Source organism: Grampus griseus, assembly GCF_964374135.1.
Source record: "Grampus griseus genome assembly, chromosome: 7".
Classification (NCBI taxonomy): Eukaryota; Metazoa; Chordata; class Mammalia; order Artiodactyla; family Delphinidae; genus Grampus; species Grampus griseus.
The window spans coordinates 15,990,795-16,134,973 of NC_139001.1; positions in this window are offsets into that span (position 1 = coordinate 15,990,795).

The following is a 144,179-nucleotide window of genomic DNA, read 5'->3' on the forward strand; positions in this document are numbered from 1 at the left end:
CCGGATGCGCAGGCTCAGCGGCCATGGCTCACGGGCCCAGCCGCTCCGCGGCATGTGGGATCTTCCCGGACTGGGGCACGAACCCGTGTCCCCTGCATCGGCAGGCGGACTCTCAACCACTGTGCCACCAGGGAAGCCCAGGGCTGTTTTTAAGTTGCAAACTTAAAGCAGGGAGCATGGTCTGGGGGTGGTGGTGGTTCCAGGCTATGGATGGGTACAACCCCTTCACTTGATCGACTCACCATCCCAGGTAGAAGGGCACAGCTGGAAGAGGGGCAGAGCAAGGCCAGCTAAAATTCATGGCCTTGATCTTTAGACAGGAATGTGTGGAAGGATGAGGGATTAACAGATCTGTATTTAAGCAGGTACAGAGGAGGGAAAGGAGGGAAGGAAGTGAAGAGGTTATCTGGGATGGGTCGGTGGTGGATTTGACTGCTGTGCCAGTCTCCCCGTGCGTTTATAATCCCTGTCTACTGCTGGAAGACAAATGGTGAGGGAGCACAGTCCCTCAGAGCAGACAGAGGCGAGATGACAGGTTTTGAGCTGAAGGGTGATAGGCTGGTCCCAGAGCATAATTCCATTAACATTACCCAAATTATACCAAATAGATTAGTAATGCTGGTGGATCACCTTAGTTCATTTCTCAGTGAAATGAAATTGATGTGAAAAAGTGTTCTCTCCATGACATTCAATGAAAACTTGAGGAGAAAAAGCACATGTAAAGAATAAACTATTCTATTGAATGTAAAACTGAGAAAAAATATCCGTAAGTGAACTTTTGGAGGCCGATGCTACGTATGAGTTTCTTCAGAAGACCTTATACATAGGTAAATTCAATATCTAATTTATTTAAACAGTTTCGGGGTTTTGAGCATCTTCTAAGTGCAGACACATGCTGGACACTGGAGACTCAAAGATAAGCAATTTAGGAGCTCAGTCCTCAGGAAACACATCGATTTCGAGATGATCTAAAGAAAGATTTGTTGCATGCTCTTCTAGATTCATGCCTGTATCCCTTGCTGTTTATTAAGTTTTTTTATAAAAAAAAATCTTGAAAGCATTGTACTTTTCCTCTTAAAACCTTTTAGGTGAAAATGAATAGGTTGGAGATTTAGTTAAAAGAAATTAACTTTTAAAATCAAAATTCTACCAGTGCAAATATTGAGCCTCTTTCATTTTCATTAATTTGACTTAAAGGCTCTTAAAAAATGCATTAAGGTTCCTCGATGTTTCACTTTAATTGTAATTTATGTTCCTTCCTTCATTTAACCTCTATCTTTCAGGCTTTCTTCTCCCCCTTTATTTTCATTTTACCTCATAGCAGTGTTACAAGTCATCACCTTTCTCAGTAAAAGGGCTCGCTGTAGTCAATAACTATGTGATTTTAAAATATGATAAGTTCTTCTAATTGCTTTAGCTAATAAAATGGCTTGGAACTGATAAGCCTGAATAATCCTGCTTAATTGCCTTTGCTAAAGATAGAGTTGGGTGGCAATTGTAGTCTTTTAACTTTAAAAAAGCAATACAAATGTTAGAGAAAATGATACACACTCTTGAGGAAAATGGTACTTAAATTCTTTTCTTGTTGGTAAGAGAAAATATAAAAGAATTTAGACACAACTCAGCTGTATAACTTTATAAACTCATAGTTTCATAAAAATTATTTTTTTCTAAAACACAATAAAGCACAGCAACAAAAGAAAGGATAGATGGAGTGCATAAAAAACAACACCAACAAAAAACCACTTTTGTACTTCAAAGTATACCACCAAGGAAGTTAAAAGACAACTCACAAAAGAGGAGGAAACTTTTGTAAGTCATCTATTTGATAAAGGACTTGTATCCGGAGTATATAAAGATGTCTTATAGCTTAACAATAGACAAATTAAAAAATGGGCAATGGAAATAGACATTTCTTCAAATGGAGGAATAGATACTTCTCCAAAGAAGTTCTACAAATGGCTTGTTAATGCATGAAAAAATGCTCAACATTATTAGCCACCAGGGAAAAGCAAATCCAAACCACAATGAGATATCACTTCACACTCACTCAGATGGCTAGAATCAGAGAGACATAATGACAGGAGTTGGTGAGGTTGTGGAGAGATGGGAACCCTCATACATTGCTGATGAAAATGTCAAATGGAGTAACTGTTTCGGGAAACAGCTGGGCAGTTCCTCAAACGATTAAATATAGAATTATGTGTGACCCAGCAATCCCACTCATAGGTATTTACCCAAGAGAAACGAAACACATGTCCACTCAACTTGTACATGACTATTCATAGCAGCATTATTCATAATAGCCAAAATGTGGGAGCAACACAGATTTCTATCAGTTGATGAATGGACAAACAAAATGTCGTTTATCCATACAATGGAATATTATTTGATAATAAAAAGAAATGAAATACTGATATATGTTACAACATGGGTGAACTTTGAAAACATTATGCTAAATGAAAGAAGCCTGTCACAAAAGACCACATATTGTATGATTCCATTTATATGAAATGTCCATAAAAGGCAGTAAAGTAGATTAGTGGTTGCCTAGGGCTGGGGTAGTTGGGAGGAAGAGGGCAGTGGCTACTGATGGGTATGGGGTCTCTTCTTAGAATGATGAAAATGTTCTCTTAGATACTGGTAATGGTTACACACTCTGTGAAAATACTAAAAAACGCTGAAATGTACATTTAAATGGATTGATCATATGGTATGTGAAGTATATATCAAAAAGCTGTTATAAGACAATTGTCTGCTATTAAAATTTTGTAATCTTTATTTCTGTGTTTCAGAGCCTCCTTGGAGCTTTCTAAGGTAACAGATGCTTTTAACTAGATAGTTTAAAAGAGAGTTTTGCTATTTCTACTATATTATACAAATATAATTTCATCCTTTGCTTTGTTCTCAATAGTAACGTTTAACCAAATCTATTTTAAATGATTTTATTCTATAATAAGCTCCAGAGAGTAATCATAACTTGAGGGTGACACTTTTCTTTTATACTGCCTGAGTGTTTAATGTGAGTGATTAATCTGTTTGGTTCTTAGAAGTTCTGAGAAAGATTTCAGTTTGAACTCACCCGAATTCTCCTCCTCTGCTCCATCACTCCCCAGTACGAGCCTCCATTATTTTTTTTCTTGTCTGTAAGTAGCCTCCTAATAGGCTTCCCCACATCCTCTCTGATCTTGGTCTGGTCTATTCTGCACACAGAAGCTAGACTTTTTTTTCAAAATACCAATAGCACCATTTCATTCCCCAGGTATAAAACTCTTCATTGCCTCTTGTTTGCTCTTAAGGGTGAAAGTCTTCCGGGTGGCCTCTCAGGCTCTTCGAGCTTGGGCCTTTCCTACCTTTTCAGCCCCATCTCCCACTGCTCTCCTTGCTCATCCAGGCCAGCCACATGAGTCCCTTTCTGTTTGCAGAAACACATCTCCTGCTGTGGAACTTCTGCACATATGGCTCCCTGCTCCTGGAGCCCTGCTTCCCACTCCCACTCCAGGAGAGTGGTTACCCCCTGGATATCCCCTCCAGGTCTCTGGTTATCCCCTACTCATGTGTCAGATCTCAGCACCATCTAGGCTTGGTTCCTTGGCACTGTGTCCCTTTCTGCCATAGTCCTTACCTTAACTTGCGATCACATGTTCGTTACCAAAGGGATAGCAGGTGGTACAAGTCCGAGTCTACTCTTCCAGCCATCGTACCACATCACCTCCCGTGTCCATCAAAGTGTGTCCCCCAAAATAGAAGACTACAGAGGAGGCTGTGACAGGCTCGGAGTTGAGGAGAAATAGAAGGCCCTTCAAGGGAGATAACATTTTGACAGAGTTCAGGAGGGTGGGGTTTGCTAGGCAGAGAATGGGGGTGAGACAGCATGTGCCAAGGCACAGAGGCACAGAAAATTCTGTGTTTAAGGAAAAGCAAGAGTCCAGTGTGGCTACCCCCTGGACCTTGGGGCAAGGAGTGAGTGCTGGGTGAGGCAGGAAGCAAGGCAGGGCTACATTACAGAAGGCCTTGTGGACAATGGAAAGTCCCTGAGAATTTCCAATAGGAAAGTGATTTGAATAGGCCTTTCTGCTACAAGGATGACCTTGGGAGAAGGGCAGAAGGTGAACCAGAGGGAAAGAGACCCAAAGCAGAGTGACTGGTCCTAACAGGGGAACAGTTGAGAACCATGAGACCCCAGTGTAAAGCTCACCGGTGGGCCAGCAGTGGGAGGCATGAACAGTTAGGGCCTGACTGTTCAAGAACAAAGTGGTTCCAGCTTCAGAGAGCAGACCGGACGGACTTTGGGCAGATATCTTAGTCACACTATGAATAAAAGAAGGGGAAATGTCTCCTTTCTAGGAGGTTGTGAGAAATATCTACTTTGCTTCTGAAGAGGGTTATATTTGCAGACAAGGCTTAAATTATACAACTTGATTCCCTTTGTCTTACCACTCTTTACAAGAACACTGTAAAACAAAGTGAGAGAATTAATCAGTATTAAAACTGCAAAATTCTTTCACAAGCAGCCTTGTTGGTGGTCATTATAATGATGACCTTACATATATAAATTTAAACTAAATATATACATAACTAATTCTATATGTATTATATATAGAATTAGTTTAAAAGTCTCAAATCATGAGGTAAAGCATGAAACTTCTTTTCCAATCTAATAATTGTCTCCAGTAGCCTTTTATAACCCACCTTTTCCACTGGGTAGAAGGTACTTCTAAGTTCAAATTAGTATGATTCCATACTTCTTGTTTTTTTTTTTTCTCTTTAATAGATTTTATTTATTTAGTTATTTTTGGCTGCGTTGGGTCTTCATTGCTGCACACGGGCTTTCTCTAGTTGCTGCTAGAGGGGACTGCTCTTCATTGCGGTGCGCTGGCTTCTCATTGCAATGGCTTCTCTTCTTGCAGAGCACAGGCTCTAGGTGCGTGGGCTTCAGTAGTTGTGGCTCTCAGGTTCTAGAGTGCAGGCTCAGTAGTTGTGGCGCATGGGCTCAGTTGCTCCGCGGCATGTGGGATCTTCCTGGACCAAGGCTTGAACGGTGTCCCCTGCATTGGTAGGCGGATTCTTAACCACTGCACCACCAGGGAAACTCTGATTCCATACTTCTTAATCATATTCAATTATTAAAACAGCCTCTTAGGTATTAAAACTTAGTTCTATTAATTACAATCTTTCCCCTGTTTTTCCAGCACAGGCTAGACTGTGGTTCCAGCAGCCAGCCCAGGAGTCAGAGTTGAAGAGTGGTCTCTTGTTCCCCACTCCTCCAGCCTCTTTTGCTTCTCTGGTGCTGGGGAGGAGAGGGGATGTGATCACTGCTGATATGACTCATGGTCACGAGTCTACAGGCTCCTTGTGGATTAGTGCAGGTCCTGAAACACTCCAGGCAGAGAGACTCGGCTCTAAGCAGTGTCCCTGGGTTTCAATGTTTGCATGTCAAGCTCATCCGTGTCCTTCCTTTGACATCCCAGTTGGCCTCCCATCACAGCCCCTGCTTCACTCAATTCTATAACCCAGGTTGTGGTGGTCCTCATCAAGTTTACCCCGTTTGGTCCAATTTTGGAAACTGGAGCTATTGCCACTGAACTGGGAATTGACAAGGTGGTCCTGGATTCCACTATGACAGGCTGCACCCCAGCCCAACTTGTACCTATGACCACGTTTCTCTTCCAAAACACCAGGGCAGAAGATGTAAGCCTGCTGTTGAGTAAACTTTCAATCTAGTAACAAAATGAAGAAGGTCTCCTTCTTGCAGATACAAGTATATATTAGAATGGTGATCCTGCAGACTTTGTTCCCTGACACTGGAGAAGGGGGCATCCTTACCACCTCTGCGAGGGAAAGGAAGACACATCATGAGCCATTGATATTGCTGTATCTGTAGTAATTTTCCTATAACTTTCATGGTAAAACTGTCAACCTTCATCAACATCCCTTATCCCAAGGCATGTGGGAATCTCAAGCAGAGAATGGGGCCTGTTTTGAACTAGACTGTGCAGATTTCAGTAACTTTATTCATAATGGGCAGCATCTCCACTGCAGTCCTGCCATTTTCAGTAGCCACAGGGGAGCAGACAGAGGTCCTAATTAGTGTATCATACCAATAACTCCTTTATTATGATGTACTAAGGCAGGAAGAATAAATAGCATCATCTCGAGGACCAATTCTAATCTATCTGTGATGGTTTTCCATGGCAGTTGTGTTGAGAGTCATTAGTGCCAGTGTCTGTGAGTGGTCAGCAGTCTCTAAGCCCAGCGGGAGAGAGGTCTTAAATAGTATCAAAGTATATCTGAATATTACTTTTAAAGATATGCAATCTTATTACTTTTGAGTGGATGATGTCACTGTAGCTAAAGGCAAAAAGTGTGGCCTAGTAAAGGACCTACTTCAATGACTAGATGAGCTATTTGCATTTTGCAGCTAAGCAGGATATGTCTTTGCATAGATGGCAACTGGATTGTATAGAAGTAAGTGTTTGTGTGTTTTCTCCAGAACTTAAGAACTCCCTTGAGAATCTTATGTTTACTATCACTGCACAGATTTTTCTTTTGTACACAGTAGAAAGGTCAATGCTTACCCAGTTCCTTCCTGAATTATAGCACATTCTAAATGAATAAAGTTAGAATTAATGAGGTCTATTGTATGTCATTTATTTACAGAATTTTGTGCCCTTCTGATTTGCTGAACAGCTAACGCTGTCCCTGATGTTTCTTTGTGAATACCTGTGTTGTGTTGCATGTTTTGGAGTAAAATCTATGAGGAGTCACAGACATTTTAGCTCCATCAGTTGTCCCTGGAGACAGTTGAGACCAGTGGTTAAACACTGGGCTCTGGAGTAAAGCTCCTGGATGTGAAATTCCACCATGTACCACTTTGGGAAAGTTTTTAAACCTCTCTAAATCACGTTTTCATCTGTAAAAAGAGAGCTAATAAGGATGATTAAGTGTGATGAAAAATATAAGGTGCTTTTTTTTTTGCGGTACGTGGGCCTCTCACTGTTGTGGCCTCTCCCGTTGCGGAGCACAGGCTCCGGACGTGCAGGCTCAGCGGCCATGGCTCACGGGCCTAGCCGCTCCGTGGCATGTGGCATCTTCCCGGATCAGGGCACGAACCCGTGTCCCCTGCATCGGCAGGCGGACTCTCAACCACTGCGCCACCAGGGAAGCCCAAGGTGCTTTTTTTCTTCTAAAAAAATCATAGTGCCTGACACTTAGTAAATGTTAGCTCTATTTGTGGTAGTGGCATTGGATCAACTCATTATAATGATGTGTATATAAGTACTTGATAAGTATCTATCAAGTGATAATAGTGCTTCTCAACCAGCGTTGATTTTTCCCGCTGGGGGACATTTGGCAACGTGGAGACATTTTCGTTTTCATAATTGGGGAGGTGTTAGTGGCATCCACTAGATAGAATCTGGGGATGCTGCTAAACAGCCTACAATGTATAGGATAGCCCCCCAGAACAAGGAATTATCCTGTCCAAAATGTCCATAGTATTATGGTTGAGAAACTGTAGTAAAGATGGCTAATAGGAGGCATTAGAGGAATCCTGAAATATACAAATGTATCTAAAACTAAGGTGTTTTGTTTATCTTCTTTAATATTTAAGGTTAAAAAAATATTACTTCCTATATATAGTTATTACTTGTTAATAGCTGACACCTGAAATACTGCTCCAATGACCCAGAAAGAGTTTTTCCAATTGCTTTGTGGGCACGAAATATGCTTCTTAACCTTTCTGGTAGATTTATACACAAGAAACAAAAATTTTGAATTAAATCACTGGTCATACTGACTTTGTATGACTCCTTTGTTGTGAATTTTTGATAATTGCCAAATTGCCCACTTCCAGGAGAACCAAAGAAGAGAGAAATTATTTGTTTATATGCCTATATTTTCCCCCTTTACTGGGGCCCAGTCACAGAAAAAATAGAATCATCTTTCTTAAAGTGTGATCCAAAGACTCCCAGTTCAGAATCACCAAACATTCCAGTGCCAGAATTTCTGTGTTCTTCATGAAATGGACTGAGTCAGCATCTTTTGGGGGGTAAGGCCAGGGAATCTGTGTTTTCCAAAAGATTCCAAGTGATTCAAAGCATTCTAAAGTTTGAAAAACACTGGAGTCCAATATATAAGTGGTGTCAAAGGGTAGCAGGTAGAGCTGTGATCCATGTGGTTTTGTTTTGGGTTTTTTTCTGCAGTACGCGGGCCCCTCACTGTTGTGGCCCCTCCTGCTGTGGAGCACAAGCTCCGGACGTGCAGGCTCAGCAGCCATGGCTCACGGGCCCAGCCGCTCCGTGGCATGTGGGATCCCGGACCGTGGCACGAACCCGTGTCCCCTGCCTCGGCAGGCAGACTCTCAACCACTGCGCCACCAGGGAAGCCCCCTCCACGTGGTTTTATTTTTTGCATCAGATAGTCTGTGAACCTGGAGTAGAACATATAGATTACCAGAGCTCTTTGGTTTGGCATTTTCTTTTATTTTTGCCCTGAAAAGGCAAAATATTCTGCCCCTGAAGATACTAGTTCCATTTTCAATAGAGGAACCTGCTGTTTGAGCCCTTGGTGAAGCTACTAGAATGGAATAGCTGTGGACAAAGGCCAGATGATTCTATATTTAGAATGTTCTCTGGGGCTGAGTCCATGACAAATTTATCTTGTTTCTCTTAGAATTGCCTGGGTTTGTAAAGCAGAGAAACTTTGACTATATTCCAGCCGTTCAAGGGAGGTGAAATTTAGGGTTATTTATATGTCCCTTAGGAAGGATGATATATCCAAAAGCACATTTCTCTTCCTTCTTCATACATCAATTCTTAAGTTAAAATAACATCACACCTTTGGCTCTTACGTTACATGTAGTACACCTTTCCAAGTGCCAGTGTAAAGTCTACTGATGCTAATTACTGACAGGAATTACATGTTTTGAGAGAGGAGTGGGAGGGGAGAACAAATTAATTCGACACTAATTTGCATTCTTCTGCCAAGTTTGAATTGGGACCAATTTGTAAACTGAATTATCTCTCTAGCCTTGATAGAGTTTATAATAATGCTGAAGTTTCTTAACTCATGGCAGTGCCTTTTTAATAAAGACACATTCACAGCTGCAGTCTTGGCGCCTTGTAACGTATTGCTAATAACTGGACTAATAAGATTTTAAAGTTAATTGAAAGGAGGGGAGAACCCATAGAATCTGATGCAGCTCAAATTGGTTGGTGTTTAAGAGGCTGACCAAGCAAAACTGCAAAGAGAGAAGAGGATAAAACTTGTTCATTAGTGATTTACCAATGATGCTCCTTTTTTTTTTTTTTTTCTGCAGTACGTGGGCCTCTCACTGCTGTGGCCTCTCCCGTTGCGGAGCACAGGCTCTGACGCGCAGGCTCAGCAGCCATGGCTCACAGGCCCAGCCGCTCCGTGGCATGTGGGATCTTCCCAGACCGGGGCACGAACCCGTGTCCCCTGCATCGGCAGGCGGACTCTCAACCACTGCGCCACCAGGGAAGCCCCCCTTTTTTTTTTGGACAAAAAGTTATCACTTTTACATTTCTCTTAAAACAATCGATAACATTTAACAAAGATTTTTCAATGCACATTATTTCTTTTTACAGAATTCCCCAAGATAGCCAAGGAGGTAACACATAGATAACTCATCATTTTATAAAACTGATGGCCCGTGGAATCTGGGGCATATCCAACATTACATCACAGGCCAGAGGGAACTTGCGTGCTCTAGCTTGGCTTTCATGGTCCAGTTGAAACACTCATAGCACCCCTTAACACCAGGGCTCCAGGACATACGTGGTGAACATTAATATGATTCCGTCTGATTTTTCAAAGACCTTTCAAGCTTCTCCATTAAAACTTGCCTTCTTGCATTGTCTGTGTGTCCTTTTTCAAAGAACAGTTCTTTCCGTAGCTCTATACAGGGTAGTGACCCTGGTTCTAAGGTGTGCCAAGGTGCAGGTGACCCACAACATAAAAAAGGCACTTGCAGTATATGCTGATTTCAAAACGGCATCTGGAATTAGGGTAACAGAAGAGACAGATCCCAACAGTAGTGCTATCTGTCCATCTCTAGATGGTAAAATTCTACTGTCTCTGCCTGGTTTTTGAGCTGATTTGAACGGCTGCTCGTCTTTAAGTCCTTCAGAATATTGTCTTCTAGCCCAATATAACCCAGGATATGAGTTGGAACTCAGAAGTGTTTTTTTCCTTTGGGAAGTTTCCTGGCAATTCTTTTGGGCACTACTCCCAGACTACCCTCCCATAAATCACGCTAGACTCTGTTCTGATAATTTCTAGTTTGGGTATCCTTCTTTATAACTGGCACTATTAAAAGAAGCACACACATGATATTCCAGTATGAGCTTAAATTGAGTTTAGATCACCTACATTTTGAAACCCTATCTTCATCCTCATTCTGAGACTCTTAAATTGTTGGTGGATCTGTAATAGGTATTTGCATGATAGTCCATACCTACTTCTTACTTATCATGTACATATTCTATATTTTCTGGCATAATATTTTGATTTGGGCAGGTTTTGCTGCCATTCTAGGGACATATCAGTCATAGCAGAGACAACATGGTTGTCTCCCAATGTCCATTCTTCCCTTCTATAGAAGTATTTGTGACACAGCCTCTAACTTTTAGGTTGGCTTAAGGCTGCTTGGAATAAAGACCCCTACAGCTAAGGATTGCCATGGGACTAAATTCTGATCAATGTGGTGTAAGTTAAAGCAGGCTATTCAACTTCTGGAAAGTGTCCTTAAAAAGAAACAACATTCCTTTCTCCTCTTGTCTTCTTCCTGCCAGCTGGAATGTGGATGTAACAGCTGGTGCTGGAGCAACCATCTCAGGGGTAATCTAGAGACTCAAACCACAAACAGAGGAGCAATAAGAGAGAAGAAACCTGGATTCCTGGCACTGTTGTATCATACCAGCCCTGTGCCACTCAATGCCAACTTTTTTGAGAGAAAGAAATAAATATTATCTTGTTTATTTTGACTTTTCTGTTACTACTAGTCAAATTGAATACTAAGTAATTCATTAGTATTCCTCAATTCTCAACAACTCCTTTACAAACCTGCACTCTAATGTTTGGAATTCTTTCAAAAAGGTCTAAAACCCATCATCTCACAGTTTGTTAAAAGAATTAATGAACATGAGACCCTGAGGCATTATAATACATAGACTTAAATATTCCCTAAAGGGTGAATGACTAACACCAGATCTGTTTCAGAGACCATGGTCAACGTAGGGTTTCCCATATCAAAACTAGGGTTTCCCATATCAAAACCTTCTTTCTTAAGCCTGAGGCTAGAAGGAAACTGGATCAGAAATGTGTCTACTTCTAGCTAGCTCTGTTTTACGGGGCATTAGATCGATCTCTTTATATGAAGGGTAGGGAGGGAAGACAAGGCAAGGGCAAAAGTGTTGAAATCTTTTTCAAGTTTGGTCAAATAATGTAAGAGTTCTACCTCTGAACAACAGATTTCAGGTAGTTATTGAGTATTGTTTTTGAGTATCTCTCTTATTCAAGAGTCCATACAGTTAGACAGGGGACTTGTTTTCAAAGAAGCAAAAATGTATTCAAGGAATGTCTTAGCTTAAGTTCTTCAAATAGCAGGCTCTGAGATAAGGATTTAGATACTAATAGTTTGTAAGATGATCCCAGGAAGCATGGGGAGGAGGGGAAGGGAAGTAACCAAACAGGTCAGTGTCCTGGGTAACTAGGGTACAGTCACGTCAAGGATCTTCTGAGGACCTGTGTGGAGTATGCCTCAGGATCTTCCCACCAAGGATGAGGAAGCTGGGGTATTGATCCACCAACTCTCATCCTTCACTGATTGGGGATTGCTTCTGAGGATTTTAACTCATTGGCATTTCTGGCCTATCCGGTGCATGGGCTGAGAATCCTGTTGGGGACAAGCAGATAAGAAACCATCAGCCTATATGAGAACTGTGCATCAAGCTGAAAGTGACCTCTGGGACCGCGCAAGGGGCTATGACGAAGGCAACAACCACATCTGAAACAGTCCGTCCCTTGCACTGCTTGGGTAACAGATTTAGTCCACACTGTTCTATCATAAAGAGAGAACTGCTGCTATAAGGCTGCATAATAAATGCTTGATAGTATAATCTTAGAATCTCTAAGGAAGGGCAGATCTCTGTGGGCCATAGTGGTAAAAGGGGGGTTTATGTATGATATGAAAATCACTTTAGCCTTGAAGACTGGCCAGGATTTAAATAAGAGGAGAGAAGAGTTGGGGAATGGATACCAGGAGTGAGGCATATCATGTGCAAGGGCTTGGATATAAAAATGTGAAAGGTACAATCTAGGAGTTGGTGGCTGAAATCAAAGTCTAGAATGGGAGATAAAGTTGGAAAAGAATTAAGGAATGTTTTCTCAGGGGCCTTATAGTTCAGACTAAGTGTTCTGGCTTGACTGCCTGCCAAGACATTCTTTTCTATTTAATGGGACTAAATTTATATATAATTAAAATTTCTAGTTCCAATTTAATGGAAAATATTATATGTTCTTACAGGGGTAATTTTAAAGCAACTGTTCTCAACCTTTTTTATTCTCTTGTGGTAGACATTAAAAAAATGATGTTAGCATGTAACACATACTTCATAGATAGAATATTTCTAATTTCCTGCATGTTAACTCCACGCTTTTATCTGCAGCTCAGAGATGCCTATCAGAATGCAAACATACAACTATAAAGGCATTAGCGTGATTGAAAACAATCTAATTCAGTAAAAAGAAAATAATTTGCAAACGTTGATCCCTTAATGCTTATGGATTAACAAATTATTTGTGATACACTTCAAGACTGGTTGTGACATAATGGTGTCTCTAACACAATGGCTGACAACTATTGCTTTAAAGTCAAGGTTGCAAATGGGTGAACTGCAGGCAGAAGCCACAGGCAGACTTTCTGTGATTGTCCCACAGTGTTAGCCTCAGAGAGATGGGGGCAGGAACTGCTTTTGACACTAAGGCAATGACAACAAGCTCACTCCGTAAAACCAGGAGACAAAAGAAGAGTCAAAACCAAGGGAGTTTTCAAAATGGATTAAAGACCTAAATGTAAGGCCAGACACTATAAAACTCTCTGAGGAAAACATAGGCAGAGCATTCTTTGACATAAATCACAGCAAGATCTTTTTTGATCCACCTCTTAGAGTAATGAAAATAAAAACAAAAATAAACAAATGGGATCTAATTAAACTTAAAAGCTTTTGCGCAACAAAGGAAACCATAAGCAAAACAAAAAGACGACCCTCAGAATGGGAGAAAGTATTTGCAAATGAAGCAACCCACAAGGGATTAATCTCCAAAATATACAAACAGCTCATGCAGCTCAATAGCAAAAAAAGAAACAACCCAATCCAAAAATGGGCAGAAGATCTAAATAGACATTTCTCCAAAGAAGACATACAGATTGCCAACAAACACATGAAAGGATGCTCAACATCATTAATTATTAGAGAAATGCAAATCAAAGCTACAATGAGCTATCACTTACACCAGTCAGAATGGCCATCATCAAAAAATCTACAAACAGTAAATGCTGGAGAGGGTATGGAGAAAAGGGAACCCTCTTGCACTGTTGGTGGGAATGTAAATTGATACAGCCACTATGGAGAACAGTATGGAGGGTCCTTAAAAAACTAAAAATAGAATTACCATACGACCCAGCAATCCCACTCCTGGACATATATCCAGAGAAAACCATAATTCAAAAATATACATGCGGGGGCTTCCCTGGTGGCGCAGTGGTTGAGAATCTGCCTGCCGATGCAGGGGACACGGGTTCGAGCGCTGGTCTGGGAAGATCCCACATGCTGCAGAGCAACTAGGCTCGTGAGCCAGAACTACTGAGCCTGCACGTCTGGAGCCTGTGCTCCGCAACAAGAGAAGGCCACGATAGTGAGAGGCCCGTGCACCGCAATGAAGAATGGCCCTCACTTGCTGCAACTGGAGAAAGCCCTCGCCCAGAAACAAAGACCCAACACAGCCAAAAATAAATAAATAAATAATAATTAAAAATGAATAAAAAATATATATATATACATGCACCCCAGTGTTCATTGCAACACTATTTACAATAGCCAGGACATGGAAGCAACCTAAATGTCTATCAACAGAGGAATGGATAAAGAAGATGTAGTGTATATATATATATATATATATATATATATATATATATATATACACACAACAGAATATTACTCAACCATAAAAAAGAACAAAATAATGCCATTTGCAGCAACATGGATGGACCTAGAGATTGTCATACTGAGTGAAGTAAGTCAAGACACAGAAAGACAAATATATGACATCGCTTATATGTGAAACCTAAAAAAATGATACAAATGAACTTATTTACAAAACAGAAGTAGTGTCACAGATGTAGAAAACAAAACAAACTTATGGTTATAAGGGTGGGGAGGGATAGATTGGGAGGTTGGGATTGACATATACACACTACTATATATAAAATAGATAATAGGGTAATAAGAACCTGCTGTATAGCACAGGGAACTCTACTGAATACTCTGTAATGGCCTATATGGGAAAAGAATCTAAAAAAAACAAAAAGAGTAGATATATGTATATGTATAACTGATTCACTTTTCTGTACACCTGAAACGAACACAACATTGTACATTAACTATACTCCAATAAAAATTTAAAAGAAGAAAAAAAAAACAACTAAGGGAGTTTTGTCAACTGTGCTGCAAATATTCTTGCACTCTAAAATTCCCACAAGGAATCTAGCTGGAGCTGAGGAACACAGCTGCTCCCCTGGAGGGGGTCTGTTCCCTCTAGTTGATGCCTTCAGGCCTCCTTTACTCTCTTGCTTTACTCGAATGGTCTGAAGGCATTTGAGAATAAAATGCCGCCTTTGGAGCATAAAAGGAACACCTGGTTTCTGGAGGCTCCCAGAGCAGCTGGTGCTTGGCCTTGGAGTCTGAGAGCCTGTGTTCTTGATTCTTAGGCAATTGCTAAGTAGTCTCAGTTAGGGCATCTCTAGCTGCAATAGCCTTCCTACCTTAGGGAAGACTATTTTCTATCTCCATACTCCTTCCATCAAATTTACTATTCCGTCTCTTATATTTGTAGCTTAGAACCAACTTTTTCCCTCTACAAGAGTCTAATGAGTATCTCCAAGGTCCCATTGATTTGTGAATCCTGGCTGAGGTCACCTTAATGGTTTGTTAATATAGGATCAATTTTATTGATTGATTAATAGCTGGATCAATAGCCTCTATTCATTCAGCAAACAACAGCTTTTATTGAGAAGCTGCTATTGACCAGACATGGTTTTAGATGCTCATGATAGAGCAATGAACTCCACAGAATTCTCTGCCCTCAGTAAGCTTATCTTCTAGTTGGAGAAGCACCATCATAGACAAATAAATATTTGATGTGTCAAATGGTGGAGGTACTAGGAGGAAAACAAAGCAGGGTAAGAGGTCGATGGGAGGTATGCTGTTTCATAGAGAATAACGGAAGGTCTTTCTGAAGATGTAATAAACCAGAGCCTGAAGGGTCACAGGAAGAGAAAGGTTTGCAGAGATTTGAAGAAGAGTATCTCAGGCATGAGAACAGTAAATTTAGTAATTCAGCGTCCCTGAATTGGGAGTGTGCTGCTTTTTTTTTTTTTTTTTTTAGAATTAGCAAGGAAGCCAATGTGGGTAGAGCTCAGTGAAAAGTTAACAGAAAATTAAATTGGAAAAATGGCTGTGAGTCAGATCATGCAGCACCAGTAGACCAGAAAAAGTATTTTGAACTGTATTCTGCATGATGGGTTTTTAGCAGAGAAGTGACATGATTTGAATTATTACTCAAAAGCATTACTCACGCTGCTATGGGGGAAACAGTCTGTAGTGAGGGGACAGTGGCCACAAGGAGATCAATTAGAAAGCTATTGCAATATGGTAACTTGGATTAGGATGATAGTAATGGAAGTGGTGAGAAGTGGGCAGATTCAGGGTAGAGGAAGAGCTGATAGTTTTGCTGTTGTGAGGTGTGACAGAAAGGGAAGCATCATGAATGACTTCAGGTTTTCGGCTGAACACGTGCACCGGTAGACTTTGAGATGAGGAATGCTGCAGGAGGAGAAGTTTTGGGGGTGTTGGTGGAAATCAAATTTGGTTTTGGATATGTTAACTTCGAGATGCTCATTCAACTTCCAAGTGGAAATAGGCATTTTGATATACAGATCTGGTGTTCAGGGTAGAATCTGGGGATGAAGAATTAAACTGGGGAGCCATCAGCATATTTCAAGCCTAGGACTGAATGAGATTATTTTTGAAGTGGGCATGCATAGAGAAGAGGTCCAAATATTGTGCCCTGAAGCGAGGGATGAGAATACATGGCTGGGTTTGACCCATTTCTGGCTTAGACAAGACCCGTTTCAGTGGATGAGGAAAGTCTGATTAGAGAGGAGAATGTAGAATGGGAGGCGAGGACATGGAAGCAGCAAATATGGACACTCTATAGGCGGGAACAAAAAGATGGGAGAGGGAGAGATGGCCATATGCTCACTGATAAAACTTACGGTCTTCTTCCTTATGTCGTCTTGCAGACCCTAAGGTGTGATTGGGGGAAAAGGGGCATATTTCATGTATGAGTCAAACATCTGCTTCCTTCCGTCTTTTCCTTTTTCTCTGCTGTCTCCAAGTCTTGGTCTCTGCATCCAGGCCCTGGTCACTGTTCTCTGTTCATTGCTTTGGTGCTGCCTCTACCAGTGCACTTGTGTCACTCATATGCTAGCACTGACCCACCCTGACCAGTGACACCCGTAGAGCATCTCTTTATGTCTTTGTCCCTCCATCACTGCTGCCTAGAGCTTCTCATCATCAGCCTGTCCCTGCATTGCACGTGCCTGTTGTGCTCTTAGGCTGAAGGAAAACAACTTTTTCTTCTCCCATTCCATGAATCTGTCCCATATTTCATGTCATGCTGGGGGGCAGTGTGTGTGTGTGTGTGTGTGTGTGTGTGTGTGTGTGTAATGGGGAGGGAACAATAAATTAGAAAATGTGACTGGGTACAGGTGGGAGTGTTGTCTACCCCTTGGTACTTGGCTGGCATATTAAGTCTTGGCTCCGTCAGAGCCAGGTCCCCTGTTAGAGCTGAAACTTAATTGTTAGCCTTTGTAAATTTAGTAAATCATATCGAGTTTAAAATGTCCGTTAAAATATTTGTGTTTTGAGGCAAACAATTTTTGTCTCTTGTTTGATTCATCAGGGTCTGGGAGTCTTCTTCATATGGTTGTGTAAGTCTTTAATTTCTGAAAAGGAGAAAACATGCATATGTAGGAAATGACCTTGGGTTAGATCACTTAACTTGCTCGTCTGGGTAATCCCTCCCTAGTTTTTAACCATGTCTGTCCTTGGAAAACCAGTCATCTAAACAAGAATTTCGGAAGAGATATTGCTGTTTAATTCAAATGTCTAGTGTTTTACTCTCTTCCCATTTCTTACCTCTCCAAGGGAGACCATTCTTAGGTGGTGGTTTCAAGTCTTAGGTAGAGAACATAGAACTTTCCCCATCACTCATGCTAATTTTATCGACAGGAGTAATTTAGTCTGGAAAGTGGATGGGTTATCAACAAGGATAGATTAAGTGGATACTTTTGTTGTAAAGGTAACATTTTAGACTCTCCTGGGAACACTGATAACACTCTTCAAAGTGGTTCTTGTTGAACTCACTGAACCTTAAATTTGAAGATGAGGAAAGTTATACCTGTTACTCCTGTACTGAAATTTATAGTCCATTTCTTAGATCTCCTTGCTTTGAAGTTTGTCTTTTTTTAATCATTGGTTACTATTTTGCCCCACTGACAGGAGGACTCTGAGGAGTTAAGAGATCTGTAGCTTTTTGTTATCAGTTCAAATTTATTGTGTCTTTAATAATTTTTGTAAATGGCAATTATGTTCATTTTGATGATGCCTTTTGGGAAAAGAGCACACAAGGAATCAGATTGCCCATGTTCTTCTAGAATTGCAGATTAAATTGTAAACTCAGCTAATCTTTACAAGTTATATTAGTCTTTTTGGGGCTCACTACCTGGGGGAGTGCTAGTTTAGCCTACTCATTAAAAAAAACAAAAACGAACAAACCCCACAAAAATTTTTAAAAAAGGGGCATTAAAAGTGGACATCACCAACAGATATGAGCTATGATCACAGGGTGTTGAGCAAATCTTATCACTTTCTATGTGTGCCATGATGGGAGAAACATCAGGAAGCCTTGTGCAATGAATCTACTCTCAAGTAGGCAGAAAAAATAAAAAGAGACATTGTGTGGCAGAAGCAAATCAAGCTGTAATTTCTTGCTCTTTAGAAACATCAATTCAACCTTTTTTTTCTCCTCTTTAGGTGAACCACTTTCCCTTCTCTGCTTACCTTCAATTGTTCTGTAATTATCATCCTTTGTGTTATTAGATAGCTGTGCAATATTCATATTTCTAATATGAAACGTACCCGTGAAAGTTTAACACTTTCACCCCTGTCTCTGGTACTCCACCAGTTTAAACTTAAAAAACTGGCATTGCCAAGGGAAAATACACACATATACCTACTATCAAGACAAGTGAGTCAACCTAGCACGGATACACTGGGTTACGGTGCAGAGTGCAAGTGTAGGCATGAGCCCCTTGGATGAGATGGTGAAACAGGAAGGATCTGCGGCCACAGCTCAGGCTTTTCTCTCAGTCCTGTAGGAGGTTTAGAGAATATTGTCCTAAGCCCAGTAGAAAACAGCCACCTGTACTGCTCAAGGCAAAAACAAACAGAAAAACAAAACTCCCTGTTATTTAGCATGCTTCCAAGGATTTTAATAAGCCACACGACTTCATAAATGGAGGATAACCAGATAGGAAAGCACCACTCTCAGACTGGAAGAAACCTGACACAGTCTGGCCAGTTTCTCATTATAATGTGTGTTGTAACTAGATGAGTTCTGATCAACTCGGTTCAGAGGCCTAGAGAAGGAAAATTTTTCTGGTGTTTGGATGACTGAATTCATTTTCTTTGCTGAATTTCATGTAAGTTCTGGGTCAGATGAAAAAGGTAAGTTCTCATTCTTTCCTTTCCAGGTCAGAGAAGCACTACATTTGGTTTCACTATAAATCAAACCCACTGGAGACTAAGGTCACGTGGCTCAGTGTATTTCCCCAGCCTTTGCTTTATTCCGGGCCTCTGTGACCTGTGTGCAGGCAGAGAATTCAGACTCACTGCACCCTTCATTCCTGGCAACTATTTCTATTAACTTTTTATGAAAATTTTCTTTTTTTTTATAATGTAAATGTAAAGATATTTCCTATTTAGTATTGTGAGAGCATGTGAATATATTTTGTTAAATGCCACCCTGAAGACAGAAAAGAAGATGGAAAGCCATAATAAACTTAGAGAATTGGTATGGGAAAAGTATTTAATCTAAGGCTTGAAACTTTTTCCAGCTTGCTTTGTGTCATGATATGAAGTATTACTTTACGTAATTCTTCTGGGCATATCCAGGCATTTTATCAAGATTAGTGGATTGATTAACCAGCCCTCTTGGCATATTTGGGTTGTAAGCAGTGTAAGAATGGGCGGGAAAGCCCTGCATCACAGGGCTGGGACTTCCAAACCTCACTAATATGATTAAAAAATCAGAGCCTCTAAAAATAGACTTCTTACCCTAGCATCTTTGAGAGTAGTCCTACTTTCAAATTCAAAAATAAGAAGATCTTATTAACAAACCAAAGGGGAAGCTAGGACCTCATGTGTCCTAAGTTAATTCTAACTGAATCTTATTGTAGCAAGATTATAATATGGAATGGCCAAACATAGTTTTAGATGCAAATTTTATTCTATGATAAGACAGTGTTTTAAACTAGTCTCAGCGAGACTATATAATAATATCAAAATGTAAAACACAACTGGAAAGTGATATGATTAAATTATAAGAATTAAATTGTACCCATTTACCCAATGTAATAGGAAAGCATACGCCAGCTTGCTCTAGGACCCGCGCAAAGTCCATTCGCTAGAGAGTCTTCTTGTAAAGAGATCTGCCCAAACCATTTTCTAGATTTTATCTTTCCCATACTTTCTCTGTAACTCTTTTGGTGGGTCTTTCTTTTTGCAAAGAATGAACACATTCATCAGCCTGAAGCCAAACTCTGGGAAATACCAAAAATATATACAACACAGACTCTGCCCTCCTGGAGTTTGCATTCTGGTTGGAGATACAAGACATATGCACAAAAAGCATTTGAAGTGATGTGTGATTGGGTAACTGAACTGATCCTACAGGGACTGGGAGATTAGAGGGCCAGTGTGATTGGAATGTTTGGGAAACATTTTTTGGGAGAAGTTAGGATTTGATGGATGGACAAGATCTAAAAAGGGGGAGACAAGGCAAGATGCCTTGGGGATATGGCATTACTAAAAGTAGAAGTAAGGGAGTGAACTCAGAATGTATTCATTCAGTAATTATTTATGGAGTGCTTGCCAGAAAAATATGCAGTAAATACGATGAGGTCTTGCCTCTCATGAAGTTTCCATTCCAGTGTGATGAGATAGACAATAAAAAGAAAACAAAATATTTTTAGATTGTGAATGTGCAATTGACGAAATAAACAAGGTGAAGCGATGAAGACAGGGAGGTGGGGGTGGGAGTGTAGTCAGTGTTTCTCAAGATTTTAATGTGCATGTGAATCTCCCAGAGGTCTTGTTAAAAGTTAGATTCCGATTCAGATGTTCTGGGGGTGGACCTGAGAGTCTGCATTTTCAAAAAGATCCCAAGGGTTTCCAGTGCTACTGGTCCACAGTTTGAGTAGCGAGGCTTTAGATGGTATGATCTGAGAATCTTGGGTGATATAAGGCTGGATGTAGCACAGGAATCCTGGTAGAATAGGGTGAGGAGGAAGAAGGAAAGAGAAGGTTAAGAGAAAGTTTTGGGCCAGACTGAGGGGCACCTAGACTGCCATGATTAGGACCACAGAGGTAGGACTTTAGCATCAGGGCCAGTGTTGAAAATGCCTCATGTGGCAGACACTTAACGGGATGGAGTTGAGTAGGGCTTACCACGCATCATGTCAGGACACACATAGAAAATGATGCTATCACTGCAGAGTGGAGAGAAGTGGGCTTCTGCTTGGGGAAGATCTGGGTTCAAAGGACAAAAGACTCAGGACATAGGATTTCAGTAATCCAAGGACACCAGGATGAGCCCCTTGTATATGGAAAGGCAGGAGTGAACAGGAGAAACAACAGAACCAAAAACATTTTTCGTTTAGAATTTTGTGAGTGTTTGGTTATACATTGTGGAGAAGGGAGATGGTTTTAGGGGTGCTGGGACCTCAAAAATTCCACAGGCAGCTGAACACACACGATTGGCACTCAAGTGAGACTTCTGCCCAGGAGTTAAATTTTTTTGAGTCAAACCCTAAGAGTTTAAGATGTGTAAACGAGTAATTCCTTTCAGGACAAGAGTATGAAGAAAAGAAAAGAAGAGCAGATTACTGAAGACTGTACTTCAGGGAATATTTACAGCCTGTGGAAGGAAAAAGTGGAGCACAGGAAGAAGGCATTTTTTTCACTTTCCTCCTTTATTGGGAAGCAGACACAGGGCACACAGGGTGGGAAGCAGCCTGACGTCTCCCGGTGAGACCCAGGACAATGGAGCCAGAGCCAGGGACACCACGATGGCCAGGCTTACGTCCAGCATCATCACCTAGCAGGGAGAGGAGGTGGACCCTTCCACACCATGGTCTCTAGTCTTCCCCAGGAAGATCAGTGGCCCCACCATGACATCTGCTTCCTCTGTCATGTGCTTGCCATTTCAGGGAACACACTGCCCCTCCAGGCAGGAGAGCTGGTGAGAAATACAGGAGGATCAAAATGTTGCCAGGAGTAATAGATGTCCAGTGTGGGCGCTGGATACTGTGTGTTTTAGGACTTTGACAGTTGTCGCTGTCATTGTAGGTATGCTGATTGTGAAAGCAGGTCTTTAATTCTACTACATTGTCCCTGCCTCCCCAAAGCTCTCTTTTAGACCACAATTGTTTGTTCAGGCATTTCCACCCGACCAGTCCCTTCCATCTCCATGGCGGAGGGGCAAGAAGAAATGGAAGGTGACCAAGAAGAGGCCCAAGTCTGGACCATTGCAGAATCTGAACTTCCACAGCTACTATGGGTCCCGAAGCCCACGGTTCTCTGCAGGATGCACTGTTGATATGCACCCTAGGGAATGGGGAGGGAGAAGAGAGCTTTCCTTTGTCTTTGCTTGTATTTTATAGCGAAGTTAAGCCCCAAAGAGGCTCAGTGAGTTTTGAGAGAAAATTACATCTGTTAGCAGTAAGCTAAGAATGAGGACCCAAGTTTTCTCCACTTTCTGAGTGGTGATCTTTTTACTGCAACTAGAGTAAACAGTGAGCAGCGTTAAACACAGAGGGTATATATAGCATCCCTCGCCCCTGAGTTGATGGGAGCTTTCATTTTTGCATTCATTGACCTTTACTCTTTAGCCTTTTTAGATTCAGGACATAAGGTGACATTTTTATGTTTACTGTATTCCGCATGTTATGAATGCAGGAAAACCTTCAGTGAATGTTTTAGGCAGCTCCACATCGGAATACTAGGTGGCAGTCTAACACTGCCTTTGGGTATTCAGAACTCCCGTCTGGTTTTAACAATGGCATTTTAACAAAAAGTTTTGGAGATATTTAAAAAAAGAATAACTTCAAATGGAAGCTTTACGGAAATAAGTAAATGAAGGTGTGTAATGCATTTGTAAACTATCTTTCCACAAACCCATAGTTTTAACTACAAATTACATATGCAATTGAATGAAATACTAAAAACTTAAGACTTAACCAGAGAGGACATCCAGGGTTGCTTCTAGAACCCAATTATTCTTTTTTTTTTTAAATTAGTTTATTTTTGGCTGCATTGGGTCTTCGTTGCTGTACGCAGGCTTTCGCTAGTTGTGGCGGGCAGTGGGCTACTCTTCATTGCAGTGCGTGGGCTTCTCATTGTGGTGGCTTCTCTTGTTGCAGAGACCAGGCTCTGGGGCCTGCAGGCTTCAGTAGCATGGCACGCGGGCTCAGTAGCTGTGGCTCGCGGGTTCAGTAGTTGTGGCGCATGGGTTTACTTGCTCCGCGGCATGTGGGATCTTCCCAGACCAGGGCTCGAACTTGTGTTCCCTGCATTGGCAGGCGGATTCTTAATCACTGTGCCACCAGGGAAGCCCCCCAATTATTCTTGAAGATAAATAACTATCTTCTAGATATTTCAAGAATCGGTGAAAATGGAGGGAAACTCTAAAGAGTCAGTCTTGTTATTAAAATGAAATTGGTTAATCCTAAAGAATATGATTGAGGAAAATAAAATAAGTTGGTTTAAAAAAAAAAGACTTAACAAAAAAATAAACAAAGGATGTCAATAGATATTTCCCAGTAGAAATACATATGGCAAAGAACATATGCAAAACACTTAACCTCTAATAAGAAAGAAAATTCAATTAAATGAGAACACTTCTATTGCCTCTCAATTTGACAGAATTATTTTCAAAAGTTCTATCCCAAAGAAAAATCAGAGAAGTGGTCAGAGATTTATGTATGAGCATCATCCTTGATGTTTTGTTTATGAAAATCTAAAGACACTAATGCTTAGAAAGTGGTATTTCTTAAAATGGAATATTACGCATTCTTAATTTATAGGACTTTGTATTTTAGTTAGCCTCTAATATTATGCCCAACTAATGTAAAAATGCAGACGCATAATGTTTAAAAACACGCAGAGAAGAAGTGTAAGTTTACCTTTGCTGGAAGGACAGAGTTTGCTGTGCAGTTTTTGGGTCTTCAGGAGAATTGATCATATGTATAATTATAAGAATGTATACATATAAATATGTGTAACTAGGTCAATGCCTGGGATCGTGGTGAAGGAGCAGATTCATAATCAAATGCATCGCTGGTGCCTCCACTCAGCTGCAGCTGGTTAACTCAACCGCAGGAGGGTCAAGGGAAAGAAATCCAGTCCCTTCCTTGAGATTCTTTTCTGGAATCGCATGAGTGCATGCGTGGGACCTTAATGCCACACTCAGGGCTGCCGTCAGCTCATAGATTTCCCAGTGGCAACAAAGAAGGGAAGAATTCAGCAAATCAGAAAGGAACCCAAATCTTTCTCCTCAGTGATTATCAAAATATCATCATCTGTAAATATTTTGCCACTTGGACAAAAGTATCAATCTGCTTTTAATTCCTTTCTTAACACAGTCTTTCCTATTCAGCATGTTATTTTTTGTCAAAAGCAAGATATTATAATTGCTTGGTTTGCTGTTTGTTTTATGTAATGATATGGAATAAACAAGACTAAGGAAAAATCAATAGAATTGCCTAGCCGAAGAGGTTGCTTGTTGCATTCTGCCAGAAATATATGAATTGGATGTTCAGCGTATTTATTCACTAACTTACTTTATCGATTCAATTATGTTGCCCTTATTGTGGAAATAGTAGATAAAAATGAAGGAAACTTTGGCAAAATGATCTGACACTTTGGCAACCGTAAAGTATAAGGAATATATAGACTCCAATCTTAGAATTCAGTACCCAATAAGAATTTTTAAAAGGTTTTACTTCTCGGATGAAAACATTTTTAAAATAACAGCCACATATGGTCCCAAACTAAAAACATAATCATAATCTACACATAATCAAAATTCTGGTGGTTTCATCTCACACGCCTACAATGTGACTTGTTGAAAACCTGGATAGGAGGTAACTTCTTTAATGACTCTTCTTTTAGCAATTTGTGGGGGTTTTTTCTGTGAAAAAACTGAAAGCAACACTGAGGTGCTCGTTAATAGTATTTTTCTAGAACCATGTCATTTGGCAAGGAAAAAAAGTGTGAGAATTCTAAGTTCTTTCTTAAAATCTACATTAAGAAAACGTGTCAGTAACCATGAGAAGATTTTTCTGTACCACAGAGACATTAGGCACATCCTATTTCCAGGCTTTCAGCCTGCTGATGAGGTCCTACCCTTTATGTAAAATGACAGTGCTGCTGGCCTATTATAATCATCTCCATGGAGAATCATATAATGGTCCATGGGGGAGGAAGCCGTGGCAATTGTCCCCCTGTGTCCTCTCATTTCACAGATGAGCTTGCTCATTTGAGTGGTTTTTCCAGTATAGGTCAAAACCTACTCTAATGAGACCGATGAAACAACACATTTTATGACAATGGAACACAAAGGAAGCTTATAATATTATTCATTATTTTTAAAATTTGCATACTTGAAACAAATGTTTAGGCTGCCCCTTATTTGTACAATTAATAAGGTGGGCGAAGGGAGGAGAAGGAAATAGATGGATTTGAGCAAATGCAGATTTTGAGTGAATATGGAACACTAGTAGGGAGGGTAGATGTTTGGATTTTGTTTACAATTATATTTCAGTGCAATTTGAGATCATCTTTAGAAAAATCCTCATGGTTTGTAAAGGGTTGTAGAATTTCTCTTTTGTTTGTTTGACTTTACTTTACTTATATCATCTTTTTTTTTAAAGCATTTTTCTTTTCGGCCGTGCTGTACGGCTTGTGGGATCTTAGTTCCCCAACCAAGGATTGAACCCGGGCCCCAGCAGTGAAAGCACTGAATCCTAACCACTGGATCACCAGGGAATTCCCTACTTATGTAATCCTTGTATCTAGGATTCCTATGGCATGAAGGGCCTGGGTTATCTATTGCTCAGGGATATATCTTGTCTATGATTCTGCTTTTTCAGAAACATGGGAGATGCGCTCTATTTGACTTCCTGGGGTCTTAGTAACTTCAGAAGTTGTGAGAATCTGAAGGGACCACTTGATCCAGCCCTCTCATTTTACAAGTGAGAAAGCCAAAGCCTGGGGATGCGAAGGTCTGTCCAAGGTCAATGGCAGAGCTGAGACAAGGACCAAGGTCTCTTGTCTGTCTGAAGTGGGGTGATTTTTCTACCACATCACTCTTGTCTTGCAGGTGTTTCCTCCCCTCAGCAGTTTAATGGATATGCTAGCCATCTTCTCATAGAGACTCACTGTCCCTTTCTAGGGTGACTGAAACCTACCCTAATCCAATTGTCCTTCTTATCTCTTTCCAACAGGTGGTGACAAAGCATTCTTACCTCTCTCTGGGCACTGATTAGGAACTACTGAACCCACCTGGGATTGTTAGCGACAGTCCCTGGTCACCAGCCTCTCTCTAAGAGAAACTGTACTAGAGGCTCTCATAATTACCTATCACAGGGATCCAGGTGGGGACAGGCTGCCTTCAACTCATGTAGTGTGAGAATTAGGAAGTAAGTATGAACACAAGCCTCAAGATGCTTGCTTCAAATTTTGGCTTTACCACTTGCACAAGCTACTTATCTCTGTGTCAGTTTCGTCATCTATAAAATGGGGATGATAGTGGTATCTCCTTAACAGGATTGCTATGAGGATTCAATGACTTAATACATATAAAATATTTAAAACAGCAACTACTACATAGTAAGTGCTCAGTTAATGCAGTCTAATATTATTAATATGAGTTTTCATATATAAACAGGATCATATTTATTTTTGGTCAAGATAGTAGACTGAGGAATGACAGAGTTATTTCTGCACATGTTTTTCTGTGTCGCAGCTATAGTGACCTTCTTTCAGTTCACAGAGCAAGCTTTTTTCTGATCTGCCCCTTTGCATACATCATTCCCTTTGACTATAGTTTTTCTTTCTTCACTTTTATCATCTACTTAGAGTCTATTTGTCCTTCAGATTTTAGAACCAGCATTACTTTTTCAGGGGAACCTTCCACGACCTCGTAATATCAATATTTTACTATAGATTCTCATAGCTCTTTTCTCATAGAACCATATTCATAGCACTTATAACATATAATTTTATACATATAGGTGTGAATACTTGATCAAAGTCTATCTTCCCCACTAGACTGTAACCTGAATTAATGAGCATAGGGATTTTGCCTGCTTTTGCTGACCATTGGCTCCCTAGTGCCTGTACATTATGGTACACATTGCAAGTGTTCAATAGCTCTTTGTAAAATGAATGAACAGATGAAGTTGGGTCTAAGAGAGTTTTTATCCTGAGATCAAATTGATGACAACTTGCGTATACTGAGTTCTCGTGAAGGGCAGGGCAAATATGTGGGTGGAATGAGACGAACACCATCACAGTTTTTTGTACAATCTGCCATGGGAAATAAGACTCTGAAGACAAGGTGGTCTTCAATCCCACAAAGCCAGAGTTCATTTCTCCTTTTGTAAAAAAGAAAAATTAACTTCGTAATTTTATAATATTTAATAACATGAAATATTATAAAATGCATGATTTTAAGTGCACAGCTTGGTAAAGGTTTTTATAAATATATGCCCCCCATGAACAGCACCACAATTGACTTCGGTCCATTGTCTTAATCAGGTTGGTGTCATTTCTCATTGGTCTTTCTGCTTCCACTCATGTTCCACTCTGATCCAGCTTCTTCTAGCAATTAGGCTGATTCATTTATTACATGAAACGAATTATTTGAGTCTACCGCTTAAAAGCATTCAGCGGCTCCCAGCTGTAATAGAATAAACCCAAATTCCTTACCATGGCCTGAAAGTCCTCTGTGATCTGGCCCTGCCCTGCTCCCAGCCTGTCCTACACCATTCTTCCTCTTGCATTCTGTACTTCTTGCAACACTGATCTTCTTTCAGTTCCTTGAATTTGCCAAGTTCTTTCTTACTCTAGACTCAGATTCAACCACTCTTTTTCTGCTTCTTACCCTTCAGGTTTGTGATAAGCAGATGACGGCCTCCCAGGAATGTCCATGTTCTAATGCCTTAACTAGGACTCTGTTACCTTACATGGCAAAAGAGACTTTGCAGATGTGATTAAGCTAAGGATCTTGGAAGCGGAGGGGGTATGATTGCTGGCTTTAAAGATGAAGGGGGCCACAAGCCAAGGAACGTGGGCAGCCTCTAGAAACTGGCAAAGGCAAGGAATGAGTTTTCCCCTAGAGCCTCCAGAAGGAACACAGCCCTGCCATCATCTTGATTTTAGCTCCATGAGACTCATTTCAGACTTCTGACATCTGAACTGTAAGATCATAAATTTGTGTTGCTTTAAGCCACTGAGGTTGTGGTTATTTCTTACAGCAGCAATAGGACACTAATACAGTTTCTGCTTAAAAGTGCCCGTCTATACAAGGACACCTTCCCCAACAACCCCATCTGAAATAGAGCCCCTTACCTCTTCTCTCATTCCCACTCTCATTCCCATTCCCACCCATAGTATCTACTTCAGTACCTTGTTTGATTTTTTTTTTTGTAGTAAAACTTACCACTTGTAATCATTTTTTACTTCTTCTTTGTCATCCTCACTTGTGTTCTCTGGGGTCAGGGATAATATCTCGTTCACCATTATATCTTCAGGAACTAGTAAAGCACCTGCAACTCTATAATTCTGTGCTTAACAAATATTTATAAACGACCCAGGTCTGTGCTGTCCAATATAGTAGCCCCTAGTCATATGTGGCTATTGGTCCCTGGCAATGTGGCTAGTCCAAACAGAGATGAACCGTAAGTGGAAAACACCAAATTTCCAAGTCTTAGTAATGAAAAAGGAATACACAATATCTCCTTAATATTTTTTATCTTAATTTCATGTTGAAATGATGATATTTTAGACATACTGGGTTCAATAAATATATTATTTATTTAATATTAAATTATTTAAATTTGTTTCACCTATTTCTTTTTCATGGTATTAATATAGATACTAGAAATTTAAAATTATATATGTGCCTTACGTTATTTTTCTGTTGCACAGCACTTACTCGGATTGTTGATTTCTTGATAGTAAAACTCATATTTTATTCCTTTTTGTGTGACTCGAAGTGATTTGCACATAGTAGCTTCTCCGTAATGTTTGCTGCGTGAATACTTGTTAAATAAGTTATTTTATTAAGAATATATGATATTATACAAGTGCATAAAATTGGGCTAAAATAGCCCATTTGCATTCAGCAATTTTTACTAGCTATATTTGTGGCTGCACATAATATTTTTCACCTGATAGATTTTCTAGTTGCTTTAAAATTAACACTATGTGTTACAAATCAGCAACTGGAAATAGAGGTAGAGGGCAAAATACTGTGTTAGAATGTCTTGTGTTATTTGGTCCAGTGGAATTCTACCTTCAGGGACACAGCTTTTTCCTGAGAACACCCACTTTCTTATGAAATACTTAAAGCCGTATCGAAGGAAATCCATTAGGCAGTGCTTCTCCGTCACTGTCTGCAAATACTCTGAATGTCCAAAAGAGGGAAAGCGTACTCGTGTGTTAGGAAATGGAGCATTTAGGATCTAGCCTGGGGTCCTGCCCAATGCCATCTTGCTTGAATTTTTTTTAACATCCACTATTTTGTCTTAAAAATTCATGAGAATATTACATTTTATTCCATAATTTGTTTGTATTTGTTTTAGTATAAAAAAATTGCTCTGTAGTCCAAATCCTCAAGGAAAATAGGTACTCTGCTTTTGTCTGAGGCTACTTGTGCCCAAGATGTACTGATCCACCCAGGGGCGCTGGTACTGCACAGTGAGAAGTGTGGAATTAGGACTGATGTCCTGACCCTTGATGTTTTGGGGAATCCTTATATGGCTGTAAGGACAATTGGTTAAACAGTGAGCTGGGTGGCAGCTGGTGGGGAGAGGAAGAAGTGGTTCTCCCAGCTGATGTGGAGGTGGGGGCTGAGGAGAAACAAGAATGAAAAACTATCAATACAAACACAGAGATCAGCTCAAAGCCTGTGTTTAATAACAAGAAGAATTGGTGGATCAATCTTATCTCTAATCTCCCTTCATGTCCTTCTGGCTTCAGGCTGCCTTTTGAGGGGTGTGTGTGTGTGTGTGTGTGTGTGTGTGTGTGTGTGTGTGTGTGTGTGTGTGTGTGTGTGTGTGTGTGTGTTTCAGTGCGCCCTCACGCAGTTTTTAAATCAACACTTGGAATCTTTTTGCCTGTATAAAAGTTGGGGGGAAGAGGAAGACAGAAGATTATTTTTCTAGACCAGTCTCTCTCTTGCCTAAATCTAATAAAAGATAGCCTGGCCCACCATCCTTCTTTTGGTAATTGGCAGTTTACATACACTATTATTTAATACCCATTTCAGTCTTGTAAGGTAGAGGTTGGTTATTACCATTTGATAGATGGGCAAACTGAGTTTCAAAGAGGTTACAAAGTACATCCATAGTCTATTCAGTTTGTAAATGGCAGAGTCAGGATTAAGAGACTGGCTTCATGCTGTTCCCATCACATTTTCCTGCCTTTCCAACAGGTTTAGAGTCTGTTTCAACTTGATTCTACAATTTCTTTTTCGTGCCTCCTTTGTCCCGGGGACCATGCTAGACTTAAAAGAGTATACAAAGATGAATACAGACATGTTCCCTGCTGACTCCCAGGGCTGCAACATTTTCCCTCCCTGACACTCAAAGCAGCAGGTAAGAAGGATAGTAACTATTAAATTACTTTCTCGGGGCAATTCATCCAGAGTAGCCCAGAGTTAAACATTTCCTACTTAACATTAGCAGATGGTGAATGAGGCAACAATGTCAGCACTAGAAACAAAACGAAAGTAATAAAAAGAATTGGCACTTGGATAGAGAGTGGTATCTCCTATAGATAGTGGTATCTCCTGCTGGTCCTTTGTCTCAATCATTCAGTAGAAAGAAAAAAATCACTTCATAAACCAGTCGAAGCTGGTCTCATTCTGCCATTCACAAACATAGAATTACTTGCTTTGAATGATAAACCAATGTCTTTGCCAGAGCACTGTCACTGGGGCTGATAAAACTTACGGTGCAATTATTACTTATGTCCTAGAAAGCACTTATTTATTTTAGCTTGTATCATCTTTTCATTCTTGAAATGTGTTTTTTATGTATTTGCTTTTGAAAACTGGAGTAGATGTCAGTATAGAAAGAAGCTTTTCTATTACTGTAACTGAAATATAATTTTGAAAGTGAGTGATGTGAAACAATGTGTTGATTCTTTGCATTTTATCACAGGAGGTTGGAGCCAAAGGAAAATAGCAACTGCACGTTTATAAAATTAAGGCTAACCTGAAATTATGGTTGGATTCCAAGCAGTGCTAAATCCAGAGTGTGGGGAGCATACAAGCCCTAAATATGTTGGTCCACAACAGACTGGTTCATTACCTTTTTGTAGTTAGGGTCCAAAGAGGACAGGCACAATTTACCTTCTTGTAAAAATATACATATACATACTTACACAACACATATGTACATGTGCCCACATACAGATAAAAGCTTGTTTGAAAAAAACAAATTCTGTCTTAAACCTTTTAAAAAAGGTAAAAAGCTGAGTCTCCAAGTTTTGCTCTGTGTACCCTACAATCTCAATTAATACCTCTGGGGAAAAGAGCTGAATTGTAGCAAATGTGGTAATTGGGCACCACTCCAAGGCATTTTATAAGATTCCCAAAAGATTTGGTGAAAGTTGAAAATTAACTGCTAAACTATTCAGTTTTATTTCCCATTAATTTTTATATTTTTAACGTGTGTTGTGAATCTTTGTCTTTCTAGATTACAGCATGTCTACTTTTTAAAATGAAATTAGAACTGTAACTTTTCACTGGGTAATCATTCTACTTTTTTGATATGCGTCCTAGGATGGTCCAACGTACATCTTATTCTCAAAGTCAACAGTAAATTATATAAATGAGCACCAAATATCTGCACCCATCTGGCTTGTAGCCAAGTTGGCAGATTGATAATAATTTCAAACTAGAAGAATTTTTTGAAGCTTTTACACAGAATATATCCAACATGTTCCAGCAGAAACCACTCTCCATGTTTCTTTTCTAAATGCTAAAGTTTATTTTTCTCTTAAAAAAAGATTTGTTATTTATTTATGATACAAATTATTACTAAACTAGGAATAAAGCAGAACTTCTTGAACTCATGCAGCTTCCATGCCAAAAATTCACAGCAAACATTATACATAATGGCCCTTAACCCCCAGCCCAGACACCCTGACCTGGGGAGAGGCCCCCCCAGGCCATGAGAGAAATGGGGTTTGGTTAAGGCATTCCCTTTTCTTTTTTTTTTTTTTTTTGTGGTTACAGTATCTGCCCAAACCTGTAGGCAGAAATCAGAATGTTTTTATTTACATATATATCTTTTAACTTTTTTTGCGGTACGCGGGCCTCTCACTGTTGTGACCTCTCCCGTTGCGGAGCACAGGCTCCGGACGCGCAGGCTCAGCGGCCATGGCGCACGGGCCCAGCCGCTCCGCGGCATGTGGGATCTTCCCGGACCGGGGCACGAACCCGTGTCCCCTGCATCGGCAGGCGGACTCTCAACCACTGTGCCACCAGGGAAGCCCTTAACTTTTTTAAAAATTTTATTTTATTAATTTTTTAATACAGCAGGTTCTTATTAGTCATCCATTTTATACACATCAGTGCATACATGTCAATCCCAATCTCCCAATTCATCACATCACCATCCCCACCGCCCCCACCGCTTTCCCCCATTGGTGTCCATACGTTTGTTCTCTACATCTGTGTCTCAATTTCTGCCCTGCAAACCGGTTCATCTGTACCATTTTTATAGGTTCCACATATATGCGTTAATATACGATATTTGTTTTACTCTTTCTGACTTACTTCACTCTGTATGACAGTCTCTAGATCCATCCATGTCTCTACAAATGACCCAATTTTGTTCCTTTTTATGGCTGAGTAATATTCCATTGTATGTATGTACTACATCTTCTTTATGCATTCGTCTGTCGATGGGCATTTAGGTTGCTTCCATGACCTGGCTATTGTAAATAGTGCTGCAATGAACACTGGGGTGAATGTGTCTTTTTGAATTATGGTTTTCTCTGGGTATATGCCCAGTAGTGGGATTGCTGGATCATATGGTAGTTCTATTTTTAGTTTTTTAAGAAACCTCCATACTGTTCTCCGTAGTGGCTATATCAGTTTATATTCCCACCCACAGTGCAAGAGGGTTCCCTTTTCTCGACATCCTCTGATTTTTTTTCTGCATTTGTTGTTTTTCTGATGATGCCCATTCTAACTGGTGTGAGGTGATACCTCACCGTAGTTTTGATTTGCGTTTCTCTAATAATTAGTGATGTTGAGCAGCTTTTCATGTGCATCCTGGCCATCTGTATGTCTTCTTTGGAGAAATGTCTATTTAGGTCTTCTGCCCATTTTTGGATTGGGTTGTTTGTTTTTTTAATATTGAGCTGCATGAGCTGTTTATATATTTTGGAGATTAATCCTTTGTCCCTTGATTCGTTTGCAAATATTTTCTCCCATTCTGAGGATTGTCTCTTTGTCTTGTTTATGATTTCCTTTGCTGTGCAAAAGCTTTGAAATTTCATTAGGTCCCATTTGTTTATTTTTTTTTTAATTTTAAAAAATTTTTTTACATCTTTATTGGAGTATAATTGCTTTACAATGGTGTGTTAGTTTCTGCTTTATAACAAAGTGAATCAGTTATACATATGTTCCCACATCTCCTCCCTCTTGCATCTCCCTCCCTCCCACCCTCCCTATCCCACCCATCCAGGTGGTCACAAAGCACTGAGCTGATCTCCCTGTGCTATGCGGCTGCTTCCCACTAGCTATCTATTTTACGTTTGGTAGTGTATATATGTCCATGCCACTCTCTCACTTTGTCACAGCTTACCCTTCCCCCTCCCCATATCCTCAAGTCCATTCTCTAGTAGGTCTGTGTCTTTATTCCCATCTTACCCCTAGATACTTCATGACATTTTTTTTTCTTAGATTCCATATATATGTGTTAGCATACGGTATTTGTCTTTCTCTTTCTGACTTACTTCACTCTGTATGACAGACTCTAGGTCCACCACCTCACTACAAATAACTCAATTTTGTTTCTTTTTATGGCTGAGTAATATTCCATTGTATATATATGCCACATCTTCTTTATCCATTCATCTGATGATGCACACTTAGGTTGTTTCCATCTCTGGGCTCTTGTAAATAGAGCTGCAATGAACATTTTGGTACATGACTCTTTTTGAATTATGGTTTTCTCAGGGTATATGCCCAGTAGTGGGATTGCTGGGTCATATGGTAGTTCTGTTTGTAGTTTTTTTTTTTTTAACATCTTTATTGGGGTATAATTGCTTTACAATGGTGTGTTAGTTTCTGCTTTATAACAAAGTGAATCAGTTATACATATATATATGTTCCCATATCTCTTCCCTCTTGCGTCTCCCTCTCTCCCACCCTCCCTATCCCACCCCTCCAGGCAGTCACAAAGCACTGAGCCGATATCCCTGTGCCATGCGGCTGCTTCCCACTAGCTATCTACCTTACGTTTGTTAGTGTATATATGTCCATGACTTTCTCTTGCCCTGTCACAGCTCACCCTTCCCCCTCCCCATATCCTCAAGTCCGTTCTCCAGTAGGACTGTGTCTTTATTCCTGTCTTACCTCTAGGTTCTTCATGACATTTTTTTTTCTTAAATTCCATATATATGTGCTAGCATACGGTATTTGTCTTTTTCTTTCTGACTTACTTCACTCTGTATGACAGACTCTAGGTCTATCCACCTCATTACAAATAGCTCAATTTCGTTTCTTTTTATGGCTGAGTAATATTCCATTGTATATATGTGCCACATCTTCTTTATCCATTCATCCGATGATGGACACTTAGGTTGTTTCCATCTCCGGGCTATTGTAAATAGAGCTGCAGTGAACATTTTGGTACATGACTCTTTTTGAATTATGGTTTTCTCAGGGTATATGCCCAGTAGTGGGATTGCTGGGTGGTATGATAGTTCTATTTGTAGTTTTTTAAGGAACCTCCATACTGTTCTCCATAGTGGCTGAACCAATTCACATTCCCACCAGCAGTGCAAGAGTGTTCCCTTTTCTCCACACCCTCTCCAGCATTTATTGTTTGTAGATTTTCTGATGATGGCTATTCTATTTAGCCTTTATTCATTAAAAAAATTTTTTTTATTAGAGTACAGTTGATTTACAATGTTGTGTTAGTTTCAGGTGTACAGCAAAGTGAATCAGTTATGCATATACATATTTCCTCTCTTTTTTATATTCTTTTCCCATATAGGTCATTACAGAGTATTGAGTAGAGTTCCCTGTGCTATACAGTAGGTTCTAATTAATTATCTATTTTATGTATAGTAGTGTGTATATGTCAATCCCAATCTCCTAATTTATCCTTCCCCCGCTTACCCCCTGGTAACCATAAGTTTGTTTTCTAAGTCTGTAACTCTCTGTTTTGTAGATAAGTCCATTTGTACCCTTTTTTTTAAGATTCCACATATAAGTAGTATCCTATGATACTTGTCTTTGTTTGAGTTACTTCACTCAGTATGACTATCTCTAGGCGCATCCATGTTGCTGCGAATGGCATTATTTCATTCTGAATGGGAGAAAATATTTGCGAATGACAAGGGATCAATTCCAAAATATACAAACATCTCACGCAGCTCAATATCAAAACAGCAAACAACCCAGTTAAAAAATGGGTGGAAGATCTGAATAGACATTTCTCCAAAGAAGACATACAGATGGCTAAAAAGCACAAGAAAAGATGCTCAACATAACTAATTATTAGAGAAATTCAAATCAAAGCTACTGATACAATGAGGTATCACCTCATACCGGTCAGAATGGCCATCAAAAAGTCTACAAATGATAAATGCTGGAGAGGGTGTGGAGAAAAGGGAACCCTCCTACACTGTTGGTGGTAATGTAAATTGGTAAAACCACTATGGAGAACAGTATGGAGGTTTCTTAAAAAACTAAAAATAGAACTACCATATGACCCAGCAATCCCACTCCTGGGCATATATCTGGAGAAAACCATAATTCGAAAAGATACATGCACCCCAATGTTCATTGCAGCACTATTTACAATAGCCAGGACATGGAAGTGAACTAAATGTCCATCAACAGAGGAATGGATAAAGAAGGTGTGGTACCTACCTGATAATTTTGTTAAATTTTAGGTAGAACTTAAAGAACAAAAGGGGGAAGTGGCTGTTGCTTTTTATTTGCAACCTAAGCTCAACTATGTCACATGCGCTCTGCAGGTTCATAGCAGTGTACCTATCCTTGGCTTCCTTTTCCTTTATTTTCTTTCCATCCTTCTTATTTACAGCAAATGGAATATTATGGAAACAGCAATTGAAAAATAAAGGGCTAGACACAGATCAAGACAACTGTGCAACTTTCTTTTTATTGTACACTCTTCATCCCATGTTTGAATTGTGTTGATTTCAATTTTTAAAATCCAGCTAACTTGATAAAATATCTTTTCTCTCATTTCCCAAACTCTCTCACCTCAAGGCTGCTCCAAAGACTCTCCTTCTCAACCCTATACTTTATCTTTCTCTCCAACCTAGTTCATTGAAGCTCTTTCCCCTTCATCCCTTCTTTCTTTCCTTTCACCTCTCTGATTCTGTACCTTGTTCTAATTATTTAACATGTTATGCATTATAAAAGTCTAGAATAGGCTGGTTAAAAAAACCCCAAAACCCAAAAAACTCCTGGGTGGAATGGGAAGAGGGAGATAAACTGAGTGGCAAAGATAAAATGCTTTTAATGTATGGGATAGAAGGAGCATGTGGCAAAATTGGGAACATCTGCACATTAATTTTGTCCTCATTACACTAGAATTGAGACATTTAATTTTCCTTTGTCTCTATAGACTTCTCTTTCCCCACTCCCAAACTTTCTGTCTTATTTCAAATTTTAGAATTCAAAACTATGACCTCCAATCTCCTAAAAAGGACTTAGTTTATAGCATCTGAAGACAGACACTGCATACTTATATATATAATATACTTGAACAAATCCTTTGCATTATTATGGCTCATGTAATGTGGCAAATTCACAACAGGAAGTGGATATACTCATTTTGTGGACATAGCTTGGAAGGTAAGCTTTTTTAGAAAGAAAAGATTTTTTGACAGTCTATATAGTACTTCTAGTACATTATAGATGTTCCATGAATATTACATAACATAAGTTACGTTGAACCCACGCTTTTTGTAACCCTATTCAGGCCTAAATGAAATATTTTTTCCTAAGCAGAGGGTTAACAATCTTCTGAAAATGAGGCCAATGTGTCTCTTTTAGGATTTAAATATTTTTGAAACTGTGCTTGGAGGAAATACAGTCACACACACAGGAATAAAAATAAGACCTAAATACATTTTTTAAAAATATGGAAAATTCACAAATTTTATTAAATCTGAAACACTTTCAATTGAAAGCTGTACCATATATCACACACAGAGATATGATGCTTATCAGTTATGAATTTATTTTATACAGTTTGAAAGATTTCTTTGAAACTTAATTAGAAATATATTTTTAAAAAACATACTTCAGTATTGTGTACCTGTCAAAAGGAAAGAAAAGTAAAACTGGTTAAGACATTCCTAAAATGTGTTCACAACCAGACTCTGGCTCTTTGGAGTCACCATTGGCTCAGAGCTGCTGCGGTCATGAGTTTTCCACTCACTATCATCCACTGTACCATCTGGGGTGTTGATAATGCAGCATTTCTTAACAAAGTGCTCCCATGTAGCCTCTGAGATATTCTTTGAAACAGCTGACTCTTATATGCAAGTTTTGATGCCTGTGCTTTCTTGATTGTACAAGAAGGTGTCAACAGAATATTTCCAGACAATAACCAGGACTCATATTCCTTCCTCAGATGAACCTTAAATGGTTTGTTGACTGACACATTGAGGGGTTATGATTGTCTAGTTGAGTCACTAGGGATAACAGCTGAGTTCAGACATGCACAGGTAGTGATAACTACTTTGCAATTCCACCCAGCCACCAGCAATTGTGAGAGGCACTCTGATTTTATAGATGTAAAGTATGAAAAACTTCATCTCAGAATTGATGAGAAATGATAGACGTTTTGTTAGATGCCAGACATCATGTTAGATTGATTATTCCACAGAAAGGAATTACTGAACTAATTGCTTGTTTTACCATTATGTATCATTAAACATGGCCTTATTTTAAAGTTCATTGACCATGATATTTTCAGTTATCTTACTTTTTTGTTGATTCCAGATCTTAGGGAAGTTATGGGACATTGAAATATTCTGTGTTAGGATTTCAAGCCCGTTCCTTAATTAAGAGGTGGTTTAAGCACCCAATAATAGACAATGCTCAGGTCCATCCCCTAGGAGCTGATTCTTAACCTTGGGGTACATGCAACTTGCAGCAGGCTGAAGGGCATGGATTTTAAAGCCTGACCATCTTGGCTTCAAATCTCGGTTCTGTAAGTAGTAACTGGAAAACCTTGAGAGAATCTCTTAATTTCTCTTCCTTTTCTTCATAAAGAGGTATATTAATATTTATTTGCAGTTATTTTAAAGATTAGAATTATTGAAATGTGGTGACTATTAACAAAGGGTTAGTTGTTATATATGGTCTACCCTTATCTGTGTATCAGGATGATGCTTTCAACTGTCATTTGGGAGTATTTAGTTCAGTAACTTGGTTTAAGTTTTACTTCAAGTGATATGTGATTTGTGATTTCATGAAGACTAAAACTTAGTTAAACAGACTAGAGTGAACCATGTAAAGTTTTGAAAATGACTTATATCCAAATATACACATATGCATGAACTTCAAATTGTATTATGAATCAATTATGATGTAGGTTTGGCACACTAACTTCCAGTTTCTTTGCATCAGACTGGGTTGGTTGAACCCTTAGTCAAGAATGACAATGGCTGTATTTCACATCGGTCCTGCCATGAATCCCCTTCCCTCAGTATCTGACTCAGCAGCATCTTCTGCTCCACTGTAGTGACTCTGCGCGGATCTCTGTCAATCTCTTTGATAGACTGGCCGTCATTTTCTTCTATCATTGGTCATGTACCAATGGCTGAAGGTTTTCATTTTCTGATGTGCAAAGCATGTTTCTTGAACTTGTCAAGATTTATCACCTATGTTTCTATTGTGCTAATGCTTCTAGCCCTATCCATCATTGCATGGTTTCTTTTATGCATACATGGTCTACCAACTTCTCCATTAGAATGAATGCTGCAAACTGCCTTCTGTTACTCAGTGATAGGTTTTTTTTTTTATAAGACTATTTCCTTTCACAGCTTTTCTTTCAGAAATCTTTTCTTCCATGTTTGCTTCCTTTCTCCCACTCTCAGAAGTCCCCAGTGGCAGCTGCAGCTAGGGTCAAACCCAGCTTGCCTCCTTGGGTTTTCTCTTCAATTTCACTTATACTTGGATTACATTTATATAGAGGCTGTCTTTGAAGAATGTCACATTGCTGAAATAGTTGTCTCCACAAGTGTCAGGGGACAGGATAGTGCCCGTTAACTATTAATTCAGTTACCTCTAATCATGAAACAGGACTGCATAGTGAAAGGAGGATGGGGATTGGACTTAGGTAAACTGGGTTTGAATTTTTACTTTGCCACTTGCTAAGGGTGTGCCCTTAGATATTCAGCATAGTACCTCTGAATCTCATTTATAAAATGTAGATAATCTTACCTTTCCAGGATAACGTGAATATTAAATATGATGGTGTCTGTCACGTGCTTGACACAGAAAGCCCTCAATAAATAATTGGAATTATGAAGTGTGCCATCACCTTGCATTCGATGAACAACCTGGCATTGAGACTCCCCCCCTGGAAGTTATTTCACTACCCTAGAGCTAATGAGTTTTCTGGATTCTCCTTTGACTGGTGGGCGAGGAAGGATTGCTTTTAATAGTGAGTGATGCAGCCACAGCACACATATTTTTTTAAAAAGTAAAATCCTACTAAGTCTTAATAATTCACCTATCCTGTGTCTGTAATTTTTAAAAAAAAAAATTTAGTCAGGGGGACATTTCTGAAATATTGGTTAGAATCTTTTATCTAAGTTCCATGAAGACCAGCATTTTACCACACAGACTATACCACAAGTGTCAAGACTCCTTCACATCACTAGCGCTGATGTTCTGTTTAAAGGAGACTTAATTTTCATTGCCTCTGTTTAAAGCACAACATGCTGCCAACACGGGACTCCTTTCTGACCCACTTGTGCTCGAGATCTCCACCAGGGAGAGAGTGTTCATTCATGGATCTGTTAAAAAAGATGAACAGAAATGGGTGAATATTTACATTTTCTCCTCCTTATAAAGATGAAAGAAACATGTCAGCAAAAAAAAAAAAAAAAAAATATATATATATATATATATATATATATATATATATGTCTGCCTTTAAAGGATAAAACATTACATCAGATCCGTGAAAATGTAGGTACTTTATTTAGGAATTCATATTAAATTCCACTTCCTGCCGAGCATTATCCAAGCAATTATTTATTCTGTCAAGAATTCATAACATGGACCTTCTCTGTCACAACACATAAAGACTGTGGCAAAAACAGAGTTTATAGTACCAGGAGATTCACTTTTTAGAACTAACTTTGCCGATACATAATTGCTAGTATAAATGTTGGCAGTTCCTTAACTAAAGTTGTGATAACGAGTGTTTCTGTAATGAAAACAAATGAGATTAATGATCTTTTCCAGGTTTTTAATCTGGCAATGGCTGTGAGATTGAAATTCCTTTTGCTTTGCCGCAGACAGGGTTATATTTTCCCCCAGTCTAAATAAAGTAATACAGAATTTACCTGCCTGGGCTTTTTTAGAATATTACAAATGGTCTCAGAAGCACCATAGTGTGTGTTCACGTTGAGAAGAACTATGCAAATGTAGGGTAATTTTAACAAAATGGACTTGAAAATTCAATGAAAAAAAAGGCATAGATTTTTTTTTTTTGTAAAATGAGCATTATTTAATGTAAATAATAAATTGGTAAAAAAATAACCTTATCCCTTTCTCTAAATATGGTGTACATTGTAGCCAGAATAATTCAGGTTTAATGTCAAAGCGTAAAGTTAGTTTAGAAATGTATCTTGACTGACAAGTCCTTTTTTTGGTAGCAACATAGAGGATGTAGATGATAAAATGACAGTGTACAGCTCATGTCATAGCTTAATTAAGTAATAGCACTTTGTATATTATACTGTTGCTTATTTGCACTAATTCATGTATTACTGCAGCTAATTTCAGTGTTAGATATTAGCCTCCAACTAAGCAGTACAATTTGTCCACCTAAAAGATTTATTTAACCAGCGTTTTAATCAAATAACAGAGAGGTCATAATGAAGGGACTTTTCTCCTGTGCGAAGAAATGACACTGTCCCTCGGTTTCTTTCAAGAACATATCATGAGATTACACATATTTTCATTACTGTATTCAAGAATACTGTTGAGTAAATATTTGCACTAATATGTTGCCATTTTAGGATTTCCTGGGGTGTACATAGTCTCACAAGGTAAATAATTGAACGATCTGCCTTCTTGGGTAGCACAAAGCAGTGCTTGATATAGGTTTGATTATTTCACTTGTCTCTTTGATAATCCATAACTGTCTTCTGTAATTATTTTCACCATCCAGTCAAGTGCAGATAAAAGATGGAACATGCTTCTTTTGCTTACTCCCAAGGAAACTCCATTATCCTTGAAAGGCCACGTGACTGCAGAAAGCCCAATCCGGGTCGAAAGAAGCAATCCACAAGGACAAGCTTAGTGTGAGCCGAAAATGAAGTTGTTACCAGACAGTAAACTGTGGTCCTCACTTCTTATGAATATTTGAATGAGTAACTGAAAACAGCTCAGTAAACTCTAAGCAACTGTGACAGGTGAAACTGCCTTGAAACCAGGAGTCCTCCAGGACCATGATGAAAATATCACCAGTTACCTTATGCCTCAGCCTGCCGTGGGTCTGCAGAGGGACAGTATCAGATCTATTTTCCTCAAATAGAAGTTATAAAAAATCTGATCTATCTCTGCACTTTCAGAACTCAAGCAGCTCCGAAATCTCTTGAGTTATTTTGAATTCATTAAAATACAATGATTTCTAACCATTTTTTCAAGGCAAGAGAATGGCCATGTTTTGGCAGACCCTGAAATATCGACGTTGCTGTTGTTTTGACTCGTAGAAAATTGGCCCTACTTAATCTTTCATGACTATTTTTTAGCTTCTTCCATGTGGGAAGAAAGACAATGAGGACAGTCCGTAAAGCCAGAGTTTTCTGAATAATTCTTCCAAAAGCTCTAATAAAAGGAGTAACCTGGTACATGGCCTGACTTATCTATGCCCACATAGGTTATTGTTTTGCTTTAAAAAAAAATCAGATAAAGAGCTGTTTTTGTTGAAGTAGAAAATTCAGAACAGATTTGTCACATAGAAGAGTTCTAGAAAATATTTATAGAGGATACATTTCTAAAGAAAACTAAAAACTTATTCATTTTATTTGACCTCCTTGTGTAGGTAGACCAAAGATGACTGTTTCAGTGATCATATCCCATTTACTAAGAAATAAAGTAGTACATAATTTTTAAGTTGGTGTCTTCATCTGGAAGGAGAGAGTCAGTTATCTAGTTCCTCTAATTGTGTACAGTAAATTCTACTTAAATCCACTTAGTTTTGTGCATTTTGATAAATAGTGTAAATAAAACGGAACCCTCTTATAGTCCATAAATCCCTAGTAAAGGAAGAAACTATGTAGTCTGTGTATCTAACATAGAAATTGCTGCATTTCCAACCTAGTAACTCATTGAAGATAAAATCAAGCTGAGGGGGAGTCTCCGTGAGGTTGCCATTCATTCAGTGGTTATTTATAAAACCTCTATGAAACATGAAGTTTCAGTCAGAAAAGCCTTTTCAGAAAGTTTCAGAAGATGGTGTTCATCGCCTTAATTGATGAAGAGTTTGAGAGTCTTTTCAACAACAGTGGGGACCACAGTGACAGTTCAAGAAGCCACTGCTGGGACATCTCTCCTCATTGTTGGAACTGAGAGCCCTATTTCCATCTCAATTCTTAAATTATAATTTCAGCTCCTTGGACTATCTGGACAGTGGCAGCCAGACCATGGCTGTTTGCTACCTCCTTTCTCTTTAGCCATGTGTGGACTTAAGATTGGTTTTCGATATCGCCAGATTTTTCGTTTGCAGTAAAATGTCAAGAGGCATGCAAAGTGCCATTCTGGTTTGTGCTCATACAGTTCAGAAGAGAGCCTTTGGAGAGAAAGGAAATGGACAGAAGGGACGGTGGCCACACCCACATTAGAAACCCAGCCCCTTGAGGTGAATAGAAGCCAAGGTACTCTGCAGCAGGGTGAGGAGACGGAGACCCATTTTAATATTCAGAATTAGTCAGATCTAATGCCAGTTGCAAAATCTCTGTAAACCCAGTGGGGCAGTGGGAAGAATGTTGAATCAGAGGCCAGAGGTATTGCTAGCTATGTGGCCCTCAGGAGGTCACACATGGGCTCTGGGCTGTGCTCTCAGCTGTGCAGTATAGTGAGACTGGGTTGACAATTACAATGGCAGTTCTGGAAACAGATGAGCATCACTTTTAGAGTCAGAAAGTCTGGGTTTGCTTTGCCAATCCATCACTTACCAGCTGTATGAGCTTCCTAAACAATCTACGTCTCCATTCAGGAGACGTAGATTGTTCCTCTCTGGCCAGGGAAGAACAAAAGAGGTGATGGACATGGAGAGTGTACAAAGCAGGTGCTCTGATAAATGTTAGTTCTTTCCCTCTCTTTACTTTAAAGTCTTTCTTTCACAGTTTTAAATTTTGCCAGGTAGTCATCGACTAAGATCAAGTCTTTCCTGGAGTATATTTGAATAGAAACGGGATTAGGTTTGTAACTGCTGCCATCTCTGGGGTATGTGTTATACACGGCACATGTGAAAAATTTTTAATTTAGTGTTAGGGCTGCCTGGGAAATATCAAGAGGAGGATATGGTGAAGAAGAACAGGGTCAGTTGGAATCACCAAATATATTTTTGATACTTTCCAACTCTTTTGTTTTATGGTCTGTGTGTGATGTAAAACTTTTATATCAATTGTATTATTTTAATTTCAAAGGTCATAACTGGGTCAGAGTTTGAAAATGTAAGTCATCTCCAAAGAGTTGTACAATTATGCAATGAATATTCATTGACATGTACTCACTTTTCATGCATTATTGTTGGTTTTCAAGATAAATGAAACAGGCAAACAAAGTCCTATAATCAAGTGATCTTAAAAGTGACCTCAGAAGACAGAATATTCCACCAGGAGTGCAATCAGCATCTAGCAGAAGTAGATGTTTAAAAGTTTTACATGAATACATGCAAAAAAATCTCCCCCTGAAAAACTGTCTCTTTTAAGTCCTGTTAAAATGATTCTCAAATAGAAGTCCCAGAAATTCCACTTTTAGATATCTGACCTGAAGAAAAACCATCACAGTAAAAGTAGTGAGGTTCGTATGTTTAAGTCAGCATTTCATCTAAGAATATCTTAGTGGAGATGACCCACTTTTCTCTCCGTAGGAGAATAAATAACAGTCTATACATATCATGAAATATAATATTGCCATTAAAAAGAACAAAGCAGATCTAAGCCTGCTGCTATGGGAAATTGTCTATGATTTATTGTTAGGTGAAAAACGCTAATTACTGAGCAATATTCTTAGTATGTAGCCATTTTGAGACAAAAATATATTTTTTCATGTACTTATAAATGTATAGATGTATCACACAAATATGTGTATTAAGCTAATAGAAAACTATTTGAAATGATACACGTGTAGCTATTTATAGAGACTACTCCTGGGGTTAGATGTTTTTAATGTAATTCTGTCCTGGTGTAACTTGTTACCTCAAATATAATTGTAATTAAATAAAAATTGAAATATGAATCTAGGTCTTGAAATGGCTTGGAAAATTGACACATTCCTTTTGGTCATTTATTTTTTCCCCTAGCAATTTAACACTGATATGCTTTAAAAACCTAAGGTCTATATATATAATGAATTAGTTCTTGGTGTTGTCTCTATGTTTTTCTGCCCTGAGTCTAATTCTGACTCTCCCATCCTCATCTGTAAAATAAAAGGGTTAGAAATAAACAAAAAGGTTGGGTGGAGAAATTTTATTCTGGCTCTGAGATACTCTGCTTCTGTTGAAACCAAATACATTTCATGGTCCTGTGTGGTGTAATACTTTTTTTTTTTTTCACATACTCCATCTTTTACAGTAAACAGCCTATTATTTTATTGAAGAAATGACCCACAATGATTTCATAAAACTTTATTTAGTCCTGATTTTTTTGTTCTGAATATCCTGAGTGTCATTCTGTGGACCAGGAAGATCTTCAGACCTTCACAGTCCTTTGCATAAGGAAGGTTCTGAGGTCTGACCTTCCATTTAGGAAACAGTGACCAAGTGCATCCCCAAGTTCGAAGAGACCAGTACTGAGGGTACACTCTGCTCTTCCCTGGGCTGCTTGCATTTGAACCTTGCTGTCCTTTTCCTACCCCGCAGAGGGGCGGGATGTGGTTGGCAAAATTTGTGGAACATTGTGTCATGAACCCTTGTTCATTTCATTGTTCAGCTGGTCCATAGCATATATTTGTAGCAAGTTGGCCTTTCAAGAGAATGCATTCCAAGTAAAGGCCACCATGATTTGTTTGACAACACTGAAGTTATTTTGCTTTCTCTGACCAGAGTGAGATCATGAATTATTCTTCTTCCATGAAAAACCAAGTAAATACTACATGACTCTAAGGATTATTCACTGCATGCAGGAGAGTGAGAGGCACAGAAGACATTGTGCCTGCCCTTGAAAAATATAAATTTATACTGAAGGAGACAGAATGAAAACAAAATAAATCTACAAAAGTAGAACACAATATGCCATTAAAAAATAGGAAACGTAAGTGTTCTGAATGGAAAGATATGGAACTATATTCTAAGGAAGTATTGAAGTGGCTTCTTGAGGGCTGGAGAGAAGCCCTTTACCTGGAAACATATAAGGGAGAAAAGTCAGAGATTTTTTTCATATACCTATTAAAAAGGGATTTCTAAGATAATTTTTATAGAGGTATCTTAGACCACATTGGATTGATTTGTACTTAGCAAGCTAAAATAAGGTTATCACTTGTATATTTCCAGTACATTAATATTATATAGGGGCTCAGACAGCCAGAAATTGAAGAGGTGTTCTTCATGACATTTGCCCCCCAGGGTAGGGTCTGCACAAGACCATCTACTGGAATAAAGAAAGAAAATACTAGATCTTTAAAAATGCATTTTGATTTTATCCTTTAAAATTTTCTACTTTTATATTTGGTTTATAATGCTCATGACACATTTTAGGTATTACAAGTATATAATTTGTAAATAAACATTCATGGTAGGAGCTACCTACTTAGACATTTGAATTCTTGAAATATGTATTTTTTAAATTCTGTTTTAACTCAGTTATTTTGTACATTTTGGTGAATAGTTTCAATGACATCCATAGAAATACATTAGCCAAAGGATATAGAAATCAATGCTTTTGAGAAAAATAACTCCTAATTCAGTTTGTATTATAAATTGTATTCGTTTTATAAGAAATCCTATTAAAAGCAATTCTAGTGCTTCTTCTGAATTTTTTACATATCAGTAAAATTCTTCAGTCTGAAAAGTTGGTAGAAAGATCTGTGATTAATAGATAGATGGTAGTCCTTTCAAATGCTTCTGGCTTTTGAGCTAAGCCATTGGGATTTCCATGTGGGTGGAGTTCTGAAGCTAAGAGATTTCTCCTTTATTCTTATGGTTCGAATGTGATGCTTCTGGGGTTTCTGTAATTTATTGGCAGTAAAGTAACTGTGGTGGGATGAGCCACTCAAAACTTTCTTGACATCGTACTGTTACAAACGCTGTGGAATCCTCTCTGTCTGCAGTGTCCCTCCCCCATTCCATGTAGACTGTGGTTAATGTGTTACCAGCCTTGTCTGTGTTATTCTCTGTCAGGTCTCTTCCCTCATCCTGCCGCAGGTGTATTACTATTATTGAATTCTCATCTAATTACGTGAAGTTTCTTGAGCACAAATGTGACATTTAGTGTTTTTCTTTGAATGTTTGAATACTTACCTCTGAATTTATTATTTTTTTAAATTAAGTTTTATTGGAGTATAGTTGCTTTACAATGTTGTGTTAGTTTCTACCGTACAGCAAAATGAATCAGCTATACATACACATATGTCCCCTCTTTTTTGGATTTCTTCCCATTTAGGTCACCAAAGTGCATTAAGTAGAGTTCCCTGTGCTATACAGTATGTTCTCATGAGTTGTCTATTTTATACATAGTCATACAGAGTGAAGTAAGTCAGAAAGAGAAAAACAAATATCACATTTAACACATATATGTGAAATCTAGAAAAATAGTATAGATGATCTTATTTGCAAGGCAGAAATAGAGACACAGGCGTAGAGAACAAACGTATGGATACCAAGGGGAAGGGGTGGTGGTGGGAGGAATTGGGAGATTGGGATTGACATATATACACTATTGATACTACGTATACAATGACTTTTGGTTTTGATCAAGGGATTCTCTCCTGATTGTGTGGCTCAAGGAAGGGGTGAAGATTTCTATCCTCTTTCAAGGATATTCAGCAATAAGAAAGTGTAAGTAGGTATTTGGAAAAACTGTTGCAGTTATAACTGGTACAGATGTACAGTGGTACATCCTTTCTCCACGAATTCGAAATAAGCATGGTGTGGGATATACTAAATATCGGTATTAGTCAGGATTCTGAGAGAGAGAGAGAGAGAGAGAGAGAGAGAGATTTATTTTAAAGAATTGGCCACACGATTTTGGAGGTTGTCAAGTCCAAAATCATCAGGATAAATTGACAGGCTGAAGCCCAGGAAAAAGGTGATTTGCAGTTGAGTCAGAAGTCAGTCTGCTGGAAGAATTTCCTTTTCTTCTTAGAAAGTCAGGTTTTTTTCTATTAAGGTCTTCAACTGATTGGATAAGGCCCATCCACATCACAGACGGTAATCTGTTCTACTCCAAGTCTACTGATTTAAGTGTTAATCTCATCCAAAAAAAATACCTTCACAGAAACATCTAGAATAATGCCTGACTAAATATCTGGGTATGGTGCCTAGACAAATTGACACATAAAATTAGCCATCACAATATGCTAGCAAAGTCTTGGGATCCTTGATGAATTGCTCCTCTACTGTACAGATTTTACAAAATGCCTCCTCACGCACCCCTTGGTGCTAGAAATAATTATAGTTCAATGATGTCACTTTCAACAAAAGCATTATGGTTATTTCCTTTTCAGAGAAATCAGAAATAAGCTTTGATTACTGAAGGCGTGAACCCACTGTCTAAAACTCAGCTGTTAACCAAGTTCTGTCTAAAGAGACAAAAGGGGGAATGTCTGATATGGATTAGTATGTTGGATGCCCACTCATGTGTGGAGTCAAGAAAAGAACAGCAGGTGACACGAGGCAGTGCACGTCTCCCCAGACTGCTCTCCAGTGAAAAAAGTAATCAGTTTTACTTTTACCATATCCCTACCTTTCCAAAGCGATTTGTTTTTTGTTTTTTTTTTTCAGGAATATCCAAGCCAAGTTATATAAACTTGAGAGGGAAAGTGACAGAAAAGAATAATAGACTGAAATAAAGATCTTTACCCCAGATATCGAAGCATAGCTCTCTACTGAGGCATGGATACCCCAAAACTCACCTAATGAAAGCTCATAGACAGGTTTAGCTCTTCTAGAGTTATAGCTTTAAAAATCTTTGATCTCATTTATTGAGGGTTCATGGCAAAGTTTCCAGTGGTCCTCAAAGAAATGAGAAAATAAGAACAGTACAGTGAATTTTTCATAAACATCAACCAAAGTGATTCATTTTTGTAAATGTTCGTCCTTTTTAAATTGGAAAACACTTGACTACAGGGAGAAATTAATATTATTAAAATCGTAGCTAGCACTTACTTCCAAAATATCTTCAAGGGTTCAACTCCAAAATTGCATCTTCTAAAGAGCTCACATTTCCTTTCCCTGAATTGGATGTGCCTGTAGATCAGAATTAGAGAAAGAATATTTCTTCTATTTTCTTTAACATTACTAGAATGCAACGTCTTTTACCCTCAAGTTCACATTGCCGATGCACTTGGAAGTGCCAGATTCGTTCCATTCTTCCTGCAAGAGTAAGACAAGTTTCCACTCCTTTCAGTGGCCACCTCCCTTGGTATATATTGGAGTACAGAGCACTTGGTCTCCTGTCCTTCTTGAGTTATGTCCTGGCAGTTGCTCATCCATATCTCATGCTCTGTCTCATGATTCCCAGCTCTGTAGGGGACATTGCTCAGTTCCATCCACTGCCTTTCATAGCCTGGAACTCCTGGCAGTATCCCTTGTGGAGGGCAGCTTCCTTCTTGGGCCCAGGAGAGGGTGGGTATTTGGGGCAGAACCCACTTCCCCTTAGTGCCTAGTTCTTTGTTCCCCATGCTCCACTATGCACAGATGGTTCTAGGGCTCTCTCATACGCTGTTTGGTGGGGGAAGTCGAAAGGAATGAAAATACAGGTGGGAAAAATATATGAGGGAGATCGAGGCCCTTCCAAACCAAAGCCAGCCTCTGAGTCCATCACAGTTCTTAGTTTTTCTGTCTCCCTCTGTGATTAGGGTTGTTTTCCTCTGGAAGAAAGCCTCTCTTAACTTCATCCATCTTTTGGAAACACTTTTACTAACCAAGGATTTGTCTCACTCCAGAATTTCCTCCCTTGTCAGTCTATTTCCTCAAGTTAGAAATAATATGTTTAATACAATGTCCAAGAGACTCCAGGAGGACCAGATTCATGATCTTTGATACTCTGAGTCTCACCCCACAGTACAGGTGGGTGTGGACATTTAAATTTTGTCTCTTTAAGAGTTTCCCACCAAAAAATTTTTAAATATATTCTAATTTCCTTCAACCTGAAAAAAGTTATTTCAGCCCTGCAATTTATTTGCTAATTCCTCTATTAGATTGAAAGTATTTGTTTTAAAATTTGTGTGTGACTATGTTATATTTTGACTTGAATTGTAGGTAGGCAGTTGGCCTTGCTACTGTCTAGTAGTGAGGGATTCATATAGTTTGATCTCCAAAGTCTTTTGTCTTAAATTTTGAAAATTATTTTTATGACATATTAATTTCTTTAACTGAAAAGTTTAATTTAAAAAAATGTGAATATTAAAAAAAAGTCTCCCACCAGCATGAGCTGCAGACTGGTCTTCTAATTCTTCTGGCATCTGGTGAGTAACCATTGGCGAGCACACACACACATGCGCACGCAAGCTTATCGAGGACAAACAATTCTCATAGATAGTGAAATCTAAATATACACGGAACTGACATTTTTCTAGCTGTTCCATAGTCTAGCTCTGCCCACAAATGATGCCAAATTTTTACATATCATGCGGAACAGACATAGTCACTCTTTATTTTTAATTTCACACCATGCCCCTGGGCTTCCCGAGCCTAGGGACTGGTTGAATGTTAGTGACCATAACTGAGCCATTTGCCTCTTGAGGACACTTCTTAGCACAAAAGGTCTAGCTTGAAATTACCCTTGTTTCTAAGCTGGGCCAAATCAGATTTTTAAAAATGCATTGCTATTCCATTTTATTTTGTTAGCTGAAGAAATACGATATGAGAATATATGATTGTCTGTTATTAAAATGCCATAATGGTGATGGTGAGACTTGGGATGTTTTCCACTTACACAGCAAAATGAGAGGTTGCACTGAGATGGTCACAATTTTGTCTGAAACAGCTTAGGTTTTCAGAATTTCTTTATACAGGGAAATTAATAAAATATTTTACTAACTGGTAATTTTTTTCCGCTGAGGGAAGGAATTATATTTGTTCAGGGAAGTACCTTATAAACTGTAAGTGGAAGGTTAGGTGTTTAGGAACAGATTGGAAGAAGGCAATAAAGACAGCAAAACTTTTCTTCAAAGAAATGAATTGGTAGGGAGAGAGGGCAGTGGAGAGTAGAGTAGTTATAATGGGGTAGGAAAGAAAAGTAGGGGTCACTGGGTCAAGTTATGAAAATTTGAATCTCAAGTTGACAACAATTATTAAAGGACTTGTTAAATAAAAGAGTAATGTCCAGTTTTAAATTGCTGAACATTTCTGTAGCATTATTCATTCTTCACCAGTAAATTTCTAAGAGCTGCCTTGTATGATTTGGACGGAGTGTATTTGTATTGAGAGGATAAGAGTACAGTAAAGAGAAGCCACCAAGAAAAGGGAAAAGGCAGAGTAACAGAAACAAAATATAGAGAATTGAGTGGAAGCTGGAAATTGGAACCAAAGGTGACTAAGGAGTAATAGAAACCCCTACAGTTTCTAAATATTTACAGTGAGAACTTTGCATTTTCTACAGGATGTGAGATGGTGGTTGAAAATCATCTTACATAGATTTTAAGTGGCAGGATGGCCCAGCATGACACTTGGGTTATGCTTAGCAACGATTACACTTTTGTAACTTGGAATAAATACTTCAGGAGCACTCATTTAAAAATATTAAGTCTCAGGAACAATATAGGACAAAAGAGATGGTTTGAGACAATAACTTGGTATACACTTTGCCTTAGGTTCATTTGGTTGAATGGCACAAAGATGTACCCAAGTAATCATAAGTCATTCTTTTCCAAAAATTCTCTGCAAGTTACCATTAATTACAGTATAGAGTAAATGTACTCCCTCAGGAATCTGGAACTCAGCCTCTGGTTGACTGCCGCAGTTCCTTTCTCTTCTCCAAGACATGAAAGTTCATGTTTTATCCTGAACAGTCCTTAGATATCTGTGTACTATATAATACATCTCTTAGTTTTCTTATTAAAATTCTTCCACTCCTGCACACAGCATTTATGGCAAAACCAACACTATATGACAATTCCCCACTCTTCTCTGCTCCTAATATGAGAGCAATAACTAAGTAGGTATACTCCCTAAGGTTTTCCTTAATCTTAGCTCTCAAGAAGAAAAATGAAGTAAAATATGACTCATATATTTTTTAAAGATTTGCTGATGGATTCTCAGAAGCACCATAGAAATATCTTTTTACCCTGGGCACAAAAATCCAGCTCTTCAATGAAAACAATTTGTCTGTGAGGTGCAGAATAAAAAGGACCCAGGAAATGGTTCCAGTCCTATAGTCATCAATAATTAAAATAAAATAAACATAATATGTTTATCACATTCACAGTGGACACATCATATATCTTTTTATTTTTATTCATTAATTTGCTCATTAATTAATTTGTTAATTAGCTGCTTTCATTTTTCATTTAGACCATTTTCCTATCAAAAAAAATTGATTTTTTGTCCCGGGGCTTCAACATAAGGAAAGACCTACTCCAGTGAGAAGGCTGGCTGCCTTTGACGCGCTTCACGTTTACACGATCAAGTTCTTCTATCCTTTGCTTGACTGTAAGGAAAGTTGTCAAGAAAAAGGAGACAATATTTATAAAATGCTTATAAATCTTCTGAAGGAAGAGATTGGAAAGTGCAAAATGCTGCTGCTGATGTGTGTTAATGATGGTATTGAAGAAGGAAGACCATTGGCCGTTTACACATTTGTTAATAACCCTAGATAACAGTGACAAAAGATAATATTTTCTTATGAAACTGTGTAATATAATAATAATTCCTCACAATTACTGAACACTGAGTTTTCATTTTCAGAAAGTTGAGACAGCTTCTGTGCGTTCAGGGTCTGCCATTTTGGAAAATGTTTAGTTTAGGTTGCTCAATAAGCCAATCAACATACCCACCGATGCATCCTGTTTCCCTTTAGCTGATTTTTTGCAATTCTAAGGTCCTAGAGTGACTGTCAAATAGAGATAAATTCAGAGCCTGAGGGGATGAAGGAACTAGTTTTGTTGAGAGTCTGTGTTACGGGATGAATGTTTGTGTCCTCCAAGATTCATATGTTGAAGCCCTAAACCCCATGTGGCTATGTTTGGAGATTCGGCCTCAATGGAAATAAATAGGGTTATTCAAGGTCATGAGAGTGGACCCTAATCCAATAGAATGAGTGTCTTTATAATAAGAGGTAGCAGAGAGCTCTTCCTTTCTACCATGCACACAGAGAAAAGGCCTTGCTGGGACACAGTGAGAAGGCGGCCATCTAAAAGCCAGGAAGAGAGGCCTCACCAGAAACTGAACCCTGCTGGACACTGGTTTTTGACTTTCTAGCTTCCAGAACTATGAGAAAATAAATTTTCTGTTGTTTAAGCCACCCAGTCTATGGAATTTTGTTATGGTAATCCTAGCTGATGACTACAGTCTGCTGTTGTCAATACTTGAAGACTAATGTGAGGCATCCCCAAGAACTCAGAGATGATGGAAACAAGACTACGTCTGTGGTTCCAAGGCAGCAACGTTGGACTGAAACAACATCAGCAATGTCAATGACATAGTTATTCTATTTATTTGACAGACACGACTAGGTACTTTACAAGTGCTCAATCCTGTAATCATTCCAAAGTTCTATTAATGAGTTTCTTTATTTGTGCCTTTTAAATATAGTCACAGAGTCTCAGAGTGGTGTAGTAATACTCAAGCTCACTTGAAGATGACACGGAGATCACTTGATTCAAATCTGGGCTGTCTAACCCCAAATCTCAAACGTGTAACCTTGTTCGCACTGCCACTGAATTGAGTACACTTAATACCGACGGAAAGAGTGTGACTGTCAGAAGAGTAATTAGTCAGCAATAAAGCATAGAAAATGAAAATTATAGACACAAAAGCCAGCATAATTCATCTTGGGACTTCTGAGAGATTAATCCACTCTTGATGTTTCTCAAATCAGTTTCCAAAACTGCAAAGTGGAAAAGTAGATATGGGTTTATAATTAACGAGAGTGAGCCTGCCTTCTATTCCATCTTACATTCATTTTGTGTCTTTACAAAGATCTCTTTATGATCAAAAATTTGTTTTGAACTTCAGGATTGTCCATAGCTGGAAGCAATGTTGAGTAAATAGTAAGTACTCAGATTTGGGCTGAATCCCATGAATCTGACAGCTCACAACATCAGGTCTACTGTAGGGCTTCTGGGATTGCCTTGGTTACTGCTCATCACTCTTCTTGTCTCCTGTAGTTTGGCCCGATAATGTCAAAACTTACTATTCTATACTGAATATTTCCTGGGTTTCTGTAGGCAAACCGCAGGTAAGAAACAAGCAATTTTTGTCCGCAAGAACTTTTTTAAAATTAATTAATTAATTAATTAAATTTTGGCTGTGTTGGGTCTTTGTTACTGTGCATGGACTTCCTCTATTTGTGCCGAGCGGGGGCTACTCTTGTTGTGGTGCGTGGGCTTCTCATTGTGGTGACTTCGCTTGTTGCAGAGCACAGGCTCTAGGCATGCTGGCTTCAGTAGTTGTGGGACTCGGGCTCAGTAGTTGTGGCTCGTAGGCTCTAGAGCACAGGCTCAGTAGTTGTGACGCATGGGCTTAGTTGCTCCGCAGCATGTGGGATCTTCCCAGACCAGGGCTCAAACGTATAGATTCCATATGTATGTGTTAGCATACGGTATTTGTTTTTTTCTGACTTACTTCACTCAGTATGACAGACTCTAGGTCCATCCACCTCACTACAAATACCTCAATTTCGTTTCTTTTTATGGCTGAGTAATATTCCATTGTATATATGTGCCACATCTTCTTTATCCATTCATGTGTTGATGGACACTTAGGTTGCTTCCATATCCTGGCTATTGTGAATACTGCTTCAATGAACACTGTGGTATATGACTCTTTTTGAATTATGGTTTTCTCAGGGTATATGCGCAGTAGTGGGATTGCTGGGTCATATGGTCGTTCTATTTTTAGGTTTTTTTTGTTTGTTTGTTTTTGTTTTTTTGTTTTTCTTTTTTGCGGTACGCGGGCCTCTCACTGTTGTGGCCTCTCCTGTTGCGGAGCACAGGCCCCAGACGTGCAGGCTCAGTGGCCATGGCTCACGGGTCCAGCTGCTCCGCGGCATGTGGGATCTTCCCGGACCAGGGCACGAACCCATGTCCCCTGCATTGGCAGGTGGACTCTCAAACACTGCATCACCAGGGAAGCCCTATTTTTAGTTTTTTAAGGAACCTCCATAGTGTTCTCCATAGTGGCTGTATCAATTTACATTCCCACCAACAGTGCAAGAGGGTTCCCTTTTCTCCACACGCTCTCCAGAATTTATTGTTTGCAGATTTTTTGATGATGGCCATTCTGACCGGTGTGAGGTGATACCTCATTGTAGTTTTGATTTGCATTTCTCTAATGATAAGTATACACAGATTTTTGATGGCTGTTTTCTATAACAGTCATTGTTAATACCTGTCCCATATTCCCTTGGCCCATTTCTAAGTTCATTTACAGCCACAGTGGACAGTTCCGGTACACACTGACCATTTTCTGCTAGCGGATTTTTCCAGCATGCCAGGAGTTGTCCATTTCTCACGCAGGCCGTGCCACCGCTGGGGATGGGAGTCAGTGTCCTCAGGGAGAGAATCTACAACATGAAGTCATGATACTTCAGTGAGTCCTGGAGCATTGAGCCTCAGTTTTCTGTGTTGCAACCCACTCATTAATACACCTTTCATTGGGTTTTCTCTCTTGGATATTAGATAAAACAATAGAGATGACACAATGCCTGGTACAGACCTTTGGTTTGTTTCTAAAGGAAATCCTAATCAATGTCTCTTAACCAAAGCAACTGCTTTGCTTTGTTGCCATTGTTCCTTATATTCTTTGGTACACCAAACACACCTTCCTTTTAAGACTCTGCCCATGAGGGCAGGAACCACAACTATGTTGTTTGCGTCTGTATCTCCATCATATAACAAAAGACAGTCCATGGTAGGCCCTTAATAAGTATGCTTCAGATGGAAATTATATGTGTGTATGTATGTATTGCACAGTTCGGTGGGGTTTTACTATATTCACACAGTTGTGCAACCATTACAATGATTTAATTTGAGGACATTGTCATCACTTTAAAAATAAACCCGTACCAAACCTCGTTCTTCCAATCCTCTGGCAATCACTGATTTACTTATTGTCTCTGTGGATTTGCCTATTCCAGACTTTTAATAAAAATGGAATCAAACAATATGTGGCCTTTTGTGTTTGGCTTCTTTCGTGTAGCATAATATATTCAGTGTTTGTATTGTAGCATATATTAGGACTTCATTTCTTTTCATAGATGAGTCATATTCCCTTGTATGGATATACCACCACCTTGTTTATCTCTTCATCAGTCAGTGGACATTTGGGCTGTTTCCACTTTTTGGTTATTATGCATAATGCTGCTAAGAATAATCATGTATAAGCAGCTGTATTATTTTACATTCCCATCAGCAATGCATGTAGGTAGGTTCCAATTTTTCTACATTTTCACCATTTGTTGTTGTCTTCATTTTAATTTTAGCCTTCCTACTGTCCGATTGAATTTGACTTGAGGGGAATGGTCTTTATAGGACACCTTAGCATTCCTTTTTCTCTAGCAATTTGCTGTCTCGTGAGACTTCTTTCATTTTGAAGCAACGAAAGTTTCTGAAAAGGAACTCCATGAAACAGCTGATATTGTCGACTTTTATGAATACTGTTACTGTCTTGCAGTCATGGACATTTTCTACTGCAGCCCCTTTTCAAATCTAATAAAACCAGAGGTAGTTCAGCATAGTACATTGTGCAGCTCTGACCCTATCAAGTTGTGTGGCCGTAGGAAAGTCCCTTTTTCTCTCTTGACCTCAGGTATCTTATCTGCATATTGAATAAGTCACATTCAGTATCTTTTTTGGAATGTTGGGAATAAATTCTCTCAAGTTTACTTTTAGTTTAGAAATTCAAAGCAAGATTTTTCTTCCTCCTTCCTCCTTCTCCTTCTTCTTACACCTGCTCCATACCCCTTCCACTTAGAAATTATTCCTCTTGTGTGGCAACTGATTCTAATGGAAATTTCAGAGTCAGCATCCCTCACTCCAGAAGTGGAACCAATTGAAATACTTCTCCCTCGGCAGAGTGATCAGTTCAGGGATAGGTATTATGGCTCAAGCTAGGAAAATTAGAGTCCTTCCTGGGGTCTCTCAGCTGGAGTTATCAGGAAGGATGCCATCTGCTGCTGAGACTACTGTACTAAAGGAATATGATTCTCACACTGCTGGTGGCTATCGTGTCCACCACATGGAAAGTGTCTGTCTTAGAAATGAAGAGAGAGATTGCATCTTTTGAGGTCCTGAATCCATCTGGGCCTGTGCTAGACCTACCCTTGCATTTTTCTGTTGTTTTTTTTGTTGGTACATAACCAATTTTAAGTTGACTTTCAGCCACTTTTACTAATCAGAAGATTTTTGACTAATATATACACAAACATTTATTGAGTGGCCATGGTAGAGACTCTGGAGTAGACAAAGAAATACGAATCCACACTCTCAAAGCATTTACAGGCTGCTTGAATGGCCAAGTTTCAGAAATAAGAAAGCCAGCTTTACAACCAGACTGTTTTTATACGAGGAGAGATGCTTTGGCTTCCCACTTCACTGATCAACGTCTTAATCAGTGTACTGTTTCAGAGGCTCTTACAGTTTCCAAGCAGAGCCCTTCACAGAGTTTCGGCATCTGATGGCCTTGAGTGTTCTACCACACATTAGCTACATAATTTTGGACACGTTTTCTTAATGTTCAGAGCCTCATTTTCTTCTCATCTATAAAATAGGATAATATTATCGAGTTCATGGGTTGCTTTGAAGATCAAATAAAACAATTCAGATAACAGAGTTCCTGATACCTAATACATTTTCATAAATTTGCTCCTTTTCTCTGTCTAGAAGCCATCTCCAGTCTTAAAAGATCAAACTAATTCAAAATTTGCCTTTAAAAAATACATTTAAATGGGAGAAAGCTTTTTTGAAAGTGGTATAAAATTGTGCTTCATAAACATCTTCAAATAATCACCATTTATTTGGGGTAACATATTCGCAAACACATTTAAACAACATAATTTAATGATTAGCCCAGGTGTTGGCACAGTTTAAGAAAACTAGCAGTCAGAGATTGATATTCACCAAATATTACTATTCCTCATACAGAATGAAGAGGATCATTAGAAACTTAAGCAACCAATATTTATTTATTATGAATTATTTTTCCTGAAAAGCATGGATTTTCTGATTATGAGTTGTAACAGTCTCCATACCACATTGGTAACATAACCAACAAATCTATTTGTCATTGACCCCAGGACTGGTTAGCACATAAATAAGAAATGAAAATAATGTAGTAACCCAAAGGTTATCCTGGTGAATCACCCCCATATTGTTATTATTGTTTAATGGGAACACATGATAAATTAATGTCATGTTAATGGGTAATCAGTTTATCTTCTGTTGACCCAGGGCATGTATAAAGTGTTCATTTGACCTTAAGTTGCATTTCTAGTTTTTCCAAACCTCAGTTACTCTTAGTTGCCCTTGCTCTATGGGCCTGACCCTAACTACAGGGTGAACAAAATTTGCTGAAGCAGTAAAAAGCAATTGAAAATATTTACAGTTATTTCCTGAAAATAATTATTCATTACTGTACATGTATAACTGAAAAATCTGAAATGGGCTGAGTGTTGCTATTCCGGTCTAAAACAATGGCAACTTTGCTTATAGAACAATCATCCTTGGAATCAATTATTTTTCTGATTACATTATACTCATAAAGAAATGAATATAGTGCCCTTTAGAAATACAATATAGTTATAAAAAAAAAAGCCCACCCTCTCCCTGTACATTTTAATGATTAACAAAGCTATCTCATGGTTTGGATGGAAGCCCAGGAAATGATCCAAATGGGATTATATTTTCTTAATCTATTAGGATAATGTACAACTTGCTTCCATTCTCTACCCTACCCCATCTAACTTGGCAAGTATCGCTAGAAGACCCTGAAATAGTGGTATTCCAGAGACAGACGCACATACAGTTTATCATCTCCAGACACCGTGTCTGTCGTAGCCTGCAATTTTAAGAAGAAAGTATTGCTGACTAGAAGAGAATTCATGTGTTTTAGAATATGATTGATTATAGGCACCCAGTTAATAGTGTGATCAGCATTATGCAAACATGTAAGGGTCATGGCCTTCATTGGGCTGGCACGTACACACACACACGCTTTAAAAAGCAACAACAGGTATTGAGTTTCAAATTCATAATCACAATGCAGAAAAACCAAAGGTGACTTCGAGGAGTCAGTGTTTCTAAGCACCTGTTCTTAATCTGCAAGCTTAGCCCAATAAGCATAAACACCAGGGAGGAGAGATACGCTGGTTGACAGTGATCAGGAGGACCGAGGAAAGCAACCATCTGGGCCACTTTCAGAATTAAAGAGACCCGAAAGAAAATCTGGCAAGTCCTGCTCAGAGAAGACGTCGACACATGGCTCTCTGCTAAGATGATTTTGCCTAGACATGATCATGACCATTGAGAGACTCAGGGATAAGGGCAAAGGTGCCAGTCACAGCAAAGAAAGGGGATACTACTCTTTCTTTTCCCTATGATGCTTATGGCTCCCAATGGGCACTGCAGATTCCTGGGAGATGATGCCACAAGCTAGGAAGACATCTTTATTTGGTACCTCAGTTGGAACAGGCTGCTGAGGCCACCTGGAGAGAAAGCCCCATCTGCAGGTCTTCCACACCTGGGGAACTCAGTGAGCCAAGCATTTGACGGCCAGAAATACAAGGAATCCAGGAGGGAGAGACCTTTTAGCCACTCTTGTGACATTTTAGACCTTTGTGGGTCCTTTGAGAACTGTGGTACTATGGGTAATTCACATCAACTATAGGGCTGTTAATTATGCTTTATCTTAGTTGAGTTTATCTTGTGAAATACTTCGGTTGGAGAATTGGCAGGCATAAACATCTGACTGTCCAATAGGACCTTTACTACCTGTTTTCTAGTGGGACTTAAAATGGAGAAACTATTACCCACGCCCCATCCCTGAGGGAAAAAAAACAACTGTGTCTTTTATTATAGACAAGTCATAGTTGAATTATGCTCAAATAGAATCTTATTTTGTCTACTAACTTTGTGCATATAACAGTAGCTCCAAAGAATAAGATGGGGGTATGAATGAAGAGGCCATTTTCCCTTTTATGTTAAACACTTCTGTCTTTTATTTTTTTTAAATAAGAAAGCATTAGCTTGGACTAATATTTTTAAATTAAGACATGGATAAAAATTAGCCCTACTGCAGGAATGAGAGTTTTTCCTTACCTGTGTTGTAGAAGCCTTACAAGAGTGGATCTCTGGGGCCTGGTTCCACGTAAATAGGCTAAATGTAGTAAGCCGGCTGTTAGTAAAGAGGAACTATTTGGAATGTGCTAAAGGAAAGTGACTTGGGGGTCAACTTCGCATGTATTCATTTATTCAGATAAAAATGTATAGAGCATCTATTCTGTGCCTGGCCCTGCACTGGCAATGGGTTCTAGCGGAAAATAAGATACAATTCCTGCCTCCCTGTAGCTTACAGTCAGCAGATTAGCAAATGTGCATTGAGCACATCTCATGGGCCCAGCAACGAGATGTTCTGGGCGTGGTGTGCAGATGAAGAGAAAATGTCCTATCTTCAATGAGCTTACCGTTTAATGGTGAAGTTGGATCAAAGCATTATCCTTCCAAGGCTGTGTGATAGAGTCAAGGACTTGAGCACACAGAATTCTTTGAATCCGTTCTTTGTATTCCCTTTTATTTTTGGAGAGCTTTCCTCGGGGAAACATTGGTTTTATAAATATTAATTCCATCAGAAAGGAGCTGTAGAAAGTAGTGGACAGAACGTTTGGACTTTAGCTTTTGTCTTGATTGAGGTGTAGCTCCGCTGTGTTTATGCAATACTTACTTACCTGTGAATAGGATTCCTGAGGTCTCCTTTTGTCTACGAACATGCAAACAGAGCTTACCTATTCACAGTGCTGGCTTTGCATGAGCTAGTGATTGCCAGCTGCTGAGACCCTCTGCATGAATGGGAGGTAGCTGGGAGGACAAGGCAATATTACAACTCATTGAGATTTGAGGCTCCTGCACTGCCTCTAGGACTCATGGTCTGAAGCCACTGCTTATATACCAACTCTTCTTGTTCTGCCCACTACCCACAAGGCTGTGACCAACAATTCCTTGAATGTCACCGGAATGACATTTCTGGAATCAACTCATTTATTTATTGAATTTCTCTAGTGCACAGAAGCAGGTTAATAGCAAGTCTTGAGCCTCTATACAAAATAAAGGAAGCTCTAATGGAGCTAAAAGTTTCTGACATCATTACCAGTTACATTTTCCATTTGTTACTTCATTAAATTTTGCAATATTTCTGGAAATATAAGTAGCTACTAAGCCAGATATTTAGGAGTCCAGAGGTGAGGTGGTTTAAATTATTACTCTATGAGGGGTGATTTTTGCTTTCAGGTATGTGTTTGTCCTTTAGATCCTTAACCTTTAGCTAATTCCATGTTTGTCATGATTTATTTTCTATATGTTTTTGACCTTCTCTTGGCAGATGGCTTCCACATTATCTTTGTTGAGAATGATTCTGACACTGGCTAGAGAGATACAATTGTGTTCTGTTTATGCAATGTAGAAAGCCAGAGCACTTTTTTAAAGTTGTCTTCATATATCACTGTCAGTATTTTGAACCACTAAGTTGCTATTAAAAATTCAGGGACAATAATCCATTTTGAGAATACCATGAGAGAAGCAAACACTATAATGACTGACTGACATTTCAGGAATAACATCATTCAAGACATGCTAATTTCCCTATGACCCATTTCCTTGGATAAGTGTCCCTTGTATAAATAAGTTGGGTTTCCAACCCCCTTCTCATCATTTGCTTTTGATGAGGGAGTCTTGATATTAAAAAAGAAAATCATCTGAAATGAAATTTGCTTGTGTTCTGTATGGTTCTACAGCCAAAAAATAAAAACATAGCCTGCTTCACGGCTAGAATAAATGGCTTTCTTTACCAGAAAAGAGTTTTATATCACATGGTTTCCACTATTTTTCAAGAAACAAAATGCTATAATAAGCACCTAAATTGGCTTGTGCACTATTTCAGGAGTAATGATCTCTGATAGGAATGTACTAGATAGAGAGTCAGGAGATAAGAGAGTTTGAGTCCCAGTTCTGCCAGGATAAAGCTGTCAACTTGAACTTGAAAAGAGGATTGAATTTCTCATAGCTATAGTCAAATCTGGGGTTTTGTTCCTTTGCCATTTTTCTTTTCAAGCATGTTCAGGTGTGTTCTAGCTCTAGTAGGCTATGATGTGGTGCCCAGGAAAAAACATAAGAGAATGTTACACAGATACCCTTTCTCTGTATTCTTCATGGAAAGATACCTACTTTTTTTTTTTTTTTTAGTCAAGAGTGGGAAATTGACCTTCCAATTCCGTGATTTTCAAGTATCTTCATCCTATGAACCATTTTGACAGGACAAAAGCCTTGCAGATGATTTATCCCGTAACTTTCTCTCGTTACTATAAAAGAAAGGGAAAAATAAATGGGTTTGTTAATGGAAAATATGTTTCTTTTTCAATCAGATGCTAATGAGAATGATCATAAGCAAACTGCTAATGGTTTTTTATTTTTTTGTACCCTAAAGCATAGATTCCAGTATCATAAGAGGATTTATAGCAATAATTTGCATTTAAATAATGTCCAAGTTTATAAAACACATGCATTTAAAAAAAAAAAACTCATTTGACCTTCACAAAACAGAGTATTATCTTTTCTGTTTGATAGATGAGAAAATTGAAGCTGGGTTATGAGAAGTAGAGCCAGATCGCAATTCTTGTCTTCCATTTCTTAATGCAGCTTGCTTTTCCACCATCTCATGGCAGGGTAACATAAACCAGGAAGTTCTGAGTGTCTCCAACATTATTTTGGAATACTGGGATGACACTTACTCTTCCTAATAAAGTGTGTATTTGAAAAAGAACCACTGAGAGGGGACAGTATTACACTAGAGTGATAATTATGGTAATAAAGAGCACCAAATATTTGTATAGAAATACACAGTTTGCTTATTTCAGGGGATCCTTGAACCAACAATCTGACGTGGATTCTGTTATTCTTTGGTTACAGGTGTGGAAACCTGTGATAAAAGGCTGAATGCATGCCTTGCCCAGCTGGCATATGGCAGAGCTCAGACTCAGCCCAGACTGTCTGTGATATTTACGTGATCCAACACTACGTAGGTTTAGACACCACTGGTGGACACAGTTGGTTGTCCTTAACGATTAGAATTTTTCAAAGCACAGCACGATTAGCTCTTAACCAGTAATTATTCTTTCATAGAGGAGAGGGAGATACATAAGAGGCAGGCAATATAAAGTACTGGTTAAAAGTATGGACTCTGGAATGACATCAAATTCCACTTCTTGCTGACCTATTAATATTAGGATAATGGATAATAGTACCCACGTGTATTCTTTTTTTGCAGTACGGGGGCCTCTCACTGCTGTGGCCTCTCCCATTGCGGAGCACAGGCTACGGAGTCGCAGCCCCAGCGGCCATGGCTCACGGGCCCAGCTGCTCCGCAGCATGTGGGATCTTCCCGGACCGGGGCACGAACCCGTGTCCCCTGCATCGGCAGGCGGACTCTCAACCACTGCGCCACCAGGGAAACCCCCCACGTGTATTCTTTAAGAACTCCTTTAAGGAGGGGGCCGAGGTCTCTCTAGAACGGGCTTCCTTTCTTCTCTCTTACCTAACTGTGATGGAATTAAATTCTGATCCTAGCACTTGGTCTACTCTTTCACTCTGCAATGAAATGCATTTCTCCTTTACAGAGTTTTCAAAGCAAAAGTCACAACCATTTGTTGCTTCAGCAAGCATCTTTTTTTTTAACATCTGGAATACATTAATATCAGAAATGAGAAAGTATCAGTTTGGGGGCCTGCCCTCTCTTCCACCATGATTATCATGACTCAGTCAAAATTAGTCCATAATCTGACTTCCAGAGTGCAGCTAAAGGGGACTCAGGAACTGGGACTGTGATAGGCTGAATAGACATGTATAGACCCTAGATATATGCTTTGAGTCATTTTTCTGTGTACTGCATAATTAAACGGCTCCTATTCAAGAGGGCAAATGAATTACGGATTGATCTTGTCACCTGCTAGCAAGTAACAAGGGAGATGTGTAGATAGCAGAGAATTTGACTGGGATTGCCTGCTTCATTTGCAATATTGGTTGATATCAAGAGAGACTATGGCAAGAGGGAAGTTAGGATGTGTCAAAAAGGACAGAATGGATTTAGAAGCATGATACATACTTCTTGTTTGTCACTTCCTAAGTCAGTTCCCAAGATACCTTGGCTAAAATCCAAAATTACTTTCTTGTTTTAAACCCCAGCATACTGGGGCGAAGGGCAGGAAGTTAACGATGATACTGCACTGGTTTTTGTACAGATGGATGTGTGTGCAATTGCAATGCATTTGACATGCATTAGTAGACTACTACATATATTCACAGGTGTGTGAAAGTTAAATGAGACATCGCCTCTAATTTCTTAAATATTGTACATAGTGCTGGGAACTACTTTTTCTAATAATGATAACAATAGAAGTGTATCAATAATTATTATTGTTCAGAAATTGAGACCTACAGAGAAGAGCTAGGAATATGTAATGCCTGGAGTTGGACTAAAGAAAAGAAAGGTGAAGGAGGCTTCCTCTGGCTGCTTTGAATTCTGGTCCCAGTCAGGTCTGAGGTCTGAGTTCTCTCCTTGACTGCCACAGTTAGGCTTTGTGAGTTAATGCTTGTGTGGTTTCATGGCCTCACATGGAAACCAGAACAATACCTCCTCCCACTAAATGCCAGGAGGATCTGCTGAATGAGAAACGTGCAGTGAGGCTGGAGCTGAAGGCCGGCAATACAAACTGTGGTCTCTGGCGTCATGAAGACTCAAAACGCAGAGCCGAAAATCAGATGCTTTCTGGGCACTGGAGTCAAAAGCAATAGCCTTATCGTTGACTTCCATCACCTCTTCAGCCAGAACCTCAATGTTTCCTATCAGTGGCTAGAGATAAACCTCTTGGTCCTGGGAACCAATGGTCCTTTTCTAATGGGCCATCAACACAAAGGGATGCTTGTCATTGTGGAGACTGCAGTGAAGGTTCACCGATAAATGCTTGTTAGCATTTTATGAAGAGAGTTACAGAAATGGAAAGTACTCATAAAATATGTCCTCCTCCAAAGAACAGTCCCTACCCCCAGCTCATTTTTAGATGAGTCTTAGATACCATAGGTCATGAAATTCCTATTCAATTAACTTATATGAGAGCAGAATCCGTTCTTTGTAACTTTTCTTTTTCCCATAGAAAAATGTTTTGCAAATCACCATCTGCTCTCCTTGCATCTCTGTGCTTGCTACTCTTCAATACAACTTTCCAAATCCAACAGGAGAGCAGGGGGCTCAGAGGTAGGTGCCTGACAAGTGTCACAGAACCAGGACAAATGAAGGTGTTTTCCAATGTGTTCCCACTGGTTCAATGTGCACCACTTGCAAAGATAGCACTGGTTACCTTCCACTCAAGGTGTCCAAGAATATAATTCTAAAAGATGATTTTTCTTGCCAAAAATACAAACATGTTCAAGATGGAAACTCTTTTTTTCCCCCTTTCCCTTAAATCTAACCTAATGAGTGGAGTGATTTCAGAACTGCTGAGGAAAACGAATCAATTCTTTCTGGTTTTTAAAAACTAACAAGAAATGCTGAGTGAGTAAAAGGCATCGAGGCAACATTCAGTAAATGCACCCGCATCAGGAGGGAGGTCAAGTTAGAATTGTGTTTGACTGTTGGAGTTTACTAAAAAAATTTAAGTTCCATTCCTGGAGATAAAATATTGTTATGCGTGCATTAGCTCTTGGCTAGATAGCCAATACTCATGTACATGGCATAATTTTTATATATAAATGGATGCACTACAAATCAATGCTCTCTGTTCTCAGCTGTGCCCTCAGTGATGCTTAGAAACACTGTTATTCATCTGATTTCCTCTCACACTCCCCCTCAGGGCCAGTACAAGCCTTCTGTAACTCTGAACAGCTCCGCTCCCCAACACCCTCTAGCTGATGGCTCCTTCCCCAGAGGTTCCCTTTATTTTCCTCCTCTTCCAAGCAAGGCACTTCATGTGTAGTCTTGGTTTTATCGTTTTCCATCCTTTTGGGGTCCTAGAATCCAAAATCTCCTTGTTCAGTCCTCCAGCGTCATGTTTCAGAGCTTTGCAAGTTCCTTCTTCTTACTTGCTTTTATTTGCAGAAATGTAGCCTAGCTAAAGTTCTTTGTTTACTGTGCTCCATAGACTTCCTTGCAAAGGGGACCATGGTTTTGATGACCCCCAGATGGCGTCTGACCTTGCTTCATGCAGGAACATTCCAGAGCTCCTTGCTTCTCTCTCGCGCGCGCCTTCAGTGACATCTTCTTTGTGGAATTCTCCTCCTCTTTCAAAATACCTCCCCTCACACTTGATATTTCTTCCCGCTCCTGACCATCTCTCTCCTTTCTTTCGCCGCTAAACTTCTGATAATTGAATTTTTATATGGGCTGTGTTTGCTTTCTCATCTCCCATTTGTACCTCAAGCCCTTCTTTACACTCTGGCAAAAAAACAACCTTCCTTTGGCTTCTGCATTTTCCTGGGTTTTCTTTCTTTCTGGTGTATTCTTCTCAGGCCCTTCATTTTTCTCCCATTCACTAAAGGTAGGGATTCTGTGTGACTAAATGTTAAGACAACTTGGAGATTTCCTTTATTTCTGTATTTTAACTAATGTCCTTATGCCGATGATTCCAAAATCTGTGTCCCTATCCCATCCTCTCTCCAAAGCTCTGATTACTTATTCTCAATTCCATTGCTAACTTCCATATGTGTGTCCATTAATACTCTGGCTTCATTGTTTTGAAACTCTGTTCATTGTCTCCTCTTCAAAATCCCTCCTCCTCTTACTTTCCCTGACTCTGTTAAAGGCACTATAACAAAATCATCAACAAAATCTTAGCATTACCTTCATTTTCGCCTTTCTCTTGCTACCTTAACTGATCACCATGCTCTGAAGAGCCTACTTCTCTCCTGCATCCTGTCCATTCCTTCTGAATCTCCATTCCTACTTCGCCTGCCTTAAGCCAGGCCCTCCTCTTCTACCCATACCGCCGGAGTTCTCCTCATTGGTTTCTCTGACTACCAGTATCTCTCTTGTAATGTGTCCCCCACACTGCTCTTGGAGTTTTCTTTCTCAAACTCAGCTACCATTATCCCAAGTCTTCGGTTAAGGCTACTCTGTACTCTACTGCCTAAGGAGTTGAATTTAAAGCACGTTTTCTATCATTTCAAGTCTCCTACAAGCTGGCCTCAGCCTCAACTCCCTTCTATCTTCCATTACTTCCTTTTACTCCTCTTAGGATCAGTCCCTTCTTCCCCCTGCCGTTTCTCTCTGTTGACATTGAACCCATATTTCAAAGACTAGTTCAAGACTCAACAGACCCTTGTGCAGAGTCTTCTCTGGACACCCTATTGATAATAGCTTCTTCTTTCTTCTTCTAGCTTCTTCTGCAGAGTCTTCCGCAGCCCTTTCCTCTGCCTCACATTACTGTCAGGTGAGTAACTCAAGAGTTTATATTAATCTTGACCCCCTCCAGGTACCTGGACCCTGAGGAGGCACTCACTGCTTCATGGAACCAACTGAACTTGGAGCTGACGGTGATGGAAACAAGAACCTGATGTTTATTATTTTGAAATCATTGTAAAAAAGAAACATTTTCAAAGATTTTATTCATCTATGTCCAAATAAGGGAACCATTCATTTTTCATGGCTTATAATCAGATAGGTGTAAAATGGCTGTGGAAAGGCAGAGTTGCAAATTAATTATCCACTTAACCTCTGACAAAAGAAAATAATCTTACACCTTTTCAAGAATCTTTCTTTTTTTCCCCCTCAATCGGGATAATAATATAAAATTTTGCTGATGTCTTTCAAGGACAGTGTCACATTTATGGCCCTTTGTCACACAGTTTCCCGCAGTTGAGCAGACTGTGGGTCAGTGTTAAGCATTGGTAAACAGAGCTCCTCTGAGACGGAGACAGGTTTGTATGTGACACACCATGATTAAGGAAAAAGCTGGGTGATAAGCGGTGGGACAGACATGTAAATTAACATAAAGGAAGAGAGCAGGGTTAATGATTCTGTATGAGAAGAATGGGTAAACATAGATGAGGATTGTATTTCTGGGATCAACAATGTGAAATTAACCGAGACAGCTGTATCTTATCCCAATTCCAAAGAATTTCCTTGCTGAATTACATAAGTTTACATTGGATGGATTAATACATACAGAACTTTGAAGAGTTTTCCTCCCTAGGTTCTCAGCTTCTTTGCTAAGAGAGAAAAACAGTCAACATAAGCCACTTATTTTAAGGTTGCTTTAACAATATTGAGCATAGAGCTTCATTTGCTTCCTGTCAAGGCAACAGTTCTCAGAGCACTTTTTGGAAGAAATGACAGAAAGAGAAAAGGGAATTGTGCCTCAAATGGGTTTCTGAAGCATTGTAAAAACATGGCAGAGTCAAATATCTACAAAAATGTAATCACTGTAAATGTTGAGAGTGACTGACTTCAAGCTCAGCAACTTGAGAAATAATTCCTTAAATGAGTAGCTTTAAGCCGAAGTTAACTTTGAAAATGGTCACTTATTCAGTAGGAAAGTGCTTAGAGCTTTCCTTTAAAAAATTACATGTAGGGCTTCCCTCAAAGCGCAGTGGTTAAGAATCCGCCTGCCAGTGCAGGGGACACGGGTTCGAGGCCTGGTCTCAGAAGAAGAGCCCACATGCCGCGGAGCAACTAAGCCTGTGCGCCACAACTACTGAGCCTGCGCTCTAAAGCCCGCAAGCCACAACTGCTGAGCCCACGTGCCTAGAGCCCATATTCCACAAGAGAAGCCACCTCAAATGAGAAGCCCGCACACCGCAATGAAGAGTAACCCCTGCTCACCGCAACCAGAGAAAGCCCGTGTGCATCAATGAAGACCCAACGCAACCAAAAATAAAAAAAATTGAAAAAAAATTACATGTAAATCATCTGCTTTTTATGGAACTAATTAGACATTCTTAAAAATTGAAGTTTTACTCTCCTTTCCTACTGGTAAACACCAGTCCACAGGAAATCAGAATATTTGCAAGCATCCTGGATTTAAATTTAAAAATACTTAAACTGTGACCTAAGGTAGGTACGGAAGGAAAAGATGTCAGGAAGTGAAAGGCAGGCTGAGTCTGTGGTCCACGTTCGAACACCAGGCTGTGGTTTTCCTCTAAACTGCCATTCCTAGCATGGCTTTCAGGAGAAAATAAAAATATCCAGAATAGCTGCTCTGCAAGAGAAATGGTCTAACTCCCGAGGCCCCCCTAGAAGGGACTCTGGGCCTGAGAGGTGAGTGACATCAGCCCTGGTTGCCAGGTATCAGGCCGTGCCTCTCTCCCCTCAGCCCTCCAAGGTACCCTTTGAAAATACGGCCCCATTGCTGCTTCTTCCTGCTCTATTCTATTCCTCACTTGCTGCTTATATTTCCTCATCACCAACTTGATATCAAACTCCGGCCTTCACTGATTTACTAAAACTGTATTTTAGATCATCCTCAGTGCCCCGCCCCGTTACCCACTCCCGCGTCTGTTTCCTCAGTTCTCATCCTTCTCCATCTCTCCGCCATATTTGACAAATTAGGTTAGTAGCTAAATTTCTATTCTAGCTTCTCCCTAATGGTAAAAAAGACAAAAATTTTCATTCTACAAGCAGGTCTTCTTCCTATATTTTAAAGTTAAAAAAAAATAAATCTTCTTTATGTAGTATAATATTATGTATATTGTATATATAGGTACATATATAGGTATGCATAAATTATATATAGGTATACAAAAATTGTATATAGGAATATATGTGAAATGTCAGAAAATACCATTAAATAGAAAGCTTAGAAGGTGGTCATAAGCTCATAATCTCACCTAGAACTATTTTAAATACCTTGATTTATGTCCCTCGTGACATATTTTAAACACCTTGATGTATTTACCTCCTGAGTGTTAAAAATGAATGTAAATATATATACAGTTAGATCAACAGGATCACATACTGTTCCATGTTCTATAACTTTTAAAATCCTTGACATTTGAATATCTGCCCATGATAACATACATTCACCTACCTTGCAGGTGGCAGCTGTTTTCCTATTAGCTCTCAGATCTCCTCCCCACTGTTCCCCCGCCATGCCCCGTTCCTCAGGACCAATCCCTATAAACTACATTTCCTCTTCCCAAGAGCTTCCACCTAAGTTAGATCAGTGGGAGGCAGTGGGAGGATGCAGGATAGGAAGGTAGAACAGCTCTGATACTTATCTTTGTCTCTCTGCCTGGGTAGACTCTCTGGCAGGACAGGCTACATAATTTCTGGGCCCCAGTGTAAAATGGAAATGTGGGCCTCTTGTTCAAAAATTGTTAAAAATGCTAAGATGACAGCAGGGCATTCAACCAAGTGTGCCCCAGGGCCCTGCTGAGTGTGCTGTTCTGTGGGAGTGCACAGATTGCAGGCCAAGAAGCTGGCTCTGGTCTCTGGCAGGGGCTTCGTCTCTTCTAAGACTCAGGTTCACACCTGATGGCCTTGGCCGCACAGCTCTTTGAATGACTGTACATACCTCTCTCACTGTCCTTTAGTACTATGGGTTGCAGTGATTCCTGTGGTCACAGGTCACTGGGTTGTCCCACTTTCCCTGCTTCCTCTTCTGGTTTTCCCAACACTTCTGTAACTAGTTCTCCCTAGTAAATTTCTTCTACTGAACTACCTGTTTTAACCCTGACTGATAACTACATTAGGAACCCGGGCATTGTACTGCCATTTCCTTTATTCTATTCAATGCTATTGGTCCAGGCATCACTAATCCATAACAGCTTTCTTTCTGTGAGATTAAACTCAGTCTCAGAACCCTTCTCAGCACAGTGTTTGACTGCAGTTGACATAGGACATGAAATCTGTGTGGCCTCCCAGCTATACATCATCCTTTTAAACAACTTCATGCTTTCTACTGTGGTTATGGTATATTTTATTTAACTAATCCCTAACTGGTGACAATTAGTTTTTCGTTTTTCACCAATTCAGAAACACATTGTTTTACGTAGGTATTTTTGTTTACTTCTTCAGTCGTCTTCAGGATAATGTCTTTGAAGTGGAATTGCTAGGCCAAAGCGTATGCACGTTTTCTATTTTGATGCATATTGCTACTTCAGAATGGCTGTATGGATATTAGTATGTTTAAGTATGAAATATGTCTATAATATGCTAAGATTGATCTTTTTTCCCTTCAAAACCGTTGGGAGTCATAACATGTCCTTCAACAAATCATTTTTGCAGTTCTTAAAAACCGTCTCCAGATCCAATTTCAAAGGCACTTAGAAGTCACCCCTTTATATTCAACTTACAACTTATTTTTAAGTGAAAACAGTATTACTCAGCTTAATCACCTTCTTAGTCTCCAGACTTGCTTTCAATGGACTTTTGATTATTTTTCAGAAGTAAAAATCTATTTTCATGTGTTGAAGTTTTCTCGTTTTTGAAGATAGTCAAAACAATAGACTGCTGTCCCTGAAGGCTTGAACAGAAGAGCTGGAAACTCTTAAGAAACTGCTGCAGCTTTACTGAAGCTTCTAGCTTCCCAAGGTAACTCCTTCGAGAGGGAGGCAATACTCATTGAGATGCAAGTTTGGTGTATTTGTTTTAAAATTCAGTTGCTTTATATTATGGAGGAAACCTCTTCATTAGTGCAGGTTACCTCTACCTGTAACTCTTCTAACCAAAATCTTTCGTCAAAAGGGCTGTAAAATATTTGTTTAGCTTGATTTCATCAATATAGCAATGGAACTATCTCGTCTGTAAGTACCTCCATCTTTCACCTGAAATTGTTCTGACTGAAAACAATGTTTTTTTCCTAAGTACACAGTAAATCATGCTGCTTGATTTTAAAAGTTAGGCCACCCTTCAAAGAGCTTTGGGTCTTTCCATTTTGTACACTCTGTCCAAGGTAATTTCTAATTTGCCTTTTGCAAGGAGAGCCTGGAAATGTGCTCTCATAGGATTGAATGTTTTCTCTTTCTTTCCTTCTCAAGAATGTCATGCAGCTTTCAAATGATCACAGGGCAAACAAAAACACCCTCCCTCCTTCCCTCTGGTTAAAATCTGTCAGTTTACGGGCAATGTCTGGTTTCAGTAATATGAAATTCTTTGTTAGCTTTAGAAATGGGAGATCAATGACTTATTCTTATAATCCCTTAACTCTTAACTGGTCTACCAGAAGGCTGGTTTCAAAAAATAAGACCAGGCTTTGCATTTAGATAGAGACTCAAATGAGTCCCTGGGAATGTGTGTGCTCCTTTTGGTGCTGTGTTTTCATCCCGTCAGACCCATAAATTCCTACAGGTCTCAGCTCTTTAATTCCCTTTAGGGAGGACTGGGATAAAGAATATCCACCCTTTCTAAAAAAATCCCGCTGTTTTTACGACATACAGAAATAGCTACAAGAAGTACCTTAATCATTTTACTTGCTGGGCCATGTAACTTTTTTTCCCTCAGAAGTTAATGATCACTAAGGGCCTGCACACATGCACTCAGAACCCTGGCCCTTGGGTCTACCTAAGTCACCTTTGCAGTACAGCCCCCCAAATAAAACTTTACCTAGTTCTCTGAATTTGTGCTTCTGCTGTACACTTCATGGTTTATAAGCTTCCATTTCATTTCCTCTGCTTGCCATGTTGCAGCTGTAATGTTTCAGCTTCTGAACAAGGAACTTAGCCGGGCCAGACTAATCCAGCTTAAATTTGCACTCATGGTGTAAAATTGATTGAGGCCTGTCTCCATTAATCAGAATCTTCTAGACTATTTGGACTCCTCATTCTTCCATCTATACTTTTGTGGATTCTTGTGCTTGGAGTGGCCTCCTTTTCCATTCCATCTAATGAAATTCTTTCTTCCATCAAAGCTCAAACAAGTCTTACCTCCCACCACGAGCCTTCTCCAATTTTTAAAAGTTGAGCTTTACACTACTCTTTTTTCTTTGAACTCCTATAATATAAAATATAATGTTTTGAACTTTTATTATTTGTAATTGTCTTCTAGAAGGGCCTATATACCACTTAGGGCAGATGGCATTGCACGTCTGCTGGCAGCCCTCCTTCCCAACACTTCCCAACACAGGCAAGTGTAAAACCAAGGTCCTTGGACATTCTCATCATCTTGTTTAGTAATTCAGTCTTTATGCAGTAAAAGATGTGAAAATGCAGCTCTTATATGGTCTGTTCAAATCTAGGCTTAACGATGACAGTAATTGTTTTGTCCATTTTCATTCTTGTGATGAATAGTTATATCAATGTATGCTGTCCTCTTCATAAATTTTATGTGCATTATGTTGAACACAAATCTACTCTCTTTCATTGTTTCCAGTTTTCAAAGACTTAAACAAGCCGCCTCTTTGGAAAATTTCTACTTCTGTTTTTCTTTTTAGTGTCTTATTCCTTTCTGAGCTCCTCTTTTTTGTTTTCCATTTCTATCAGGTTCTCTATTTGTACTCATTCTCAAGAATCTAAAGGATTAAAAAAGAATATGTATATGTACTCCAGGCTTCTACCACTTGAAAATATTTTTATCAACAATGTAAATTCAAGTAAATGTAACATTTTTAACAATTAAAATTATTACTTTAATTTTTCAAAACAGTTAATTTACCTCCAGGTTATTCAAAATTATCTATGAAGATTAAAAGGGAAGCCTAAATTATTAACAAATATCAAAATTCTAAATAAAATTAAGTTAAACTAGTTTAAAATTTTTATTTTAAAATACATATTTTCAAAAACTCTATTACAGAAAATTTCAAATATACAAAAGTAGACAGAATAATATATGGAACTCCCATATACCTATTATTTAGCTTTGATAATTGATCAGCTCATGACCAATCTTATTTTATCTCACTTTCTATCCCTCACCTAATATTTTGAAGTAAATCCCACTTGTCATATAATTTGATCTGTAAGTAAGTGAATAGTGTCTCTAAAAGATAAGAGAACTTAACATAACCACACTATCACTATCATGCCTAAAACATGGCAATATTTCCTTAATATCAACAAATAACTAGCAAACATTCATGATTCCAATTGTCTCAAATGTTAACATATATTTTTTGTAGTTTGAATCAAAATCCCATTCACACATCGCAATTTATTGAAATGTCTAAGTCTCTTTTAACCTTTAGATTTGCCTCTCCTTCTATCTCTGTTTCTCTTTCTCTCTATCTCTCCTTTTCATTTTGTTTGTTGAAGGAACCACTTTTGTTTGCCCTATAGAATTTTCCCCCTGAGTTTTGTTGATTGCATCCCTATTGTGTTATTTAACATTTTTAATATCAATATTAAATTAAATCTTATTTAATATTTTGTAAGGTTACAAATATTTGCAATTTTAGCAACCAGTGTTCAATTAGTTACCAATGTAAAGAATTCGTGTGTGTGCGTACACAGTCTGAGTGAAATGAACTGTAATATCGCACAGTTTTCTGCAGTCACTCTGTAACTACTGCACTTACCCTGCAGTTTTACTACAGACCTTCCTCAACTTATGATATAGGGTTATATCTTGATAAACCTGTCGTAAGTTGAAAATATCTAAGTTGAAAATGCATTTGATGTACATAATCTACCAAACATCATAGCTTAGCCTAGTCTACCTTAAATGTGCTCAGATCACTTACATTAGCTTACGGTTGGGCAAAATCATCTAATACAAAGCCTATTTTATGACTGTTGAGTAGCTCATGTAACTAATTGAATACTGTACTGAAAGTGAAAAACAGAATGGTTGTATGGGTACAGAATGGTTTTAAGTGTGTTGGTTCTTTGCCCTTGTGATAACGTGGCTGACTGGGAGATGCGGCTGCCCCACCAAGCATCATGAGAGAGTATCGTACTGCGTATCACGAGCCCTGGAAAAGAGCAAAATTCAGAATTCCAAGTACGGTAATTTCTGCTGAACGTGTATCACTTTCGCATCATCGTAAAGTTGGTAGGTCGAACCATCGTAGGCCGGGGCTGTCTGTTGTACTCTCTAGAACCACACATCGGAAACTGAAGAGAAGCAGAAGAGATGCTTGACATCACTGGCAAACTAGACTTCATTATGTAAGAAGCTCTTGTGTTCATGCTGAAAGGTAGATTTCACAAGCTATTTGACTTGTCTCTTACCTGAGCTTCTCCCACTCCATTTCCTTTGCATTGTCTGTCTTTGCTGTCAGGGGCAGGACAACACAGACAGTCTCACTGCCTCAGGTTTTGTTTCAAAGTCATTGGGTAAGAAATGGGTAGAAGCATTTCTTTGGGGCTTGAATGGTATTAGCTGTGAGAGTGGATGTTTAAATTTACAGACTGTACTGGGTCAGCACTGAGCACCGGACCCCAGTGGGAGAGGAGCCCCTGTGTGTGCTCATTTCGTGTGTATTTGTGATACTTGTTGCCTTCTAATATGCAGGGACCAAGGCAGGGCTCTTCATGTCTGTACCTAAAAGTAGTCCTGTCTCCGGGAGCAGGCAGTGTTTTCAAACCTCACACTTTTGAGTCATGAAAAACCTTCATGATTTTTGCCGTTGCTTTGTACCACCTGTTCTGTTATCTACTACATTAGTTTTCTATCGCTGAGTAACCAATTACCACAAACTTAGGGGGCTCAGCTTAGCTGAATTCTCTGCTCAGGGTCTCACAAGGTTGAAATCAGGGTGTCACAGGTATCCCTGTCTCATCTGGAGGTTGGTGAACTCTTCCAAGCTCATTCAGGTCATTGGAAGAATTCACTTTCTGTGATTGTAGAACTGAGGTCCCCACTTTCTTGCTGGCTATCAATGACATGCGTTTTCAGCTTCTAGAGGCTGTTGTTCCCTGTTACATGGCCCTTTGCACAACACAGCCATTTCCTTCTTCAAGGCCAAGAAGAGAGTCCTCCTCATCTACTGTGACACTGTAGATATTATATAACATAATGTAGTCATGGGAGTGACAATACCATCATTTTCACAGTTTCCTCCCATACTCAAGAGGATAGAATTATACAGGGCATATCCTCCAGTGGGTGGGAATCTTGGAGGTCATCAGAAGTCTGCCTACCACATTTTTTTTTTTTTTTTTTTGTCTACCACATTTATTTAACATTTTTTCTTTAAGTCAACTCACTTTTTAAACTTAGATTTGTAAAAGTTTATATCAAGTATTTAATGTGCTAGGTTTGTGTATATGTGTGTTTATATATTTCTTTCTCTCTATATATATTCACATACACTAGCATAAATGTATAACCAAAAACTAAAGTGTTTAGCAATATATCCCTTAAAATTATCCTATTTCCTTAAGGCTTATGTACCACATTGGGAAACAGTGCCCCTTGGTACAGCACTAAACAACCACTTGTTGAATGTATGATAATTAAAATAGTTATAGATTGGAGGGCTTTGGTTTCAGTGAAACCAAATATATATATTTACATTTCTACAACTATGTAAATGTTATTTATCTCTAAGATTGTATAAACTGTGTGTATCGATACTCATTAAAATATACCTTTTTTTTTTTTTTTTACTGTGAAAGAGAGTGTGACTTGAAGGTAACTTGGTACCCATTGATACATGGAATGTTCTGTCCTTTAAACTTGGGACTAAATTGACAAAAGTCTAGTAGACCATGTATTCCCTTATGTGTTTTCAGTATTTGCTGTAGTGCCATTAATTTCAAAAAGGCGTAAACCAATTAAATTCCACGTTACCATAGAGAAACAGAGATGAGAAAGAAATGTCCATGTGTTTCTCCTGAAGAGAAAGGAAAACTTTAGTGATGACAGGCATATCTCTGAAGACTTGACTAATCTCTTGTATAATCTTTGCAGCACTGAAACACTTCCTAGCACAAGGAATAATCTATTGGTCTGATTATTTTCATAATCCAATCTTTAGTCACTGCCCAAACACATTTGGCTTCACATAGAATCAGCAGATACCTATGCTGGGGTATGTACAGAGAATACACATACATACATGTGAAAGAAGTCACATGTCTCTGTTTGGACTGCTCTGTAGATTTATCGTAGTCTTGTAACTCACTTATCTGACAGTTGACAGGAGAACCACTTATTTTTAGTTTCAAGTGTTTGTGTGGTTTTGCCCATTGCTCTACAACAAGCCAGGTGATGACCGTTGGTAGTAGGGGGAGTTCTCCATCTCAGACTCATCTGTTGTAGCTTTCTTGGCTCTGAAAGTTTTTCTACCCAGATATAAATCCTCTTGGCTATGTGATTTCACTGCTTTTCCACTTAGAGGGTCGCCCTTGACATAAGCTCATTACTGCTTGTACACACAAAGGAAATGATAGGAAGGTTGTCAATATATCCTAGGGCTAAGGGATCTGAAGCCTCTGGTGATCTGTTCCCTGTGAATTCGTATAACTAACCCTTCCAATATGCAAAAATCTCCACTTCTTCTGAATTTATAGAGTGTATACTGCCTGAAACGCTTTTTTAGAGATGTTGGCCTTTCTTTAGTACTTAACTGTTTCCTACAATCATTTCTTATTACTGCATATGGATTTTTAGTTTGTAGAATGAAGTGACTATTTCTTGAATTTCTTTCCTCTTTTCTCAGTTCCCAGAAAAGAACAGATCTTGAAATACTTTTTGAGTAAATAGTTTCTCTTAGTAGCCAGTAGATGGTTATGGTAGGAAGAGAAAGCAGTTTCAAACAAACGTAGCTTCCTAAATAAAACTTTGAAAATGGCTAATTTTAAAAGGAAGTCTTGCAACAAGGATATATTTGATAGCACAGGGAAATATAGCCATTTTTTGGTAATAATGTTAAATTGAGTATAATCTATAAAAATATTGAATCACTGTGTTGTACACCTGAAACTAATAGAGCGTTGTAGACCAACTACAGTTCAATTAATTAATTAACAGGTAAAATAATAAAAGGAAGTCTACCTTCTTTGACCATTGTTTTAATGTTTTTAATCTTCAAATTTACCACATTTTAGTGTATATATGTATATGTGTATATATATATGTCAATATGTAATTATATATACTCTATACTATGTATACTAAAATGCTGTGAATTTAATCAGTAAATACATATATACTATCTATATAGTATATGTATCATATAGTATATAGTATATATAGCACATATTATATATAGTGTATATAGTATATAATATATCACATATATATGTTATATATTATATACTATTATACATAATATACATATTATACATAATAAATGTATTAATATAAATATATTAAGTTATTTACAAGGTCCTGGCATCAGGCACATTATCCTTCATTATCCTTCAGCCTTACAACTCTTCTGTATAGTAAATATTATTACCCATTGTATCAATTAGAATGTTTTTGGCAGCGAGTAAGAAAAGTGTAATCAAACTGGCTTTGACAATATGTAAGTGTAGTCTCCCAAAGGACAGGCTCAGGACACAATATAAACTTTGGCTCAGGGATATTATCGAGTACACAGGGACTTGATAGCCAGCACCTCTCCATCTTCTGCACTCCGTCAGCTTTGCCCTCACCTCGGGCTGGCTTCCCTCAGGGGTACAGGATGGCTGCCACAGTTCCAGACATCACATTCAGATGACAAAGCCCAGAAGAGAAGAGACAGTGACTTGCTATGTGCCTCCTGACCGATATCCCTCAGTCTCATTGACCAACATTCTGTCATGTGCCTATGTCTAAAGAAAACCCTGGAGAAAGGAATGTTATTATCACCATGATTTAAACAAATTAGGTACCATAGAAAGAGCTAGGATGGAATCACTTTCTTTTGGAAAGGGGAAGATAAGTGAACAAAACAGTATATCTAATGGAGAAGGAAGAAAGGCAAGACTACCAAGGGTATCTGCCACAGCCATTTTGTTAAACAAGAAAAGGTAGACAAAAAAGCTGAGGTAATTTTGTTCAAGGTCACAAGGCTAATATGTAGGATCAAAATCCAGGATGCAAAACTACCAGCACATATCTTAGAGATCATATGGTTTGGCCTCCTCAGTTTTCAACTCAGGATCCTGCAGGCCACTAAGTTTAATCACTTGCTTGATAGCACAGAGATCTAACACCACAGATGGGAACAAAACTCAATTCAGCTACATCCCCAGTGCTGAATTCATTCCATTCCTGCACAATGGTTCCTTTCGTGCTAATTCATATCTAGCTTATGGAGATACACAGAAATGAAAAGCACCTAAAACAGTACCCAGCATATAGCAGGTTCTAATATTTCTTTGTTGATTGAATATTTCCCAGGTTACATGAATCTAGATAACTCCTGTGAGTTCCAAAATACTTCCTATACTTGCAGTCCTATGGTCTATATATTTCCCCAATTCTCTCCCCATTCTGTTGTCATTTTGAGACCATTAGTACATATGGTTTAGCCAAGGGAAAAAGGAAACAGCATGTCTTGTGTGGGGAAGCACTTTATAAAGATGATATCTGAGTAATACGGACATCAATTATTGTTCAAAGCATTATGCAAAGTCAATTAAGGGGAGCACCACAATGGTAGTTTTTCTAAGCTTTCACCTGTGTCAGCCTGAAAACAGTTGAGAAGTGCTGTGTTAAGCTAATATTTCTCTGCCCAATCCTTTTCAGAATAAAAACACAGTAGCTATTAACCCATCAAAAAGTTGTTTATGAAAATAAATAACAGCAAGATATCACCTGTTTCCCGTTAATAATAGGCGTTTAATAATTGTAGAAATATTTTGGTAAAATTACTTGAGACTTCTATATCAAAATAAATATATTCTATTCTCTTCATATTTCATGACATTCTACAAATCCATTATTCTCTTGGGCTTTTGTTCTCTGGATTTGTATGGCATCTATTTCTCTTAATACCTTTATCCGACATACCAATTTTTTTTAAAGTGAGCTGTTTTTACTGAAGTGTGACATAAATACATACAGAAAGGGGTACAAATCATTGTGTATAGCTCAGTGAATGTTACAACGTGAACATATGCATAACCACCACCCAGACCGTTATGTGTAGGCTACAACAGTCTACTGAACGCTACTTCCCAGTCACTCATTTGCTCTGGTCAAAGGTAATCAGTATTCCCACATCTACCACCATAAATTATTTTTAACTGTTTTTGAGCTTTGTCTATATGGAATCATGCCGTAAGTGCTTTTGGGGGTCTGGGTTCTTTTGCTCAATATTATGTTTGTAAGCTCTTTCCATGTTGTTGTATTTCATAGTAGTTTGTATATTTGTATTGGTTTCACAGTGTCCCACTGTATGGAAGCCATGGAGGTATGACCCTCAGCCTTGAGGAGTGCAGTTAGCTGACAGCCTCCAGCCACAGTGCCTTTGGGATTGGGCTGCAGCATTCAAACCTAGGACATGCTATCCATGAGCAGTACCCAGTCACTGACTAAGCAAGGCAGGAGGTGGCTGGCATTAAGTCTGGAGGATTTCTGCTCAGTGTGGGACTCTTGCATGGGCATTATTTGCCTGGGAGCTCCCCACTGAACTGGCTGAGACATTCTTAGAGCCACACCGTAGTCTGAAGCTCCTCCCTTCCCAATCTTCCTTTTTCCTTGATTCTACAAGTATTAGACCTGTATTGCCTTCCAAAGATACCATGCCTACTCCTGCGTCTTCTACTTCACAGGCATTACTCTCAGTAAATATCTTGCACTTCTAACACTGCTTCCCGGAGGATGTGAACTGACACACTATACAGTTATTATACCACAATTTATTTATCCATTCTGTTGTTGATAAATGTGTTGGTTATTTGCAGCTTTGGAGCACTATGAATAGTGCTATTGTAAATATTCTTGCAAGTGTATTTTGGTGCACATTTCTATGCATATCAGTTGAATCAGTGTGGAATTGCTGGCCACGAGTTATGCATAGTTTTAGCTTTAGTAGGTCTTGTCAGAGTTTAAACAAATGATCGTACTAGTCTACTTTGTCACCAGTTGGATATAAAATTCCAAGTGTTCCACAAACCTTCCCACACATGGTACTGCCAGTTTTAAATTTTTTGCTGCTTAGATTCTCTGTCTTATGATGCTGAACACATTTTAATATATGTTTATTTGTCATTTGTCTATTCTTTTATGTGAAGTGCCTATTCATATGTGACCATTTTTCTATATTACTCATCTATAGTATTTCTTATTTACTTGTAGGGGTTCTTTACATATTCTGGAGATGACTCCCGAATATCTTTTCCTACTCTGTGCATACTTTTGTACATTCTTAATGATGATTTTGATACATGGAAGTCCTTAGTTTTAGTGTAATTTATCAAATGTTTTTGTTGTTTGCGGTACACGGGCCTCTCACCGTTGTGGCCTCTCCCGTTGTGGAGCACAGGCTCCGGATGCGCAGGCCCAGCGGCCACGGCTCACGGGCCCAGCTGCTCCGCGGCATGTGGGATCCTCCCAGACCGGGGCACGAACCCGTGTCCCCTGCATCGGCAGGCGGACTCTCAACCACTGCGCCACCAGGGAAGCCCTAACTTATCAATTTTTAAAATCTTTTTTTATAGCTTTTTTGACCATTTGAGAAATATTTGCTTTTCTAAAGGTCATGAAAATAGTTGCTATATTTTCTTCTAGAAGAAACTTTTACTTTCACATTTAATTTTACTTTCTACATTCATGTTTATAATCCACCTGGAGTTGATTTTTGTGTATAATGCATAGTAGGAATCATGATTAATTTTTTAAATATATGGATACCCATTTGACTCAACATAATTTATTAGAAAGATCACCTTAATCTTCACTGCACTGCACTGTAAACTTTGTCATAAATCATATGGTCTATTTCTTTAGTTTTTATTTTGTTTCACTGATCTACTTGTATGTCCTTGAATCAACACTATACTCTCTTATTTACTTAACTTTATGATAAATCTAGCTATCTGGTGATTCATTGTGCCAAATTTCTCTTTTTACCTCAAGATTGTCTTGGCTATTCTAGCATTTTCATATGAAGTTTATAATCAGATTATCAAGTTATGCAAATATACTGTTGGAATTTTGATTGAGATTTACTGATCCACAGATCAATGTGAAGAAACTGTCTTAACACATCAATATTGAGTTCTCTAATCCAAGTGCATGGTATATCCTCCATTACTTTAGATACTCTTTAAGTAATTTCAGTAATGATTTCTTATTTATAGGTTTTATTTGTTTTATTCTAGTGATTATTTTTGATAATATTATAAAGTTTCATTTTCACATTTTGTATTCTAATTATTTTGGTTTTGGTGTATAGAAATGAACTTAATTTTGTGTATTAACCTGATAGGCAACAGTTTTGCTAAATTCACTTATTAAGTTCAGAGGTTCTTTATGATGTTCTATGTACACATTTGTATTATCTGCAAAAAAAATGAAAGATTTAATGTTTTCTTTCAAATCTTTATACCTTATTTTTTTCTTATTATATGGCATTGGCTAAGACCTTCTTTACAATGTTGAATAACAATGTAATGGCAAGCATCTTTGTTTCATTCTTTACCTTAGAAATGGCAAAGAGGGTTTTTAATGTTTCACCATTAGCTGTTGTTTCTTGAGGAGATATTCTCTGCTGAATTAAAAAATTTCCTGTTTCTTATTTACCAAAAGCTTTGTTTTTACCAAAAATATGTATTGAATTTTATCCACTGTGTCCCTGCATCTACTGAAAAGTTTTCCCCTTTTATATTGGTAATATTGTGAATTACATTGATTTTCAAATTTTTACTCATCCTTAAAAAAACTCATCCTGCAACAAATCTCACTTGGTAATAATGTTTTATCCTGATTATATTTTTACTGAGTACAGTTGGCTAATATTTGTTTAAAATTACTTATGCCCAAATTCACAAGAGAAATTGGCATGTAATTTTCTTCTCTTGTGATGTCCTTGTCAAGTTTTGGCATCAAGGTTAATCTTACCTTGTAGAAAAATTGTGAAAATTAAAAAAAATATCTTTTCTATCTCTAGAAGAAAGACTTTATTTAATATTGGCATTATTTTCTCTTTAGATATTTGAGAAATTTTACCAGCAAAGCCATCAAGACCTCTGGTTTTCTTTCCAGGTGAATTTTGAAATTATCAAATAAATTTACTTAACTAATATAGGCTATTCAAACTTTTAGTTTCTGTGTGTCAGTTTTACTAAGTAAGAATTGTCAAAGATACTCACATTTTATTTAAGACTTCAAATTTACTGGCATAAATACCCTCTTAATGTCTTTTAAATTTCCATAGGATCTATAATGATGTTCCCTTTTACTATCCTGATATTACTTGTGTCTTCTTTCTTTTTTTTCTTGCTATATATTTCTGGTGATTTATTAATTGTATATATATATATATATATATATTTTTTTTTTTTTTTTTTTTTTTTTTTTTTTGCTGTACGCGGGCCTTTCACTGTTGTGGCCTCTCCGGTTGCGGAGCGCAGGCTCCGGACACGCAGGCTCAACAGCCATGGCTCACAGGCCCAGCCGCTCTGCGGCGTGTGGGATCTTCCTGGACCAGGGCACGAACCCGTGTCCCCTACATTGGCAGGCGGACTCTCAACCACTGTGCCACCAGGGAAGCCCTGTATTAATATTTTGGAAAAACTCTTCTCTATTTTTTTCCTGTTGTATGTTTGCTGTCTATTTAATTGATTTCTGCTCTTATCTTCCCTCGTTCTTTGAGATTAATTATACCTTTGCCTTGAGAGGTATATATACATGTATACCTCCAGAAAGGATTTATTTTATTTCTTGTAGGAAGTCAGCATATGTGTAAATTATCTTGATCCAATTAGGTATTGAGATACTTCAAGGCTGAGATTCAAATTTTGTGAAGAGTTTTCTATTTTCAGTTTTCTCTAATTTCTAGGATGTTGCTATTCAGGAATTTTAACTAAAAACCTGGAATGTTAACCAGAGCCCGTTCTCCTTGGCAGTCCCCAAATGCCAAATTTTTTCTCCCTAGCTTCGTGGGGCAGCTGAAAGCTCCTCTTAGCTTTTTTTTTTTTTTAATTAATAAGTGACAGTTTAAAGAAGTTTTAGGTACTGTTAGACTTCCTTCTCTGAGACTCTCTTTTCTTTGATATCTCTGCTCTTAAGCCTTAGATACCTTTGTTGTCTTCTGAAGCCTTAAGTATCTGCTGTTTTAGTTTATATCATATGCAGCTTTTATGTTTTTTTCTTAGAGATTTTATCTGATAGAAGCTAGTCCTCCAGCCATGTCAACTTTGTAGAACCACTAATATAATTGCTTCCATCTGAGTTATTTTTTTAACATATAAAGAACACAGAGTTGTTAGATTTGAGAAAAACTTCACTCATGGTGAATGCATCTTTTACCCCAGTAGAGACCATCTACGTATTCATTCATTCATTTCTTCATTCCTCAACAAATATTTATTGAATATACTTAATATGCTTAGGTGAAATGTAAAATTTGCTAGACTCTGGGCAAACAGAAATAAATTTAGCAATGGTAACTGGATTTGAGGAGAATCCAGACTAGGTAGACTGCATGAGTGAAAAGATTAGAAAGTAGAAAGATATCAAGTTTTGGATTCAGATGGATTAGGATTATTTATTAGCGGTGATCTTGAACAGGTTATTCAGATATTTCCTAGCTTTAGCTGGGGAAAATATTGAGTGTTATAAGATTAGACAAAAAGTATGTGATATGCCTATCACTATGCCTGCAATATAGTAAGACATAAATAATTTGTATATCTTATTGTTTTTCCAAGTGAAGAGATATAAAGTGTAAAATAGGGAGGATAAGGGAAGATTTTATTGAGGTTAAAATATACAAGGAATACAGGAGATCACCATCTAAAGTATGTGGTAATGGTTGGGCTACTGTGTGTGTGTGAGTCAAGAGTCAAAATGGGTTTTTGGGAGCTAGGAAGAAGGAAGCCATTGACATAGAGGAAATTGTAGGTCTTTCTTTCCTTTATATCACAAATTGAGCATTTTTAATGTGCCTGGCACAGTTTCATGAGAATGCAGTTATGAATAAGACAGACATGGTAGATTGACTCACTTGTATTGGGTTGGCCAAAAAGTTCGTTCAGGTTTTTATAAGATGTTAAGGAAAAACCCGGACAAACTTTTTGGCCAAGCCAGTACAAAGCTTACTGATAATCAAGGATACAGACAAGAAAGCAGGCGATTACAAATAGTATGGTACTATATATCTTTGGGGGCAATAGCTTATCCCACAGCCATTGCTCTTCTCTAAAATGGGCCTCTGTTAGATGCCTAACTTAAATAGAGTCAATAGGAATGTGGCAGAAATTTGGGATTGTCATTCAGGGACATTTAGTTTTCCGCGTGTTGGCTAAAGCCACGGCCTGCCATATTCTTCCATATGGCTATAGAGCAGATAAAGTTGGTTTGCAGAAACCAACAGGAAGGGAATAGATATACAGAGCATAGCAAAAAATATCAAGGAGAAAGAATTCTATCAACTTTCAATTTCTGGCTCTAGTCCTTACCTACGGTCTGATTTCAATCTCGCCCTTAGATTACATAAGATAACAGACATCTCTATATTGCTTATCTTCCTTCAAGTTGACTTCCGTATCTCGCAACCAAAAATCTTAATAGATCTATGATAGATGCTAAGATAGAGGGTACATATTTGCCAGAGAATCACATATGAAGGGCGTGTAATGCCACTGAATTGGTAGGTCAAGGAAGGATCTCGGAAGAAGCGACGTCTAAGCTGAGATCAGAAAAATCAGCAGGAGTTCAGGTGAAGAGCAGAAACAGAGTGTTCTAAGCAGAAGGAAAGGCATCTGTGAACTGAATAGGAGAGTGGGTGGTACATGAGTAACTACGTAAGTTCCTTCTCCTGTAGCACAGGGTTGGGAGGCTGGGAAGGACAGGTGAACACTTCAGGTCATCCAGGCTTAGTTGGTAGGGATGAATGTGATGTGTATCTCCCATCCTCTTAGTTGCACGTGGACAGATTTCCCTACAGTCTAGGTCTGTTACCCCATCCCTACTTACTTCTCAGAGGAAAACCAAGGTACCTGGAGCCATTGATTGGATAGATGCTCTAGATTAAGGACTGGGCATTTGGTCTCATTCCTTTCTTCTTTGTCTTCCTTTCTAACTGGCTTTTCAGAAAATACAGTTTGTGACAATCGGAGGGTGGGTGACCATTCCCAAGATAGCTAACGTTCATGGAATGGGAAATCCAAACACAGTAAATTGGTTAAGATGTTGATAAAGGATTCTGTAGGGTCTACGATGTCATGTAGCATTGATTTATTCTAGGGACTGTTATGCCAAATCAGAGAAGTGAGTTAAAAATTAGCAGTGAAACCCTCTGGTTTTATTTGAGTGAAATCTTCTCTTTGGTGTTTTTTTTAGCCTCTTTATAAACAACTTGAGTTATTTGGAGATATGTGTTACTAAACACTTCATTTTTGTAATTGACACTTCTCTTAGGCTGGTATTAAAGAGTGTGACTTTTTAATTTTAGTAATTTTGGATGCAGGAGAAAGCAGTGCTGCATGATACATGCCCTTTCCCTCAGGCTCCACAGCCACACTCTTTCTGGAACAAGACCGCAGGGTCGTGGAGTCCCCATTTCTTCCTCCTCTTGTAACAAGAGACATCATATTTCTCTGTCAGTTCCAGACCTTCCCCTTCATGCTGCTTAATCAGAGGCAGGATAAGACTGTTCTGGTGTGTTTCCATTTTATCTTGGAACTCTGCGTATTGGAGCAGACTCAAGCCCAGATAATCCATCAGTCATTGCAGATGGCCTTATTGTTTATCACAGGCTAACACCCATTTATCTGGAGCAGTCACCTTCTCTCCAATCAACATCTAATATCAAGTGACAGCTAGCCTGAGAAGGATTTGGAAGATGATAAATTAAATGGAAAAATCAATGACGACGGGGAACAAGGAATCTTTGTAATCATAGCAGGTGCATGGGAATGCTCAAAGGTATATTCAAAACATCCCAAACATGTGAGAATAGGAGACTATGGAAACATGTGTGTTTGGGGAGTGATACTGGTGGTATTAGGCTGCCTTACCAGACAAAAATTTTAAGTGCTTACTATATAATGGGCACTGGGTTTAGATCATCTTGTTTCATGTAGGTATACTGATGACCTAGATGCTACCACTGGCTCCACTTAATAGAGAAGTAATTCATTGAGGGTCCCACAGAATAGCAAATGGCAGGGGACGACTGTGAGCCCTAGGCTGTATGATTTCAGGGTGCATGTCTTTTTTTTTGGTCACGCCGCGTGGCTCGCAGGATCTCAGTTTCCCGACCAGGGATTGAACACAGCCCTGGAAGTGAAAGAGCCAAGTCCTAACCACTGGACCGCCAAGGAATTTCTATCAGGGTGCATGTCTTTAATGATACACTGCTACATCCTCAGAGGCTGACCACTTTGTCTAAAGGAAAAAGTCCCTTCACAGCTTGACCTTTGGCCTCTTGTTTATTCGAGCTCGAGGCACATTTCTACCTTGCGACTTTCTCAGTGTCCTGCCTGGTCCCACGTACTACCTTATTATTCCCCAGCACGATCCGGAAGCCAGATATTACTACGCAGCATCCGCAGGTATGAGCGCTTGTACCCAGGGAGGCAAGCCGGCAGAGCGCCTAGACTTTGTTCTGTGTGATTAACCTACCACTGCTGCTCGTTACACTTCCGTTGCTTAGGAAAACAGTGTTAACATTACCCACATTTGTTCTTGGCGCCTGACCCCAAGCAGCCTGGCACCCCCCCCACTCCCCCGCCAAGCCACACGACTGCAGACTCTCAGTCCGGCTGTTCCTAACGTCAGCTCTCCCTGCCCCTTGGGACTTCTTCCCACACCCGCCCCACCGTGGCGCTTTAGCAATTCAACCCAACTGTCCATCTGAAGGGCCCTGCCGTGGGCGGGGGAGCAAAGAGGGGCTGAGAATGAATGGGGGAACTGTCAGTCCTTTGTCCATTCCTCTGGTTCCCATTTCAACATCTTTGCTGAAGTGGAATTTGAATTTCAAAAGGTTTCAAGAACATTTCTCAAACCCACAATTTCCCAGCAGCTTGGAAACCTCTGAAAACATTACCTTCAATCTGCTGCTAGTGCTGAGTGGATGTTGAGTACTTCTGTGAGCTGTGTCATGCTGGTTAGTCATGAGCTGCCTGCCACATCCCCTTGGCTCACCCACGAGCGAGCATTCAAACCAGCGAGGCTCCCTTTGGTTTCTGGGAAGAACAGTCCAAGGCTCAGAAAGCTGATACCCATGGCGACTCTGCAGAGGAATAATTCCCTAACTGTGTAAGGGATGCTCATCTAAATAAGGAAATGGAGAGCTGGACTAGAGGGTACAGGAATGAAGGGAGGATTTATACCAGAAGCACAGCGAGGGGGTTTCTCTTTCCCCTCTCCCTCCCCTGGGGTGGCCTTTGAGGTGGATATCTTGGTTATGACCTATCTTTGGCAACACGGTCATTTTCATTTAGGGTGATTGAGGCTGCTGTGAGGGCTTCAGTGGGAGTTCCATTGTCAATTCTGCATTAAAGGACCATTAAAATAAAGTGTTACTGTCAGAAGCTCTGTCTGCTAGATATTTTTCAGAAGGGTTTGTGCCTCTTCCGAGGGCTGCTTGTTTCGTCTTTCCATTTTCGGGAGTGGGAAACATGCCCCTAATGAACTGAACCTTTTTAACTGATTATAAAAACAGAAGAGAACATAGCAGTGGGAATTGTTGGCAGTGCTTTACAGCAAGTGGCGAATCGCTGCATATTCATTTGTTTCTCATTGGCCAAGATGAATCTTCTTTTGGTATTAAAGCAAATGTGCTGTGAAGTTGCAGAGGACAGGGTTTAACAACTTTTCCTGGCTGGAGGCCTGGGTAATTTTTTTGGTGGAATGGTAGGAGGGCCAGGAAGTGGTGAGACTGGGGAGTTGAGTGGGCAAGGCGGGGGGAGTGAAGTGGAAAACTGTTTTAGTGAAGGCAGAAGCTGTGTAGAACTGAGACGGCTTCTGAGGTAACTGAAAAGAATGGTTTTATTTGTGTAGGTGTGAAGGGGGAGAGTTGGATTACAGTGTGATAGCTACAAGAATAATCTGACTGCAGAGCGACTCTTCTTGGTATATGACTCAATTAGTTTGATAGTCCAGGAAATAGGACTGAATTGAATTTTATTTATTTATTTATTTTGACAGAAGAGAGGAAATAGTTCATCTGACCTCAGGTTTTTTTTTTCACCATGTCACCATCGGGTGACATGGGTACTCGAGTAGTTGGAAGGGAAATTTTCACACTGCATTTTTCCTTTATAGCAGGTGCCACAACTTTAAATAATTACTAGCTTTACCCAGCATAATATGCATATTTCTGACAGATCTTAATAGTTACTAATAAAAAATCCTAAATTGTATGTTTCCACTTATTCATTTCATCATGAAACATTAACAACATTATTAGAGATAACAGTGATTTCAAGGATGGAATCCTTGAGAGAGTAGCATAGCGTTCTCCCTGTCTGGTCCTGGAAGATATTAGAAATATTAGGAAACGCAGTCAGAGGTCTATCCCTGTAACCCATTCAGGAGCTCATAAAATTCTGTAAACTCTTTCCTGCATTGCATTAAGTTCTGAAAGGTGATACAAAATTAATAGTACATATGGCAAACATTTTAAGAGAAGTTTCCAAAGGTTTGAGTGTGTGCTTACAATCTTAGGTAATTCTTATAATTAGTTTGTCACTTGCTGCTTATAAATCTGCAGGTGAGTTTCCCCCAATCACTGAAAGTTGGCTCGTTCTTTGGATGGACTTGCCAAAGAAAAACCATATCCAGTTGAACCTCAGGACACATGTTTTAAATTAAAACATAAATATGCATCTATTTTCCAATCTTATGATGCAGAAGCAGGTCTTCTGTTTGACTTTAAGTTTATGGACTAAAGTCGTCCCTCATCATTCTTGTGTCAATCACACACAAAATGCAATATCTACATCTTTCAGTCTTTTTTTTTTTTTTAAAGAGAACTAAATGACATTGAGAGGGAATCTGAAAGCAGAATCTTTTCTATTTTAAGTTTTTCTCCCCAGTCTTTTACAGTTGCCTTATCCACACTTAATTTAATAACCTCTTTTAGTAGCTTGTCTTTATTGCTTATTTCTATAGCATTCCTATTGTTCTCATAGAAACCACTCTTTTCATGCTCATATTTCATAGATTTGTATGATATGTATCTAAGGTATTTGATAACGATAAGTTATGCAACTGGCATCAGTGGGTTTCGGAACAAACACAACTGAGTCTTGGAAAGCATATGACGTAATTGATGGGAACAGAGAAGGAGAGCATCCTGGCAGAGTGATCAGTATCAGTTAGCACGAGCATCAGTCAGGAGGTTTAATAGAGTGAATGGAGAGTGTTAGTTAATCCCTCAAACTGTTAAGTACTGGTTAATTAAAAGAATTTATTTTATGTCTAAATGTGTTTAATATTTTATTAATGTCAATGTCTCTTGGCAGATGGAAAGTTCCATAGTAGGTGCTCGCCATAAGTTGCTGAATTAATGAATGTCCTCATAGATGCAAAACTCACTCTCCAGGCCATGCTTTTTTTTTTTTTTTTTTTTTTTTTTTTTTTTTTTGCGGTACACGGGCCTCTCACTGTTGGGGCCTCTCCCGTTGCGGAGCACAGGCTCCGGACGCGCAGGCTCAGCGGCCATGGCTCACGGGCCCAGCCGCTCCGCGGCACGTGGGATCTTCCCGGACCGGGGCACGAACCCGTGTCCCCTGCATCGGCAGGCAGACTCTCAACCACTGCGCCACCAGGGAAGCCCCCCAGGCCATGCTTTTGCTGGTCATTTCCTTCGGGTTATTTCCTCCCCACCCCGAACAATTTTTGTAAAACTAACTTTTCAGTTTGATTGATTGATTCCCTGATAAGACCAAGAACCACAGGAGCAGCTGTAGTAGCCTTAAGGGAAGAAATTTTACCATTCCTTTCTCAACCAGATAAACGAATGGAGTAAGGATTGTCCCCCATCCCAGAGATTTTCCATTTTTTAAAAAAGTGTCAAAGAGTCTCTAGTACTAACAACTATATCATAAATAAATGTTTATTTATAAAATAATAAACAGATAAAATGCAATCACATTTAAAGCCACAAAAATATTAGCACAGGAGGTGGATGTTTAAAATATAGCTAGAAATACATGACTTAAAACTAAAGAGATTTTACGACTTGATTATCTCCAAGCTATTTTGCAGCTCTAAATACTAATCTCGGAGGAATGATTCCTGATGCATGACTCTGAAGATATGAGCAGATATTTCATGAGAATCTACTGCTTGTCCAATGCCTTGGACGTGTGGTGGCCTCTGGTGACTACAGATGGATAAGTTATGGTCTCTGTCTTTGAGAAAATTATCAGCCAGTGGACCAGACTGGTTGGAATATAAACATTTCATAAGGCAGAGTAAAAATAAATCTATGATGATGAAGCATGGAGGAATAAGAGATTCAATCCAACTGGAGAGATTTAAAAAGAAATGTCTGAAGCTACGTAATGGTTCACAACAGAAAAAAAAGCACATTTAACCTGCTTGGGAATATTACCTAGAGATGTTGGCTTGAGCGGGTGGGACACAGAGAAGAGAGAACTCAACAGCCTGGTAGCTCTGTTCCTCCTGTCATCCCTGTCCCTCGTCAGAACCGGAGTCTAATTTCTCTTAGGAAAGAATAATAATAATATCAAGATAATTACACTCTGTGTCCAAGGTCCGCAGTACCTCCTGATTAGCAGTAAAAGCTAAAGTAAGGGCAGATGAGTGGTGGGAAGCCTCTATACAGAAGCAGCAAATGAAAAACTGGCGGTTTCAAAATCTGCCATAACTTCATGAGTACAGTCATCAGTCGAGGTCTGTGGGTTTCTGGTTTTTCCACAGGCCATCTGTGGAAATGACATTCACTGTGTCTCCTTCCCCATGGTCTGAGGGCATGTGCTGAGGACAGATAATACCAGGGTTCCCCCTTCTGTGAGGTGACAAGCGTATCCTCCAAAAACTCATAAGAAATGTCAGAGCAGTTTGTGGTAGAAAAAAATGGATGTAATAAGAGTTCTTCTTGACAGCAGGAAAGAAAAATATTTATGCTGGAGGGCAAATGGTAAAAGCTCGCTTCTTAACTCTAGAATGAATGATGGTGGGGATGGAAAAGTTGGGTTGTGTAATTAAAACCAGGTGCTGGGTGTACTAAGATGTTGATTTTGATCCAAGATTATCAGCGAGTGTCTTCCATGTTGGTCTCCAGAGATTTCCTGAATGTAGTGAGGAGACAAATTAAGAGACCCTCTGTTTACTTGCTGTTTCCAACTTCCTTTTTGGTTGTATGCCACTCAGCTACTTAAAAAATGAACAAAGTGAGCAACTTAGTCTTTAGGGAGAAGAAACTTTTTTCTCTTTTTTGAGTTGCTGATATGGAATCCATCTCTGGCCATAAGTATTTTTAAAGAATATCTTCTAGGATCATGGAGGAATCTTCAAGAATGTAAGTGATATAAAATGGGTAATGTGAAGAATCTATTATTCTGATGGGTCATGGCTTCCTGTAGGAATTGCACTGGTTGTGTAGCAATAGTTAATTTTCTTGGGTCCACAGATACTGGCCAAACACCAGCCTTCAACTAGATATATCTATCAATATTCTTCAAATGAAGTTCTCATGGTCTGGTAAATTGCCAGGGTGTCCAGACAAATTTACCTTTACTTTTAAGAGTGATCCAATTTTTATGAAACACCTAGAGGAAAATTTCAAGAAACCACAAACCTCAGGTTTACTAATATTTCAATTCTGAAAAACTCTGCCTATACTTCTGATTAACTAATGGGCATGTCATAGCCAGTGAAAAAGCCCTAAAGAAATAGTATCTTTTTCATAAATAACCAAACAAATTGTGTGTGTATTTTAAATATGTTGCAATATTTTTTAACATCTTTATTGGAGTATAATTGCTTTACAATGTTGTGTTAGTTTCTGCTGTATAACAAAGTGAATCAGCCATATGCATACATATATCCCCATATCCCCTCCCTATTGAGCCTCCCTCCCACCCTCCCTATCCCACCCCTCTAGGTCTTTGCAAAGCACTGAGCTGATCTCCCTGTGCTATGCAGCTGCTTCCCACTAGTTATTTATTTTACATTTGGTAGTGTATTTGTGTCAATGCTACTCTCACTTTGCCCCAGCTTCCCCCTCTGCCACGCATCCCTGTGTCCTCAAGTCCATTCTCTATGTCTATGGCTTTTTCTTACCCTCCCACTAGGTTCATCAGTACCACTTTTTGTTTTTTAGATTCCATATATATGCATTAGCATACAGTTATTTGTTTTCCTATTTCTGACTTACTTCACTCTGTATGACAGACTCTAGGACCACCCACCGCACTACAAATAACTCAATTTCGTTTCTTTTTATGGCTGAGTAATATTCCACTGTATATATGTGCCACATCTTCTTTATCCATTCATCTGTCGATGGACACTTCCATATCCTGGCTATTGTATATAGAGCTGCAATGAAAATTGTGGTACATGACTCTTTTTGAATTATGGTTGTCTCAGGGTGTATGCCCAGTAGTGGGATTGCTGGGTCATAGAGTAGTTCTATTTTTAGTTTTTTAAGGAACCTCCATACTGTTCTCCACAGTGGCTGTATCAATTTGCATTCCCACCAACAGTGCAAGAGGATTCCCTTTTCTCCACACCCTCTCCAGCATTTACTGTTTGTAGATTTTCTGATGATGGCTATTCTGACCGGTGTGAAGTGATACCTCATTGTAGTTTTGATTTGCATTTCTCTAATGATTAGTGATGTTGAGCATCCTTTCATGTGTTTGTTGGCAATCTGTATATCTTCTTTGGAGAAATGTCTATTTAGGTCTTCTGCCCATTTTTGGATTGGGTTGTTTGTTTTTTTGATATTGAGCTGCATGAGCTGCTTGTATATTTTGGAGATTAATCCTTTGTCAGTTGATTCATTTGCAAATATTTTCTCCCATTCTGAGGGTTGTCTTTTCATCTTGCTTATGGTTTCCTTTGCTGTGCAAAAGCTTTGAAGTTTCATTAGGTCCCATTTGTTAATTTTTGTTTTTATTTCCATTTCTCTAGGAGGTGGGTCAAAAAGGATCTTGTTGTGATTTATGTCATAGAGTGTTCTGCCTATGTTTTCCTCTAAGAGTTTTATAGTGTCTGGCCTTACATTTAGGTCTTTAATCCATTTTGAGTTTATTTTTGTATATGGTGTTAGAGAGTGTTCTAATTTCATTCTCTTACATGTAGCTGTCCAGTTTTCCCAGCACCACTTATTGAAGAGGTTGTCTTTTCTCCATTGTATATTCTTGCCTCCTTTATCAAAGATAAGATGACCATAGGTCATCTAGCTTTCTATCCTGTTCCATTGATCTATATTTCTGTTTCTGCACCAGTACCGTACTGTCTTGATTACTGTAGCTTTGTAGTATAGTCTCAAGTCAGGGAACCTGATTCCTCCAGCTCCGTTTTTCGCTCTCAAGATTGCTTTGGCTATTCAGGGTCTTTTTTGTTTCCATACAAATTGTGAAATTTTTTGTTCTAGTTCTGTGGAAAATGCCATTGGTAGTTTGATAGGGATTACATTGAATCTGTAGATTGCTTTGGATAGTATAGTTATTTTCACAATGTTGATTCTTCCAATCCAGGAACATGGTATATCTCTCCATCTGTTTGTATCATCTTTAATTCCTTTTATCAGTGTCTTATAGTTTTCTGTATACAGGTCTTTTGTCTCCTTAGGTAGTGTGGTACCCCCCTTATCTCACTTCTTCAGGCATTCAGGTTTCTCAAGACTTGTCATCTCTGCTCCCTCTATCTTCACTGCCTCCTCTGCTTTTATGAAAAGATCTGATATTATGTGCATCTTGATGCAAATTTAAGTCAATGTGATACCTGGGATTGGGAACAGGAAATCAGGATGGGGGTAGGGGAAGTGTTTTATATTTTAAACAATTGTGGAATGAGATAGTCTTTCTAGTTCAACTTTTTGAATAGGTAATACATTCATATCATTCAATGACTTTTCTTATTTCTTTTGTATCATTCCAGAATTTTTATGCATATAAAAGACAAATATAAATATAATTTCTGATCCCCTTTTACTCAAAAGCTCCCATATTATGTACACTGTTCACATTTTACTTTCTTCACTTTATACATCCTGAAGATATTTATCAACACATAGAAAGTAAACTCATTCTCTTTTATTTTCATACCCACAGAATTTCATTTTATGAGTATACCATAAGTTATTTAATCAGTTTGCTATTTAGGAACATTTGTGTTTTTTCGATCTTTTACTGTTGAAAACAGTAAGGCTGCAAGGATGAACTTTTTCATAAGCCATTTCAAACTTGTACAAATTTATCTGTAGGAGAATTTCCCAGAAATGGAAACCCTGGGTCCAAGGGTATATGCATTTGTAATTTTAATAGGTATTACCAAATCACTCTCAGTTGGACTTGTACCCACGTACACTCCCACTGGTGATGTTCAAGAGTGCCCATTTCGTGGCAGCTTCAACAATAAAGCATGTTATAATGGAAGGTTTTAAACCCTTATTAAACAAATTTCCAGCATTAGAGAGCTTTTGAGAAGGAAATTTATTTTATAACTAAAAACCTTCTCAGTCTTCTGACACCACTTCCCTTGGGCAGAAACAATGAAGCAACACTTCCTACGTTCCAGGCACCATGTCAATGATTAGGGAAACAAAGGTAAATGGCGTTAGGTCTTACAATCTCTTTTCCTTCCCTGCCCCCCTCCCTACTAAGTTATCAAGGTCTAATGATTTTATGTTTCAAAGTAGGTTTATTAATCAAACCTATCTTCTCTCCATCCCTGTGTGTGTGATGGCAGTAGCCTCCTAACTGCTTGCTGTCTCCTTTCCTCTCAGCTCCAATCTATTGCCCCTCTTTGCCTAAATGATTCTTCTAAGCTATGAATTGAAACTTGTCACTCTTCATCTCTTTACAGATCCTCTTGGCTTATGGTACAAGGTCTAAATTGCTTAGTTCAGCATCTAAGACCCCTCACAGTCTCACAGTAACCCGCCACTTGAGCTGCTTCCTCAGAGCTCAGCTCTGATGCACTGTGTGATTTCCTTCTTCTGTAATTCTATTCCTTTTCTTCTCTACCTGGAGAATTCTCTCTCATCTTCTAACTTGCATTTAAGCACCATCTCCTGTTTTATGTTTTTGCAGAACTCTGTTTCAGATTCTGCCACACCAATTGGAGTTAATTTTTCACACCTTTCTCTGAGACCTGTCATGCTGTCCTATATGTTTGTTTCCCCTGTTCAACTGTGAGCTCATTGAAGTTGGGAGCTCTTTCTTATTTAACTTTAGATATTAAGTGCTCAGAACTGTGTCTGGTCAAAGAGGCTCAATAACTTTGTTTAATTATTTAATAACAATTAGTTGATGAAGGTTCTGGACCAGTTCCAATATCATATTCTAAAGAGAAATTATTTCAGTCTATGCCTAGTGGAAATGGAGATGAATAACCTTGAATTCAATGAGCCTCCTGTCTGAGTCTGTTTTGTCACAAACCTGGGTTGAATTTGTAAGTTCAGATTCATAAATCTACCCAAGATCTGGGTAAGACTGCAGATAATAAGGCAACATTCTACACAATCACAGAGAATGGTTAGACACTCACCTAACCCGTTCCTCTTCTTCCTACACACAGCTGGGTCACCTCTTCCAACTGCCCTTGAAGTTAGGTGAGGCCCTGGACTGAATTCAGGCCAGTGGAATATGGATGGAAGCAATGAATGCAACCTCCAGGTCTAACACCTTGAAAACTCCTGTGAAATTTCCATGTTCGCTGTCTTCTCTCCTTCCCTGCCCGGATGCAGAAGGTCTTAGTGGAAAACACTGAGGCCCTAGAAAACAGTAGAGTTGAGTGTCAGAACCACTACATGGAAGGCTGTTGACCAAATATGGAATTGGATTTTGATAGAATTAAAAATAATCCTTTTATTTTGCTCAGCTAATCAGGGAATAAGCTTGTTTGTTACAACATCAAGTTTATCCTGAAAACATACAATTGCACACACACACACATATTCGTGTTGTTTAATCTAATGACCATTCAGATCTATCACCAGGAGAAAAAGGGTGGAGGGCTCATATGCAAACAGAGCCAAATCAGAATGGAGACATCACCTGTTCCCCTCCAGAGTTGGCACTAGAAAGAAGCCTGCTGGTCTTTCTACCCCACTGTTGTGTGCCCAGCACATGAGTGAAGTGGACAACAGTGCATAGTCAAGATTCAAGTGCCAAGATGCCTGACAGTGAGGGATGCCATCATTTTAATAAACGCTTCCTCTTCCAATTAGTAATGGCTCTTCTTCATGTGCAGACACAACTTTCATTCTTCTCTCCACACAGACACTTCAGTCCCATGTAAGCATTTTTGGATAACTTTTTAGACCCGTCCTACTTCACAGGTGAAAACCCATTGCTCTGAGTCCACTGTCACCATAAATCCTGCTTCCCAGCTTCAGAATACTGATGAGAAAAGGATTTGCCAAGGCAAATCCACAGCAACATAGCATCTGTCTGCTTTTCCTAAATGAAGTTTATCAGTAGAAATTGACCCAGAAGTCATTTCTAGAATCTGTATGCTTTTTCACAAAGTACCATACTCATAGGTTCCTTTTTTTCTTCATTAATACTAATTCCTTAGGGGACCTTATCCAGTCTCATGACCTAAATAATTTGTATGCTGGTGACTCTCCAATATGTACCACCAGCCTTCTCTCCTGAGCTTCAGATGCTTCCATCCAACTATCTACTCTGTATACTTACTTTGAATGTGTCAGTGTATACATTCTGAATTCAGTCTCTACATTGAATAGGCATCTCTAATTTCAAATGGAGTTCCTGGGCTCTCCCCCTCTCCCAGCCTTCCCCATCTCACTGGATGGCAATTCAATCCTTCCACTTGCTCAGATCAAACTCTCTGTATCCTCTCTCTTCTACCTCACTCTCTGTCAGCAGCATACCCAAAATTTGATCGTTTTTTACCACCTTCATTGCTACAACCCTTGCCTACCACCACTCTTATTCACCTGGATCAGTGCAATAGACTCCTACTTCACCCCCCTGCCTCTCCATTTGCTCCCCCTCATAGATTATTCTTAACATGGCAGCTAGAGTTATCTTTTGAAAATGTAAGGCAGATAGTGTCAGTCCTCTGTTTGAAACTCTTCTAGTAGTGCCACCTGTATGTTAGTCAAGCAAGCCAGGCTCTGCTGCAGAAACAAATGTACCCTAACAATCTCAGTGGTGTAAGATAGCAAAGCTTTATGTTTGATTCAGGTGAATCTGATGTGGGTCAGATGGTTCTAACCATTTCCATTTGGAACAGTTGAATTTGAAGGACATGGTAGTAGGGCAGAGAGATATGGAGGAGGCATAATGTCTCTTTACTGCCTTGACCCGGAAGTGATACACATCACTTCTGCTCAGAGAAAGGCATGTGGCATGAACCACCTGCAAGGGAGACTGGGATATGTAGAAGAGCACATGATTGTTCTGTGAGTACTGGCTCTTTGGTTACACATTTGTCTCAGAGGAAAAGCTGAAGTTCTTGCTATGAACTAAAGCCTTACAAGATCTCCCCCTTCTTGCATTTACCCCCTCTGCACTGGAATTCCCTGATTCCATTCCTACCATTCTCTTCATCGTCACCTCTACTGCAGCCTCATTGACCTCCTTGCTATTCTGTGCACATGTCAGGTGCACTCCTGCCACAGTCTTTCACCTGCTGCTCACTCTACCAGGAATGCTCCTCCCCCAGACATTTGCATACTTCTCCCCCTCACTTCCAGCAGATTCTAATGTAAATTTCACCTTTCAGCACCTGCCCTGACATTTCATATCCCCCTCCCTTGCTCTATTTTTCTCTTAGCTTAATATTATCCAGTATATATTTTTCTTAATGACCTTATTTATTAATCATCTCTCCCACCAAAGCATAAGCTCTGAGGGGTCAGACCTTTTTGTTCCAACGTCTAGAAAGAGCCTGGCATGTAACTGACATGGCAATAATTATTCAATGAATGAATAAGTCATTTCTTTCTAAACTGTCCTGTGTCCTCTACTATCCTTCCTCTCACTCTAAAATGATATAATCCTAGATCTCTAAGTTTAGCTCCCTTCAGGCCAGACTTGAGCAAACAAACTACAGCATATGTCTGTGACAAAAAAAAGAAAATCAATTCAGAGGATGTGCCTTGTTCATGATATGCTGTATACAGACAACATCATATTTAACTACTTCTAACCATCCATATGCCTATCTCGGCTGAAAAGTAAAAACTTCCAGCAATAATAATTCCATTATATATTTAACCCCAATATGATTTAAATTTTATCTGGTTTACTCCCATGCAGAACAGTACCCCCTCTCTAAACAATGATTGAAATATTTAGAGAATAAGAAACCCTTTAATCTCATGACTATATTATGTTACACAACTCCTCCGATCTTCCTCATATGTGCAATTTCACATCCCTAAAATTATTTTTAATCATTCCTGCTGCTTGTTATTGGAGAATAAAAGCATACATGTGGACAGAACCAGTTGGAAGTAGGAAGTGAAATCATGGTCTAGGTTCTTCAACAAAAAGAATTATTCTGCTGGGAGCTGCCCTCGTTTAGTGAGGGATGGTTAGCACCTACCATTGGTTTCCTAGCAACAAGAAGCTATCCTGCGGCTAGGACGGAGGGTCGTTTTTGCATCTACTCTTCATTTTCTCTTGGACTCTATAAGAAGAAATTAATCTGGAAAATTCCTAGAAAATAAGATGTGTTGAAAAGGGTGTGTGGTGGGGAGCCAGGGGTGGTGGCTGTGCATCTGGAGAGGGAGATGAGGAAGAAGGAAAGGAGGTAGAGGAGGGGAAGAAGAATAACATAAAAGGGTCAGAGAAAAAAAATCAATGAAAATATGAAAGGGGCCCGAATTTTAGGAGTATATATTCTCATTGGAGCCCAAACATGTATTCCAATAGAGGCCAAGAAAAATGATGCTTACTCCCCAACTTAGACCTTATTTTGTGGGTTGAATAAATTGAACAAACAGGCACTTTAGAACTCTGCTTTTCTTTTCATGAGCTAAATCCACAGATTTTCCCTGTCTGAAGTCTGCAGCTCTTTGACACGATAACTATATTTGAATGTTGTTTCCTATTTGCCTCTGTTCCCTCCCAGAGAAGCTGGAAAACATACCAGTTTTGAGATCCCAAATAGGTCTAGCTTCATTCTCTGATATCTACCTGTTAGCTGTGTGACACTGGCAAAGTATATAACCTCTCGAAATCTCAGTCTCCTCATAGGAAAATAGGAATAATAATACCTGCATGGGCAGACACAACTAGTCACCGTATCTCTAGCCCTTTGTCCTTTCTCCTTATTAACAATGCCCTGATTTGGTTTGGATTGACAAAGAAAATTTAACTCAATTTCCCAGAGTTCCTTGCAGGGAGGGTTATGAGGATAGTTCTGGCCAATTAGATGTAAACAGAAGTCTACTTGGTGGAGCTTCCAGGAAAGAGACTGTTTTTCTGTTGAAAAAGGACTGATTCAGCTGGAACAAAACAAATCTTCAACCCCTTCTCAGCCCCCTTCTTCAATATTGAAACTCAGACAAAATACCTAGAGGTGCAGCAGCCATGAATGATGGTGAGCACGAGACCCTTCCACTGAGGCTGGTAGAGGGTGAAGAGATCAGGAGTCCAAATCCTTACTGATTTCCTTCAGTGGCTGCATCCAATGTCTATCTCCAGGAGGGTTGTAACCTGATAAAAATAAACCTTTATTTTTAAGCCACTATATGTTGTTTCCTGTTTGTCGAGTTTTCTGCTATTTGCCATCAAGCAGATGTTCTACCTCACAGACTGGTTGTGGAGATCAGGTTCAATATGATATAATTAGCTAAATTACTTACCACATGGAAGGGGCACACTATAATTTCTCTGGTTCTGTATTGTTGATAAATTATTCTCTGGGTTTTTTTTTTTTTTACAAAAAGATTTTGCACTAACATCAAAATGAAAGTAGATTATCTTTGATTCCTTGATTCCTTTTGCCATTACATGTATAGTTCACCTGATATAATACCATGTATAATTATAATTTTCCCACATCCCTCTAATGTTTCCTAAGCCATATGTAGTGTGGAAAATTCTGATTTTATTGTTCTAGTTCTGCCACTGAGTTGCTTTGTAATTTTGCACGAATTCCTCTCACAAAGGCTCCTTCTTCACCTTTAAAATAAGGACATTAAACTAGGTCAGCATTTCCCAAATTGTATTCCATAAAATGTTCATAGATGTTTTATGAAGAAAGAGTTCTATGATAAAATAACCCTGGGAAATGTTCTATGCTTTTTCCATACCTTTCTTGGAGTGCTGTACACTGTTTATATGCCCCTCTTGGAGGTACACTAAGTACTGTTAACATTTTAAGGACTATGAGAAATATAACAGGACATAGATTTGATTTCAGTTTATTTAACCAGCACTTCCAAAATTTAACTACTTGACCTTTGCATCAGTAAATATTACATGATATCTGCCAACCGAAGTTTTTTAAGATCACAATTTTAGGAAATCAAGACCAACTGATCCCTAAATTTCATTCCACTACCAGCATGCTGAGTTTATCTGAGTTTTTAATTCTCTGATACGCTTGGGAATTCCCACCAACTCTTCCGATTTTCACCTCCATTTACTCTTAAAACACCAAAGTTACTTGGAGTCAAACCTAATGGGTGGCAAATTTTATTGAACTCAAGTTAAGATGAACTGGGATAAGATGTTTACCTTTATTCAGTAATTCTACAATGCTCAAGGCATTGCCTAAGGCAAACCCTTTATGAGAGAGTAATATAGGGATACTTGAACATCAGCTGAGTATGGTGAGTATAAGTTTTCCTTTCTTCTTAAGATCTACAACTTTACTGGGTCTTTAAAAAGACAGTATCTACTTGAGTCTAAATCATTACTTCTGTGAACCTAAAGATTGAAATGACATCCAGGGGATGACACACATAAACCATTAGCCCATAAGGAAGTGAGAGAGCTGGGCAACAGTGGAGAAGGGTCGATCCGATGTTTTCTGCCTCTCCTCTCAACAGTGGCAAGCAGCCAGTTACAGTTTATAGTTCTTGTTCTTCCCTAGGAAAGTAAAGCACTTCTGGCCTTAACATGCATCTCTTCAGGGCTTAAACCTGAATAGAAGAGGGAAAAGTGAGCAGGTCAGATTTATTCTGAGTGTATGTGTCTGTGCATGTATGTGTGGAGTGTATGCCAGTGGTGAAGGCTGTGAGTCGACAAGATAAGTCCAGGTGATTGTTCCAGGCTGCGGTTTACAAATGGATTTCTACTTTAGATTCTCTAGGGCTCATGACTTTAACTTGTTTATTCTGGGGCAAATCTCAACTTTTTTCTTTAACCTTATGGTCATATCTTAGGAAATCAATTGATTTTCACCAAATTCATAAGAATCCAATACAAACGCAAGATGTCAGTTTATTCATTTATACTGTAATGTAGAATTGACCTAAGGAAAAGGTCTGGTTTATGGGGATTAGTTTCACTCAGAAACTCAACGGTAAATTGAAGACTTTTTTGGTAAGCAAAGGTTCATTCCTCAAGAAAATTAGTTGTAACCAGAGGACAGTTATACCAAAGAAATTATTCCTATAGGAGAATCTCCTTGTTAAGGACATTAATTTATTCATTAGTTCAATCACACATTAATCAATTAACAGTAATTTATTGAGTGTCTGTCATATACACTCAAAGAATGTTTCCTGTAGAATCAAATTTTGTTCTTTATCAAATAGTACTTGACATCCACAAACTAATGTTTAATATCTGGCCCTTTTCTTTCTCTGTTTTCAAATCAATACACAAACTTCATATCCTGGCAACAAAATCCTTATGATTTATTAAAGTATCCAAGGTTTTGGCTTATTTTACATTATTGACAAATTGGAGAGATTCTTTTAAATGATAAATAATAGAAAATGGGGGAGAATACTTACTCTAAAAATCATGAATTTGCAAATAACAGGTTTTTTTTGGTTTTGTTTTTTACATCTTTATTGGAATATAATTGCATTACAATGGTGTGTTATTTTCTGCTTTGTAACAAAGTGAATCAGTTATACATATACATATATTCCCATATCTATTCCCTCTTGCGTCTCCCTCCCTCCCACCCTCCCTATCCAACCCCTCCAGGCGGTCACAAAGCACCCAGCTGATCTCCCTGTGCTATGTGGCTGCTTCCCACTAGCCATCTACCTTATGTTTGATAGTGTATATATGTCCATGCCTCTCTCTCTCGCTTTGTCACAGCATACCCTTCCCCCTCCCCATATCCTCAAGTCCATTCTCTAGTAGGTCTGTGTCTTTATTCCTGTCTTACCCCTAGGGGCTTCATGACACTTTTTTTTTCTTAAATTCCATATATACGTGTTAGCATACGGTATTTGTCTTTCTCTTTCTGACTTACTTCACTCTGTATGACAGACTGTAGGTCTATCCACCTCATTAAAAATAGCTCAATGTCGTTTCCTTTTATGGCTGAGTAATATTCCATTGTATATATGTGCCACATCTTCTTTATCCATTCATCCGATGATGGACACTTAGTTTGTTTCCATCTCTGGGCTATTGTAAATAGAGCTGCAATGAACATTTTGGTACATGACTCTTTTTGAATTATGGTTTTCTCAGGGTATATGCCTGGTAGTGGGATTGCTGGGTCATATGGTAGTTCTATTTGTAGTTTTTTAAGGAACCTCCATATTGTTCTCCACAGTGGCTGTATCAATTTACATTCCTACCAACAGTGCAAGAGGGTTCCCTTTTCTCCACACCCTCTCCAGCATTTATTGTTTGTAGATTTTTTGATGATGGCCATTCTGACTGGTGTGAGATGATATCTCATTGTAGTTTTGATTTGCATTTCTCTAATGATTAATGATGTTGAGCATTCTTTCATGTGTTTGTTGGCAGTCTGTATATCTTCTTTGGAGAAATGTCTATTTAGGTCTTCTGCCCATTTTTGGATTGGGTTGTTTGTTTTTTTGTTATTGAGCTGCATGAGCTGCTTATAAATTTTGAGGATTAATCCTTTGTCAGTTGCTTCATTTGCAAATATTTACTCTCATTCTGAGGGTTGTCTTTTGGTCTTGTTTATGGTTTCCTTTGCTGTGCAAAAGCTTTGAAGTTTCATTAGATCCCATTGGTTTATTTTTATTTCCATTTCGCTAGAAGGTGGTTCAAAAAGGATCTTGCTGTGATTTATGTCATAGAGTGTTCTGCCTATGTTTTCCTCTAAGAGTTTGATTGATAGTTTCTGGCCTTACATTTAGGTCTTTAATCCATTTTGAGCTTATTTTTGTGTATGGTGTTAGGGAGTGATCTAATCTCATACCTTTACATGTAACTGTCCAGTTTTCCCAGCACCACTTATTGAAGAGGTTGTCCTTTCTCCACTGTACATTCCTGCCTCCTTTATCAAAGATAAGGTGACCATATGTGCGTGGGTTTATCTCTGGGCTTTCTGTCCTGTTTCATTGATCTATCTGTCTGTTTTTGTGCCAGTACCAAACTGTCTTGATTACTGTAGCTTTGTAGTATAGTCTGAAGTCAGGGAGCCTGATTCCTCCAGCTCCATTTTTCATTCTAAAGATTGCTTTGGCTATTCGGGGTCTTTTGTGTTTCCATACAAATTGTGAAAATTTTTGTTCTTTTTCTGTGAAAAATGCCAGTGGTAGTTTGATAGGGATTGCATTGAATCTGTAGATTGCTTTGGGTAGTAGAGTCATTTTCACAATGTTGATTCTTCCGGTCCAAGAACATGGTATATCTCTCCATCTATTTGTATCATCTTTAATTTCTTTCATCAGTGTCTTATAATTTTCTGCATACAGGTCTTTTGTCTCCTTAGGTAGGTTTATTCCTAGATATTTTATTCTTTTTGTTGCAATGGTAAATGGGAGTGTTTTCTTGATTTCACTTTCAGATTTTTCATCATTAGTGTATAGGGATGCCAGGGATTTCTGTGCATTAATTTTGTATCCTGCTACTTTACCAAATTCATTGATTAGCTCTAGTAGTTTTCTGGTCGCATCTTTAGGATTCTCTATGTATAGTATCATGTCATCTGCAAAGAGTGACAGCTTTACTACTTCTTTTCCGATTTAGATTCCTTTTATTTCCTTTTCTTCTCTGATTGCTGTGGCTAAAACTTCCAAAACTATGTTGAATAAGAGTGGTGAGAGTGGGCAACCTTGTCTTGTTCCTGATGTTAGTGGAAATGCTTTCAGTTTTTCACCATTGAGGATGATGTTGGCTGTGGGTTTGTCATATATGGCCTTTATTATGTTGAGGAAAGTTCCCTCTATGCCTACTCTCTGCAGGGTTTTTTTTATCATAAATGGGTGTTGAATTTTGTTAAAAGCTTTTTCTGCATCTACTGAGATGATCATATGGTTTTTCTCCTTCAATTTGTTAATATGGTGTATCACGTTGATTGATTTGCGTATATTGAAGAATCCTTGCATTCCTGGAATAAACCCCACTTGATCATGGTGTAGGATCCGTTTAATGTGCTGTTGGATTCTGTTTGCTAGTATTTTGTTGAGGATTTTTGCATCGATGTTCATCAGTGATATTGGCCTGTAGTTTTCTTTCTTTGTGACATCCTTGTCTGGTTTTGGTATCAGGGTGATAGTGGCCTCGTAGAATGAGTTTGGGAGTGTTCCTCCCTCAGCTATATTTTGGAAGAGTTTGAGAAGGATAGGTGTTAGCTCTTCTCTAAATGTTTGATAGAATTCTTCTGTGAAGCCATCTGGTCCTGGGCTTTTGTTCGTTGGAAGATTTTTAATCACAGTTTCAATTTCAGTGCTTGTGATTGGTCTGTTCATATTTTCTATTTCTTCCTGATTCAATCTTGGCAGGTTGTGCATTTCTAAGAATTTGTCCATTTCTTCCAGGTTGTCCATTTTAGTGGCGTAGAGTTGCTTGTAGTAATCTCTCATGATCTTTTGTATTTCTGCAGTGTCAGTTGTTACTTCTCCTTTTTCATTTCTAATTCTATTGATTTGAGTCTTCTCCCTTCTTTTCTTAATGAGTCTGGCTAATGGTTTATCAATTTTGTTTATCTTCACAAAGAACCAGCTTTTAGTTTTATTGATCTTTGCTACTGTTTCCTTCATTTCTTTTTCATTTATTTCTGATCTGATTTTTATGATTTCTTTCCTTCTGCTAACTTTGGGGTTTTTTTGTTCTTCTTACTCTAATTGCTTTAGGTGCAAGGTTAGGTTGTTTATTCGAGATGTTTCCTATTTCTTAAGGTAGGATTGTATTGCTATAAACTTCGCTCTTAGAACTGCTTTTGCTGCGTCCCATAGATTTTGGATCATCGTGTCTCCTTTGTCATTTGTTTCTAGGTATTTTTTAATTTCCTCTTTGATTTCTTCAGTGATCACTTCGTCATTAAGTAGTGTATTGCTTAGCCTCCATGTGTTTGTACTTTTTACGGATCTTTTCCTGTAATTGATATCTAGTCTCATAGCGTTGTGGTCGGAAAAGATACTTGATACAATTTCAATTTTCCTAAATTTACCAAGGCTTGATTTGTGACCCAAGTTATGATCTATCCTGGAGAATGTTCCATGAGCACTTGAGAAAAATGTGTATTCTGCTGTTTTTGGATTGAATGTCCTATAAATATCAATTAAGTCCATCTTGTTTAATGTATCATTTAAAGCTTGTGTTTCCTTATTTATTTTCCTTTTGGATGATCTGTCCATGGGTGAAAGTGGGGTGTTAAAGTCCCCTACTATGAATGTGTTACTGTCGATTTCCCCTTTTATGGCTGTTGGTATTTGCCTTATGTATTGAGGTGCTCCTATGTTGGGTGCATAAATATTTACAATTGTTATATCTTCTTCTTGGACCGATCCCTTGATCATTATGTAGTGTCCTTCTTTGTTTCTTCTAATAGTCTTTATTTTAAAGTCTATTTTGTCTGATAAGAGACTTGCTACTACAGCTTTCTTTTGGTTTCCATTTGCATGGAATATCTTTTTCCATCCCCTTACTTTCAGTCTGTATGTGTCTCTAGGTCTGAAGTGGGTCTCTTGTAGACAGCATATATATAGGTCTTGTTTTTGTATCCATTCAGCCAATCTGTGTCTTTTGGTGGGAGCATTTAGTCCATTTACATTTATGGTGATTATCAATATGTATGTTCCTATTCCCATTTTCTTAATTGTTTTGGGTTCATTATTGTAGGTCTTTTCCTTCTCTTGTGTTTCTTGCCTAGAGAAGTTCCTTTAGCAGTTGTTGTAAAGCTGGTTTGGTGGTGTTGAACTCTCTCAGCTTTTGCTTGTCTGTAAAAGTTCTAATTTCTCCATCAAATCTGAATGAGATCCTTGCAGGGTAGAGTAATCTTGGTTGCAGGTTTTTCTCCTTCAACACTTTAAATATGTCCTGCCAGTCCCTTCTGGCTTGCAGAGTTTCTGCTGAAAGATCAGCTGTTAACCTTATGGGGATTCTCTTGTGTGTTATTTGTTATTTTTCCCTTGCTGCTTTTAATAGGTTTTCTTTATATTTAATTTTTGACAGTTTGATTAATATGTGTCTTGACATATTTCTCCTTGGATTTATCCTGTATGGCACTCTCTGTGCTTCCTCGACTTGATTAACCATTTCCTTTCCCATATTAGGGAACTTTTCAACTATAATCTCTTCAAATATTTTCTCAGTCCCTTTCTTTTTCTCTTCTACTTCTGGAACCCCTATAATTCGAATGTTGGTGCGTTTAATGTTGTCCCAGATGTCTCTGAGACTGTCCTCAGTTGTTTTCATTCTTTTTTCTTTATTCTGCTCTGCAGTAGTTATTTCCACTATTCTATCTTCCAGGTCACTTATCCGTTCTTCTGCCCCAGTTATTCTGCTATTGATCCCATCTAGAGTATTTTTAATTTCATTTATTGTGTTGTTCATCGTTGCTTGTTTCATCTTTAGTTCTTCTAGGTCCTTGTTAAATGTTTCTTGCATTTTGTCTATTCTATTTCCAAGATTTTGGATCAGCTTTACTATCATTATTCTGAATTCTTTTTCAGGTAGACTGCCTATTTCCTCTTCATTTGTTAGGTCTGGTGGCTTTTTATCTTGCTCCTTCAACTGCTGTGTGTTTTTCTGTCTTCTCATTTTGCTTATCTTACTGTGTTTGGGGTCTCCTTTTTGCAGGCTACAGGTTCATAGTTCCCGTTGTTTTTGGTGTCTGTCCCCAGTGGCTAAGGCTGTTTCAGTGGGTTGTGTAGGCTTCCTGGTGGAGGGGACTAGTGCCTGTATTCTGGTGGATGAGGCTGGATCTTGTCTTTCTGGTGGGCAGGTCCACGTCTGGTGGTGTGTTTTGGGGTGTCTGTGGACTTATTATGATTTTAGGCAGCCTCTCTGCTAATGGGTGGGGTTGTGTTCCTGTCTTGCTAGTTGTTTGGCATAGGGTGTCCAGCACTGGAGCTTGCTGGTCGTTGAGTGAAGCTGGGTGCTGGTGTTGAGATGGAGATCTCTGGGAGATTTTTGCCATTTGATATTATGTGGAGCTGGGAGGTCTCTTGTGGACCAGTGTCCTGAAGTTGGCTCTCTCACCTCAGAGGCATAGCACTGACTCCTGGCTGCAGCACCAAGAACCTTTCATCCACACGGCTCAGAATAAAAGGGAGAAAACGTAGAAAGAAATTATTAGTAGAAGTAGAAAGAAAGAAAGAAAGGAGGAAAGAAAGGAGGGAGGGAGGAAGGAAGGAAGGAAGGAGCGAAGGAAGGAATAAAAGAAAGAAAGAAAGAAAGAAGATAAAGTAAAATAAAATAAAGTAAGATAAAATATAATAGTTATTAAAATAAAAAAATAATTATTAAGAAAAAAATTTAAAAAAAAAAACAGACGGATAGAACCCTAGGACAAATGGTGGAAGCAAAGCTATACAGACAAAATATCACGCAGAAACATACACACTCACAAAAAGAGGAAAAGGGGAAAAAATCATAAATCTTGCTCTCAAAGGCCACCTCCTTAATTTGGGATGATTCGTTGTCCATTCATGTATTCCACAGATGCAGGTACATCAAGTTGATTGTGGAGCTTTAATCCGATGCTTCTGAGGCTGCTGGGAGAGATTTCCCTTTCTCTTCTTTGTTCTCACAGCTCCCAGGGGCTCAGCTTTGGATTTGGCCCCGCCTCTGCGTGTAGGTCGCTGGAGGGCGTCTGTTCTTCGCTCAGACAGGACGGGGTTAAAGGAGCCGCTGATTCGGGGGCTCCGGCTCACTCAGGCCGTGGGGAGGGAGGGGCGCGGAGTGCGGGGCGGGCCTGCGGCGGCAGAGGCCGGCGTGACGTTGCACCAGCCTGAGGCGCGCCGTGCGTTCTCCCGGGGAAGTTGTCCCTGGATCCCGGGGCCCTGGCAGTGACGGGCCGCACAGGCTCCCCAGAAGGGGGGTGTGGATAGTGACCTGTGCTCGCACACAGGCTTCTTGGTGGCGGCAGCAGCAGCCTTAGGGTCTCATGCCCGTGTCTGGGGTCCGTGCTTTTAGCCGCGGCTCGCGCCCGTCTCTGGAGCTCCTTTAAGCAGCGCTTTGAATCCCCTCCCCTTGCGCACCAGGAAACAAATAGGGAAGACAAAGTCTCTTGCCTCCTCGGCAGGTCCAGCCCTTTTCCCGGACTCCCTCCCGGCTAGCCGTGGCGCACTAACCCCCTGCAGGCTGTGTTCACGCCGCCAACCCCAGTCCTCTCCCTGCGCTCCGACCGAAGCCCGAGCCTCAGCTCCCAGCCCCGCCCGCCCCGGCGGGTGAGCAGACGAGCCTCTCCGGCTGGTGAGTGTCGGTCGGACCTGATCCTCTGTGTGGGAATCTCTCCGCCTTGTCCTCCGCACCCCTGTGGCTGCGCTCTCCCCCGCGGCTCCAAAGCTTTCCCCCTCCGCCACCCGCAGTCTCCGCCCGCGAAGGGGCTTCCTAGGGTGTGGAAAACTTTCCTCCTTCACGGCTCCCTCCCACTGGTGCAGGTACCGTCCCTGTCCTTTTGTCTCTGTTTATTCTTTTTTCTTTTGCCCTAACCAGGTACGTGGGGGGTTTCATGTCTTTTGGGAGGTCTGAGGTCTTCTGCCAGTGTTCAGTAGGTGTTCTGTAGGAGTCGTTCCACGTGTAGATGTATTTCTGGTGTATCTGTGGGGAGGAAGGTGATCTTCGCGTCTTACTCTTCCGCCATCTTCCCAGAAGCCTCGGACCAGAAATCCCAAATCACAGTTTTAAAGTAATTATAATTAATTTGATTTATTGGGTATTATTGCTCAATAACTTCAGTGTTAGAGAATGATTATTTCTGATGGTCTCTTTCTCAGATTCTGGATCTGAAGCTCATCTGGTTCCCATAGCTTATCACTCACGTATTACAGATAGGCCTTTCCCCTCCTTTCTACCAGACTCCTTATGTTTCTTTGTTTACAGCCTTGGTGGTAGGAGAACAATTCTGCTAGCCTTCAGGTCATTCTCAGCAAGAGTTACCCTATATGTAGCTGTAGTGTTTTTTTTTTTGTTGTTGTTGTTGTTTTGCGGTATGCAGGCCTTTCACTGTTGTGGCCTCTCCCGTTGCAGAGCACAGTCTCCGGACATGCAGGCTCAGTGGCCATGGCTCACGGGCCTAGCCGCTCCGCGGCATGTGGGATCTTCCCGGACCAGGGCACGAACCCGCGTCCCCTGCATCGGCAGGCGGACTCTCAACCACTGTGCCAGCAGGGAAGCCCTGTAGCTGTAGGTTTGATGTGTTTGTCGGGGGGCGGTGAGCTCAGGGTCTTCCTACACTGCCACCTTGCTCCCTCCTACAATATATTTTATTTTTGAAAAAAATTAGGACCTGCTTTTACAAATATATCCCCATTAAGTTAAGTTGTCTATGTGCTAGATTTTATTTGAATACTTGTATGACGTTTGAGTAATTTCCTTCTTTTAGCTCACATTAAAACAAGTAATAATAATTTACGATGGCTGGGATTTTCCCTAAGATTCAGGGAAACAGATCTTGTGGCAGAGTGGTCCACTGTGAAATACCTGGGGGCAAGCTCTGTGGAAAGAGCAGCTTCTCATCTCAATGTATTTTTCTCTGTTCATTTTTCACTGCTTTTCTTCTGCAGCTTGAGGGTACTGTTGACAAATTTTAAAATTATGATATTTCTGTATTTATGCTTGATAACTTACTTTGAGGATTGTTAATATTTTATCAGAAGCATATTTCTCTACCAATGCTATTTTAAGAACTTTATTACATTCTTATTTGGTTTTATTTCATTCTGTTGATGTCACATATATGTGACTATCTCTTATAATTAAATAAAAGTTAGTAGAAAATTGGACTCATATAAAATAGTTTTGTCTGTTTTCTGACATCACTTCTGACAGCAAATGTGTGGTGTTTTCTAACACTAACCAAGTCTCCAATTCTCTGATTCTCTGCCATCAGCTGGGTGTCCTGAAATTCAATTCATTTCTGACACTGAGTACCTAGAGTTGGCACAGACCTCACAGGTCAAGGGCTCAGTCTCACAAGACTGCCAGCTCTTTAGATGCCAGCTGCAAATGAGGTGCCCAGGCTCCTCTGAATTCTGCTTTGTTTATACAAATTCAGAAGTTCCCATGACCCTGTCGGCAGATTTGATAACTCACTAAACAACTCAGAACTCAGGAAAACACTTATGTTTGTCTGTTTATTAAAAAGGATACAGTTAGGAATAGCCAGATGGAAGAGATGGGAAAAGCAGAGTGGGGTGGGTGTGTGCGGCCACCCTCCCAGCGCTTCTACGTGTTCACTAACCTGGAAGTTCTCCAAAACGCCATCTGTAAAGAGTTTTTACGGGGGTTTCATTATGTAAGCAAGATTGATTAGGTCATTGGCCATTGGTGATTAAATCTCTAGCCCCACTCCCCTCCTTGGAAGTCAAGAATGGGGCTAAAATTCCAACTCTCTAATCATAGACTTTCTGGTAACCAACTCCCATTCTGTAACTACCTAGGGATCTCCAACCACCAGTCATTTCATTATCATGCATACGATATTCTTATCACTCCAGAGACCCAAGGAGCTAAGAATCTCTGTGCTAAAGAGAAACACTATATATATATATATATATATATATATATATATATATATATATTAATATAACACAAAGTTAATTCTCTTTTTAGGCTATTTGTAGGAGGGATACACTCATTTATTAAATGAGATACAGTGTTACTTCCAAATTAACAGTCATAATTATGACAAGGATTTAGATTTAAGGAAATATATATTTTTTAAAAAAAATTAAAAGTATGCATGAAAACAAGACATATGTGACGTTGACCAGAGACTCTTAAACCACAAGGTTAAAGAACATATATTCTTTAAAAGTCTAATCCATTACAGAGCAACTCTTTTGTAACATACAACATAAATGAATTACCACGAAAATAAAGTAGAAAAAAATCAGATGTACAAAATACAAGTGCAAATTTTTTACCGTAAGCTTTAATAGATGGAAAATCATTATGTCAAATTGCTAAAACCTTTTCTAAATGCTTACTCTTACTCTCTGTACTTATCTAGTTAAGAGCTGGTAACAAATAGTCTGCAGACCATCACAGTGTGCGGACCATACTTTGAATTGCAGTGATACAGACTGTCAGATGTTCTCATGCCAATTTAATTAAAGTGATTCAATTCAATTAAATGAGAACCACTAATACAGTAATCATGCAAGCGTTTATTAATTTCTTGTTCAGTTCCTCTTTGAACATCCTCTTAGCCTAAAGAGTTAAACGCTATTATTTTGTGTTCTTAGCCAGAAGTAATCTTTCTATTAAATGAAGTTGCATAAGACTTAGCAGCTCTTTGCCTGAGTACATTCTCTCTTTTACCACTATCCATATGGCCTTTCATTTACTAAAATGTAAGTGTTCTAGGGATTAATATTTTTTTCCCCTTATTCAGACCTTAGTCTGTGGTAGACATGGAGACACCGTGGCTAGGTACTGCGGATCCCCTAGTGAATGACTACAGATTCCCTAGTGAATGACAGTAGTGGGGATACTAAAAAGCTCAGCCATCATGGCTCAAATAGGGACATTTTGACGGACAGTATTAGCTTCAGAACATCCTGGAGGTTGGTCACAAATTTGCTGGGCTTTGCCGAGTTGTGCTTCCTCTCTCTTACTTTCACAGGTGTTGATCCCTAATAGACATTTAAAATCCCAAACTCCATCTCAGCATCTGCTTCTGGTGAATCCAGCATCCAGTACAGTCCCTTACACACTCAATGAGTAAGTAAATAAAACTCCCACGCTTAGCTCTATCAGTCTGGTTAAGAAGAGCTTTTTGGTGAAGTTGGGTAGAAAGAGGGATAATTGCTAGCATTGACCTCAGAGTAAGAGGGGATGAAAATCTTTCTGAAGAGTTACACAATGATAATGATGATGATGACAGTGATAGCAGCTCTTGCTACATAACCGATACACTTCTATGACAACACTACGAGAAGGTACTATTATCATTCTCAGTTTAAAAATGAGAAAAATGAACAAAAGAGAGATTCAGAAATGTACCCCTCACCCACTAAGTGGTAGAGCCAAGATTTGGACCCATCTCTTAGCCACTGCTTACTTTACTTATCTAATAATGAAATGCTCCATGAAGATAGAAATTTTTGTCTTCATTAGTGAACCCCCCAGAACCACGACACTGCCTAGCACATAGTAGGAGCTTAATAAATATTTGTTGAAAGAATGAATGACTATTAGTTAAAACTTTCAGGTCAGTTTCAGAAAACACTTCCTTTGATGGTAGGGGCCAGTTTCTTTTTAATAGACCCATGTTATATAACATAGTATTTGTACATTGTACGTGTACTATTGATATTTGCAAATTAAACTCAGAAAAAATAGACATTTCTATTGATGTCATATATGCTAACTTTGCATTTGCTAACATAGTCTTCGCAAATTAAACTTGAGATGTCTTCTGGACCGTCACTCTTCTGAAGAGCCTCAGAAGGTCTGTGGTGCTATGTGCTGGCATAGAGCCTGCACCTATGAGATACCTCTTAGAGAAGCCTGGGGCACAGGAACTTTCCCTTCTCAAGGCGTAGCTCCCAGGAGCCACGGTTTGACCCTTGGTGGCTGTGAGTGCACTCGGGGACCTGGGGTAATCACCTGGCCCTGGCTGGATTAAGGAGAAAGTCTCTTCTGAGAATCTAACCGTGGGACAAAGAGACATCAAATCTGAGACATCAAATTTGAATCTGAGCCATGTTAAGTGTACAACAGTGGTTAGAAGGTCTATGAACTCTTGCAGCTGATGTCCCTGGGGCCTCCCTGGTTTGTCTCCTGACTGAGGCTCGCTTGTGACAGGGAGATACCACAACTTCTTGCCAACAAATATCCTCTTTAGCTGAATCATCAGTGTTGATTTCTGTGACTGACAACACAAAGAACCAACAAAAACGCCCTGTGACTCAGAAGGTCCCCATGCTCAGTTAGCAGTGAGGCATAGCATAAAGGACCAGATATGTTCACCGGGTCACGTAAAACAGGAAGTGCCTGGGTTTGGTGGAGATGCACGTAGAATCTGGAGTGGTGGTGGGAAGAATGTTGTGCTTATTTGAGGTCTTTTGTTCATAACTTCAACTGGCCAACTCCAGTTCCTATGTGCAAAAAGGAGAGAATAGCAAAGAGCAATCGTCTGAAGGATTGTTGCTTTCAATTTTGGATTCAGAGAAGTGCCAAGTTTCTTAAGTTACTGTAGGCTTAGGGGGTTTGCTTAGTGGTATTTTTAAAGTTCCACTGATTTCTTTGCCTTTTGTTTTCTACTCTAAAAAGATCATTAAAGTAAGCTCTCTCTCTCATGCCATGTTGGCATTCCCAAGGAAGATTCATGATTGGATTATGTTCCCAAGCAATATAAATCAAACCTGATGGCAGGGATATGTTGATGGCTTGAAGTAAGTGAAAAATAAATTAGGAAACAAGAAGGCCTGGGGTATCCAAGACATAAATTTAAATTTTAAATCTCAAGAGATGAAAAACTAGGAAAAGCCATTTTGAAAACCTGGCTTAGACTTTTCTAAATGAGTCAAGATGGGGAGCAAAGGGGAATAAGTTAGGAGCATGTGAATGAATTTGTTCTACACATAAGTCGTTATAGCTCTGAAGGAGAAAGCTTACATGTTTAAGCAATTCCAGAAAGTCCATTCAAAAGTTATTATAGCCTCAGGAGAAACAATTTAGAATGTTTTAAAACGCTTAAATAATAGGACAGACTACTTGTGGCACTGGAAAAGAGAACTTCATGTTGAAGGTTTACAGTCATGAGGCTAGGCAAACCTACTGCGATAAATTTATTACATGCATTGGTCTTAGTTTTCTTGTAGTATCGCCTTTTTCTTTTCATAAGGCTAAATGCACATGATTCGCATTATTTATTGGAACTAATGGGGAAAATACCCTTAAGACTGTTAAATGAGAAAGGGGTTAGAAGCTTTGGACTCATATAGACCTTGAACTTGAGCTTGTCTCTTAAGCAGCTGACCTTGGGCAAGTCCTTGGCCTCTGAACCTCAGTGTTCCCAACTCAGAGGATTTGTCAAAAATGAAGGGAGATGCATGCCTTAATCAAATGCTACAGTGCCAGCTCACAGTAGATACCTAAGAATTGTAGATTATTAATAGATCCCCCTTCCCTTCCCTCTGAAACTCGAAGCTTAACAAAGCAAGATTTTAATTTATGTAAATTTGTCTTAGTTTAGAGAGAAACACCTCCCTTGTGGCAGAGATAAGGAGGATGATTTTAAAGTTCTACTAAATTAATAAAAAGGGTGCATTTCTCATCTATAGAGGTTTCATTATACTAAAACTTATTCCAAGTTACCATATCTAAGAGTTTATACACCCTGTATGCACACCTCCCGCCCTTCCTCACATCTCTTTTCTAGGGGTAGGGAGGGTGGGGTCAGGTTGTATATTATTTAAATCAGAATTGAAGGTGAATTGTATTCAGAGTACTTTAGATTTAGGAAGTTGGAACACATTTTGAATGAGTGCTTTTTTTTCTTTAAGTATTTGACTATCCAAACTTTATTTCTAGCTCTTTTTCATCTTCTCTCCATCCTCAAACCATGATATGAAGATAAAAATGTTTCCTGGGCTTCCCTGGTGGCGCGGTGGTTGAGAGTACGCCTGCCGATGCCCCGGTCCGGGAAGATCCCACATGCCGCGGAGCGGCTGGGCCCGTGAGCCATGGCCGCTGAACCTGCGCGTCCGGAGCCTGTGCTCCGCAACGGGAGAGGACACAACAGTGAGAGGCCCGCGTATCGCAAGAAAAAAAAAAAAAAAATTTCCTTTACTGAGCTGTAGATACATGGGTCAAGCCTTAGGTAAACGAATTGCAAAAAATGCTAAAGACAAAAGCTGGCTCCCTAATGCTGGAGTCTCACATTGGGGCTGGGTGTTGCTAGCCAGCGACCTAAAACAATTTGGGTAGAGGTGGGGTAGGGAGGAGGATTTGATTGAGTTTAGTTTACACATAAGTTTCAATCTTCCTTAAAGGGCAAGATGTCTAAATATTCCAAATTATAGTATAAGATTTTTCTGAGAGGTGTTGGAACTGATGGTGTCGTGATCTTTATCGTGTTTCTCTCTTGCGCTAAGAACATTCCAGAGTTTACTGAAGGGCCTCTCTGGGGGGCCACTACTTCAATAAAATGAGGAGTCACTGCAGAAACCTGCCCTCTTTGGCCAGAAATCCTGGGTTGGGAGCAGCTAGAAGGGTTTTCAAGTCTGCCTTACTTATACATAAAAAGATAAAAGGACCTTGTTTGAAGGTAAGGGGAATCAAGGTTAAATAAGCTTATATTTCTTTTATAATATGCATGCTTATTAGAGAAAAATAGAAAAATTTAAAAAGTAGAAGGAAGAATACCAGTTCCTCATAAGTCTACCACCTGAGGATAGTCAGTGATAAAATAGCTGTGAATTTCTTCCCTGGGAAACTTCTCAGGTGTCCCAGTGATGGTGGAATGGGGAGCCCTGAGCTGTTGAAATCTCACCTTCCTGGTCAGTCTATGTAGGAATGATTACCTGTGATGGATGAGGAGGTTGCACGGGGATGTTCGAGGCTAGTTGTGGGTTGCAGGGACTTGGCTCATTTCCTTCCATATTATCCCGAGTCTAACTGATTTGTCATCTTGGCTCAGAGTGATGGGTAATGCTCACCTCCTTTGTTCTTACCTTATGGCTCTCGTCTCTCGAGCACACGTGCATCCTGCTTGTCAGATGGTTCCTGTCAGCTTTGTGTGTGGCTGCTGGGATTTGCCAGTCCCCTCAGGGCTTGCTGGCTCACACATGGTCTGTATGGATTCTTGGATAAGTCTCCAAAGGTATGAGTAGCAGGGCAGAGCACGAGCAGTGCCAGACCTTCAGCAAACATTTGCCAAGCCTTTTCATTTAGACTAGCTGGACCGAAGTTTCTCCCAGGATATGAAAGTTCTCAAGGAGCCAGCCATGGGTCCATGAGGACTGAGTTTGATAGGGCAAGTCCCTTCTTCTCTATGCCAGGGAGGGCACGTACAATTATGGGAAAGACAAACCACTGGAATTTACTGAGAAAGATGTGGCTAATGGCAAAGGCTTTTAAGTGAGTAATGCATGTTGGGATGGGCTGGGGGGCAAAGGAAGATCTTCAAAGTGTGCTTTCCTTACCAATCTTCTTACTAGGAAGAAATCTGAGTCCGGGCAGAGAGAAAACAAACAAACAAATTGTAATGAAATTGTGAATAAAAACCCTTTAGAGCCCTCGTATTCCTCTTCCTTAATTCAGAAACCTCCCAGGTGGCCAGCTCAAGAATAAAATGCTTGAAAGTAAGAATATGCTGTGAATAAACTATCTGTGCATCTCTTTTCTTCTCCCTGAGTTGGGATGCTCAAATTGCGATTCTTTGGGATCACAGAAGCCCTACTGCAAGAACACTGTGACTGATAATTTCAGGTTAGCTCTCCTAAGTAAGCCACAAAGATAAACGACAAGTCTTAGATGACTGGAAGTGAATGAACTCTAGGCTTGACTTTTCAAAGACCGTCACTTTCCCAGATTCCACCATCTTTTAGAATCTCTTTAATATCCATGTGGCCATCCAGTTTAACAGTCTGGACTCTCAAGTTGTGGAATGTTTCTAGTTGACCATCATCTCCAGTTACCTTCAGACTTTCACACAAAAGGCAAAATTGTTCCACGTGTGAGACCTTGCACTGCAAGACCCTACTCTCTGACCACTATCTTTTATCCTAAAAGCTCTCTCACTTAGCTACTCACACAGCCCCTGCTCTGAGATGTTATTGAGACCTCCAAAATCCCAAGTCCTTCTTCACCACTACCCAACCACCCCCTACCTGTCCTTCCTTCCCTAATTAGTATCTAGGGTCCATCACTGTGGTCATTCTCTTATTATTCATCTTACATTATACCCTCTTTAAAAATTTTTTTTTATTTTATATTGGAGTAATGTTGATTAACAATGTTGCGTTAGTTTCAGGTGTAGCACAAAGTGATTCAGTTATACATATATCTATTCTTTTTCAAATTCTTCTCCGTTTTCAAATTCTTTTCTCATTTAGGTTATTACAGAAGATTGAGCATAGTTCCCTGTGCTATACCTTGTCCTTGTTGGTTATCTATTTTAAATATAGCAGTGTGCACGTGTCAATCCCAAACTTAGTTTTCTAATACATCTGCCTGTCAAAAACCTAAATCTGGAGTTCCGTATTATCAGTGCCCATACCTGGACTGAAGAGTTTTGGAGGAGAAAATTCACATAATTGCAAAGATCTGTGTCCATAAATTCATAGTCATAAACTCAACTTAAGTGGGTTAGTTTAGCGGTTAAGGACATGAAATCTGGGATCAGACTGACTAGATATAAATCCCAGTTTACCACATACCAGAAGTGAGACCTGGGGCAAGTTAATCAACATTTTTTTTTCTGTGACTCCATTCCCTTATCTGTACAATGGGAACTTAAAAGCATTGTCTCATGGTCTGTTGTGATTATTAAATGTTGTGCTCAGAAAGCAGTATCTGGCATGAACCTTTAAACCCGTCACCCTCTATCTCACTTTCACTTTTGTACTTCATAAAGGAAACAGAAGCCATTAAATGAGAGACTCTCATCATTGATTTACAAATTTAAGGAGCTGTTATCGTCTTTAATTTATGACAGGATTTATGATAATATTCCAGGACACGCAGAAAATAATCTTGATATTGTTCTTCCATTCATGTCCAGAGGGGAACAGAGTAACTTATAGACTATGAAGCTGACATTCCCATCATTTACAATGATAATACTAATCTGACAAATACGTGTTGAGTAGATATTTGGTTGTAGACACATAGTTAGGCAAAATGAGGGATAAATGGGAAAGTGGGATGGATATCATCAAGGGAGTTGAATTTTTCATGAATGTCTAAATCTTGGCAGCTCCGACTTGATAAAGAATCTCATGTGCTTTTTATCTTATCTCTTCCTTTTCCTTTCTTTCTATATTTTGAAAATATGTACCCCTCCTTTTTATAACTATTGAAGCATTCAGTTAAAAAAAAATCAAACATGTATGGTTATGAAATGGAAATGGACTACGTGCACTACATTGGACCACAGCTCTTGCTCTCTTTTTAAAATTCAGGGCTTTGAACAATACACATGAGGTCCGTGAAACTAGAAAATTTCAACTTGGGGACAAATCAGTTGATACACTTAGATATGCTTTTCTCATGCAATGCAACCTCTATATCACCTGCAGACTTTACTGCCCTCCAGATGATTTATAACTGTGTAAAACGTAAACTCTGAACAATATGACAAAACACGAAAATTAGATAAGTCGCTGTTTTATGAGCTACAAAAATATAGTTTCTTGGTAAATTCTCCTCTCTACCCCAGCTGTTTTTATGACGTAAAAGGAGATGCTCTAAGTAGCATCAGTAAAAATGGTGGAGCAGGGAACACCAGGGTCTTGTCCTTCCACAGAAACAGTGAATAACTTGGCAAGTCACTGTTAGAATCAAGTTTGTCAGAACTTTGGAAACTAGCCAAAGATTTTCAGCAACGAGGCAAGCACTTATCAAGAACAAGGTGGCTGAATCTCAGTGGAGGACCTTGTGGTGTTTTAACTCACCTTAGCTCCAGCACTCCTCCCTAGCTCAGGAGTAATCTTGAAGATGGAAGCCTGCATTCCTGCTGTGGGTTCATGGTGCTGGCTGAAGAAGAGCAGGTCTGTTACCAAAGAATTATGGTTGTGGGTTTTGACCTGTCTGGTGGACCCCTGAAGGACTAACTCAAAGGGCTTGCCTTTATTTCACTTAACTCAGAACTTTCCAAGAGTGAAGAGCTGGCTACATGGGGATAACTGTCAGAAATATTTAAAGGCAACTGTATTAGCTGCTTCCACTTGGGGCAAGGAACAATAGTTGGAACAAATAATAGACACACTGAAAAGCATGGGAGAAAAATGATATGCTCTGGAGAACAGGACTTTGAAAAACTTTCACATATTCTGGGGAATCTAAAATACAAGGTCAGATGCATACAGAGCAAGAGGCATACTCAGAAAATGTCTGAGAAAACCCTAAGCTCTCACTTTAACTGAACTTCAGGATCTGTGCAAGAAGGAAATGAAGGTTAAGGGAGAGTTGTGAACTGCTCAGCTAACACACACACACACATACACAGAGTTTATCTACAAAAACTGGGAGTTTCTTTGGTGGGAGCGGTTCTTGTTGTTTAAGGAAATCTCTATCAAAACACTAGGTGACCACTAAATTAACGAAATAGAGACATCAGTGGCTCCATATAATAAAGAATACAGATTTTACCGAATTAGTTCAGAAAACAAACAACAGAAGTCACAACAAGCAGCAGCAACAAACCCTGGGGAGGGGAGAGAATCTGATTTCAAGAGTCCCCACATGGTAATACTCAAAATGTCCAATTTTTAATAAAAAGTTATGAGGCATTCAGATAAACAAAAGTGTATGGTCCGTAGTCTGAAAAAGTAGAAATTCATAGAAACTCTTCGTGAGGAAACCTAGACATTGTACATAGTCGACTAAGGCTTTAACTATTTTAAAAATGCTCAAAGAGCTAAAGAATGCCATGTACAAAGAATTAAAGGAAAATGTAAGAATGATCCTCACCAAATAGAGGATATCAATAAAAAGATAGAAATTATTTAAAAAAAGAACCAAGTAGAAATTATGGAATTGAAAAGTAAAATAACTGAAATGAAAAGTTTACTAGAGGGATCAATAGCAGATTTGAGTAGGCAGAAGGAAGAATGAACAAAATTGAACATAGCTCAATAAAATTATCCAATCTGATGAGAGGAAAGAAAAAAGAATAAAGAAAAATGAATAGAGCCTAAGATACCTATGGGACAATATCAAGCATACTAACATAGGCATAATGTCATTCCTATAAAAAGAAGAGAAAGAAAAAGGGCCGGAAATAATATTTGAAAAACTCATAGCTGAAAACTTCCAAAATGAAATAAAAGAGCAAAATATACACATCCAAGATCAATGAATCCCAAATAAGTTAAACTCAAAAGAGATGCACATTGAAATATATTATAATCAAATTGTTGAGTGGCAAAGACAAAAAAAGAATTCTGAAAAAAAGAGAAGTGACTTGCCATGTACAATTGATCCTTGGTAAGATGAACATCTGGCTTCTCATCAGAAATCATGGAAGCCAGAAAGCAGTGAAATGGCATATTCAAAATACTACAAGAAAGAAAAAAAAACAGTTAAGCAAAAACTCTGTCTGGCAAAACTATCCTTCAAAAATGAAGGAGAAATTAAAACATCCTGAAAAAATAAAAACAGAGAGTTTATTTCTAATAGACCTGCTCTGGAAGAAACACTAAAGGGAAACCTTTAGGCTAAAATAATAGGAGACTAAAGAACAATTCAAATGCACAAAAAGAAATAAAGAACACCAATAAAGGTAATTACATAGGTAAACATAAAAGTATTAGTGTTAGTAACATCTTTTTCCTATATGATTTTAAAAACAACTGCACAAAATAATAACTATAAATTTATAATAATGGAAACAGAGGTATAAAAATGCAATCTGCAACAAAAATAACATAAAAGGTGGACAGTGGGGCAAAGATTTTATATACTGTTGAGATTTAGTTGGTATTAATTCAAACTACATTGCTATAAATTAAGATATTAGTTGAAATCCCCAGAGCAACCACCAAGAAAATAACTAAAAATATATATATACAGTGAAACAAATGAAAAGAGAATCAAAATGGTATATTAGAAAACATTTATCTATCACAAAAGAAGACAATAGTGGAGAAATTCAGGAAATAAATAAGACATATAGAAAACACATAGCAAATGACAGAAGTCCTTATCAGGAATTATGTGTAAATAGATTAAACTCTCCAATTAAAATGTGGAGATGGGCAGATAAACTTTAAAAAATCCAACTATATGTTTCCTGCAAGTGACTTACTTTAGAACCAAAGACAAAACCAGGTTGAAAAGAAAGGATGGCAAAAGTTATTCCAGATAAACGGTAATCAAAAGAGAGCTAAAGTGACTGTATTAATACAAGACAAAACACCTTAAAACAAAAATTGTTACAAGAGGCAAAGAAGGAATTATATAATGATAAAAGGATTAATCCATGTAGAAGATATAACAGTTGTAAGTATATATGCACCTGACAAGAAAATCCCCAAAATATATGAAGCAAAACTTTTGCTTTTCTAAAAAAGTTTCTGACTCCAAAACTTACTAAAGAATTTTATATATATATATATATATACACACACACACATATATATATATTTATGTATAACTAAATCACTTTGCTGTACATCTAAAACAAATACAACATTGTAAATCAACTATACTCCAATAAAAAATAAAAAAATTTAAAAAAGGAAAGAAAAACATCAGAGCTAAGAAAAAGGGGAAAAAGGAGAAAAGTATAGCATTGAGCATATAGAAATATAAATAAATAATTAGCATGAAAAATAAATTTATTAAAAAAAACTTACTATAAGCTACAATAATCAAAACAATGTGGTACTGGTATAAGGGTAGATATATAGATCAATGAAATGAAAAGTCCAGATATAAACCTGTATATCTATGGTCAATTTTTTTTGACGTGGTTGCGAAGACCATTCAGTGGGGAAAGAATAGCCTGTTCAGCAAATGGTGCTGGGACAACTTGGTATCCACAAGCAAAAGAATGAAGCTAGACCCTTACCTCACACCATATGCAGAAATGATCTCAAAGTGGATCGAAGATCTAAGTGTAAGAACAAAAAGTATAAAACCCTTAGGAGTAAATATAGGTGTAAAATGTTCATGACCTTGGATTTGCTATACCTATACAACGGAATACTATTTAGCCATAAAAGGGATAAAATACTGATACGTGCTATATCATGGATGAATCTTGACGACATTATTCCAAATGAAAGAAGACAGATCCAAAAAGCCACATATTGCCTGATTTTGTTTATATGTAGTGACAGCTTAATGGGAACAGAGTGTTTTTTTGGGTGATGAAATGTTTGAGAATTAGTGTTGATCGTTGTACAACATTGCAAATAAACTGAAATCTACTGTCCACTTAAAATGGTTAAAACAGTGAATTTTATGCCATGTGAATTTTGCCTCAATAGAAAAAAATCAGGGACACAAAAATAAGGAATGCTTCAAAGGAACAAAAGCAAAGGTTTAAAAATGGACTAAAAATCATCTAGACTTTGTTGTTGAGTTATAGTCCTCAACGAAAAATCCTTCATGCTTCTTCAGTATTTCAGTCTTTGCAGTAGAGGCATGCATCATGCTGCTATAATTAACACAATTTCCTTGTGAAATTACATTTGCAAAACCATAGATGTGTTTTCAGTTGTCTTGTATTCCTTCCAGACAGCACACAATCATCATGATGCCAGGAGCTGCATTAATTTAATCAATATTATAATTAAACGGCCCCCACTGTAAGTATATATTTATATACTATGGCGTTGACAACTGGCTTTTAAAGAGCTTGGAGTTTAATAGTCTTGCGCATCATTTGCAGTCGCCCTGCACCACTGACATGATTGATTAGCACCACAATAAGAAATTATGTCTTCTGTAGAATCCATCCTGTATTGGGAAAATTGATTATATTTCCCTGGGGAGGTCAGGTCTCATAATGCAAGTGATAATTAATTTTTTGTATTAAAAGCTAAATACAAAGATTGAATTACTTTTATTAGGAACTTCTTTTAATGAATTCACTGCCCTTTGAACCCAAACAGTTTATCTTTTGGCACACGCATCCTATTAAAGAACAAAACAATTGATTGTTCAATCGTCCACGTGGAGTCTCCCTACTAGGTTATAGAGATATGCTGCAATGGCCTCTCAACAGCTGTTAAATTTAATCTCAGACTATTAGCAGGTTTCCTTCCTTTCATTTTCCTCTTTTTTTCTCTCTCTTTTTCTTTGAAAAATAATTGGAAGAATAAGTGAGGAAGTTAAGATGAATAGCACCATTTTACTTTTTAACGTGAAGGTTTAGAATGAGATGAGATTACATATGCTGTTTATTTCAAATATATTGTACTAGAAAAGCATCATGTCAAAAACCATTACGGTTATGTAGAGGGTACAACAGTCTCTAATGAAACTAGAGAACTGCTAGGATATATTTCATAGGCTTTTCTGGATAATGAAAGTCCATGATTCTAGTGGAGACCACCTTGTATGTACTTTACCAGAAAATTGAGCATTTCTGTGTTAAAATGCATTTTTAATTAATTTGATGAAACATTGGTTACCATCCTATTTAAGACAAGATTTCGGGGACCAGATGTATGGTATTCGATTCTCCCCAGCATGGGATCATTGCCATGGTTTATTTTCTTAATGTTTCTCCCTTCTTTCAAAATTTTTGCAAGCCAGCAATTAGTTTGAAAAATCTCATTAGGTAGCAAATGAGAAAATCATTAAATGTGTTCACTGGAGAAAGCATGCCATCCTTTGAAATCTACATTACTTGGAGTGTTTCACCCCAGAACCCAGGACTAACTAGGACATTAGGGGAGGTTTCATCAAGTGACCATCTCTTCTTTCTGAAAATATGTAGCTCATCTGTGTATACTGATGGCGATAAACATTTTGGACCCTCAATTTAGGATTAATTATCCCAAGGCAATTTTCCTCGACTCTATTAATTATTGATGGCTCATAGAGCTTCCTCTCTGATACCTCTATGCCATGGCCTAGCTGGAAGCAAAATGACAACTTGGGCGGACTATCCTTAGCACCATTCTTTCCACCCACTACTCTCCTCTCTATGGACATCTTCGCTGACTTCTTATCTTGGTGTCTAATACCTCGTGTTGCTTTCTCACTCCCAGAGTTCTTCAATATAATGTCCTACTCGGGCACAATTCACCCAAACAGTACATGGTTAAAGGGCCCCAGAGGGTGTGCACCCCCTTCCTTTGCCTTCCAACGCCCCAGAGAGGGGACAAATCATAGCTTTTCAAAGCATGAAAGATCATGAAGTCTACTGCATAACTTAGGAAACAGAAATCAGGGTTTTATTTGCTTTGCCGAGTATAAGGTTGCACATTTTTCAACAAGGTGAGGGGGGGGCAATAATGGCAATTTTTAATAATGTATCATTAATTTATAAATAGTTTTAGTCTCTTCTCTACTCTCTTACTCTAAGGAAGTGAGCGTTATGCTGGCTGGGTTAGCTCCTGATGTTTAGAGGAGCTGGGGAATGGGCAAACAGCAGCCAGAGATCTCAGATAAATTTATCTCCACACTGAAAAGCTGAGCCAGAGAGGAGAGGGGTAAGAGACAAGAAAGGCCCCAAGAGTTGGGTTTGTGAGAATCTGGGGGAGCTTGAAGATATGAGGGCGGGGGTACTGGAGCAGCTGTGGCATGTGAGTGAAATGGAGAGTGAGAGAGATGGGAATAACGATTTTTAAGTTTTGTTTTACATTAAAAATGTGCTTTTTCTTTGATGGTTAAAAATATATTGGAGTAGGTTCAATGCTATTTAATTATTTTGGGTGCTGAACTGATGTACCTTTGAATGGTACCCAAGGTGAGCTGGAACCACAGATGATTCAATTTTATAGGTTACACAACTATGGTTATGAGCACCCTCTTGTGGAGAGTTAACTACTACCTTGATGGGCACATTTTAGTACATGCCTACGCCTTTCCCAAGTATTATTGTCTCAAGCTTTGACACTTCCACTGAGTTTCAAATTCTTTCTCCTTAATCAAAAATACGTGTCTTTGGATCAGTTTTTTTCTTTTTGAGAGTCTGTTTTCTGCTGCCTACCTGTTGGATTCTTGTGGATTAATGATTCTGATCAAGGTGACAAATTTTCCAACTGATTTGAGTTTCTAGAAAATATGACTCAACTCAAGGGAGAGTTTCCAATTGTGGAAATCCAGGTCGCATAACTTGTCAATGACACTTTGTTTTCCTGACCATCAAAATACATCAAATAGGAAATTATTTCTATTTCGTATGCTCACTTCTTACATGTTTCCCCTATTCTTTTTATTTTTGAATTTAATTTTATTTATTTTCTTATACAGCAGGTCCTTATTAGTCATCAATTTTATACATATCAGTGTATACATGTCAATCCCAATCTCCCAATTCAGCACACCACCATCCCCACCCCCCCGCGGCTTTCTCCCCTTGGTGTCCATATTTTTGTTCTCTACATCTGTGTCTTCTGCCCTGCAAACCGGTTCATCTGTACCATTTTTCTAGGTTCCACATATATGCATTAATATACGATATTTGTTTTTCTCTTTCTGACTTACTTCACTCTGTATGACAGTCTCTAGATCCTTCCATGTCTCAACAAATGACCCAATTTAATTCCTTTTTATGGCTGAGTAATATTCCATTGTATATATGTATCACATATTCTTTATCCATTTGTCTGTCGATGGGCATTTAGGTTGCTTCAATGACCTAGTAGCTATTGTAAATAGTTCTGCAGTGAACATTGGGGTGCACGTGTCTTTTTGAATTATGGTTTTCTCTGGGTATATGCCCAGTAGTGGGATTGCTGGATCATATGGTAATTCTATTTTTAGTTTTTTAAGGAACCTCCATACTGTTCTCCATAGTGACTGTATCAATTTACATTCCCACCAACAGTGCAAGATGCTTCCTTTTCTCCGCACCCTCTCCAGCATTTGTTGTTTGTAGATTTTCTGATGATGCCCATTCTAACTGGTATGAGGTGGTACCTCATTGTAGTTTTGATTTGCATTTCTCTAATAATTAGTGATGTTGAGCAGCTTTTCATGTGCTTCTTGGCCATCCATATGTCTTCTTTGGAGAAATGTCTATTTAGGTCTTCTGGCCATTTTTGGACTGGGTTGTTTGTTTTTTTAATGTTAAGCTGCATGAGCTGTTTATATATTTTGGAGATTAATCCTTTGTCCGTTGATTCGTTTGCAAATATTTTCTCCCATTCTGAGGGTTGTCTTTTCGTCTTGTTTATGGCTTCCTTTGCTGTGCAAAAGCTTTGAAGTTTCATTAGGTCCCATTTGTTTACTTTTACTTTTTTTGCAGTACGGGGGCTTCTGACTGCTGTGACCTCTCCCGCCACGGAGCACAGGCTCCAGATGCGCAGGCCCAGTGCCCATGGCCCACGGGCCCAGCTGCTCCATGGCACGTGGGATTCCCCCGGACTGGGGCACGAACCTGCGCCCCCTGCATCGGCAGGCGGACTCCCAACCACTGCGCCACCAGGGAAGCCCTGTTTATTTTTGTTTTTATTTCCATTATTCTAGGAGGTGGATCAAAAAAGATCTTGCTGTGATTTATGTCAAAGAGTGTTCTTCCTACGTTTTCCTCTAAGAGTTTTGAAGTGTCGCGTCTTATATTTAGGTCTCGAATCCATTTTGAGTTTATTTTTGTGTATGGTGTTAGAGAGTGTTCTAATTTAATTCTTTTACATGTAGCTGTCCAGTTTTCCCAGCACCACTTACTGAAGAGACTGTCTCTTCTCCATTGTATATCCTTGCCTCCTTTGTCATAGATTAGTTGCCCATAGGTGCATGGGTTCATCTCTGGCCTTTCTATCCTGTTCCATTGATCTATATTTCAGTACCATATTGCTTTGATGACTGTAGCTTTCTAGTATAGTCTGAAGTCGGGGAGTCTGATTCCTCCAGCTCTGTTTTTTTCTCTCAAGACTGCTTTGTCTATTCGGGGTCTTTTGTGTCTCCATACAAATTTTAAGGTTTTTTGTTCTAGTTCCATAAAAAATGCCATTGGTAATCTGATACGGATTGCATTGAATCTGTAGATTGCTTTGGGTAGTATAGTCTTTTCCCAATATTGATTCTTCCAATCCAAGAACATGGTATATCTCTCAGTCTGTTGGTATCATCTTTAACTGCTTTCATCACTGTCTTATAGTTTTCTGCATACAGGTCTTTTGTCTTCCTAGGTAGGTTTATTCCTAGGTATTTTGTCCTTTTTTTGCAATGGTAAATGGGAGTGTTTCCTTAATTTCTCTTTCAGATTTTTCATATTAATATATAGGAATGCAAGATATTTCTGTGCATTAATTTTGTATCCTGCAACTTTACCAAATTCATTGATCTAGCTCTAGTTGTTTTCTGGTGGCATCTTTAGAATTCTGTATGTATAGTATAATGTCATCTGCAAACAGTGACAGTTTTACTTCTTCTTTTCCAATTTGTATTCCTTTTATTTCTTTCTCTTTTCTGATTGCCGTGGCTAGGACTTCCAAAACTATGTTGAATAATAGTGGTAAGAGTGGACATCTTTGTCTTGTTTCTGATCTTAGAGGAAATGCTTTCATCATTGAGAATGATGTTTGCTGTGGGTTTGTCATAATTTGGCCTTTATTATGTTGAGGTAGGTTCCCTCCATGCCTGCTTTCTGGAGAGTTTTTATCATAAATGGGTGTTGAATTTTGTCAAAAGCTTTTTCTGCATCTATTGAGATGATCATATGGTTTTATTCTTCAGTTTGTTAATATGGTTTATCTCATTGATTGATTTACGTATATTGAAGAATCCTTACATCCCTGTGATAAATCCCACTTGATCATGGTGTACGATCCTTTTAATGTGTTGTTGGATTCTGCTTGCTAGTATTTTATTGAGGAATTTTGCATCTATATTCATCAGGGATATTGGTCTGTAATTTTCTTTTTTTGTAGTATCTTTGTCTGGTTTTGGTATCAGGGTGATGGTGGCCTCATAGAATGAGTTTGGGAGTGTTCCTTCCTCTGCAGTTTTTTGGAAGAGTTTGAGAAGGATGGGTGTTAGCTCTTCTCTAAATGTTTGGTAGAATTCACCTGTGAAGCCATCTAGTCCTGGACTTTTGTTTGTGGGAAGATTTTTAATCACAGTTTCAATTTCATTACTTGTGATTGGTGAGTTCATATTTTCTATTTCCTGGTTCAGCCTTGGAAGGTTATACCTTTCTACGAATTTGCCCATTTCTTCCAGGTTGCCCATTTTATTGGCATAGAGTTGCTTGTAGTAGTCTCTTACGATGCTTTGTATTTCTGTGGTGTCTGTTGTAACTTCTCCTTTTTCATTTCTAATTTTATTGATATGAGTCCTCTCCCTGTTTTTCTTGATGAGTCTGGCTAATGGTTTATCAATTTTGTTTATCTTCTCAAAGAACCAGCTTTTAGTTTCATTGATCTTTGCTATTGTTTTCTTTGTTTCTATTTCATTTATTTCTTCTCTGATCTTTATGATTTCTTTTCTTCTGCTAACTTTGGGTTTTGTTTGCTCTTCTTTCTCTAGTTCCTTTAGGTGTAAGGTTAGATTGTTTATTTAAGATTTTTCTTGTTTCTTGGGGTAGGCTTGTATAGCTATAAACTTCCCTCTTAGAACTACTTTTGCTGCATCCCATAGGTTTTGGATTGTCGTGTTTTCATGGTTATTTGTTTCAGGTATTTGTTGATTTCCTCTTTGATTTCTTCAGTGACCTTTTTTGTTATTTAGTAACGTATTGTGTAGCCTCCACGTGTTTGTGTTTTTTTAAGTTATTTTCCCTGTAATTCATTTCTAATCTCATAGGGCTGTGGTCAGAAAAGATGCTTGATATGATTTCAATTTTCTTAAATTTACTGTGGCTTGATTTGTGACCCAAGATGTATTCTATCCTGGAGAATGTTCCGTGTACACTGAGAAGAAAGTGTAATCTGCTGTTTTTGGATGGAATGTCCTATAAATATCAATTAAATCTATCTGGTCTATTGTGTCATTTAAAACTTGTGTTTTCTTATTAATTTTCTGTCTGGATGATCTGTCCATTGGTGTAAGTGAGGTGTTAAAGTCCCTGACTATTATTGTGTTACTGTTGATTTCCTCTTTTATAGCTGTTAGCAGTTGCCTTATGTATGGAGGTGCTCCTATGTTGGGTGCATATATATTTATAATCCTTATATCTTCTTCATGGATTGAGCCCTTGACCATTATGTAATGTCCTTCCTTGTCTCTTGTAGCATTCTTTATTTTAAAGTCTATTTTATCTGATATGAGTATTGCTACTCCAGCTTTTTTTTGCTTTCCATTTGCATGGAATATCTTTTTCCATCCCCTCACTTTCAGTCTGTATGTGTCCCTAGGTCTGAAGGGGGTCTGTTGTAGACAACATGTAGATGGGTCTTGTTTTTGTATCCATTCAGCAAGCCTGTGTCTTTTGCTTGGAGCATTTAATCCATTCACGTTTAAGGTAATTATTGATATGTATGTTCCTATGACCATTTTCTTAGTTGTTTTGGGTTTGTTTTTGTAGATCCTTTTCTTCTCTTGTGTTTCCCACTTTGAGAAGTTCCTGTAGCATTTCTTGTAGAGCTGGTTTTGTGGTGCTGAATTCTGTGAGCTTTTGCTTGTCTATAAAGCTTTTGATTTCTCCATCGAATCTGAATGAGATCCTTGCCAGGTAGAGTAATCTTGGTTGTAGGTTCTTCCATTTCATCACTTTAAGTATATCATGCCACTCTCTTCTGGCTTGTAGAGTTTCTGCTGAGAAATCAGCTGTTAGTTAACCTTATGTGTATTCCCTTTTATGTTATTTGTCATTTTTTTCCTTGCTGCTTTCAATAATTTTTCTTTGTCTTTAATTTTTGCCATTTTGATTAATATGTGTCTCAGCATGTTTCTCTTTGGGTTTATCCTGCCTGGGACTCTCTGTGCTTCCTTGACTTGGGTGGCTATTTCCTTTTCCACGTTAGGGAAGTTTTAGACTATAATCTCTTCAAATATTTTCTCGGGTCCTTTCTCTCTCTCTTCTCCTTCTGGGACCCCTATAATGTGAATGTTGTTGCATTTAATATTGTCCCAGAAGTCTCTTAGGTTGTCTTCATTTCTTTTCATTCTTTTTTTTTTTGCGGTACGTGGGCCTCTCACTGTTGTGGCCTGTCCCGTTGCGGAGCACAGGCTCCGGACGCACAGGTTCAATGGCCATGGCTCATTGGCCCAGCCGCTCCGCGGCATGTGGGATCCTCATGGACCGGGGCACAAACCCATGTCCCCTGCATCGGCAGGTGGACTCTCAACCACTGCGCCACCAGGGAAGCCCTCATTCTTTTTTCTTTATTCTGTTCCACAGCAGTGAATTCCACCATTTTGTCTTCCAGGTCACTTATCCATTCTTCTGCCTCAGTTATTCTGCTATTGATTCCTTCTAGTGTACTTTTCATTTCAGTTATTGTATTGTTCATCTCTGTTTGTTTGTTCTTTAATTCTTCTAGGTCTTTGTTAAACATTTCTTGTGTTTTCTCCATCTTTGCCTCCACTCTTTTTCCGAGGTCTTGGATCATCTTCACTATCATTATTTTGAATTCTTTTTCTGGAACGTTGCCTATCTTCACTTCATTTAGTTGTTTTTCTGGGCTTTTATCTTGTTCCTTCAACTGGTACATTAGCCCTGTGGCTTTTCATCTTGTCTGTCTTTCTGTGAATGTGGTTTTTGTTCCACAGGCTGCAGGATTGTAGTTCTTCTTGCTTCTGCTGTCTGTGCTCTGTCCCCTATTCTTTCTCCAAAGAAACTGAAGACTTGTTCCCTCCTTTATTCAGTATTTGGAGAGGCTATTCAGTCACAGAAAAGTCAGAGTAAGACTCAAATAATGTGGTCAAAAATTTGCTAAACATAGCATTTTGCTAAGTGCTGGGGTTATGGTAGAATGCAAAAAACAAGGTTCCTACCCTTAAAGAATTTGTAATCAAATAAGAGTGATGAATAATAACCAAAGAATCACATGTATAAATGTATATTCATAATCTAACTGCTATAGAATTAAGAGAGGATGCTATGAGAGCACATAACAGGGGACCTGCCCTAGGATGGGATCAAGGAAGGCTTCTCTGAGGGAGTAACAATAACAGCAAGACTGTATTTGTAGGTATTAACTAGGCAAAGGGGATGGAGGAAGAGTGGTCCATTCAGCTTTGGGAAATAGCATGTGCAAATTTCCTGAGGCAGATCAGAGCATAGTACATACATTCAAGAAGCAGAGGGAAGTCACTTTGGCTGAAGGACTGAGAAGAGGTAGAGAGGATGCAATGTGAGCCTGAAGAAACAGGGGGGGCAGAGTCATGTTGGGTTTTGTGAGCTACATTAAAGTTTCTTTTTCATAAGGGCTGTGGAAATCCATGGCTGTGTTTTAAGCAGGGAAATAGCACAATCACATTTGCTTTAAGAGCATTAAGGGGAAAAGGATGAAAGCTGGAAACTGATTTGGAGACTATCACCACAACTCAGATGAGGTATGATGGAAGTTTTGTCTAGTTTTGTAATGTGGGTGACAGAATTAAGGGAAAGAAAGATGTATAGAAGATAAAAATGTATAGAACTGAATAATGAATTGAACATGGGGGTGAAGGAGAAGTAGGAGTCAAGGATAACTCCTAGGTTTCTGACTTCTGCAGCTGAACAGAGAGTGGGGTCATTCACCAAGGTTGAAAACAAGACTAGATTGGGGAGGAAATGGGGATGATGATGAAGCAAACCATAAATGAGCTCCATTTGGTCATTCTAAGGTTTCCATTGTCTTTGAGTTTCCCAAATTGAGATTATATCATCTCTAAAGTGAACCTAATAATACCTGTCCTACGGGATGGTTCTGTATTTTACAGGAGCTAGTATATGTAAAGCACACATACTATTTCCTGTCAATTAAAAGGTCCGCATTCAAGGTGAGGTGACTACTTGAGTATGACATGATGTGTACATGTGCATATTTAAACTTGCATGCCTGTATGTAAATAATCACATTAATACTCTCCAGTTACATTTAAATTCAACCAACATAAAGCTACTGTTATATAGAGGATAGTTCTGTTTCTTACTAACCTCTGAACTTCTGAGTAATTTAATTCCAAATACAAGATAGACAAGATAATATATAGCCAACGTGTGTAATGCTATTTTATCTCTGCATTCATTGGAGCCTGTGAGTTCACAAAGTCAGTAAAAAAAAAAAAATAGCCTCCTGGTTCTAAATAATTACAGTATTTTAACTTTAATTTAATTGCGGTGCACTGAACAGTAGACCTTTAAAACTATGCAGTGATTTGCCTCAGTGAGTTAGACTAGTCAGTAAACCTCATTATACTCAACACATAAAAGGATATATGTCTCCCAATTTATAACACTTCCTTGATGTGCTCCCACAGTGCTATCCAAACTGATGCCTGAGCATTTGCAGAGCTTGTATCTTTCCTTTTAAAATAAAACTCCTTGAATATAAGGTTTTGCAAGAAAGAGCTGTGGAGAAAGAAAGTTGGCAAATTGAGAAACAAGCTCTGTCCTGGCAGCATCTAGACTCTGAAGGATCCACAAAGCATTGGTGGCTTCATTTTTTTTTTCTGACAGGTGACATAAACCTGACCAAAGGAGCCATCACTATCTGTATGTGGCTAGAAAAAGAATATTAAGAAACTTCCAATGACAATAACGTTGCAATGGACATTCAGGGATGCTGCTCTGCATTTCTACATGAAAGATTCCTATGTGACTGGATATTAGGTCAGTCTCCTTTGGAAAGACCAGGACTAAATCAGTGTTACAGGAAGATTGATACAACACTAATCAGCTAAATTAAGTGAAGATTTAAAAAATAATAATAGAATGAACAAGTTGTTCCAAAGGAAAACAATTGCAAAAACGAAAGCAGTTTTTGAGCAATTCCTCAAATTCTCAGTCTAACTAATTGTACAAACATCAAGAGTGGGGGATGGGACGGGCAGAGAGGTGGAAGACCTAAAACTCAAGTTATTAAGTGAAATTTAGACAAGATAAATTAGGTTAAGTCATTGGACAGTGAGAATGACTGGTCAAATGGTTTTCATGTTTATTGACTTGACTGTAGGAATAGAAGATGAAATATTTGGGGCAATGAAAATTCAGGCTATGACTTGAAGGACATCTCACCTGGGGGCTTCTGGCCCAAATTGCTTCAGCCCACCGACAAGCTGGTGTGGAATAAACCTCTTGTGTTAACATGATGGTTTACCAAGGTATCTGGGCTGTGGGTAGTCAAATAATAGCCCTATAATCTCTGGAATATTAAACAGTGATGTAGCTTTATTTATTTACTGATGAAGATGGTCTGGCCCCTGTGGTTTGGATAAAAACACATTATTTCTTATTCTTATTCTGTTTCTAATATCCCCACATCCATTAGACTCTGGTTTAGACTTGCAGTTGCTGTGGCCTTCCAGAGTGGCTGGAATGGAAGAAAAGATATTCCAAGCATGGAGGCTCACAGTTGGGGCAGTGATGAAACAGGCCCAGAGCACTCTGCAGAGAAGAACCCCTGCTTTCTGCTGCTAAGTGACCCCTGGAGGATTCAGGAGTTTCTCCTCCAAAAACCAGACCTTGGAAACATTTTTCAAAATTACGAGAATTTGGAATAGGAACTGACTTCATCTCTTCTCTTACTTTTTTCTGGCCTCCTATGAGCCTAGTGGGTTTTCAGAATAACACACATGGTTAGAGAGGGCTTAGTGGGAAGAACCATATTTTTCCAGGATTCAATAAAGTCAAGTCACCTATATGTTGGTAGGTATATATTTCAGCCTGGGTGGCATTCATGAGTTCAGCTTGCCTCAATTTCTAATGTTTCTCTTCCTGACTTCTTCCTAGCTATGCCTTCAACCCAGGTAGGGGTGTCTCCACGGTCTCATCGCTCTCATCTAGTTATTGTTATCTTTCAACTTCCTTGGGTCTCTTTTCGTTCTCCTGGGCAGAAACAAAAAGCTTTCCTTTCTATATGGGGTCTCCAGTATTTTCTCTCGGTTCAGCCTGCGTTATCCTTTAAGTAGTATTCTGACTTTCCATGGGACCATATTCCCCTATGAGACTAACGATGTCTCTGACTTTCTTGCTTTCTCTGGACATTTTCTTTCAGCCTGGAACGTTTTCCTCTATTTAATCCTTTCCTAGCTAACTCTTGCTGACTCTAGTGACCAATTAATAGACTCCTTCTGGTGGTTCTCGCACCTTTTCAAGTTAGATCTGATCTGATTTCGGTTCTGCAAACAGTTTTCCTTTTTCTTTCAGCCTCCACCAACACCCACCCCCTCTCTCTCTCACACACACACACACACACAGTCTCACATTCACACAACAGTCAGCATCAGCAAGGACGTGGTCTGCCCTTAGCTGACACTTTAGAATTCCCACAGAAAGGTTTTTCCCCACTGATCCCATTGCTCTTTTTCTGCCCTAGCATTTCTAAAAATATTTGGCATGTGGTAATTTCTTATATGCACACTGGAACAAAAGAAATGTGTGTAGAAAACAAGCTTATGGTTACCAAAGGAAAAAGGAGCAAGGGGAGGGATAATTAGGAGCTTGGGGTTAATAGATACATGCTACTATATGTAAAATACGTAAACAACAAAGACCTACTGTATAGCACTGTGAACTCTATTCAATATCTTGTAATAACCTATAATGGAAAAGAATCTGAAAATAATATATATATATATATACACATACATATATAACTTAATCACTTTGCTGTACACCTGAAACTAACACAACATCTTAAATCAACTATACTTCAATAAAAAAAAAATAAAGTAACCCAGGATACAAGTGGGAAAAGAACGAAATGTGTGAATGGGGTGGGGAGAGTCCCATTGCCACTGATCTGATGACAGTTGCCATCTACCCATGGCTTGACATTTTAGAACATGTGCTATTTGTACCAGGTACAACTAGAGGCATAGACAGCACATGTAAGAGATCGCATTCAAAGCAGCAGGGCACCTGTCAAGGCTATAAATATTGCAACAACATCGTTCCTTGATTTTTATGATTATTTTGAATTTTTGTGGCCGTCTCTATCAAGTTCAAGTAGCAATGAATTGTTAACACTGTGTGAATATATGATGAGATAAGGAAGCTAAAATGAAATTTGTCATCCCACACAGATATAATGACACTTTCATACCAGTGTGATGACTGTTTTTAAAAACACACACATCAATGGAGGTGGAAGTCATTTTCTCTTTTATTTTTTCTATACCTCACCTTAAAAATGTTCTGGTTTATGTGACACAAAGAGAGTTATTCCCATTCCAAATTTATAAATTGAGGCCTGGAAGATAAGTTTTTATAACTGGAAAGTGAATTTTCCTTTTTATACTCTTGCTAAAAAAATAATGATACCTTTTTCTGACTCTAAAATAAAAATGTTTAAACATCATTTAGTTGTGTTACGTGCTTTAATTGTTTACTCTGGGATGAGATTTTATTTTCTATTCTAGGTATGCAATTTTTTAAATGTCTCCAATGTTGATACAGAAACAATCAATTAGAAAAACCCAAAAAGCTACCTTCCAGGTTTAGGTGAAAATCTCTTTGGAAAACATGGGCTCTGATCTGTGAAATACAGTTTCCTCTGCATCCATTGGGACCAGAAACCAGGTGCTGAGGAAAAGCAGAAGAGCATAAAGTTGGGTCTGACCCAGGATGGGTGGGATGAGGAAACCAGGACATCAGTCTCCCTAAAATGGTACTTCTTCAGAGAGACGGTGCATCTTAATAAATGGAACTTCACCCTCCACCATTGAGCACCACTTGATCAGGGCCCTTTCCAGAAAGATCACAGCCCTGTTACTTAATTGTGAACACAGAGTCTAAAGAAGTGTCCACAAATGCGTCCCCCAACCAACACACACTCATCTGGTCTCCCTTCACTCCAAACAGAGCAGGCCTTCACTCCAGGGAAGCTTGGAGTCCCCTCTCTCCTGGCCTCCCTCTTGCTTCCCTTTTCTATTTCTTGGCACCTGTAACCTTGGTCCAACCTTCCAGAATCCTACATGGTTAGATCCAGAGAAAGCACTTTTCCATCTACCTACCTCCCCATCTTTTTCTCCAGGTTTATTGAGGTATAACTAGTATACAAAATCTGCACATAAGTAATGTATACCATTTGGTGAGTTTGGACATATGTATATACTTACACACAATCCAGGTAATAATAACCATGGATTATTATTATTAATAACAATTTACCTCCAAAAGTTTCCTTGTGTCTCATTGTTTTGTTTTGTTTTTGAGACAAAGACATGAGATCTACCTTTTAGCAAACTATTGAGTACATAATACCTTACTGTTGACTACAGACACTATATTGTACAGCAGATCTCTGGAACCTACCCTCTTGTATAACTATAACTTCCTAACTTTCTACCCATTGAAAACGAACTCCTCACATTTCCTTCCACTATCCCCTGGTAACCACCATTCTATTGTCTATTTCTATACCTTTGACTATTTTAGATACCCCTATAAGAATCGTGCTGTATTTGTCCTTCTGTGACTGACTTATTTCACTTAGCATATTGTGTTCCAGGACCATCCATGTTGTCACAAGTATCTACTCTCCGTTTTTTTTTGTTGTTGTTTTTTTTAAATTTTTTTATTTATGGCTGTGTTGGGTCTTCGTTTCTGTGCAAGGGCTTTCTCTAGTTGTGGCAAGTGGGGGCCACTCTTCATCGCAGTGCACGGGCCTCTCACTATCACTGCCTCTCTTGTTGCGGAGCACAGGCTCCAGACTCTCAGGCTCTGTAATTGTGGCTCACAGGCCTAGTTGCTCCGCGGCATGTGGGATCCTCCCAGACCAGGGCTTGAACCCGTGTCTCCTGCATTGGCAGGCAGACTCTCAACCACTGCGCCACCAGGGAAGCCCTACTCTCCGTTTTTAATGTGGAGTGACCATCACCAGTGGCTCCTAGCATCCATTAGATGGACAAACCAATCTCTCACTAGTCTTGATCTCCTCATGTGGTATAACTTTAGAGGCTAAAAGTTTCCCTTCCCACAAGGCATGAGAACAAGAAGGAACAGAGCTGGTGAGGGGAAAAGAGAAACCATATTGTCACTTTAGACATTAACTTTTATTTCAATAGCCATGAGTTTGGGTTATTAATTTTAGAATTGAAAGTTGTCATACATTAATGTCTTTGAGCAGTCTTGGGATCTTGGTTTCATAGAAAGAGACTTCTGTCTGTTTCATTTTTACTTTTTGACATCTGGTTTTTCACCAGAAAACTACATCTGTTCCCCTGCTCATAAAGAAGGAGCAAATAGAGTTAAAAAGAAGCTAAGTCAGTTGTTAAAAACCCTATCACATGATTTGCAGAATAGGAGTTAGAATTCAGAATCCTGGGGTGTACCAGGCATTAGCCCAGGTAACCCTAATTTCTGAAAGATCCTTTTAAGTATAGCTAAACATTACAGAAGTTCGTATGGCATCTACTTTGTGAACAACTCAGGAATATAAGGAAAAGTCTTTGGTCCACTTAACAAGCCAAACTAACCGATGCAAATAATGATTGATGCCCTGTGTTCTGTCTTGTCTAGAACTGAACGTTTCTATGGTGAGTAAGGAAATTCAGCTGAACATTGTTGTAACTACAACTCAAAGAGCAAATGCGATCCTTCTCTGGAACACATGACTTTGGGCAAGATGGATGCCAGTGCCTTTTGCCTGGGGCGTCACACAGAAGCAGCACTGGGTAGAACAAGGATATCTCAGAGTGTGGTTTGTTGGTCTCTGTGGATGTAGAAGTCCATCATATGGTCTGCAGGCAGTTTGATGGTTTCAGAGGAACTGCCAAGAAATGATTTATTCACAGACATTGCTGAATTTGAAAGGTACGATTAATGATTATATTCTGAAAGACTCAACTTATTCTACAAGGACTGCAGTGGCCCTTTTCTCCTTGCCGGTTCATTCAATAGACAGGGTGTAGTTTATCTTGACGAACTCATTCTCGCGTCATTTACATATTTTTGTTTACATTTGTTAGATTTCCACGATTCATTCTTCCTTTTCTAAGGTGTTATATTCTTGATTCACAGAAATGGATCAGTGGCTCAAAAGTGGTTAACTGAAGCATGAAAGCAGTGTTGAAAATAGTAAAGCAAATACCACAACTTCGAATAACATCATAAATATAAATAGTGAACAGGGCTTAGATGCGAATATAGAATGTGACTGCAAGTGCCGAGATAACTGAATTTCTAGACGTGATGAATTTTCACAAACTGTAAAAGAAAAGTGCAAATAAGAACAAGGGATGTCTGGAAATCTGATTTTGTTGGACCGAACTTCCATTTTCCTTTAAGATTTCGGCACTCTGTCTGATATAAAACTTTGTCAAATAGTGGCATAGGCCACCAGATTTTCAAATCATTCTGAAATATGATCAACACTCTAGAAAGTTTATCCATATTTTTTTCAGAACCATTAAATCATGCTTTCCACCATTCAATGGACAAATTTTATTTCTGAAGGCTAAGAAAAGGCCGTTCAGAATTTCTCTCCTTATTGGTGAAAAAAAAAAGTAAAACAAAGCAAACAAGAAACAAAAAGAAAACACTGGTCCAGTAACAATATGGTTGATAAGCTTATAAAATTTAATGACAAATATTATGCTTGGAGAAGAAGTAGTATGAGCTACTGAAAAATCCTTTTATCAGAGGATACCATTGGATGTCATATAATATCAGTGGCATGGCAGCAGATATTTTGCTTTATGATTATTGAGACCGTTGATGTCAGTGTACGAACCAGCTCTTGCCAGGTAGGAAATGACATTCAAGAAAATAGAGCAAATGTTTGCTGAGAACTTCCTCTGTGCTATGTGCCTTAGGTGTTCTATCTCATTTAATCAGCCTCAAAATCCTATGAAGTAGGCACTCTTCTTCTCCCTCCTGACAGCTCAGAAAATCATAGCTTGGACAAGGTTAGAGGTACAGTCGAGGAGCTTGACCACCAGGGGGTCAACTCCAGAGCCCAAGCAATCACAATCCGCTGCTTACTGGACAGAAAACTTGATGATTTTTTCTTTTGTTTAGCACTGAAAAATATGCCAAAGGGACACCATTATTTATTTTATCAGAATGACTTGCAAAGATGCACTGGACTCAGTATTGATTAAAAAAAAAACAGAACAAACCTCAGTTCCTAAGTATACTTTTCCACTTTGGGTTCTCCAGGAAGCAGTCTCTGAGAGGGACATTATCATTTGGGTGTCTATTAAGGAGTGTTCTTGGAATTGGCACCTGTGACATGGAGGGGAAGGAAGTGGGATTGAGCAGAGGGAGAAATGAATAGTGCTGTTGAAGACCTCAGCCGACTTTCTGGAATATTCTGGAGGAGCAGAGATGGTCCTCACAATTGTCTTAAGTTTGAGCAAAGAGGCCAGTTTTTTATAACTGTGTCTATCAGGCATTGGACATGGGCTTCCCTCAGATGGAGTTGTTATCTTTTGCAAGGCACAGGGCTGACCTCTGAGGGCCCTTGCCAGTGGTGCTCCCAGTAGGTGAATGAATAAGTCCCTTATTTCCAAAGGGGCCTCTCAGAGCATGCACTACAGAGCTATAAGGATCAGTGGGCAGTGAGATCAGTCCTTTGCTTTTCTACCCTCGCATATTCTGACTATTGAGGAAAAGAAGCACAAACTTTAAATAATGTAATGCTAATTGTTTTTCTGTGAGTGTGTAAATTGCGTATCTCAGCCATATTCAATATCTAGACTAGACCAATCTTCAAGGCTGGTATACTATTCATTTTAGTTGAATTAAAAATATCAGAATTCCTCAAAAACCCAGAGTTGTGGTGGAACAGGCTTAATCACTAATAGTTTGTCTCTTTTCTAAAGAAATTTTTTAATTCAGTGCCAAAACACCCAGTGGGGTGCAATTTGGTACTTTGGCAACACACATACACAGAGTCCCTATATGCAAGAAGAGGGCATGGAAAATGTAACAAAGAGGGGATTCAAAATCCATTTGTCATTATTTTCCAAGTTGAAATATTTAACCTTCCAGCTTCTGATAATAAACAGCTTTGGTGAAAAATAGACTGTGGCAAAACAAACGCGCACAAAAAACACAACTCTGTGGTTTCTGGATCTATGTTTTATCTGAATATATGGAACTCTTTGACATTTTAAAACAGCCCATAATTGTGAATGTGGATTGTCTAGCTTGATAAAAGGTAAGAAGCTGAAAGAATGTAAAAACAGCCCAGGGGCTCAAAATCTCTAACATTAAACTGAAAGTCCACACATTTGAAGAAGAATTGCAGGAGTGTTGATTATTCACTGATGAGAAATGATTATCATCATTATTCTTAATTTTGAACTATTATATTTTTAATCAATTTCCTAATTGTGCAAAACATTTTAAAAATGTACTTAAAATGAGTGGCCTACCTATGTGCCAAATGTTCATTGAGGGATCTATAGATAAAAAATCATTGAGAAATACAGGGTAACAGGGAGAAGACCAGATGTTGGGTTCTAATTCTGACTCTGCTACAGTAGAGCTTTGTGACTTGGGCTGATCATTTACCTCTCTGGGCCTACGTACTTTCATCATTAAAGTAAAGGTGTTTGTTTACATCAGAGTTTTTCAACTTCAGCATTATTGACATTCAGGGCTAGATAATTTGTTGTTGTGGGGAGAGAGCTTTCTTGTGCATTGTAGGATATTTGGTAGCATCCCTGGCCTCTACCTACTGGAAACCAGTAGCACCCATTCCTCCCTCCCCTGCATTATGAGGACCACAAATATATTTAGGAAGTGCTAAATATTCCCTGGGAGTGATATGACCCCCAGTTGAGAATCACAGGTTTAAATATTTTCCAAGAGCAAATCATCTCTGAATTTCTATGAATTTTATGAACTCTCCCTGACATATACAGTTTGTGATTTTAAGAACGAGGGCTTGATGATTTGGGAAATTATCAATTTTTCCATATGGGGAGTGATGCTAAAATTAAGAAATTGCTTCTGAAAGCATGGCTTGAGAAAAAGCCAAGGATGTGGCTGTCCAACATTTCACTGAAACTTTTTACTGAAACTCTGAAAGATCAAAAGCTCAGCATACTCAGGAGCAGGAGATTGAGGGCCCTAGGAAGCTCTCCATCAGATGAGAGGGCCCTAGGAAGCTTAAGGACTTTGTCTCTCAGCCATCTCAGTAGAAGCTAAAAACAGAGAAGAGATTATCCACAGATGATCTGTGGAAGAACCTTTCATCTAATGGAGTGAACATCCATGATATTCATACCCAAAAGGTTCTTGAGAATTTTATATCAGCAGAAATACTGCCAGGTTGGACTGAAAGGCACAGAGAGATTTCAAAGGCTCTCAGACCTAACAGTTTCCTGATAGGAGGCAGGCTGATAAAACTACCCAGTTGAAATTGCATGCTACCATTTTCATGAAAAAAGGAAGGATGGGTCTGAGGGCAAAATCAGGGCATGGAGGGGGAAGCCCAGTGCACAGAGGTTAGAGCTGACAGTCACAGAAACCTAGACAGCTAAAAAAGTTTGACCAGCTGAATTTCAAAACTGCTTTGTACCAGTGATTACTTTTTGTTTTCCATTTTACCTCTTTTTGAATCTGATTATCTCTGACTGTAACCTTTGTATGTTAAGTATAGATAATTCATTTCTTTAATTCCATAGATTCACAGATGGAGTAAATTGTGGTCAGAAGCTTCAGCTGCACTCGATGTGGATGATTGAGATGATGAGATTTAAGACTCTGAGTTGATGAACTTTAGATGAGATTTTTGAACTCTGAATGATACTATCATGGGATGAGACCCTTGAAAACTTTGAGAGAGTGTGAATATATTTGCAGTTGGGAGCAATGTGAATCTTTGGTGGCTGGAGTATGAATTCTGGTAGACAGAATTTCTAAAATGCTACAGACCTTCCCCAAATATGTCCTACCATAGTTCTTGGAACCTGTGAATATGATATCACTCCACGATTATGTTATGTTACATGGCACAGTGGACGTTAATATAGGGAGATTTACAAGTGGGCCTGATCTAATCCCATGAGCCCTGTACAACTCTATGGAGATAAAATTTAAAACCTAGGTGGAAAGGATAACATTATAGTAAAATATAATCTACTCCAAATGACCTCAGTATAGATAGAAAATATAAACAAAAGAGTTTCCATAGGAAAATAAAAATACACAAAATTGTAAAAGAGCTCCATCATGAAAAAAGCACCAGGCCCAGAGAGTTTTACAGAAAACTTCTACCAAATCTTTATAGGAGAAGTAATCTCAGGGCTACTTAAAATGTTGTTGAATGTATAGAAAGAAGGAAAACTTCCAAATTTTTTCTAAGAGACAAGTACATATAAATCAACACTGATAAAGACTGAACAAAAATAAAGCCATAAACTAATCTCACACTTGGGTATTAATGCAAAAATCTTTTAAAAACATGAACAGATAG